The 121,896-nt window shown below is 44.2% G+C and overlaps 1 protein-coding gene across 5 annotated transcripts; it reads right to left on the bottom strand.

Annotated features, from left to right (window-relative positions):
* Positions 1 to 7,208: 7,208 nt before the first annotated feature.
* On the bottom strand, positions 7,209 to 75,779 carry Lifr (LIF receptor subunit alpha). 5 transcript variants are annotated; one of them, XM_063282627.1, is made up of 21 exons: positions 74,317 to 74,593; positions 73,102 to 73,247; positions 49,904 to 50,064; positions 47,288 to 47,402; positions 44,973 to 45,103; positions 40,222 to 40,385; positions 37,540 to 37,714; positions 35,299 to 35,553; positions 31,304 to 31,433; positions 30,788 to 30,957; positions 28,847 to 28,992; positions 26,934 to 27,096; positions 26,562 to 26,632; positions 25,824 to 26,037; positions 22,921 to 23,100; positions 20,036 to 20,137; positions 19,314 to 19,481; positions 17,479 to 17,640; positions 16,349 to 16,442; positions 14,512 to 14,590; positions 7,209 to 14,155 (listed from the first exon to the last, which is right to left on the bottom strand). In XM_063282627.1, the coding sequence occupies exons 3-21, from the start codon at positions 50,040 to 50,042 to the stop codon at positions 13,532 to 13,534; spliced, it is 3,282 nt and encodes a 1,093-aa protein (XP_063138697.1). In that variant the 5' UTR covers positions 50,043 to 50,064; positions 73,102 to 73,247; positions 74,317 to 74,593; the 3' UTR covers positions 7,209 to 13,531.
* Between the last annotated feature and the right edge of the window lie 46,117 nt (positions 75,780 to 121,896).

The raw sequence follows: 121,896 nt of genomic DNA, 5'->3' as shown, positions 1-121,896 counted from the left end.
AGGTGGCCCCCAATGACTGCTGCCTTCCACAGAAGTATTGGGACTGACAAAAGCTGACCTGCGTGTGCCTATCAGAGACTGAGCAGGCTCAATGCAAGTAGTACTGGCCTCTCCCCTGACCCTGGCTTTGGTGACTCTGTCTCGCTTGACTACCTATCCTTACTGTTGCCTGATCTATGGTAGCTCTGCTTTTCTGAGGAGGGACTAGCAGGGAACAGAACCTTAGCCTTGGTTTCATCTGGCTGCTGTGTTGAGAAGCAGGTTGAGAAGTCTGGCTGGGTTTCTGGCTGGGAAGAAGGTTCAGGGAAGTGGGGATCCATGTAATCTCATCTGAGGAGAAAGGGTTCTAAGAAGTATCAACAGTTCCTGAAAAGCCCCCTTAGTCTTTATCTGAGAAAACTCCCTGGAGCCTTCCACATACTCTAAAAGGTATGATGAGAACAAAGTGCTTTTTCTATTAAAGTGGACTTTAATAACCTTGTATATTCTCTAGACCTGCCTCGAAGATCTCCCTGAGACAAGTCTATGGCATTGTCTTTGTCCCTGCACTGCTCCCAGAACCCCTATCAAGTCAAGCTTGACTGTCACTGCTGTGGCCGACTCCCTGCTCTCTGTTTTCTTGCTTGCCTTTCACTTCCTGGTCAGCCCCATTCAGGCCTTGAGCTGCTCCAACACAAACAGGCCCACTGGTTTCCACACACCAACTGCCTCAGGTCCACAGTAACCGGCCTTTCCTTCCGATGATTCCCCTCCTCTGCTTTCAGACACCTCTTCCCCTCCTCCCTTCCCCACCTCTCCAAGTGGGAGGAAGGATCTCGGACATATGCCCGGAGCTGGCGGGCGGAGTACTTTCCACTTGGAGGAAATGCTGCATTTTTCACCTTTAACCCAGAAAAATATGGTTCTCAGAAAGCTTGTTTTTAGCACTGAGAGTTCCCAAAGGAAAAGAAAGTGAGGGAGGAGGAGGGGCCCTGCAGCCCCTCACAGTGACCTGACCACCAGCCCTTGCCCCATTTGGCTGCTCGTCCTGGGAGAGAATTGCCCAGGGGCAGCCCGTAGAGCCTCAGCTGCTGCTGCATACAGTGAGAGAATCACACTTGCAAGTGGAAAGAGGATAAGTGCACTCGGGGACCTGGACAGAACATTAGCGGCTTTCCCATTCCTTCCTTCGCATCCCTGCCTCATCCAGCTTCTGCCAGGCCCAGGAATGTATAGTAGTTACTCTTGAGCTAGAAGTTGGTGAGGGCCTGGACCACCCATGCCAGGGCCCTGAGGAATGGAGTTTGACAGTTCTCTGAAACTTTCGCTCTGAGGGGGCCCAGAGGAAAGACACACCAGCAAGAATCAAAACCTCAGTGCCAAGAGAGGATGTGTATGCCTGCCACCCAATCCCACAGTGGGGTCTCAACCCAGAGGCTATGTCTTTCAAGTGCATTTTAATTGAGCATGCACATAAAACAGATCAAAACAGAAAGGGCCTGATAGGAGCCCCTGCCTCACTCATTGTGAAGCCATAAAAGGCCAAGTTTGGAGGCCCCCAAGATGGCAGGCAGTGGTGTCAGTACCAGGCTGTCTCCCGGAAGTTACAGGTGACTACATGGAGGCCAGCAAATGGCTACCACAGTTTGACAGTGAGGACTAGCTTCTGGGCTAAGCCTTTGGAGCGATCAGCTTCAGACACAAAGAATGCCCATGTATTTGACCTTCATGATTGTGCTCCTAGGATGGCCTGAACGGGTAAGCTTGTTTGGCTTGAGACGACAGAAGCTATGCAAAAAGATAGGTGACGTCTTGGCCAGTGTTATGTCAACTTGACATAAGCTAGAGTCATTTGGGAAAAGGGAACCTCTATTGAGAAAATTATCACACCAGATTGGCCTGTGGGGCAAGCCTGTGGTGTGTGTGTGTGTGTGTGTGTGTGTGTGTGTGTGTATACTGTGTATATATGTGTGTGTATGTGTGTGTGCATGTGTGTATATATGTGTGTGTATGCATGTGTGTATATATGTGTATATGTGTGTGTGTGTGTGTGTATTGATAATTGATACAGGAAGGTATATCTCAACCGTAGCAGTATTATTCCGGGACTGATGGTCCTGTTGTCCTGGGTGCTATAAGAAAGCAGACTAGTTAAGTCACGAGGATCCAGTGTGTAAGCAACACTCCTCCATGGCTTCTTCTTTAGTTTTTACATCCAGGTCCTTGGCTTGAGTTCTTGTCCCGACTTCCCTGATTGAGAGACTACAAGCTCTAAGATAGAATAAACCCTTTCTTCCCTGACTTGCTTTTCGTCACGGTGTTTGGTCAATAGAAAAGTAACTGTGACAGGTGAGTTGCAACTGTGAGGGCTCAGTGAGAGGACATAACCCTGACAGGGCATTGGGAACAGGATCATAGAGTCACACAGGGGCATGCTGGAGCTTCCTGGTGTTCACTGTAGGGAGGTCTGAGCAAAGGTCTCAGAGGTGTCCTTGTCAGTCTCTTATATCTCTGTTGAGAGTCAATTCTTCCAGAGTTCTTCCATTGCAGGTGTAAAGACGGAAAACTGCTACAGTTGGGTGGGAGTCAGGCCCCCCTTACAGGCAGTTAGGTCTGGATTCAATTCTTTTCCCTCTTCTCCTTTGCCTTCAAGTCCAGAAATAGCCTCCGAGACTCAGGGGAGTTGTTTAAACTATTTCTGGCTAAACGCTGATCCCTGGGCCCCTGCTTTGTCTTGGCTAAACCACATGCTCCAAGAGGCAAGACAGACAGCAGGCAACACCTCTCTGCCTCACCATCTTTTGCTGCTTTCCCTTGCGAAATATCTTTGTCCTAGAAAGCCCGTGGTCCCTAGGAGCGCCTGTCCTTTCCTGGAAAGACAGAGAGGAACATCGTGTCTCAGCATTTGGAGAAAGTCTCTTCTATTCTGCTATCTTGTTCTGCTTTCTGTAAGATTCAAAGGGTGTCTGGAGGCACAGAAGGTTCCCAACGTGTAGTGTGGTCTCCCCCTGTTGTCCCAGCTGACCATCTCTAAGTGGGGGGCCCAGCCTGGGGCTGCAGCCTCCTTGGACCGTCTGATGTGAAAGAGCTGCTGCTCTGACTTGGCTGTGCACAAGAGGTCTTGGATAGAAATATCTCCGAGAAGGAAGGCCAGGGAGGCTCAAGGAATTTGCCATTTATACTCATTTAATAACAAAAGTTGGGGGCACCAAGCCAGGGGATTAGCTGAGGAAAGCCCTGCTAGGAAGTTGGCTGGAGGAGAGCGGAGTCAGAGAAAATGAAGTATCAGATAGAGCTGTGGGAGGAGAGACTGAGGGGTCACAGGGCCCCTGCACGATGAACTGAGCGCCTGTGCTGAACATTCCACATTCAATCCGAACTCGGTGGGGGCGGGGAAGGCCTCAGAGAAAACTATGGGAAAGGGATATAAAAGTGGGGTACTGCTTAATAGACAATGTGCCTACTGGTTGTCTAGGGCACATTCACACAACCTCGGACATGAAAGAAGTCTGTGTTATAGTTGGCTCCAGCCTGCTGAAAAGGCTGGTGGGGTAACACCACTAGCCAAGGACGGAGGACTCACCTGGAAATCCCTCTGTCTAGTCTGCAAACCAAAGCCCCTGGGAGCCTCAGGCTGTTGAGGTTGTTGGTCTGCTAGGGCCTCAGTTAGCCTTGCTATAGACCTCTCGCCACAGAACGTCAGCAAACCGTACTCGTTTCACTTCCTGGGAGCTTTGTCACAAGAAGCTGGTGACAACGTAAAATAGAATTCAAGGCCCCTGGGTAGTCTAGTCTTTTGAGGCTCAGCATCTCATCTAACCTCGCTGCTTACTCTATCCTTTCAAGGCCAAGAGAGGCCATCTCTTATGGAAGGGTCTTGTCCTTTCTGGAGTCTCTCCCTCATTCAGCAAGCCTCTCAGGGTACCAATGTTTTGTTAACTTCAAGACCACTGATTAGTAACCTAACCACAGGAATAATGTTTTATTTATTCGGTTTGAGACAAGAACCTTTCAAGCCACAGGGCAAAAATCCCAGGGAGTTTCTTAAAATCCTGCCTGCTGATAACCATTTACATACTAAGAATATACTGCTTATTCACCCAACTTCCCTAAACAATGAGTCAAAGACTCATAGGATGGGGAAATTTTATATTCAGAGGGAAATATCTATTTTAGATTTCCTATTTATAGTTCCTGAAGATCCATTTTCTTTGCGTATAAGGCTGTATTGCCAATGACTGCATGGTCAGGGTGGAGCACAGTAGCTCAGGTTGGTACCCTGGGGACCAAGGAAACTGAGTCATAAAGCTGCCCTTTCCAGTTGTCACTCAGCATTAACCCTGGGTAGCCCTGGCTCGGGTCTGTTGGAAATGACCGATAAGCAGGACTCTGAATTAGGTTCAGATCTTCCTTAGTCAGTTAGTTACAAAATACTACATTTCGTGGCAGTGTGGCTTTGAGAGTTCTTACGTATGTCAGTGGCTCTTGGTTTCGAAAATCAAGTGCCATCTCTTAAGTCTGACTTGACTCAAGCCGAGTATTTTTGATATTCAAAGTCATCCACAAGTTTTTATTTTGCTTTGTTCTTAAAAAGATGAGCAATAGAAAAAAAGTTTGTTAGATATAATTAGACAGCACATCTGTCATCTACCTGTTGGCACTCTATGCAGCCATTCTTAGAAACACTGTTGATAAGATTTTCAAGATGTATTCAAGAAATGAATCAAGCTCTCAAATCAAGTTTCAAAGGGCAAAGAGTAAAATGTTAAAGAGAGCCAATACTGTCCAAGGTTACATAAATTTCTTTTGTCTGTTTCTATTTTTCCTTTAGTATTGTCCTAATAAAGATTTACCTACTAAAAAAATTGCAACCACAGGGCACTTTTAGTCCAAGGACAGAGGTATAATGAGGGCTCTCCATCAACTCTGAAGGGGATCACCCCACGCAAGATACCCAGGGTTGCACTCTGTCCGTTCCCTGTCCTCAAAGTTCAAAGATTTGCCCAGCTTCAGAAATGTGACAGATACTACACCAAGTGGGAACAGTATCAATGCCAGCCCTCCCCCTCGCCCTCTCTGATTTCCAAACGGAGCCCCCTGAGGCCTCAGAGAGGTACATGGTGCCATGGGGAAGTGCAAAGGAGGGAATAAATAAGCTTAGGAGTGAAAACCTAAGAACTCTGACAGGATCACCTAAGACCTAAGGATGTTCACCTGAGGCCTGGGGTCAAAGAAGTTACCTGAGCAAAGTGCAGCCCCAGCTGAGCTCTAGTGAAACAGACCTCAGGTCACTTTCCAAGGCTTTTGCCATGTGCAGTCACCTTCTGACAAGTTGAGTGGTGCAGAAGAATGTGTGTCTAAACTATTATGCAAGCATTTACACCTTTACAGTGCCGGCCAGAAAGAGGGCCATGTTGAAAGCAAGCATCTATCCTACAGGGAGTGTTACATGTTATAAAAAGTCTTGGCATTCTTGTGATACACACTGGGGCCTGGGCTTTACAATGAGGAATGGGGTGAGAGAGGTTGAACATCTTCCAGTATGGTCCAGGTGACCAACCAGTGGTGAGCTCAGGTATCCCAGATGGGACTGTGTAGCCTCATGCATAACAATGTCCCTCATGGCCATTTTGAAAATGGAGGAACTGGTCCCAGCCAATAGTGTCTGTGGTCCTAGAGTAATGAGACTCTTTGTTTGCTTCTGATAGGGTATGCAAGCTATTTCACACTGTTCCTAGGCAAGAAGGGGGAGGGGAGGCCATCTACTCTCAACACTACTTCCTCTGCCTATGCGTTTTGGCAGCATCAGCTCTGAGGGGCAGGGGTGGTAGTAAGGAAGAAAGAGTCCAGTTATGCCTTCCTCCCAGGCTGCCTGGAGTGGTGACAGGCCAGCTGGGGCCAGAAGGGGACAGATGATTTAACTCTGAGCTGGAACTTAAAATTATTTCTCCCCTTTCAAGCATCGAGCTACCAGAAAGATTAATGCACTGGGGTTTCCTCCATTTTAACATCATTTCTCCTTGACAGCTTATCAAAGTAATTTCCTAATTCTTCTCTTATCCCCCACAACTTGAGATTGATCTCCTAAGCAAAAAATCATCTCCAATTTAATCTTGAATCAGTTCAAGTCGTCTCTCATTATCCATTTCCTTGGGTTATAAAGACTGAATGTCTTGAAATTAGTTTTACTGCCGGTCGTGTATGGGAAGGGGACTGGATCAAATATACGGGTCATTTCAAATGGATTCTGTAGTTCTTCTGTAAGGGACTAAGGTTTGCTATCACGACACGCTGTGATGTTGGATATCCCACATTACCACTTCTCATTCATCTCTAGGTTTTCTCTTCCTAATGAGCACATGGTTCTTCTCTTCCCACTTTTTAGCTCCTGAAGGTAACAGTGGTATATATTTTGGCTTCAGAAGTCACCTTCTGGGAACAAGTTCTGCATTGAGAATTCCCCAAAGCGCAGACCATATGTGTGAGCTTTGCTAGCACTTAAATATTAACACGTGTTTCACAACTAATTTACAACTGGCTTGTACTTTTACAGGCTAAAAAGTCAGGCCTATTCATGCTGTGATTGATGTTCGTGGTAAGTCTGAGCTACAAAAGACAAAGACCATTTCTCTAATGCCACTGCGTACCTTTAAACGGCTGGAGTTTTGTTAAGTCCATTACTATATTTCAAAATTAAGTTGAAATTTTACCGCATTCCCAGAAACTCCTGAAATAGTCAGTTCTCTTAGGAGATAATATATTAAAACCCTGGCTTTAAGGATCAGAACTTTTCTCTTTTTTTTTGAGACAGTATGTAGCCCTGGGTGGCCTGGAACTCACAGAGATCCTTCTGCCTCTGCTTCCTTACCGCTGGCTGGGCCTAAAGGTGTGCACACCTGGCAATGATCTTGTTACTTGCTAATGCTGGGTTCTTACTTTGTAAAAATTAATTTTTTTAATTTAAATATAACGATTACTTTTTTTCTCTATAAATATAACAGGGATTTAACAGAGCAAATAGAGGGAGCTATCAAGAGCACAGCAACATCTCCAAGCACTAAAATCACCGGGAAAGCTTCTTGATTGCTTTAGAGTCTCTGTAATTATTATGGAATAACAGTAAAAACAAACAAACAAACAAACAAAGACAAAGCAAGGGCCACATTCCCTAAATGTTTGAGACATAAGGAAAAGCACTCCAAACCAATAAATGTCCCAATTTACTAGAGTAAGACGTAAGAAAATATATTTATTTTTTCATGACAATACTATGATAAAATTGTTAAATACATGCATGTTTTAAAAACAGACATAGGTAACATCTTTATATAATTAACAGCCAAGCGATACTAATTTTATATTTGCAGTGTCTTAGTTATAGGTTATTTACATAATCTATGTTCTTGTGATAATCATGTTTCCCAAAAGGTATGGTAGCTAAATTCTGAAATTATGATATAAAAAGTTCAAATTTCCAATTTTAACAGCGACGTAACATTTCCCAAGGCCGGAAGTGCCCCTGCTGTCAGTCTCTGTGAGTGCTGTTTTATTCCACGCTCAACCCAGAGTCGTTTGAGTTGGGGTGAATCACAGAGACACACACATCAATCTCATTTACTTCCTGTGTGTGCGCCTTGAAAAGATTCCTTATAGGACTGAACATGATTTCCGGTATTGCACATCATAACCGATCTTTTTTTTTTTTTTTCTTTTTTTCAGACCTGGGGACCGAACCCAGGGCCTTGTGCTTGCTAGGCAAGCACTCTACCACTGAGCTAAATCCCCAGCCCCATAACCGATCTTTTGATTTAACACAACCAGGTCTGTAGTGGTAACTTTACAAGAAATGAAAATGGGAAAAGTTACAGAAACTGCAATTTCTATCCTCTTTCAGCTACATGGACACACACCTGACCAAACAAAGGTTAGTAAACAGGAGCTAGCATTTACAGAGACCTGAAGATATTTAACATAACACCATCTTTAAAACAACATTCATTCTACAAACCTTACAAAAGACAAAGACTTAGATCTGTTCACAGTATGTGTATCTTGTAAACAGTAATGCACTGTAATGCAAATCTGAAAGGAAAAAAAAAGGTAATTTCTTAGTGTTACGGGGAAGATGGCTGATGGTCTGCTAATGAAAGATCTGGTAAGATAATTTTAAAAAATTTTTTAGTGGGAACACTGAGTATTTTTAGATAGCTTACTTTATCTTTGAACATGCCTGTAAGTTGGTATCAACTTGCACTTGCATCTCTCTCCATCTAGAACAATCTTTTCGAAGCAACTCTGAATACCAATGTCTTTGAGCAGTTGTGTCCTGGGGAATCCACTAACACCTACCCCACCACACGGAGCCCAACTGGGTTTATTTTTCAGTGCTTCACCATGCTATTCATACTTTGTTAAAGAATACGTTGGGGAAAGAGTCAATGGAAGGAACTGGTGCTTATAACTGACCTAATGGGGAAAGACGGTGAAAATGTTTGGATCAAACAGGGACAGTATCATCTGAAATCCAGCCTTCTAGCAGGGACAGTATCATCTGAAAACCAGCCTTCTAGCAGGGACAGTATCATCTGAAAACCAGCCTTCTAGCAGGGACAGTATCATCTGAAAACCAGCCTTCTAGCAGGGACAGTATCATCTGAAAACCAGCCTTCTAGCAGGGACAGTATCATCTGAAAACCAGCCTTCAGCGTTTTGTTCTTTGACCACCTGCGGAAGGACTAAGCTGCTCATGACTTAACCTAAAGATATTTTAATCTCTAGGACATGCTACCGGATCTTGAAGTTAGTTGTGAAGTTGAAACTGCCCACTTAAAATGGAATAATTAAAAATAAGAGCGCAGGCAAGGAAACAAAATAAATTTAAGTAGGCAGCCAATTATATGTACCAAATCACCTAGGCATAACTACAGCAACAGTCTGATTCCTTCTAATGTTGATTGTCTAGTACAATGAAGACGCATATGAATCAAATAACATTAATTTTCTTATCTTTTTTCCTCGGCATGTTTTTTTTTCATCTTTAAAGTATTCGGTTCCAGCAACCAAAAACGGCACCCTTGTTTAATGTGCAATCAGATGTGGTTTGTTTATAATAAAAGTATGCCATGGTTAGAATTGGACTTAAGAAATTCTATTTACACGTTGGATACAAACTGTCCAATAATGCAGGAGAACAAGCACTACTCTGGTTAAGGACAACGGGATCCAGCCACAATCTCATACCATAATTAGAAGCATGTGGATACGCTCGACCAAATGACAACCCCGGAAACTCTAACAAGAGGAAAACCAAAATGAAACAAAACTTGGTACTGCTCAGCTGTTCCTGATCCTTTATGCAATCAGCATGAATTTGATCATGCAATTATTAAGATTTAATTATTATTAAATCGAGAGGGAGTAGAGATCTAACTACCCTAGAAAACTATGAGGCTTAAACAGTAAGAATAGCGCTGGGCAGAGCCCATGATTCAAGTTATATGAATCTGAAGAATATTCTAGGGTTATACCTGAAAGATTCATGTTCTGTAAGCTTGGCCACAAGTTTTCCGTCCCCCGCCCCTTTCGGAAAATTTTTTGTTCTGGACACAGAGCTAAGACAGGTATGACAGCATGAAACTTTCAGCAGAAAATATCAATTCAAAGGAAATGTCTTGAACTGTCTTACAAAGACGATGAGTTCTTCTACTGATCAACTAAGCTCACACACGTTGCTTGGCATAACGTACACCAGATCCATGCAAAAGCATCTCCAAACTGAGTACTGATTAGATAACAGCAAACAACTCTGTGGTTAAAAGTGTGCTGACAGTGTCTAGTGAAAGGCCTGAAGAGTCTTCGCAGTTTCCCCTCACACTGTGGGGCTGTTTCCACAGTATATCCAAACCTTTCAATCATTTCTTACCGATGCGAGTCACATCTGAATCGCTACCATCCTTCAAGACAGCTCTGCTGAATCTGTCACACTCTAGAAAGGGCCTCCATCAATCCAGCCACCGGACTCTCACCGTGTGCCTGGCATTAGCAGCTACACGGCCCTTCCCCCACACTTCACTTGAGATGCCAACTACTGCACTTTCGAGATCCTTTAAAGGGCCATTTCACTAATTCCAACTCAGTTCCAAACAGGAAACAGCAGAAATTACCTTAGTGCAAAAGAAAAGAAAAGAAGAGAAAAAGAAAAAGCAAAGAAAAAACCAACAAAAACCCCAAGTAGTAAGAGAGTTTGAGATAATACTTTCTGCATATTGATATATTGAGGGGTACTTCAAATGTAAAATACTATGACATTGACTTCAAATTTCTATCAGGAGGAAACATTCTCTACCCTTTCACTAAAGTAGGCTTATTGAGCACGGAAAGGGCTGTGGTATCCGATAAACACAGACAGGATTGCTGACAGGAGAGGTTTCTAACAAGGGTTCAGTTTGTTAAGAACTTCTAAAACTGTGACCTCCTACCATCCTGTCTGAGTGCGATGGTGCCGGGTTTGGAATGCAATCCTTCCAGTTCCCTGAACCAGGAACGCAAGGCTAACTGTGAAAACTGTGGCTGACAGTTCCTCCCTCGAGCTTCCCAATGAATGGCGGCTTCTGTTGCCAGCCTCAGGAACAAAAGCACCTCTATCTATCAACAGCTCAGAAATAACCCAACTTTCCAGATACGCAGGGCTGCCCGCTCAAGTCCAGGACACTACAGGTTCAACCAATGTGAGGATCATGGAGGTACACGTGCACTAATTAAGGTAGCATGGAACTCATAAAAAGCCTAGTTAAATACTTGAGAATGTCCTTTTAAATTAAATATAATTAAAAATGGCCACTCATAAGTATTGGGATACCCTCAATCTCCATTTCTCTCAGGGGAAGTCTGAATGAAACTGGCTTACAAGTAAGGGTGGCCACAAGTGCATGTGGTTCTGTCCAACAAATAGAAAGGAACCTAATTGAGGTATCTGTAGTTGTTTGGCCAATGACTGGGCTCTTCTTAGGAAGGAACAACCTTTCTCCTTTTCCTAAGGGCTGGGAACACATGTAGCCTCCTCTCTCACAGCTACCTTGACTTCGGCATATCCATTGTGAGGCCCACAGCAGGGCACGAATGGCCCTTGCACTGATCCTGCAGCTCAGACTTACCAAAGTCCCAAACCAAGAGGCAGGTGATAAGAGCTTGCCAAAGTTTCTCTCCTGTCCTCTGCCTGCTTAGGTTACTCCTATACACACAACTCAGGGGGCGCTGCAGAGCTAAGATCACCGCCCAGGGATGCAGCCATATTCAGTTCAATGGGAAAAGACAAAAGACGCTTGCCTTGGCCTTCCCCAAGACACATTCTCCTACAATCATCCAGGGCTACCCCGCTTCTCCACAGTTCAGTGGTCCTTGAGAATGGACTTCAGAGGCGGGGTGGGATGAGCAGCATTCTAAACTTCCAAGGCTCTAGACACATGTCCAGGGGACATCGTTTGGACGGGCTGAGTCCATTTCTTCTGAGCTTTCCCTGTGTTCCCAGATTAGTGCAGTTCAGAACTATGAATCCTTCGCAGACACTCACCCCAGTTAGATGGGAATGTGAAACTGATCAGCTTCACTGGGGAACAAGGCCTGAGCTGAGGGCAAACAGAGTATTGCAGTAACAAGATGTGGCAGGGCGGAGGGGGAGGGGAAGGGGAGGGAAGGGGGGGGGTACAGGGCTCACAGTGGCTGGGTGGAGGGAGCCAAAGAGGGTACAAGTAAGACAAGACTCTTTGGTTATGGCTCTGATTTGGAATATTTTTCAGTACAGACAATTTCTAAGAGCTACTCTCTACCTTTTATACACTACACAGTTGCATAATTAATTGTATTTCCTTCCACATACCATCATATCATGAAGCTCCAAAATGTAGCTGAATCCTAGGGTTAAAAAACAGGATCATGATTTTATCTCTTGTCATCCTGTATTTTTTTCCCCCCACATGATCCTTTAAAAGATAAAATAAGAGGCCGGGCATGGTGGCACACACACCAGCGCTTGGGAGACAGAGCCGGGTAGATCTCTGAGTCTGAGGCCAGCCTCATCTACATAGTGAGTTCCAGGACAGCCAGGGCTACATAACGAGACCCAGCCTCAAAAAATAATAATAATAAAGTAAATGGATAAAATTTGAACTGAAAGAGCAATCCAATATTGAAAAATTTGGGGGACTTCAGACGATACAAAGGTCGTCTACCCCTCAGGTGTTTCAAACTGTCATGTACTTTGGCAACCAAAGACAGAACAAATACATGACATACACTTCAGGTTTTTACTGCTTTTCTAAGAATGGCATTCACTCTACCCATTCTGCTGATGAGAAACCAGGGTGTTTTGAGGGTGCTGTGCTCAGGACCTGCCTCTTCATTGCTGACAGAACAATCATAGGCCACCACCTACCAATCCCGTAAGTTTTATGACCTCTATTACAAAATCACTAACTGCTGCAGGGCGAGTTTGAAGGTAGGGTCTGAGACTCTGGACCCCCAACTGCTTGAGGGAGGAGGGCTGTGACCCATGAGCAGTAGAGAAAGCTACAGGGAAGAGATCATCCCAGCCATCGGTTAGGCTTCACGGCCTATCCCCAGGGGGAACTGAGCCTAATTGGACCTATGGAGTCAGCACACACCATCAGCTATTTCTTAGTAGTCATCTTACGTAGTAACCCATTACAATTATATACCTGTAAATAATGTGGAATTTGCTCTCACAAAGCAGACCCTATAACACAACACGGAGCAAATAGAGAGAATCTGGATACAGTTCTAGAGATTTCCAACATTAGGGCAATAGACTGTACTAACGGAAGCTATCATGCAAGCTATGAGATAGAAGAAAGGTTTGTCACACCTCTCGAAAGTGATGTGATGCTGATTTGGGCTGGTCAGTGTCACACTTGTTTTTTCCAAGTTTGTACCCCTGAGACGACTGTTTGATAACCACTATACAGTAGGCACAGAAATCAGCACGCTTTATCAAACAGAACACCAGACAGCTGCTGCTACATGAAAAACTGGACTCGGCCTTTGTGAACGCTGTGGGTAGAGACATCATAAAGGTTTTAAAATCTGTGCTTGGTTTTCCTCTAGACCGCAGTAAATGTCAGACAAATTAACGTTGTTTTGACTTGGATGGTTTTCTCCCTTGCCTGTAAATCCACTTGCAATTCCATAACATACAAAGAGGAGAAAACCTTAACAACAGAAAACAGTTGTGAGATTTGTTTTGTATGTATGTACGAGACAGAGTTAGTCAGTCTTGAGATCCTTCGGGAGGATTCTTTGGCTCAATCAAAAACAGCTTCAAATCTTGAGTTTCTGGGGCTGAGGGCTGAGTCACTGCACTCTGGCTTTTAGGATACATTAAAAGCACATTAACACTTCTAGTGTCACTTGCCCAGAGTGAAGGTCCCTGGCTATCAACATTTGCAGGGTCCTTCCAGAAATGCCCCAGCTGCTGCCGTGACAGCGGCAGGGAGGGCTTTACTGAGATGGCAGACTGAAGTGGCAAAGGGTGACCTGGTTAGTCATTTGGTTTGTTCTGGAAGAAGTTTGTAAAGGACCACCCTCCTCCATTAGATTTAGGAGAGTCTTCATCCTTAGGAGGAATCAAAAATTGCCTGGAATTGATGGAGCACGGACTTCCAAATGAGACAACTTCACTGTTGCTGTCTGTGGACCTTGGGGAATCTGGGGAGACCAAATTCCAAGTATTTACGTTGGCCTGAGGTCTGTAACCTGCGGTCTTGTCCGCTTCATCTTCTGCTGTTGTGTCTTCCGCTGTGGGGTTAATGGGGAGGCGCATCTGTGGCTTATAGCCTGCCACCATCACGGGGTCAGTGTCCTGCTCGTCCTCTGCTTTGGCTTGTGGCTGATACATGGACTGCACATCAATGTACACGACCTGGGAAGCCCCTCCCGCCTCATCTGCTGCTGGGTTTGTTATTTCCTCCTCAATGATGGGTGGGCAGTAAGACACGGCCGCCTGGTTCTCGGGGTCTGTCTCAGAGCTTTCGCCAGGACGCTCAGAAACTGGGGACGTTATTTCTGTGTCTTCTATTTTAGGGGGTATTGACCGAGATTCCAGGACTTCGACGTGATTTGGGGTGCATGGATTCATTTCCAATGTCTTAAGAGCGTTGCTTCCCTGGAAATAAATGTGGAACCGTGGTTAAGACAGCAACGTTGCACGCTGTGGGGCCCCTCTTACAGAAAGACTCGTAATTTTTTTTTCCAACATCTGTTTATAAACATTTGCCTCTGCAGCTCTGGAGTTCACATCCAGAGCGAGGCTACTTTTTTTCCCCCTCCATGTCAATATTTTCCTTGCTATTAATAGCAGCGAAAGAAGCATGGTGTAAACGCGGAACCTCTGGACACCAGACAGAGTTAAGCATGCGTGCTCTGTTCTCCATGGTGAAACCCACACCTCCCAAAGCTCACAACAAACAGAGGAAGGAGGCCCTTTGTCCTCACAGACAAACAGAGAGAGGGAAGGATTACCTCACAGACGCTCTTCTGAAACTGTAACGCCTTACAGTTTTCTGGATTGGGAATATCAGGGTAGAATGTTTCTTTAATCCTTCAAAGAAAGAATGAACTAGGTTTAATAACTATCACTCAGCAACCACGGGACAGAATGCAGGAGTCATCTAGCTTGGCTGGAGACCTTTTGTGACAATGTCAACGAGCACCTGAGGCACAAATGGAAGCTCTTTACCACGGGACCACACGCTAGAGCCTCCGACACAGGGCTCCAGTGTGGACGCTGTGAGCCACCACTCTATGCTCTAACTAGAAGGCCTTATTTGGCTCAAAGAAAAAGTAAATAATTTACAATGATGGCTGTGATCATGTCTCACATGAAGTGTAGCCAAGTTTTCACCATGAACCGGATTGAGCAGGGTCAGTTACTCAAAGGGCCTGTCTGCATATGCAGGACTCTGGTCATCACAGGGTGTGGCCTGCACAAGGGGCAACTCCAGTGAATGGAAATGCTCAACCAAGTTGGATAAGTCCATGAGCATTTACATTAAAACAATTCTATTTTCATTTGTGTGTGTGTGTGTGTGTGTGTGTGTGTACATGCACACTTTTTGGTTTGTTTTTCTTTGGAGGTAGACACTCACTATGGTAGCCCAGGCTGCCCTTGAATTTGTGGCACTCACCTGCCTCAGCCCTCCAAGTGCTGGAATTGCAGTGAGTCACCATACCAGGTTAAAAAAGTAACAGAAAATATTAAAGTTGACAGCCATGAGTGGCAAGGAAACTGCCTGCTCAGGGGAAGCGGGGAAACAGTTTCAATCTTAGAAATTCAACATCAGTGAAAAGATTCGTTCACACTGTGTTCTTATTATACTTGAAAGTACTAAGGACGCTATTGTTTGGAATTCCTCAAGGACAGTGACTGTGTGGACCTGAGTCTGAATGTTCCAGCTTCCGAACTTCTCTGGCTTTTTGTTTCTTGTACTGAAATAGTTGTTTTAAAGTTAGAATTAGTGGCCAAAATAGGTTATTTTATTTACAAGTATTACTGGCTTCATGTAGGAGCCAGGATTGTTCAGAATATTCTCTTCTGTCACAAATGATAGCATTTTAAAGAATAGTGGAGCCCTTTCTATGATGACAGCAGCTGTTTGTCCTGTCCTAGCCAGGATAGTTCCTGGCAGTCACCCCAGAGCCCACTGCTTTCCTCTGAACCCCTGTCCACTTTAGCCCCACTCCCACCCCCCAGCTATACAGTGTCTCCAGTTTTAGACTCTCACTGAAACCACTCTCTATAGAATTTTTTCCGCCCCTGACCAACGTTACCCTAACCAGGGTTCTCCACAGGGCAGCCTTCTGCTTGCCTCTTCCTTCCCTGGCCCCTGTTCCTCTCACACTCTGTAGGCACATGTTGACAGATGCTCATGTGTCCCTCACGCTGTGCTGGGAGACTCTTAAGAACCAGGCTTGCTTTACTCACAACTATAACCCCATCCTCATGGAAGGGGCATTCCCATGGAATAAACAAATGGACAAAAGAACCAATTCTAATGGGTCCTCAGGACCTTTAGATCATAAACTTGCATTTAATCTTGCAGATAGCCATTGTCAATTTATATGTGAAAATATCTTTGAAGTAAATACGGCATTGTGATAAATTATTAGTAAAGACAGTAGGGAGAATGAACACTTTTACTCTATGAGTCCTTAAAAGTATTCAATAAAAATGTCATCTTCTTTCTTGATAGTGAAGGCCAATATTCTAAGTGAAAAAAAAATGTCCAATTTGTACGACATAACTGCACAATGAAGCTTGTCAAAACAAGACAGGGAGAACATACACAGGTACCATTACCATTCTCGCTTCCGATAGCAGAGGATGCTTGTTACCACGCCAACAATGACAGCCACAGCCACTGGGATGAGGATGGCAATAATCAATCCCACGGCTGAAAAGAAACAGTTATCAATATTGAAAACCACCACCTGAAGCACTGCGTACAGAAGACACTTATTATTTGAAGGGACAAAAACCTAACTGATCTAGGGGCACTGAAAAATAGAGGACGGTTACTCAATCCTGCCGCTGGTGACATGTAGGCCAGCTGCTTCTGGTGTGAGGAGGGGTGGGAAGGGCTGTTCTGTGCTCTCTGGGAGGCTCAGCCACATCCTGGTCACTAACCATGAGTTAGGTGCCAGTAGCACTCCAGTTACGAGAGTCAGAAACATCACAGGACACTGCCAAGTTGTCTTCGATGGGACAAAATCAGGTCTCATTGGAACAATGTTTTAATGCTCCAGACCTGGACATGAACTCTGTCCTGGTAGAGAGGAAGCCTGAAGCCAAATGGAAGTGCGAGCACTCCCCGCCCTCATGGTGAAGCAAAAGCTACCGCCCTTGTCTACTGCTATCTCAGACCTTTACGTGTGGCGTCTCACGGAAGTTTAGGGAGTGTCTCTTACGCAATTCCCTAGACCTATTCACCTCAAACTAGCATGGAAAATATTTAAACTGCACTTAAAAAAAAACCCAACTATACATTTAGGATTGTAGATTTTGGGTGTATCCCTAAATTAATTAATTTCTGACGTACTCCTAGGGAAGCAGCTTGAAATAATTGACAGCAAAAACAAAAACAAAAACGCCTTCTCATGGCCTTTAACACTCTGTTCTTCTGGACACGAAAAAGCAATGAACTGTGAAACCAGTGGCTCTCCGCCCATCTGGCCAACATCTACCTCTAAAAATATTAGCGTTACAATTCATAACATAGTAGCAAAATTACAGTTATGAAGTGGCAATGAGAACGGTTTTGTGGTTGGGGGTTACCATGACATGAGGAACTACATTTAAGGGGCTCAGCGTTGGGAAGGTAGAGAACTGCAGGCTCAGAGCTTGGAACAAAGACACCCGCATAGACCCCAGACACTAAGGACACTGTCACTTCGGTGGCAAAGGTGTTTCTAGGGCAGTGTTGAACTTACAGTTCTCCTTGGTCACCACAAACATGCTCTTCTCTGGGCCTAGTCCACCATGTGTATAAGCCCGCAGGACCAGGTGGTAACTGGTTTTACCCTGAAGGTCGGCAATCCGCAGTGTCTTCTGGGATATGTCAGTGATATTCTTTAGCTTGATGTCAGAGTGACCTAAAGCAAAGGATATTCTCACTCATTGCAAGGTCACTTTAGACTCAGGGACACAAAGCCTTAGGGAAAACACTTCCTGCTGGCCACGCCCAGCCAAGGCCCTGCAACCACACTCAAGTTCTTTCCCTGACGGTCACACCGCCTAAACTACTCTAAACTCTGGCTTCTCTCACTCTGCGAGGGGATAGACAGCGTGGCTTGGCTCCTGGTGTCCTGTAAAATTTTCATGTACATTTGTTACAACTTTGATCCCTGGCATACAACAGGCAATTCATAAAAATCACTTCCCTGAAACTCACAGGCAGTCGGAACAGATCCCACGGAAAGCGGCAGAGGCTGGACAGGGCAAAGGTGCAGAGCGGTCAACACAACCTCAGTCCTGACGTAAGGACACAGAAGGACACACGGAAGGACACACGTGGTGGGAATTCTCAAGGCAAAGTGGACAGGGTGCCTTTGGGTTGCTTTGATGGGAGCGGTGAAGACCGTTTAACTGTTTGATTCATAAAGTCACCACCAAAATGATGCAAGATGAGAGTTTAACGAGCCAAGCCGTGACAAACAGTGGGCAACAAAAACAAAGCGAAGCGCTGTCCTTCTGTCCCTTCCCCTGTACTCTACAGCAACTTCAAATTCTTGATTTCAAACCAGCAAGCTTGGGCAGCCAGTTCTTGGCCAGTTCTTAGCCTTCGCGTCTTACACCCTGTCTGTTTGTGTTTGAAAGGATGGGTGAGGATTTAGCTCTTTTAGATGATCCCTGCCCCTCCCCCACCATACCATTCACATGGAAACATCACTATGCTGGGTGGGTGAACTCAGGGCTCGCACTGCTATGATCAGATAAATATTGGCCATTGGTTTATAAGAAAGAAGACGAGGCTTGCTAAATCTCTGTTTTCCTTCTCCTATTGTAAAAAGCCCTGCTTTTGCTTAATTTTCTTAAAATTTCTAAGCACTGATTTCTCAGTTCTTCCCGGTGAATGCTCAGGACATTTCCCATGTGTGGAACCAACCATTCCCCAGCCCCACACTCTCCCGCTGCCCCCCAATGGGAGCTGCTTCCCTAGACACCGGCCAACACCATCCCTCTCAACTGGCCCTGCCCCTAGCCACAGATCCTTTCTCACTTCTTCCCCACATGCAAGGCCTTCTTTCTTCGAGCAGATTCCAGAGAAAGGAGAGGAGGAAAACACAGCCTTGCATGCCTAGAAAAGTCTTCATTCTATTCTGTACTGAGCTGCAGAGTACCAGGGCACAGAACTTTACACTGAGGATAACGGCATTTTAAAGACATTTCTGTGGTTTCTCTTAGTTATCTGTTGACAGCGAAGTCTGCCACCATTTTGATTCCAGGTCATAACTGGGACTCTGAACCCATTTTTTGTATTTTTTTCTTGCCTCTTTAGTTATTAAATATAAAACCATATTAAAATGAATAATATGCTATGGTGTGGATCATGTGACACTGGTAAGAAGTGGCCACCATTCGGTGGGGCTTATAAGGAAAGGATTCTTAAGTGATTTTGACTTTTAAAGAACTTAAGTACTATTCATTGTATACGTTTTCAGATAGTTTTTTGGAAACTCTGTTTAGCCTTTTCTTCCTGGCATGGCCAGCTTCGGAAGTCTTTTCTCTTTACACAGCACTAGAACCCAAGCGGTCATCTACTCACTTGTCTCTAAGCTCCGTGTCTTGGGTGTGTCTCTCTCTCCTTTCTGGAAGTAGAATAAATACCCTCGAAGGAAGCCTCGGAGCTCCTCCACGGGGATGTCGTCCCACTTCACTAATATCGAATCTGCAGATGTGTCTTCCACAGTAAAGTTTGGTGCGACAATTGGAGCTGTCAAGACAAGCAGTCAACTGCTGAAGGCAGGGGAGTAACCACTTGGGAGACTTCTAGCTTCAGAAACACCCAATCTTGGAGTTAAACTGCGCTCTTTACTCAAGCATGAACTCCTCAGATGATTCAACGACATTTCTACGCTAATAACCAGGCAGACCTCAGGGAGGAATCAGCCTGTACCCAAAACAGGCATCCAGGGATAACCTGTGCCATGTCTTTTAAGTGACCTCTCAAACAGACTTCAGGAATACTCCCCCTCTTTGCTGTTGGTCCTGTACATTTCTAAGTTTTTAAGCTTCTGTAAACACAAATCAAGTATGACTGCCATGATATAACTTTCCCAGTGTCAAGACTAAAACTGTGAAATCAACCAGCAGTGGAGAATAAGTGATTAGTAATTTTGACAAATTTGTGATAGAAATTATTTTATCTTCTTTGATCTAAACAACTAAATTCGGCATGTTTTGGAGAGTAACTCTTGGCCACTTCCCTATTTATATATAACTTCTCATGTTAGCCAAACTTTAAAAGAACTCACCCAACTAACTTACCTAATTCTTCTATGTATCCAATTGTAGAACGTAACAGTTGATATCCCTGGTTAGTACACCCATAGAGGTAAAAGTTATACCTCACTCCTGGCTGAAACTGATCTGTAGGATAAACACATCAGTGAACTTTCAGAAGCCTATGTGGATAAGCAAGAATATTTATCTTAGAAGCATAAAATTTATATCATGCTAAAATTTCCAAAGCTAACTACATATTTATTATAAAAATATATTGTTTTTTTAAAAAAATTGGCAAACATTTAGGAGTATTAAGAAAACCATGAATACCCTCACATCTATAACAATTCTTTGAAGACACAAAGGAGGCTGAGTCTGACATCTTCTTCCTGCCTCCCAGGCACCACCATCAGTCAGCTCACTGTGCTACTGCATGGTCACGGCATGCTAACCAATGCTTTCCCTTCCCTATGTGTCACTGTTTTGGGGTGGTTAGAAATGAGGTTTTCCCTAGTTCCAGCACTAGAAACCCTGCTCAGCTTGAAGCTTCAGGGACAAAGGAACCAGGCCTTCAGTGTTTGCTTCTCTTTGCAACACTCACTGAGGAAGAGATACAGAAGACATATCTGAAGGTTTTTAAATTACTTTAGGTTAGCATACAAAGTAGTGAGCTTCATCCTGGCCTTTTCACACAAGTGTCCTTACACTCTGGTCCTTTGCTGCCCCTCTTCCTTCTGTGCCCCACTTCTAGTTGATTCTCTTTAAGTCATGAAGCACTCTTTAATGTCTCATCAAATATGTAAGATGAGACATGAGAAACCCAGAAATGCACAAAGCTTTTCTCAGCACAGAGAAGCTAGCCAAGCGTTGGAAAACACGGGACAAGAGTAACCACGATTGTCATGTAGTAAGTCCGGGATCTTAAGACAAACACAGAAAAGGCCCCTCAAAGCGCTCTTTGAAGAGGACTGTGGAAAGCAGGAGGAGGCTCATCTTGGAGGAAGACAAGGGCTTTGTGAGGTCCTAACCGTGCAGGAGGTATCGTGCAGGAGGTATCCGTTTCTGGGTGGAACATATCCGGTGTGGCTAATACAGTGCTTCTTTAAGCCATACCAAAGGACACCTGAACCCCAGAGGCCAAAGTGAGGAGGTCAGCCTAAAGTCACGTGCTCTAAAGGAAACCTGAGCTTCTGTCTCCAGCTACCGTTCCTCCCTACCCTATTTGTTCTAAAGTGTTTGCTAAGTGCTTCCAGGTACTAAGTAAATATTGATGGCAAGTCCAACTCAGCCAAGGGCATCCAATTCTGTGCCTTTCTTCACCTGGGGGTGGGGGGGACACGACACACTTGAGTTTATGATTTCATACTGCACGTGAACCCATACCTCCTATGTTAAAACTGCCTATTATGCCTATTATCAATATTGAAATGGAGTGTGTCACTCAGAAGGGCCTGGTGGGTGATACAAATACCCTCAACCGGGGTGGAGAGCTGAAGGAGAGGAAGACTGCACAAAGGGAAGACTGAGAGAAGGGTCAGCACAAGCTCAGAAGGGGTTACCAAGATCCCCAGCCTGGGCCTTGTGACCCAGAGCACTTCCCCAAGTCCTCGGTGCCTTTGTTTTTCTCAGCTACTACAGAGAGTCCGCTCACACGCAGTGGCAGCCATTACAGCAGCTTCTCCCCACCCTGAGGGATTCCAGCCTGGACTTGTTCTCCCAGAGACACTGCAATGTGAATTTTCCTGACCTAGGGCATCCCACTCATTCTGCAAAGCCAGGAGGGAAAGAAGAAACCATAGGCTCAGGCTCAGCCAGTCCCCCATGAGAGGGCAGGCGTAGGAAGAGAAAGATGGAGGTGACCAGAGGAGGAAGGGAGCGACTGAGAAGACCACCAGCACATTAGTCGACTGCACAAGTGCTGTGGCAGAGGGGAAAGATGGCTGAACGCTGTGATTGATCACCACACACGCAATCCTTCACCCTTTAACAGTGGAAACAGCAAATGAGCAGAACCCAACGTAGGGAGAGGAGCAACTGGGGGCCCTGTACCCTCCAGCTTGCTTCACCAGCACAGAGGGTAGAGCCAGCAGCTGATGTCTCTAGAAGTATCATGACCTACAGGCCCACTACTGGCTCAAGAAAAACCCCAAAGGTGTAGGCTCACATTTAGTTCAGCAGAAGGCAGGGCAGCACTGCTGGGAAGTGCTGCCCTGGAAGGGGAAGCGCAGTGGGTCCTTAGCACCAGTCAGGACTGGCTCACTTGCCAAGACTCACAGCCTCACTGGCTGACATGCACGCAATCACAAAGCTGAAGCCATTCCACGCCCACTTCCAGAGTTACCCTGTGTCCTCTTACCAGGGAAGTGTTGGTGGTGGCTTCGAGGCGTCAAGGACCCAAGTCAAGGACAAACTAAAGGGGCAACAGGGCAGAAACCACACTGTGTCTGTTGTTCAGAAGTGTGTTCCTGAACTGTTGCCTCTTTGATGTAACTTTTACTCCTATTGAAGTCTATTTTATCAATGTGCCACCACTCACGTGCTCCCTTGTCTGCTATTTATGAATTTTCAGAGTACAGACAAAGCTATCAAGAGCATTTTCAGAGCTGGGTGCGGGGAAGCACACCTTTCATTTCTGCAGAAGCAGCAGCCAGACCTCTGAGTTTGAGGTCCTACTTCAAACGACAACAACACCCAACAACAAAACCCACAATTACTCAGATACAAATCTATGCTGCTCTCTGATGACCTATCGGAGTGGGTTTCTGGACAAGGAATAACTGCAGTTCCAAGGTTTAGTCTTTTCCATACACATGCCACGGTTATAGCAAATGAAACTAAAGCAGGTCACGCCTGCCACGGCATGTAGTCACATCTGTGTGGCTTTTCAAAAGCCCCCTTGGAGGTCTCAGAGAGCCACGGATTCTTACCAGACTCGATGACAGTCCCCGTGCTGTTTGAGGGAACCTTTATCCAGTCCAGGAGGCAGGGCTCAGACCATGACGAGTTGCACCATTTAATCACGTAGTCACAGGTCATGTTGGGGTTGTGCTGCCAGCTGAGGAAGATCCTGTTTCCTATTCCAACCGCTTGCTCTACCGTGATGTCATCTTCAGCAAGAAGAAGGAGGAGGAGGAGGAGGAGGAGGAGGAAGAGGAGGAGGAGAAGGAGGAGGAAGAGGAAGAGGAAGAAGAGGAGGAAGAGAAGGAGGAGGAAGAGGGGGAGAAGGAGGAGGAAGAAGAGGAAGAAGAAGAGGAGGAAGAGAAGGAGGAGGAAGAGGAGGAGGAAGAGGAGGAGGAGGAAGAGGAGGAAGAAGAGGAGGAGGAAGAAGAAGAGGAGGAAGAAGAGGAGGAGGAGAAGGAGGAAGAAGAGGAGGAAGAGGAGAAAGAGAGAGAGAGAGAGAAAGAAAGAAAAATTAATTTTACTGGCAGTCAAAGCAATACCAGACGGCAAGCCTCAAGAAAATGGGCAGTAGTTATAAAAGCTATTTCACCGTACACAAATTTTAAAATAGTGGTTGAACTAGATAGCAATGCTTAGCAAATACAGTGTTAGTTACTCTCTTACTGGAATAACTATAGCACTTACCTTTATTCAGAAAATAAATCACAAAGAAGCTGAGGAGAAAATATAGAAGCTTCTAGAATCCAGTAGACACAGAGTGGGGTCTAGACTGGCTCTGGGGTGAGGGACCCCTTGAGTGTTCAGCATGGCCATGTGGAGAGAAGAAGGCAGGAGTCTGGGAAGGACCAGGGGACAACTAGCTCTTGCTCTCTCCATTCAAAGTGAGCAGACGAAGCATCCAAACCTGGAAGAGCTAAGCATCTGCTTTCCAGGACTCCTGCATCCCAGACCCAAACACTGGGCTCGAGGGACTCTCCAGGGGTGATGTGGAGAATGCAGAGGGGCTGGCGTGGCCAAGCCATGAGATGGGATGAGCAGTGTGGCCAGAGGCATTTTCCAGAGACCATGGGAGACTGGGTGGGGGGCGGTGTGTGTGCACACCCTGGGAAGTGAGAGCAAGCACTGTGGCTATGGGAGGTTCACTTGCCTGTTCTCCTAGAACTGGGCCTAAGATAAGTGAGGATGGAGGTGAGGTGGGGGGGACCAGAGTAGAGGGCAGCCCAACATGCCAAGAAAAACAGGAGTCTCCCACGAGGACAGGAGACAAGAATGACTTCTTCAATTAATCTATACTTAAGAGTTCGGTTTAGAAAAAAAAGAACAGCACTGGGTACAAATGAGGGGCCATTAGACAGACGCCCTGCTCTGACCCCTGCTTCCCTGCACCGCCACACCATCCATTGCTTCGCTTCAAGCTGTGCTGAGGTCTGGGTGTATCCAGTCTTTGAAACAAACCTGCTACATTCCTGCCTCACAATTCTCCGTGGGCACTGCCTAGGACGGATGAACAAACCAGGTCAGTACCAAGAAATAAGAAACCACTTCAACACAGCGCTGAGAGACAACTCGGAAGACCTAACAAGACTTTTCCTTTCTGTCACAGTGCACTTGTAAAGAGTTCTTTCCATACTGAAGAAGCCACTGGAAGAGGAGAGGGAAATAGTCATTTAAAGCCCCTGCTCTCCAGCTCTGGGAAGGGGAAAGGTTAGCAGGTGGGAGTGGGAATAAGTGAAGGTCATCCTCAGATAAAGATGTTATATATGCCTGTGTACAAATAACCAGTTAAATCACTAGTTTGTACACTGAATGAAGACTAATAAAGTCTGTGAAAAGCTGAGAAGGAACGTGGTAAGTCATCGACTGGCAACCTGCACAATTTAGAGGAAAACATAAGAAATTTCAAATTTCATGTGGATTTTTGTTTTTTGAGAACCCCTATTAAAAATCTAATTTAGTTTTTAGAAAGGCTTTTATTATTATTATCATCATTAATGAATTTCTATGCTGGGCTTGGAGACTGGAAAATCAGGAGTTCAATGTTATCCAGGCAAATTCTAGGTCAATTTGGACTATATAGACCTAAACAAAAACAAAAACAAAAACAAAAACAACCCCCTCCAAACAAAACACAAACAGAAGGGAAAAATTCACCACAAAGCTGTCAATTAAAACACATATCGGGGCTGGGGATTTAGCTCAGTGGTAGAGCGCTTACCTAGGAAGCGCAAGGCCCTGGGTTCGGTCCCCAGCTCCGAAAAAAAAAAAAGAACCAAAAAAAAAAAAAAAAACCAAAAAAAAAAACAAAAAAAACCCCACATATCTTCGGGGGTTGGGGATTTAGCTCAGTGGTAGAGCGCTTGCCTAGGAAGCGCAAGGCCCTGGGTTCGGTCCCCAGCTCCGGAAAAAAAAGAACCAAAAAAACCAAAAAAAACCCACATATCTTCTTTTGCTGCCCAACAGGCTGCAAAACTAGAATGACAACAAAACCTCTTACTACTGAAAAGAAACTTTTAAACAGTCTTTGACCAAACATTTAAGTACTTCTTCCTAAGAGTACTGTTGGCACCCAGAGCTTTTCATACTCTGTGTCAAAATAAATGGATACAGTCATTTTTACCTACCACACACTCTAGGCTTCAAATCAATCCTGAGGACATCTGGGCAGTAGAGGCAGGAGACTGCCTATTCAAGTCCAGCCTGGTTATCTAGTGTATTCAAGGCTAGCCTGAATCACATAACAAAATCTTGTCTCAAAACAAATTAAAAAAAAAAATACTACTGGCTGCATCTTTCATTGGGCAGCAGACTTTCAAGGACTTGGTTCCCTATTTGCATATTATGCAAATAGAATGGGAGGAGCAGGAGACTCCTCCCATCAGGAAATCGGGGACCACTGGGTTTCTGCTTCCCTGCTCTCCCAAGCACTCACCATTTGGGATTTCCATACTGGCTATTTTTGAAGGTGGAGATGAACCGGCAGAATTTCTTGCCACCACACTGATGATGTAGTCATTTTTATTAACCTTTATCTCTGCTTTGTGTTGTGGATCGAGGATCTCGGAAAGGGACTGTGTCTCCTCGCTTGATGAACAGGACACATTGTAGGAAAGTATTTTTCCATTAGCTTCATTGATGGGTAAAGGCTATGAAAAACAGAGAAGCAAATTCTGTCACTAAACTCAAGGAAAGTTCTGAGGCCCACGGCTGAGTTCACATTAAATGGGGACAGCAGGATATGAAGCCGTCAGTGCAGGGTGAGACTCAGATTCTATAATCCTGACACAAGGTTAAGCAGAAATGGGAGGAAATACTTTAGAGTTAAAAGCTTGTTGTTAAGTATTGAAAACACACAAAATTTGAAACATTAAGTAATACAAAACAATGTTTATTTTATTTTCCAAAAGCAAAAATGTAAGACACGTGGCCTAAAGGAGTAAACTACTGAGCAAAAGCAGCAGTGTGGGGAGAAACATGATGTTAGGAGATGGTAAACTTAGCCAGACTGGGGAGCCTCAGCTCCTTATACACATTTCATATATCATTTATCAGTATTGCTAAATAAGCAAGTAAAATCGGAAATACTCACCAAATCCAAGCTACTGTTCGTACATTAAGCACTTGGGCAAAATAAAAATTTTAAGCATCCCAGAAAACAATAGATATTTACCTTCCAGTAGATGATTAAGTTTTTCCCATCAGAACTCCACTCTCGCCAAGTATCTGGTCCCTTTGAAGGAGCTAGGAAAGAGAATCCTAAGTTAGACTTTGAAGATGCAAACTGCACGGCAGGGGACAGTATCGGTGACCTAAATGGAGGTGCTTGAAATATGGGTATCTGGAATTCCCCATAAAAGGTGGCTTCCACTTGGAAAGTGCTTCAGCAGGGAAATGCTAAAGTAAAGCTGGCCTCTCAGCATCTACAGAGCACAGGGGCCCAGAGATCAGGTAAAATGACCCTGAGGGCCAGGCAGCTGTCCCTCCCTGTCATCCATCCCTTCTCCCCACTCCTCATCAGTCAGGGCACCATGGCTTCACTTACTGGCTTCAGTGGTTAAATATCGCTTTTCATTACTCCACTTGCTCCATTTCCAGAAAGTTTCGGAAGAACAACGAACCCGGAAAGTATAGATAGTATATGGGTTTAGTTTGTCCACAGCAACATGGTAGGTTGAATCCTCAGCTCCTCTCATTGTGACATTCCGCTGTTGGAAAACAAGTAAATATACATGGGCTCTTATGCGTATGAATATGTGATATGCCATACAGTCTGGGGTATAAAACTTGTGACACAAATCAACTGAGTGCCGTACTTAATGCTTGCAATTACAACAGCAGAGTTCATCGTGTTTAAGTCGTATGAACTAATACGCTAAGAGAGTTAGGCTTTGTAGTGAATGAAGATGAGTATAAGACCACGCTTGGGTACAGTTAAGGAAAAGGCTTTTATTGTAGAGATGAGGGAGAGAAGAGCTAGAGGCATCTGGAAGAGTCCAGACTGAACATGGCCAGCAGAATAGGCCGAGCTATAGGACGGGGTATGAGTGGAGCAAGAGAGGGAGAGAAGACAGGGGGAGCAAAGAGAGTAAAAAGCCTATAGCCAAAATGGCTGAGTTACACAGGAATCAGAGAAGCTTGGGGAAGGGACAGACGGGAAGGGAAGGTAGGGGTGGGTGAGGTGTAGAAATTTAGAGTAGGGGTAGAGTATGCCAGCCAGGAACACAATAGCAGGTACTTGGAGTACAGTCAGAGGGAACCTAGAGGCTAGCATAAACCTTGATATGCTAATAGGAACCGAAAGTATAGGTTAATGGGAGAGCCCTATGTCCCTTCTTGCCAGAAATCAGGAGAATGACTGAGCAAGTGAGGACTATCTTACTATCTTAAGTCCCTGAGAGAATGCCGGCTTTCATCTAAAAGCCAGACTTCAGGAAAAGGAGGACTTACACATAGCAGTAGTCAATAAAATATTGGTATGCTTTTAAATCTGATTATTAGATCTAAATGATTACAGTCAGTTAAATTATACAGATGTTATTATTTTGATAATTGGTGAATAGCGAGTGACCATTAAACTTTAACATGATTTGGTAATTAGAGACGAGCTTGAAGATTAAGTGTGTTATTGCAAGGATACTGGGAATCATCCTGAGGGCAGTGGCATGGTTTGCGCATGCATCACCTAAGGCCTCTGGTATGTTCTGAATGTGTAGTAAATAGACCAAAATAACTTAATCCATCTAAATAAAGTTAAAATGAATCAGTTTTACACAAATCTGAGGGTGAATGTGCCAGGAGAGCCTCTGAGCACCCAGCTGCTCGTTACAAAGTGGCTTCTCAGGTCAAACTGTGCCCTTCTGAATGCTTTCACAGACACCAGTGAGTTTCCAAATTAACGTTCAACTACAGTACCATTTACTTCAGGGTTACCACAAATTACAGAAGGGTACAGTATAAGTCAATCTGATTATTTAAAATGTATTAAAAAGTCCTGTTTTGACTTATAATTGCCAATTTCAGCTTGCTTCCACTGATGCACTTAATAATTTAAAATTCCCTCCTACTCTCTTGCGCCAGTTAGTCAAAGCCTACAGTAAAAGACACTTTTTCATTCACAAACTTAACGAGCACTACATACATGCAGCTATTACACACCTACATACATGCAGCTATTACACACCAGGCCTGAGAACATTCTGAACAGTGACAGTTCAATTTATACTCTTTACTGTCTAGTAACAAACGCCCAAACATAAATTACAATGATGCCATTTCTTTGCAATTGTAAGGTCTTTCTTGGCTTGGTGACTCTGTAATAAATGTTTGGATGGTTTATATTTATATACATATATACGTGTGTATGTGCATAAACACACACACATATTTGCTTATTTTTGAAACTGGGTGTTTTATTCAGAATAACCAAAAAGAAAGCTATGGGAGCATTTTACTTACCACTTCTTTCTTGGAATTAGCTTTACAAATTTCAATCTGACATACAAGATTAATCTTTGTAAAATTTCCTGGCAAGTACCAAGAAAGTGTAACGACTGTTGAATTGACGTCCTTCACTTTCAATGAAATAGGAACATGAAGAGCAACTGTGAACAGAATTACAAAGATTAATGCCTTTAAACGTTGAAGAACGAGAAAGGTCTCTCTAGTAAGATAAACTAGAAGCAAAGTATATGTGTATATGGTGGGGTAGAAAGGAGCAGGGAGGTATTATTAATGACAAAAGCCAATACAGTCTGGGTGGACCTTTTTGTTACTGTTGACATATCATACCGTGATCTTAAAGAACCAACTGTGCTCAAGGTTCTTGACCTTGTGTTGAGGATGGTAAGAGGTGGTAAAATCAAGGTACCTTTAAGAGGTTTGTAGTGCACACTGGGAATGACAGATAAAGAGTAACTGACAGCCATATGTACTAGGTGTGTGTGTGTGTGTGTGTGTGTGTGTGTGTGTGTGTGTGTGTGTGTGTGTGTAAATGATGCTGACTACTACAGGAATTCAGTGTGGCTCGGGAGGGGGAGTCTTACAATGGCTGTAGACTCTGAGGTTCAAAGGAAGAGCCATGTACATGGGAACGGAGGGAAAGACTCAGGTCAGACAAACACAAACAAAACCTTCAGCTCCGGTGTCACTTCTGACTCTGGGATGAAAAAGAAATGAGGACAACAGGACGGGGTGACAGGATAAAAAGTAGGGGCTGGAGATGGCTCAGAGCACTTCATACTCTTTCAGCCAACCTGATGTGAGTTCCCAATGCCCACACAAGGCAGCTCAAAGCTACAGGGATCGGGCCCCTCCTTCTGGCCTCTGCAGGTACCTACATAAGGGGCACACTTAGCACATACATACCCACATAAAATAATATAAAATGAAAATTCTGTTTATAAAGTGATGGAAAAAGAACGAAGCAGTAGGACCCTCTACTGTCCACTTGTCGGACTGGGGACAAAGGCCTGGCTTGTTGTACCCATGAGGTCTCAAGGAGGTGTCAGAGCCTAGCATGGAGTTAGTACATTGGGCTGATGGAAGGACAACCACAAAAAGACTACGCGTGTCTTATTTCTATTCTGAGCTGTTACATATTCTCCAAAAGAAAAAAATATCAGAGATCTGGCACACTAAGAAACGGACGATTTAGATGTCCTTCAAGGATACCATCCTAAAAAATGCCAGCCTAGAATGGTTACACCGTGTGGTTTCATTTATAATATACTCCAAATGACAAAATGGGGGTGAAGGACAGATAGAGCTGGTGCAATCTGACAGAGACAGAGACAGTGGTGGGATTCATCTGTGTAAAGGTTCAGGTGACGGCCATCACAGCTAAGATATATACCGCTCTGACAGAACAAAGGAACTTCTCTGTTGTCCCTTCCACATGTTTAAACATTCTAGTGAGTACATGCGACACGGAGCAGGCCACCCCTCTAGATTACTGGCCTGGTGAACAACATTCGCCAGGGTCACTGTCCTGGTTTTGGTGTCATCGCTGAGGAAAGACTGAGTTGTGAGTCATTATTTTTGCAATGACTTGTGAGTCAGAAAGGTGTTTTAAAATGAATGTTTTCAAGAACTGGGCAGGAAAAAAAAAAGTTCAGAAATCAAGAATGAGTAGACAAAGCCATATATCTGGATGAATCAAATTTTTAACTCAACTAAAAAAAAAAAAAGGTCAGATTTGAGATAATTCATTTTAATTCTTTAAAACAAAACTATAAATAAATATACTAATCAATTAAAAAATTGAAAAAAAAAACTCCAAAGAAAATAAACAGTAACCACTAATCCGTACAGTCACTTCTCAGGCGTGCCACGGCGTGCCACGCGTTATTCTTACTATGGTTATTGACAGGTGTGGGCTGGTAACAGCGGCCCGCTCACCTCTTTCAGTTGCGTTGATGACTATCGCTGATTCTGTCTGGCCCAGTGGATTGCGAGCAGTCAGGGTGAAGTTATGAATTTCTTGGTCAGGAGCCATTTTCAAGGTTAACCAATAGGTTTCATTTGCAAGTTCTTCAAACCTGTGGAACACTGCCGATTTTCCTGAAATGCTGTCAGTTAGCAAAGAAGAATTTCAAGATAGTAAGATGTAAATATTGTGGGGGGAAAAAAGAAGAGATTTCTACTGATCTTTCTTTATAAAAGTCTGTTCTTCGTTAAAGGCTGATTGTAATAAAACTGTGCGTGACATAGAAAATAACCAGGCACAAGCCACCGCCTGGGCCAACTATCTGGGGCTCTTCCTTTTAGGCATTGGAGAGAGGAGGCACAGAAGTAGAGATGCATGCAGGTCAATTGCAGCTATTACAGTATTTACAGTACCCATACTCCCCTGTGTCACTCAAATGGGCCCTTCCAAAGTTTTTGCCACCAGCACTCTTTCCTGGTTAACATTACCTTTCAAATAAGGTGTATTCTGTGTTGCGTGGGCCCACCAGTCCCGTTATCCTTCCTGGATTCCAGCTACATATAATCTCTTTCAAGTCATGTGTCTCACAGCTCAGTTTCTGAGGAACATCGGGTGGATCTAGTAGGAGAAAGAAAGACAAAGGGGTGATTTCTGTCTTCTCCCAATCTACAGTTTTACGATTGAGTGAGATCTTGCATAACTCCCGTAAAACAATTTGCTGTTTACACATCTCTGCACTTTGGAATAGTGCAGAAATTATCACTGTTTCTGCAAGATGTGTTTGTTACAGTTTGCACTGCATTCGAAACAGTGTATTACGTAAGGCACTCTGGGTTCTCAACTCAGCCTCTGTGCAAAATTCCCAACAGCAATTCGGGAGATGAACCTAATTGCTTTTTCCTTAAACTTGACTTCCAAGTCTTCTAAGTTAAACCCTCAGAATCTACAGTTTGAAATTGCTACCATGTCCCATCCATTTGCACAGTGTGGCTGAGAAAGAAGTATCAGGATGCTTAAAGTCATACAGTCACTCACAGGAAACATTCGCTCTAGCGTTACTTTTGGGCAGAGGGTAAAGGTCAATTTCTGGGGAGGGCGGTGTAAAAACATTAAAATGGTATCTAAAGCCATTACAGTCTGGCACCTGATTATACAATCATGTATAACCAAACACATAGAGGTGGTGATCTAGCCTAAAGTAATATTTATACAAATATTTTTCATTTTCCCTTTTTAAAAAAAATTATTTATTTTATGTGAGTACACTGTTGCTTTCCTCAGTCAAGCACACCAGAAGAGGGCATCAGATCCCATTAACGATGGTTGTGAGCCACCGTGTGGTTGCTGGGAATTGAACTCAGGACCTCTGGAAGAGCAATCAGTGCTCTTAACCACTGAACCATCTCTCCAGCCCTTTCATTCTCTATAAAAGTTAAAAACAATTTATCTGCCTGTTAAAATATCCTGTAGAAATAATACTATTTCTGAGGGAACTGAATTTTTCCAATAGGACCTAGATGTCAACCAAAATGCAAACTGTTCTATAAGCTCCCAAGAGATCCCAGTCACAGTTTACTCAGTTTAAGTTTTTTTATTTGTTAATATTGGATGTGTGCACGGCATGTGGTTGGGGGGGGGGGTGTACCACAGAGCGCATGTGGAGGTCAGAGGACAATTAAGCGGAGTTCCCTCCCCTTCTGTCTTATGTGAGTTCCGAGGGTCACACTGAAGCCGTGGGACAGTGGGGCAGAGATTTCCCAGGCTCCTCTAATGGCATTTTCCCTGACACTGAGGATGATGAGTGAATGTTTTGATGGCAGTTTTACAATTAGACAATTAATTAAACATTGACATGTTTATTTTTAAAGTTATTGTAAACCTAAGGCAAAATTATCTACCACTTTTATTACACTCTTATTACACTCTTATTACATGCTGAAACTTGGAATACATTTATAGTGATGATTATTTTAGAATATACACATTAATTTAAGTTCAATTCATAAGAATGAATTGAAAAGGAACAGGAGTGTAATGAGAGGAAAAAAAGAGGACAATGTTTGGAATGTAATGGTTTGCTTTTCAAAGAAGTTAACTTAGAGAAGAATTCAACTGGAATTGGTAAGTCTTGATTCAGATCATCTGTTTTTAATACACCAGTAAACATAAGATATAATTTTTTTTTAAAAAGCTAGTAAGTGGTGCCGTGGTGACACACACCTTTAATCCTACCATCTAGCAAAAGAAGACTGACTTCTGTGAGTTTGAGGCCAGTCTGGCCAACCAGAGCTACATAGTGAGACCCTGTCTCCGGAAACCAAAACCAAACGGACATCAGAAAACACCAAGTTGCTAGGAATAAATTCAACCAAAGACACTCAAGACCTTGTATTGCTACAATAGTTACTAAGTGGTTCTGCAAGACTCGTAAGAATAAAAGTCTTGCATTGATCTACATTTGAGTCTGAATGTGTTCAGGTCAGGGAAAACAATTTTAAAGGTCTTTTTTTTTTCTTTTAAGGGAAAGCAAAATAGAACAACAACAAAAACAAAATACCAATCTTAATCTGTACTTTAAACTAAAACTTGTTCTGGAGGTTTCTGACTTGCTCTCTCTGTCGGTAAAGGCTACTATGGCACTGCCCTGAGCTGATGAACACCAAGCCATATTCCCACCTTCCAATGTTGCATGCAAAGGTTAAGTTATGACTTTAAGAGGCTTATTCCAGGGGGGTTGGGGATTTAGCTCAGTGGTAGAGCACTTGCCTAGCAAGCACAAGGCCCTGGGTTTGGTCCCCAGCTCCGAAAAAAAAGAATAAAAAAAAAAGAAGAAGAAGAAGAAAAAGAGGTTTATTCCAGTGCCATGATGATTAAAAGGTTGTCTGAAATAACAGAGATGGAAGGCATACATCTATAGTGTGTACTCTCATGTTTTAACTTTTCTTTGTTGGGAGACAGTGTCTAATGTAGACCAGGTGAGCCTGAAACTGGCTGAGGAGGAGGGCGAGCTTGAAGTCCTGAGCCTTCTGCTTGTACAGTGGAGAGGAGAGGGTCGTATGACAAGCCTGTGTGTCTGCCACTGCCTAACCCCATTTAGCCAGTCCTAGGAAATGACCCCAAGGCCAGTGGTCTCCCCACTGGGTTACTTTACAGCACCATTGTCTTATTTTTAAAAAGTTTTTGTTTTTCGTGTGTGTGTGTGGGGGGGGTTATATTAAAATTGTATTAGTTTTTGTTTTATGTATAGCAGTGCTTTGTTTGAATATATGCTACATGTGTGCCTGGTGCCCGTAGGTGTCAGAAGACGGCATTAGATCCCCGGAACCTGAGTTACAGATGGTTGTGAGCCACCATGTGCATGCTGGGAAGGGATCTGAATCCTCTGGAAGAGCTGCAAATATTGTGAATCCCGGGACCCTCTCCAGCCCTCCTTTTACATTTGTAAGTGGGTGTGTCACTTCGTTGTCACCTCTGAAGTGACTTCACTACATTCCTGCTGCCTCTCATGTCAGGCTCCCTTTCACTTGGAAAACTGTTACAAAGAATTCCCCCACATCCCGTGAGGAAGAAAAGGCAATCTGAAAAACTTAAACCTGATCCTAAGCTGTCTGTGCTTTGGGTTCCAAAAGGAAATGCTGCCAAGACAAAAGGAGGACCAGGCTGATAGGCAGCCAACTCTCTCAGGTCCTGGAGACATCCTGGTTCTTCACTCAGTGTCCTAAAGGGATAAAATCCCTAAAACAGAAGAAACATCACAACATCCGCTCAAACCGCCACACCCACCTTTATTCCTGAGTCCCAGAGACCAACCTCAGAACCTATACGTTCTCAGCTCAGGATACAACGGTATCATTGTTGCAGGTAGCCCCATCGGGAAGTAGAAAGTTCAATGTCAAAACTAAAAGCCCTAAACACGTAATTACCTACAGATTATGTACGAGCAGCCCAATACCACAACTTCTAGACCTATTTTAGGACACAGGAGTGAGTAGTCACCTCCCGGAGGGAGGACACCCACACTACAGGCAGAATGCGTGAAGAATGAGACTTCTCACCCCGTGTCTTCCACTGCCCTCAAATATGCTACTTCAAACTGGATAACCGATACAGTGTGCAATGTTTAAGCAAATATTAAAATAAAATATTAATTTAAAATTTCAATATTAAAACAAATGCGTATGAAATCATTCCTAAGCAATGTCCAACTAGGAAATTCTCTGTACACTGAGGACTTCGAATCAATCCTGAGGTTAAGAATTTAAACTCAACTAAATCCTAGTTGCTAGGTGTCTCAACCATATTATGAAACTTAGGACTGGTATAGGAACAGGTATGAAAGAAATAAGTTCCGGGCTCCTATGCAGACTTTGGAGACTTTGTATAGTATTTTTACTAAACAAGGAAATAGAGAATCGGCTTACAGAGAAGAAATTAAGGTTGGAAAGGGACAACGTGGGTGAGAGGAACCATCTGACATACTTACAGCCTGCGAAGACGACCGTTCCATACACATCGTCGACTGTGCTGAAAATCACATTTGAGCCGCTGTTTTCAGAAACAGGTATGTTCAGGATGTGGATGGCGACAGTCTCCCCATAAAGATGGATAAGAGGGCGGAACGTATTTCCAATCTGTCCTGAAAGCACCTTCGTTGTACTTATACAACAAATTGTCATGTTTGAGCCTGCAAGTACCACTTTGTCTTGAGGAAAAACGTTAGTCTCGGTATTACGCGTCCCTAGAAAGGAATAAGAGGAATCACAAACACTTCAGACATCTTTTACACACCTGTCTCCTGACAGCATCCTTCTTATCTCCTGAGAAGATTTTTATATTCACTTATTTACTTACTTAATTTCTTTCTATTTCTTTTTGTATGAGTGTATGAGATACATGAACGTGCCTGTTTATGTGTATGGAACTAAAGGTTGACGTGGAGTGTCTTTCCCGACGTCTCTCCACTCTACATTTTGAGATGGGGACTCTCGCTGAACCTGGATCTCACTAATGTAGCTAGACTGGACAGAAGTCGAAGCTCTGTTATCTACCCACCCTAGAGACTTAGGGTTGTGGACGTTACCATACCCAGCTCTGAGGGAGGGGCCGAGGATCCAAACTTGGGGCCACAGAAACTGCTTGAGTGGAGGGCACTTTCCCAACAGAGCTCCTCACTTTTGTAATTTTTAAACAAGGTGTTACCCAGTAACCCAGAATGGCTTGGATTTCACCATGGAGCCAAGGCTGGCCTAAAGCTCTCAGTAATCCTGTCCTGCTGCATGCTGGGATTACAGGCATAAACCACCACATAGGAGAACTTAAAATAGTTGAGTGTCTACAAAACACACTGTGGATGTTGTGAACTAACGCAGACCCAAATGCTAAGCACAACACTCAGGTTTTAAAGGAGCAGGGCACAAATAAGAAGCAAACTGGTGGCCTTATTTACTTATGCAGGGACAGAACCAGATCACAGGCCGTCGCCGAAGGTCACGGGTTAATTTTTAAGGGTTTATAGACACATGCAGAGGATGCACACAGTATCACTCAATAAGTTTCTTTTGAAACTCTCCCGTGTTCTTAGAGCAGGTGTACTTTTCATCAGCAAACTAGTGGGGAGCACTCCACACCCTAACTCACAGCTGCTGCTTTAATCGAACCCTTGCAGGTCAAGGTCATGCACCCCAGCTCTGCTCCTAACAGCTGGTGTTTACAGTGACCTCTGGTCCCCTTTGTCCCTCACTCTTCCCTGACATCTCGCTTCTATGTCCACCATTCTACTAAAGGGAATCACCGGGCCCATGTTTGATCCAAGGGCCCCTTTGATTTACCGCCCAAGTACCTCTTCAAACTCCTTCCTCTCTTGGGTTCCACCATATGGAACTTTCCCTCTCAGTCCTCAGGCTACTGGCCCTCTGTCAGTATTTCTACAGACAGGAGATGTTCCAAGGGGAAGCTTCCATGTGTCCTGATTCCCTCTCCCAAAGACACATTGGCCTTCACCATTTGAGCACTTCCCATCGCATACATCTTTGTGACCCAAAGGGATGTCTCCAGCTACACCCATAACTCTGGATGCCAGACTGCCTCAAGCTCAGAGTATTAAGGATGAAACTGCCAGCTCCGAAAAAAAGAACCAAAAAAAAAAAAAAAAAGGATGAAACTGTCATTTCCTAACCAACCGGTTCCTGTATTTTGCATCTCTGTGGACGGCCTACCCCTCAGCCAACCCAAGTAACAGACACTGTTGGGAGACACAAGCACCCCGACCCCAAGTCTGATTCTGCAGCTCCCCTCTCGTTCCTCCCTCCCTCCCTAAACTCAGCTTCCCGGGTTATATTTACAATGTCTTGCTCAACTGCCCCACAGTCTCCTTATTTATTCAGCTGCTTCCGGCCCTTCCTTATCTGATGTTGCTCCACGGACTGTCCACCTGTAATGATCGCTGGTTTCTGGACTTCATTTTATTGACCCTGAAGACCCAGGGCCCCTGCTGACTCTGCCAGAATTTTACATCTCCCTGTTAGAGGAGTTGTATTTAATAGACACGTGGTTTTCAGCACAGCCTTCTGGAGTAGGTCTCAGCTTTCTTTAACCCACAGTTCTGGGGTGAGCACTTTTGGAAGACAGCTACCCACCCGGATTCAAAGAACCAAGGGCACATCTGAACCCTTACTCTTAAGCAATCTAAGCCATGTGAAACAAGGGTCTGTGTAGGTGAGCTTACAGGAAATGTTCTTCAGCGGGCTCCACTCACTCCACTCTTTGTACCCAGAGAAACGAGGGTAGTCAATGTGCCATCTAATGCTCACAGAGTGAGTGGCACACTGCAAGGGCAGTTCTGAGGTCCAGTTCCAGTGGTGACCTTTATCTTTACCACTCAGCACTGTGTTGAGTGACACCTAAAAAACAAACACAAAATTATGCTCCCAAATAACGCTAAGGTTCTGCCTTTCTCCAGGATAAATTGACAGAAAGGCCTCACAGAGCAGCCATGGGGTACGGTGAATGAATGGTCTGTACCACTGCACAACGGTCTGTTTCTACATAGTGTAACAAGGAAGTTAGACCAACACAACCATTACCCGATTATATGCCCTTGTCGACAACTGGTCCTACGGGATTCCCCTCTGTTCCCTTTCAGGAGTTGATACTCGTCAAAACGGTCAATAAAGCAACTAAGAAAATACACTGCTGTAGAAATGATTTCCATACTCTCATGGAGGGAAAAAAAAACCACGAGATCTACTATATTAAAAAAAAGTAAAGTTAAAGAGGGAGTGGACAAAAAGAAGACAGAGCAAGGGCGGATGGGAAAAATAAGACAGTCTGAAAACCAGTGGTCCAGTTTCTCAAGAAGAAATGTTCTAAGAAAAAAAAGGGGGGTGTGGAGAATCAAAGAAATCGAACAAGTTCTGGGGGTGACAGATTAGACTCTGATGAGCCACTCCGTGTTTAGCAGTATGGATGAAGCTAAAACCCACAATTAAGGAACATGGAGCACCCCCTTCAAAACCTTGATGAAACTGTCCAACATGTAAACTACATCTAGTTAAACCAGCAACTCTGCCATAGACATGCTGTGCCTTGCTCCCAATGCTAGCCTTTCGTGCTTCCAAAAATAAGAGAGGAAGCTTCTAACTGTCCTCGTCAAGCTTCTGATAGTTAAAGTTAGGCTCTCTCAGCAGTGTACCGCTCTGCCATCCACGTCTATAGAGAAGGGTCAGCCTCGGGGCCACAGAGAGAGTTACACACAACGGTAAACAGAAAAAAACAAACAAACAAACAAAAAATACCTGATACGTTGGAACATTTTGAGGAGATTCATTTGGCCCAGAGAGGAATTAGTATTGAACTAATTAAATGCAAAGATGAAACTTAGTAAGGCCTAAGAAGCTCCATTAAAAAAAGAGGAGGTTGAAGCTGGTATTGTGCTAGTTCAACTACATTTAAAGAAGGTAAGAAATTGGGAGGGGAATGAAGAGGGGAAGGGAGCAGGGAGCCGGAGGATAGTGAGTTAGGAAAGAAGAAAAAGCCTCCCATCTTCCACTGCGGGAGTTAATAAAACACTGCTGGGGACTATAAAGGAACAACTGTGGCGTGAGCCTGCCACTGCCTGGGGAATGGAGTTACAGAACAGGAGTGAGCTGAAGGAGTTAACAGAGCTGCTGCAGTCCTATCACTGGGAGGGCTGAGACCAGATTGCTGCACTACAGTGAGGCCTTGTCTCCAGACACAGTGCAAGCTTGTTCCCAAGGAGCGACAAGTGGGAGCTAGAGGGCCACTTCAGGACAGCTCAGGGGCTCCCTGTGTCCACCTTCAGCTGTGAGAGCATTTCCCATGGCTCTGCACCTTAAATGCAACACTACTGCCTAGCATCCCTCTTGTCCCAGGATCCACATGGCCCCTGTCCAACTTCTCACACCTGCTCCTCATGTCTTAGAACAGTGGGAAGTAATGTGAGTTACAGAAACCCATGGGGACTGAGTAGGGAGAGGGAGAGACATACTGTATATGCCAATGCCACTCCAGACTGCTAAGTTAAAGCTTACTGGTATCTCAATTATTGTTTTATTATTATTACTATGGTTAAACATGTTTCAAATACTCATCTTATGTACAGTAATGGACAAAGAAAAATAACAGGTTGGATAAAACAAACTTTTATTTAATTTATATAAAGGTATGCTTAAACGAAAGGCTGGGCAGTTACTATATCCAAGTAGGAGAATTAGGGAATAGCTCTCCCCTTAATTTCTTAAATCTTGCTTTATTGTTTCGAGTCATTTTTTTATTTTATTGCTAATTATTCTGTCATTGTCTGTGTGTGTGTGTGTGTGTGTGTGTGTGTGTGTGTGTGTGTGTGTGTGTGTGTGAGAGAGAGAGAGAGCGCACACATGCCACAGTACACAGAGAGGTCGGAGGAGAACTTTCAGAACTCCATTCTCTCCTCCCACCAGGATTCCAGGATCAAACTCAGGCAGTCAGGCTTGAATGGCCACCCCATCAGCCTGTGAGTGAGTGATCTTTAAGTTAATCATAGAGTTCTTAAAGAACCCCTAAGGATGGGCTGGAGAGATGGCTCACTGGTTAAGAGCACGGACTGCTCTTCCAGAGGACCTGAGTTCAAATCCCAGCAACTACATGCTGGCTCACAACCATCTGTAATGATGCCCTCTTTTGGTGTGTCTGAAGACAGCTACAGTGTACTTATATATAATAAATAAATCTTAAAAAAAAAAAAACCAAAAAACCAAAAACAAAACAAACAAACAAACAAAAAAACCCTAAGGACACACAATCTATTTCTTCCATAATCCCAACACTCAGCGATGCTACCTTGAAAGCTTTAAGAGCTGTGTGATTTCGTTGTACCACAGGGAAATGTATTTTTTTTACCCAAACTTACTAGTGCTACGGGCTCCGTCCTCGGATTCTGCAGAACCTTAACCTCCCAGGTGGCATTGGAGGGGTAAGGGAGAGCAGACCCTTTGTCATTCCACTTCAGTTGTAATGTGGAGGTCGAGAAGTCAGCAGACAAACTCAAGATCTCAGGGGTATCCGGAACTAAAGCTTAAAACAGGAAAGAAAGTAAAGGCGTGTAGTTAAATAAGTATTTTCCACAGTGTGCTCCAATTTATCAGTAATTCTAAACTCCATACATAAATAATGTGGCCTGCAAACAAGCCCTTGTGGGGGGAAAACTTGTCACTGGGAAAACACACAAACAAACAAAAAAGGAACAGATCGGGGTTTTTATTTGTACAGGCAGCTCCCGGTAATTAAAGGGACAAACTTGAGAAAACTGTCAGCTGCTCATTTCAAATACATGACACATTTCCTACTGCAGGCAGCGGCAGCGTTCCCACAATAACAGTGTCACCTGGCTGGGGACCTGAAAGGAAGCAGCAGAAGAGCTTGCTTAGGGTGGCAGCGGCGGTGGCAGCGGCGGTGGCGGCGGCGGCGGCGGCGGCGGCGGCGGCGGCGGTGGCCTGAGCCTAAGAAAAGGATAGCATCCGGGAAAGGGCTTATGTGCTTTCACAGAGCGCCTGTGTCTTCCGGCAGCAGAGCCCCTCATATGAGGGGACGCCACCCACTTAAGGAATTCAAAGAGCTGCTCCAAGCTGTGGGTGTCATTAAACGACAGAGACTGTTCTAATGATTTTGGTACTGAGTGAGAAGCCAAAGGCTAACTCTGAAGGGTGGGAGAGAAGAGGCCTACAAAGGCTGGTTCAGCAGGGTATGCAGGAGGTTGAGAAGCAGCAAGTGCCAAAGAAAGTCCAAGTAAGACGGAGTCCGGGCAGAGGAAAGGAGAGCACAGAGAGGAGCCGAGGCTGTGGTCCTTTTGGTTACTTTGCTATTGCTGTGTTGAAACACCATGGACAAGGCAACGCATAGAAGGAAGGACTTGCCCCGGCCTTACCGCAGGAGGTTGGGACAGCTGTGGCTCTCACACTGAATTGTAGACCGTAAGAGAGAAACCTTGCTTGAGAATTCGGGCGTGTGTGGAGAGAAGCTGGAACCTGACATGGGATGGCAGGAGGGGAGATGTTTATGTTTGCTGGTGTCCCTGCCCACGACACATGGTCAGAGCCTCGGTGGGAAACAGGGCACACGTGTGACCTTGCAGGTGCCAGTGGCAGAAACAGACACAGCCGTTCCCGCAAGATTCTTCCTCAAATGATAGGCGCGTGAGGATAAGTTAGAGGAAATCCAAAGGTGTGCCCTCTCTTTTCTTTCTTCTATTTATTTCTTAAGGAATTCCAGGGCCATTAAAATAAAGTCATGGTAAGTGAGAAACTTCGAGAGTAAATCAATGTTCGGGGGTAAGTCAGCTGACTGTCAAATACACACAGAATAGCCATTATCACCTGTTAGTCTTGGAACCTAAAAATAATTTGTAAAGTTTGGTTTTAATAAAATTTACTGAACACAGTGTTTTTATACTAGATTTAATAGTAAGAGTTGTACATGACCTGGAATGTGTGGATTTAAAGTCTGAGCTACAGAGCCGAGTCAGTTACAAGTCAACTATATGAGGGCACGGAGCACGCATGCGTCACAGAGAACCCTGAAGTGGTAGCTGCGTGCGAAAGCAAGGATAAGTGAGAAACACAAAGTAGACCTGGTGCCTGGAGAGAGCTGGTTCAGGTGCCAGCACAACCAGGGCAGAGCCAGCAGCAGTCAAGGCTGGGATTCATGACATCAAAGCGCAGTGAGTTAAACATGATGACACAGGCACTCTGCAGCAATGCTTAACCCAATAGGAAGGCCTCCCTCCTACAACTAACACTGGAGCCTTTTGATCAGCCATAGAGCCCCACTAGTGCAGGAGCTCTCTAAAACACACATATGAATGGAATTCAAAGGAATGGAGTCACCATATAAAGGGGGGAGACAATGCCCCAACTAGACATATTGTGCCAACAAGTAACACCTCCAATACTAAAAATTGGCTTATATCTTATTGAGTCATTGCCAAAGAAGTCACATATCACCACCACCACCACCAGCAAACATCCCAGATGATTGCCAACTCTGCAGTTTTTCTCTATAACTTAATGGTAAGGCCCTATCTGCTAAAGACATGACGTCCTTGTGCCATTGAACATGGGGAAACTGAGTTGTACCCAACTAGCACCTTCCTCCCCACTGACTAGCATTTATGCTACTGCAGGAGACGTTTGCACACTACTGGAGGAGAAAAGTTATCGTAAATTTCCAAATACAAGCCCTGTGACTTACCAGCAACCTACCTGTATGGTAGACTGGTGCAGTAGGGCATGAATCTAACCAACCCTATTTTGATTGGATTTTTAAGGCCTATCCCATGAGAGGGAACCCATATGTGACATTCTAGAGTAGCCACTAACCTGAGACTAGTAGGCCGTGGGCCCTAGGGGAAACCTGCTGCTACTGTTCTACTAAAGGATCACAGCAGTGAGATGACTCCTAACGATGTATTGCTATACCCACAGACCACAGCGCTGCTTGATTGATACTCATCAGGAAGCTCATTCTTGCAGTAGACAGTACTTAATACAGACACCCACAACTGGACAACGTGCACAGAGTGAGACAGTTTAGAGCACTCAGTCATAAATGGGATGTCTAAACCCTCCCAACAAGGACTGTGGATCTGTGAAAAAGAAGAGGTGAGAAGACCGTAAGAACCAGGGGTGGTGGTGCCCTGACTTGAAGGGAACATGTCCTTCAGACACACCTGACTTATGTGAACTCAGAGGCTGTGGCAGCAAGCACAGGACCTGTACAGGTTCAAAGCAGACAAAATCCCAGCACTGAGAAGGGGAAGTGGACACAAAGTTCCACCTTAACCAAGAAACCATTTGCAATTGATGAAATCGGAAATGGGTGTCCTTCAGTAGAGTGTCACTGGGCGTATCAACTATACCCCAGGGCAGGCCCCAAGCCCGGGAGCAGCTGTCTAAAACAAAATGAACTCCATGGGGTTTTTTGTGCGTGCTTTTTTGGTTTTTGTTTTTTTGTTTTTTTCTTGATTTTCTTTTTCTTTATTTTTTCCAGTTTGTTTTAATTTTAGGGTTTTTTTTTTTTTTTTTTTTTTTTTTTTTTTTTTTTTTTTTGTTGGTTCACATGAACTGACTAAGTAGGGAACTGGGGATCTGGGAGAATTTAGGAGAGAGAAAAGATGTGATCAAAATACACTGTATGATTTTATCATTGGATTTACTTTTAAATAAAACGTTTATATATATATATATATACACATATATATGGAACATGAAAGAAAGAAAGAAAGAAAGAAAGAAAGAAAGAAAGAAAGAAAGAAAGAAAGAAAGAAAAAGAAAGAAAGACAAGATACTCCCTTCCCTAAGAAATCCATGTAATTTACTCTTTAGCAGGTGGGTCATCATCCCTATCTTCACTGAGAGACAAGGAAGGCCATGATTACAAATGAAAGTATCTAAAAGACAAAAACCCACTTGTCTTTTCCTTCTCTTTGTAATGGCAAAGCAAGCTGCCCAGGGGGGCCGTGAACTGCCATCTTTTGGACTAAAAGGACTAAAATGTACATCCGGGAACAGTTTTAACCTGCTCTTTAGAAGCTCAGAACTTTCCAGATAGAAAGGAATTTGCAATGACAAAATGGCTCAGCTAGCACCCCACCCCCACCCGTGTGCAGGGCAGAAGACAAGCTGTGGGATCTATTCTCTCCTTCCACCTATGTGTGAGCTCTGGGGACTGAACACCACCACCACCACCACCACCACCACCACCCCAGCAATCAGGAAAGACTGTCTGACATAGATCTTTTCAATACATACACTCCACGGAAGTGGACAAATCAGAGTTAACTATATCTTCTTCCCCCTGCCAAACAGTCTTACACAGCTCACCACGTTACCATGACGCCAACCTCTCAATGGTGAAAAGCTCACAGACCTCTTTGCTGCAATGAGAGAAACCTGTGAAATTCAAGTTCTAAGCCTGTCTGCCGGAGTTGCCTCTGTTTGTCCTCTACACTAGTGGCCAGTCAGTGTCCTAGGTGTTCATGTAGGAGACCCTTGCCAATTGCCTGTACACAGTACAAAACACAAGGTCCCTGTCCCTTCCCTCACAGAACACACTTCCTATGACGAAGACACATAGTAAGCACCGAACTACACAATGGACGGACTATGAATTCAACTGAGGGAACTTGCCACGAAGGACTACAGCACTCGCAAGTGTGAGTGGACAGTGGGCCAGGATCACCGCTGGGGCGGTCAGTGACTACTCCTAGAACAAAGTACACCCAAGAAATGCTACGTGCAGGCATCGAGGCTAAGGGAGCTAGGATAGCGACAGAGAGAGGGAAGGACCTCCACTTCTTCTACTTTGACTGGAAGATACATTTGTTCCCTTCCCCAGCAAGGATGCAGAGTGAACGGCAGCAGTAACATAATTCAACGAATCACAGCGACCCAGCACCACAGCATCAACGGTGACTTTGTTCACTTAAGATTAATTTCCAGCCGGTGTGTGTCACCACACCGCTGAGCCCGATCCTCTGGGCCTGAGGCTGGAAATCACAAGTTCAAGGCTAGCCTGAGCTACATGGCAAGCTCCTGTGTCCGGAGGGAAAAAAGCAAAAGCGGATGATGATAATGAATAGAACAGAGCTTTCTTTTAAATACTTACAAACATCTTTTTCATTCAGTGTGAATTTACTCTGAAAGCCGTTTTGGTAATTTATTGTTACTTCGTGATCACCGGGTGAAAGAGCTGGGATCTTAACGTTTGTTGTCTCTAGTCGATGGCAGGAATGGGGCCTGTAATGAAGAAAGGGGGCTTTAAACGGCAGATAAAAACAGTGCCACGCTCACAAAAGCCTGGTAAACATTAGAAGCGCTAAGGAAAATGCCCTACGCTTCTGTGTAATGTTGGCTCGTATGTACTGTATGCAACAAGCAAGCAGTAACATGAGGAAGAGTTAACTGGCCCGCCAGAACGCACAGAGCAAGCAGGCGTGGCTCAGAGGAACCTCGAGGTTCGCACGCTGTTCAAATCCTACCTCAACCTCGCCAGTTCCCTTTAGCACAGAATATGAAGGGCACATCACCTAGTGCCTCATAGTGGAAGCAGGGCTCATCAGAGGCCATAGTGGAAGTGAAACTGGCCCTGTGCACACACCCTCTCTTCTTACCCACTGGGCTCACAGTTAACTTCAACAAGGCCTTATCCATTCGGATGTGGAAGACTTCCGACCCCTTCTGAGTCTCACAGACAACCGCTGTTTTTCCTCTCTGGTTTCACCGCCCTTTGAATCTCTATGGGGCACACTCACATTCACAATGTTTTTTACTAATAAGAACTTTCAGGTCTCCTGCATCTCTCATCCAGCACGGGGCACAGCCCTCTCTCTTCATTGCTTAGGACTTTGGACTTGATGCCCTGGGCTTACTTCTTATAACCGGAGACCATTAGAATTCTCCAAATCACACTGGTTCATTAGTTTATCCTGGGTACAAGGTCTCACTCTCTTCCTGCGCGGGTGTCTTCTAACATATTCCATGGTTTCTGCTCCTTTCTAAGTCACTTTACACCTCGGCCAGCAAGCCACCCACAGTGCTGCTGGGATCTGTTGTGAGCCACTGGTGAGCAGGACCTAACTTTCTCCCCAGTGTACCACAGCCAGCATTCATTTACCCAAAGTTCCAGATCTCCTCCCTAGGACTCAAGATAAGACCATCCTCTGTCCCTTGGAAAACAAGGAGTGGCCATGTGACAGTATGTGGCCAGAAAAATCTGAAGCAAATTCAGTTACCCACTCAATGAAGAAAGTTCTAAAAGCCAACACAGGCTATGTCCTTTTTTGTCCCCTTCCAATGACCTCATAATAAGAAGAGGTTCAAGGTGAAAATCACAGCTGACACCAGAACTTGAGCAGAAAACAGCCCTTCATTCTCATAAGCAAAACATAAAGGTTTGAAGGCTCTTTCTGCAATGTACTCTAACGTGTCTTAACGGACACGCCATCCTGGTGTCTGCATCAGTGCTTGGTAAATGTCCAAAGGGGGATGTCTGGCTCTGCTTAAACATGTTTCCATTTATGTCAGGACCACTTGTTCATAAACTGGGACTTGGAAATAAGCCTGCTAAACCTGTGGGGCTTTGCTAAGTAATTCACTGTCCTGCTGGGATTCGGGAAAAGCAAGAGACACTGTGTGGGCCTCCCCTCTAGGAAGCAATGTGTGAAGCCCACCCAAGGTTACCTGAGCTATGAGGTGATGTTGAGAGCCTTCCCCTACTACCCAAGGCCCATTCACCCTCCTTCTTAATAATGTGGACTCAGTGCCTGCTGAACTTTGTCATCCGCCAAGGAGAAGTCATCTCCAAGCCTCTAGAGGAGCCAGTAGTATCAGCCATCTGACTAGATCTGGCCAGGGTAGGTGTTTTATGAGACTTCTTATGAGCCTTTTAAATACAAAGTCATCCTTCCTTTTCCTTCTTGCTTCTTCAAATGCAGACCTAAGGGCTGTTCCTCATGTAGCATGAGATTCCTAAGCCATTAGACTCCAGACAAGAGATGGCAAAGAAACCTGATGAGAAGGACAGGCTCACTGACAACCGCACCAGCCCGAGACTGCCCATAGCCAGCCCACTTCCCCCTAGAGTCAACGCCGATGTGTGTAGCTGCTGTTTCTGGCGTATTCTATAAGGCACAGACGAACCTGCTACAGGCAGACAATGGCTTGGGGTAGCCCTGTAAACCCCCCTGAGCAGATCAGAACATGGTGGGTGGTACCCCGCCTTCACACTGTACACAGCGAAAGAAAAGCGCTTCTGGCTAGAAGATCGAGTTTCTGTCTGGACTAAAGCAAGACTTGGAATTTTTAAAAGAGGACTGAGTGCAAACGTCCTTTAAAAAGTCCAAGAACAAAACTGTTGCACTAAAAAATAGCTGGGAAAGAAGCTCCCGGTTACAGCTTCAGGGGAACCCCAGGACTTCATACCTGTCTTTAATGCAAATGTCTTTAACAGTTCCAGGGCTGACCCCGAGGGGTGCTGGCCATGAGCAGTCCCACACTCGCATATTGTTGGTTGTGCATTTCAGATCTTGTTGTACCCCTAAAGAAGGAAAAATGACATGTACATGCATGATACAGAGCACACGTGGTGACTCTCCGGCACGCTGAGGGGCAGTGTCTCAGTGGTGAGACAAGTACTGGCCCCCAGAGGGCCACTCTCTAGGAAGAAAGGCCTCAGTCACTAGATATTACTTTATGGGTGCTTTTCTAAACTTTTGTGGGTTTTTAAAAATACTTTTCAAAACTTAAGATTATAATACAACCACATCACTTTCCCTTTCCTCCCTCCAAACCTTCCTGTGTATACCTCCCAACACCTGCTCTCTCTTTCATGGCCTTTCTCTCTTCAATTGTTGTTAATTGTTGTTACATTTACATGTGTGTATGCATCTGAATGTGTGTATGCCTATATGCATATACATATTTTTGAATCCTTAAATACAACCAAACCTGTGTAGTCCACATAATATTACTTTTATGTGGTTTTCAGGGCTCACCATTTGCTCCTGGTTAACCGACTGGTATGCTCTTCCCTGGGCAAAACTATTTCTCCCACTCTCAGCTACCTTGGCAGTAACCAACAGCTCTCTAACTAGTCTTCAGACCCACTCAACCAGAGGGAAGCCATGCCTGCCACTGGGAATCTAACCAACGACCTGGGCTACCAAAGTCAAGGATATTGTAGGAGAACCTACAACTGTCACTAAGCCAGCACAATCCCTAACTGCACTGTAAACATCTGTCCTTATGCCCACGGGTAAATGTAGTCCTCATCCCTCATCAAGAAACCTTCTCTTTGTGACAGTGACCATTGCATCGAATTGCAACAGATCCAAAGGAAGAACTCAGGAGACCAGGGCTAATGGATATGTCTACAACACAACTCTGGCACCTAGGCTCAGGGCCCACTGGAGAAATGAGGGTGGAAAGAGTGTAAGAGATGGGGGAACAGGGAGTTTGCTGTGGGACTGCATCTCCCAGAAATGTCAGAGGCTACAGCCTGGAGGTCTCACCATGGCTGGCTAGGCATGATGGAACAAGGAAGATACGGATAGATATGTTAGCATGGGAGACCGCTCAGGAAGGAGGCCCCACCCCTAGACAAAGAACTGCAGTCAACTAAGAAGTGTGTGTGTGTGTGTGTGTGTGTGTGTGTGTGTGTGTGTGTGAGAGAGAGAGAGAGAGAGAGAGAGAGAGAGAGAGAGAGAGAATGTTCTGTTTTTGAAATTAAAAAGCCAACTATAATGGGGTAGTGGAATAGTAGCTCATACTATAAGCAAACACTTCACCTCTAAGGAAAAAAAATATCGCAGAAAACCTTGAGGTCTATCCCACATCTGCAGACCCACCTATCTGGGGCTGCTACACTGCTCGCAGCAGACCGCAGCTCCATGGGAAGCCACGGTCAATCTTTTCGTTATTGCAAAGCCCATTACATCCAAATAGTGAACTCCCACTGACCTACAGAAAGTATTCTTTTATGTGTGGCTTAAACAATGGGGAAGAAACAACTCAGGAGATTACGTCCTGAGAGTCTTTATCCACACTGTGCCATGACGGGCAGTCACGGAATGTGTGCGCATAAGAATGATGCAATGAAAAGTCACCCTGGAATAAGGAGAAAGGAAGAGAACACAGAGAGTGGGAAAGGGGAGGGAAAGGGGAGGGAAAGGGGAGGGGCACAGACTGAAAGAGGAACAAGAGACAGGGAAGAGGAGCAAAAGGAGGAAGGAGAAAACTAGACATTATCTTATACTCTGTAATATCTATGGAAGAGCCAACCCTAACCCTAAATAAGAGAAGCGTGTTATTTGCGCTTCACATGTGAATTACAGGCATGATATTCACTGTTGCCATAAATTACAAATCCAAATAAGGCAAAAAAAAAAAAAAAAAAAAAAAAAAAAAAAGCAGAGATGCCTTAGAAATGCTAGCATTAGGAGCCAGCAGTTAATCACAATCAAGTTATTTACTCAATAACCTTGGGGGAAGCGGTCTGCTTCACTGTGTAAATCCCATGAGGACAAAGTCAGTGGGCAGCCGGATGACACCCCTCACAGAAATAAGCCAGGTGGTATCTGCAGAAACATTCTTAAAGTTTTAAAATAAGACACAAGGGGCACAGGAAGGGATTTTCGATTCCATTTAGAAAACTTTCTTAAAACACATTTGAGACAGACCAGAGCATGGCTGGCTGGGCAGGGCGGGGCAGGGCGGAAAGAGCTGGCGACTGGGACACAGTGGGCATTTTCTGTGTTCTGGAACAGAGCCAGATCTTGATGGTGCCTGTGGTGAGCCGATGTGTATTGTCAAAACTCAGAGAACTGTATCCTAAAGGAATGGCAGCCCTGTACAAGAATTATGCTTTATTATTTGTATAGGGTAAAGGAATATTTTGATTGCCCTTTAATAAAGGGGCTTTTAAAAAGCAACCAGAAACACACGGGAAAAGAAATGCAGAGAAATGGATGGTGAGCAGTACCCAGAAGAGGTCAGCAGAGAAACAGGGCTACTCTCTGGTTTGCTGTGAGGATCACTTACCTCTCTTAAGACCATTCACGTGCATCATCAGATGCAGAAGAGTCAGAGCCGACAGGAGCCATGGCAGGCTTGGAGTCATCCTCCCTCTTTTATTGTCCGCCATCCAAGATGGCTGTCTCCACCATGAGAAAGCTCCCATTGTCCGTGCTATTCAGTCAGTCCTAGGATGAGAGAGAAGGAATACAGAGGCTGTTCAAATGGCCCAGAAGACACACCTCACTCTGGGTGCACAACAGCAGATGGAGTCATGACACGACACACAGCGAAGCATGCCGCACACTCCTGAGTAGAGAAGCCAAACTCTGCTACTCTGGCTGTCGGATATCAAAAGCTGCTTAGAGATGCTGTCGCCACAGTCAACAGTCCAACATCCGGCTTCCCATTTGAGATTATACCTGAACACTCATGCATCCACTCTACCCTAATACTGCTAATAGAGGAAGTTAGCACAGATTGGGAGGGAGGCCTAGCTCTCCACTTACTAGGTAGCCCCAAATATATTGCACAGGACCCCAGCCAATCGATAACTGGGCACTCCTCTGCAAACCTGAGGTGCAACTGTAGTGATTAAACACACGAGAAGCAGTTGAAATGTGCAAAGCCCGTGGTCAGGGCTATATGCTTAGAGTACCGTGTGAGGGAATCAAGAGTGACCAGATTAGTGGCTAACCGATGGTGGATGGATGATGTAAGTCATCCCCGGGCACATGAAGAAGCAGGCAACGAGATAGGAGGTGCAAACTAAAGGGTTCAAAGATCTGTTTCCAGCCAAGTGTTAATGTGCTTCCACGACACGTCCCAAAGAGAGGCCTCCTTCTACAGAACTTAAAACATTGCCCAGGAGAACCAAGGAGCTCACACAGACACAGGTGGTTCTGCTACTGAACCCAGATCCCCTAGAATAACTGCACCCCTCCCACAGCCCAGCCACAGCCACAGCTAACAAAGCCTTCCACTGCACTGACATCCTGTCAGACCTAACAGTGCCTGGCTTCACACTGCACAGAGAACCAAGGGCCACAAAACACACGAATGTCTAAAGTGTGAGGGATACTCGAGATAAACAAGGAAACGGAGTAACAACATGGCTAGAACCTTCCAATGTACTTCCCAGATAAGAGTGATGCTAAGAAACGTCTCCCAGAACACGTCCCAGACCACGACCAACATGGAGAACTGCAAAATTCTGAAGATCACATTTTTCTTTAGAGCTGAATAGTATTCCATTACACACACACGCACCCCAAATTTTCATTATTAATTCATCTGTTGATGTACAACTAAGCTGATTATCATTTTTTGCTATGGTAAATAAAGCAGCAACACAACGTTACAAATATTTCTACAGTAGGGTATGGAGAACTATACAGACATTCGCTGAGACTTAGAGACCTGAGGGCTGCTTTAATCTCAGTATGTGGTAGTTTTTGTTTGCATGGATATTTTTTTTATTAGAAAGTTAATAAAAGAGAAAAGCCAAAAACTACACAGAGTTTCCTATAAGCCCAGGGACAGCCATAAAAGCAAGACGGCCTTGTCATAACTAGAGCAATTGGAAACAGAAATAGCTCTACAAAGGTAAGTGTATTGGCTGATGTCACATTTTAAAAGACGTTACATTTAAAAGTGTGTGTGTGTGTGTGTGTGTGTGTGTGTGTGTGTGTGTGTGTGCGCGCGCGCGCGCACATGTGCAAGCATGTGTGTGTGCGTGTGTACCTCCACATGTCTCTGCATGCATATGGCTACCTGAGGATGCCAGAAGATGATGTCAGACCTGCAGGAGTTACAGTCACATGCAGTTTTAAGCTGCATCCCATGGGTGCTGGGATGGGAACTCAGATTCTCTACAAGAGTGGCAGACGCTCTTAACCACTGAGTGATTTCTCCACCTCCCTTTGAAAATATAAAATACTGGATAACCATGAAACAAAAATAGGAACTGGATGAGAGATGGAGACTTGATAATAAAAAAAGATCCAACATCTGAGTAACTAAAGTCCAAGAGAGAAGACATGTGTCACTGACAGAACAAGGAACTCTCTTCTTGGCTACTGTCGAGTGAAAAGGCACAGAAGTGAATCTTAGATACCTCATGACATTATAACCCACAAGTACACACTTCTGGAGGGTTTGCTTATTTTCTAGATGAGCGAGCGAGTTCTTGTCAATCCCAATGTCCCTGAGCACACTTATTAGCATGAAAATGTATTCACAGAATGTCCACTGTGCCTGTTGCTGAGGTTACAGAATTACCCGGCTGTGCAGAATGGCTTGAATGACCACAAACTATACCACCAACTGGCGGAACGTATGTTGAAAGAATGCCTCAGTAGCAGCTTACGGTTACTCTAGAAGGAAAACTCAGGTTCCATTGCAATGCCAGGAAGAAGGGATGAGAGGGGCTGGGAGGAGGTGGCCAAGGACGGGCTCAGGACCAGGTGCTGCCAGACAGGGACTCTAATCTTGGCTCCATTACTAATTAGCAGTGTGACTGAGGGCAAATCACTTAATCCTTCTGGCTTCGGCCTCCACCAGTGCAGCCCAGAGGCAAGTTCTGTTTACTGGCCCCAGCAGGCTCGGAATGCAGTGCCCCATTCCTGCCAGCAGGAGCAGGCAGTGCAGAATGCTGGGTTGGGTAGCCAGCTGGCTGCTACAGACCAAGCACAGGTAGAGCACTGTGCGTTAGGATTAGGTGATCCAGCAGAAGGAAACCAATGTGCAGGTAAGGCCTGCTCAACTTAAGATAGGCAGGCAATACAGAAGATGGTGCTTTGTCTTAAGGTTTACTTAGTTAGAACACTGGGACCAAGTCCTTTGGGCGAGCATCACAACATAATAATAACACATTCAACTTCTCTTCCAACCTGGACTTTCAAATGAACTCATTCGAGGATCGGAGTAACAACATGGCTAGAACCTTCCAATGTACCTCCCAGATAAGAGTGGTGCTAGGAAACATCTCTCTCCTCACTTCTGGCAGAACCCAACACATTAAGGATTTATTCTGTGACCGGTGTTCTAACATCCCACCATATCCCCGACCCCACTGCTATTTCTTGAAGCAGCCACAGAGCTACTACAAATATCTGGTGGCCAAAACAAATAGCATACGGCAGGTGGGAACCACAGTCCCCAGCCAGTTAAAGGAGGGAGCCAGCAGGTATGCTTTGCTAAGTTCATTAGATTTTCAAGATGACACAGCAACCTGGGATTTCTTAAGGAACACTCAGATTTTTAAACACGGGCAACCGATCCCTAACTTTTAAGTGTTCTGGACTCCAAGCAAAGGACACCTTCAGACTGAATACCTGGCAAGATTATTTCCTATGTTTGGTTATCTTAAAAGATTTTAAAGTGTGCTCTTAAACCCTTCTGTTGAAGCCAAGTTACTATATAGAACCAACGTATCCAACTGTTACATGGAAAGAAGAAAGTCTGGCTTTGTCCTTAATGTACACTCTGACATCAAGTTCAGGGGTCTTGACGCCCAGGGCGGGGTTGGATGGAGCCTGGCCCCAGGTGGCTCGGCACTTGTCTGTCCACAGTGTGACCGGAAGCCTGGAGTTCCTTCCAGAGAGGCGGTGAATCTGTGCATATACTCTGCCTTGGTTTGTACTCAGCAGCTCAGATTCTGGCTCCAGGACCATGAGGTTTTGGATTCTCTGCCGAGGCTAATCAGAAAAGTGAGCTGAGAAAAGTGAAGCTTGAGCCAGAAGCTATGGTCCTAATAGAGTTTGTTTAGTCGGTTTCTGGTTTTCCTATTTTTATTTGGGGGGAGGGGGGAGGGGAGAGAGGAAGCTGGAGGGAGGGAGGACCTAACGGGATCAGAGTGTTCCCGTACCTTTCAGGATGTGAGCCTTGGGCATATAGGCCTTTAACCCTGGTACGGCAGGAAGAGTCTGAGGGAGTCTGCTGCCCAGAGCATCTTCTAGCTCCACCTCGGTGAGACACCCTCTTGTGATTCACAGGAAAAACTACACCTAGTTAGAAACTTGGGAGAGCAGCCCTAACCCACTGGAAAGCAGAGGAGCACGTCACAGAGGTCACAAGGCACCCAAGCAATGGGAGGTTACCTTCCCGCTCCACTCCAGGATTCTCCATCCAGAAGCACAACTCTGGGGAGCTCGCCAAGTGCATCTGTACATACACCCAAGCAATGGGAGGATACCTTCCCGCTCCACTCCAGGATTCTCCGTCCAGAAGCACAACTCTGGGGAGCTCGCCAAGTGCATCTGTACATACACCCAACCCTGCACCGCAGGGGCCTGACAGTACCATCAGTACCATCACCTCAGCTGGTGACACTGTGCAGGAGACACCCGCACCGGTTCCCACTAGAATTCTTTACTGGGCAATGCACACCAGACTTCTTAACACTGGAAAATTGAAAGGAACATTTTCGAAATATAAATAACTGTTTTCAGACTTGATGAAAACACAGAATGAGCGGCTGATAAGATAAAATGCATTCAATTATCAAGACCCTTAAGACCGCCAGAGGTGTATCCCCCGTTGTTTGTTCTTTGGAGGGTTCTGAAGAACCAGGCTTACAGAAACAAGGCAGGGAGTATGAAAGACAAGAGATGGGGGAGGAGAAGAAATAGGGGAAAGGAAGGAGGAGGGGGCTGAGGAAAACAGGACTCCAAACTGCACTCCAAGTCCAGCAGGGATCTCCTTCCAGACTGTACCAGAAGGGAAACTGTGCCTCCCCATGCCTTCTGCCTGTTCCTCTTTGGAAGGTTCCCTCTGCATCCATTTCTATAACCTCCTCAGGCTGCTGTACCAAAAATCTAGCAGGAGGAATGATGTGCTCATGGCCGCTGTGGAGGCTCTACAAAAAGGGCAGTGCTGATGTCTGCACAGTCGCATCTCCGCCAGAGCGGCGCAGGGGCTGGCCCACAAGCATAAGACCAGGTCCTCACACTGCTCTTCTCGTTCAGCCATATCACATCCCAAGTGTTGCCCGCACACGGAATGGAAGTTAGAGGTATGGCTTACTGCGCATGCACTGAGGCAAGCCCAGGTACCAAAGCAAACTGACAGGGTTATCACGGGGTTGGCTGACTTTCTGGAAAAGCAGTTATCTACCCAATGCTTCTAAGAGCCTTGGCCCGGTGCTACTGGGCTTCCACATTTGGTCGTGTTAGATGTCCTTCAGTGACAGTATATCTTTGGTGACTGATGGAATAAACCCAAAGGATCATCCCCAAAGATGTACGTGCCAATGGAAAAGAGGGTAGTGTGAAGTCTGTTTCCGAAGTCTGAGAAACTGTGCTGTGCCCAACGGGTTCACATGTCACCTCAGTGAGTGTGGCCCTGGGAGAAGGAAACAGGGACATTATTTTCCCTTTTGAGGTAACACACATGGATTTCTCTAATCAGTGTTTATGGTCTAGGTCATCGATGACCTATTAACATGGTTTGACTTGGCAATTTCAGATTGTTGGGTAACTCTTCTGACTAGGATACTATGAAAACATTAATACAGAACTCTGGGCACGAGAGTGCTGAGGGATTCCACTGCATCAGACTTTAACCAGCATTCTGCAGAAAAGGACAACAGTGAAATTCAACCTTTGCAATATTTTAAAAGCACATATCACTGTGAATGAATATTATAGGATATTCAGTCCCTGAAAGAACGTGTTGGTCTATGATTTAAATAGAATATTTTTGTTTATTTTTTGCTTCAGTTTATCTCAGTTTTCAAGAACTAGCACACATGTCTTTGAGATTTTTTTTGTTGTTGTTGTTGTTGTTGTTTTTTCAAGATCTTTCACGTCAGGTTGGCTAATTTTCATTCTGTTGAGGCTTTTTGGCTCATTCAAAAGCCTGTCTGTTATCCATTCCAGAATATCAAAACAAGAATGAAAATCCTTTAAGGCTTCCCCTGGTCTCTACATACAGCTCGTTACATGTGGTGAACAAGGCTCTTCTGGATGATTGACTGTGGGCCTCCTCCAGACCAAAACAAGACACACGCCAATTGGTCTCAGCACCTCCCGCACACCCTAGCTCCTATGGGCTGTTCCTTGCGATGTCTCCCAGTCAGTGTTCAGTGCCTGGAATACTTCCCACCCTTCAGGGCTGGAAGCTCCAACACCCCCACCCCCAAGCTTCAGCCAAGCTGTAAGGGTGACTGGCATGCAAGTGCCTCAATGAATATTACTGCATCTCTTATGAAATATAACATGGCGAGGGGGTACCTCTGGTGGGCCCACGCCAGGTGTACCCCCCTGAGAAATTACGCCATGCAGCAGATCTGGTGTAAAGGGGGTTTACTGAGAAAAGGGAGAGAGAAGTGAGGACAGCAGATAAAAAAGGACCTCCCGACATCCTAGCTCTCTCTCCGTTCTCCACACATGGCCCTCCTCTCTCTCCTTCTCTGCCCCCTCTGTCTGTTCTCATGGCTCTGCTCCCTACCTGTCTCCGTTCCTTCCCCTGGTCCTAGGCAGCAGGCCAGTGGAATTGCCTGTACACCAACACTATCACTACCAAACAAATGAACTGCAAGAGCGAAACACTCTATTATTATTATACTACCTAGCTAGGGAGATAGCTCAGCCGGTGAAGTGTGTGCAGTGCAAGTATGAGGCCCTGAGTTCAATCCTTGCCATCCATGTAAATCCATGGTCACGGTGAGGCACTCTTACGCTCTCAATGCTGGACAGGCGGATATACTAGGGCTCTTGGGCATCTGAGAGGATCAGGTCCCACTGAGAGACATTGTTGTCAAAATTCCAGGTAGACAGCTCCCGAGGGACACGCCAGAGGTTGACCTCTGACCTCCACACATGCATATTCATGCATGTGCACTGGTGCTCATTATCACAGATATAAAGTTAAGGAAAATAAGTGAATAAGTAACCCGGAGGACATTCCTGTGTGATTAAGCATGAACAAAGCTTACATCCAAAACAATCGAGGATATTCCCATTCCTCAGAATGGGTCACATCCACGGCATCCAACCGGGTAGAAGCTGAAATGTTTCAGGGTCTGGGCTGGTCTTCTTTCGCAGCTTGGCAGCACCCGTGTATAATGAACTATCTCAGAGAAGGGAGTCCAGATACAGACCTGAGGCTCTTTCACATCTCATACTGAGTATGAAATGGGAATCTTACACAAGGTTTTTGGTGACTCTGCATTTTGACTGTAGCCTGCCAGGTGCAGCCTTCCCCACTGTGGCGGCGTGCTGGCATTTCAAGTTCCCAAGTTAAAAGGTTGCAGCTTTCTGACTTTTGGATTACAGAGAGCTAACATGGCTGTGTCTGTTCCCCCACCAATACCAAGGATCATGTCTTTCCAAATCTCACCTAACGCTTGGGTTGTGAAGGTAGCAATTCCTTGAGTAAAAATACTTCTTCACCTGTAATGGAAAATGTTCCCTTCTGAATCACTCATTCTGGATGAATTTGTTTTCAGTAGCTGGGTGTTAATCATCTTCCTGGTACATGGCTAGAATCCTTTGCTTCAGCCCCATGGGTTACATACAACACACGTGAAGATTGTGTTAAATAATCTGAAGCACTCCTCAGCGTGGTGATGGCTGGCTCTTCTCACCCTTTTCCCCCCTCCAGGAATATTATCCGCTCTTGTGGCTTCCACCACCACTCAGACACTAATGACTTCCAAATCTGTTTCACGGAATTGGCCCCCGCCCAGTTACGGACTAACCATTTACCAGACTAGTGTGTGCTTATCTACACAAATCCACTCAAGTCGGCTCCCAAACCCATGTGGAAATTCTTGGATGCTGCATGTGTACTTGGATGCCTCGGAGCCCCTAAAAGTCCAAAAGGAAGCAGGAAATTCACTTTCCCCTCTAGGCCCCGGCCAATTCAAGATTACTCAAGACACTCATCATGTCTTCATCCTTCCCACCTGACCGACAATCCTACCACAGACGCCCCTTGTTTTTCCTGTCCTCTCTCTCCTTTGCTATGACCCACATCACTTCTGACACAGGTAACTTAAGCCATCACTTAATTCATTTCAGACTGCAGCAAGGACTTCAGCAAGCCATCTTCCCAGTGAGACTCCGGGCTTTACAAAGCAGCCACACCCCATCCTCCCACCCTCTCCTTACTAAAGGCATGGATGCTTCTAGAGTCTGACCCTCAATCGAAGGACATTACCAGTACTTTAATTTGCATTTCCACATTTATCATAAAATAAGGAGATAATAGTCCCTCTTTCCACTTGCTTTTTAAAGTCTTTTAACAGAACATTGCCTTTAAGAGCACGTTATACCCTCGGTATACTCAAGATTTACTTGACAATTGGACCAAACTTATTAAAATGAACATCTTAGGGAGGAGATACAATAGCTTGTCTGCCCCCAACCCCAACCCCCCACAGTTCCTTTATATCCCCAAGAGTAAGGTAAATGCATTCATTTAGAGATGAACCAGCAACTTGGCTCAAGTTGCTGTAAGTTTCTTTTTTAAATATGCAGATCAAACCCTCTCCTAAAGGCCCGCTTTAATTGAGGGAGGGAAAATGCTAGGTATGCAATCATTTCTTGGGTTTCAAATGCTGACTCTGGCTAACTCTATCAGACAATAAGCAATTAACATTTTCAGAGAACACGCACTGTATGTGCATTTGGGTCTAATCCTCATGCCAACTCTACGAAGCCAGAGTCTATGAAGCCTTTACAGTAAGGTGCTGAGGCACAGAGAGCTCATCTGAGGCAGAGCTGGGGACCTGAACTCAGCACCACCTATCAATCTCAGCTCCGGAATAATGCATTTAACTGTGAATTCACAACAGAAGACCCCCGAGACCTGAGGAGTCCAGGGCTCTAGCACCCCTTCCGGTACTAACATGATGACAGCAGAACAGCATCAGTGACAAACAGCCGCGGTGTTAGGCTTAGCTCTCAACTGACCCGACTCTGACTCAGAGTAGTCCTTCCTTACATGGCATCAAACTAAAAAAGACAAACACAATCATACAGCCATTGTACTTTCAGGATACCTCAAGCAACCAGCAGCAGTGGAACGTTCTCTCCTTCCACCCTGTCAGGTGAATGCTGTCCTAGGAAACATCACTTGCTACTGTGGGCACGAGATAATCATATCCTGATCTGACGGTCTGCGCCAAGGGGACAGCATGGAAAATAACTGCCATCTTCCAGTCCTCCTTCCAACGCTAAGTATACTTTTGATTAGCTGAGCTCTTAACTGAGCAGGTGCAAACTCAAACGCAGTCCAAATGCCAGACAGAAAGTGGCTGAGACTTGCCAAGGATAGTGGGGCGCTAGGTGGCCAGCAGCTAACAAGCCAGAGCCTCTGTCTGTTTTATACAGGAGATAGACAGGGCATCCCACAGCCACTGGGCTTCTGACTGAACTGCTGTTTTGTGTTACACAGACCCAGAAAGAAGAGGGAGGAAGAGCTGCCTCCCACAGGGCAGGCACCTTCACCTGCATGCACTGCAGATCTATCCAGGCCTTTCTTCTCACTCTCAGAAGAAGGCCTTGCTATCTTTTAAAAACAAAAAAAGCCCGGAAAAACATGTGAAATCTCAATTTAAAATGCTAGCAGCTAATTTAGAGGGGGTGGAAATACCACAACAGCGTACAAGCCAAACAAAACACATTTCTACGCCAAAACACTTCTTAGGGAGCCAACTAAGAAGTCTGCTTTAAAAATGAAAAAACAAAACAAAAAAACCAAACAAACAAAAAACCCCACAAAACAAACCAAAACTGTCTTAAAATACAAATGGTTCTAACATTTGCATTTCAATGCATGCATAATAACTTAAATGTGCCCTAATGGTACATTTTAGAGTTATAATCTGAAGCTATTATGTCAACCCCCCCCCCCCCAATCTCAGAAATCAAAGTCCTAGGTATCAGTTTAGACGACTACAGCTGCTTTTCAAAAGAACAGGCAGGCAGGGAGGTAGACAGAGGAAGAGGACTCTCCCCACTGTCAACCAAAGAATGGAACAGAAAAAAAGAAATGTTTGGAAATAATTGGCATTTGGCAGAAATACTTCAGTCTTCTTTGTTGAGAAGTGAGAAGTAGACTGTATTCGATGTTTGTGACAGGCAGCTGACAAGAAGCCATTTAAGGAAGGGAGGGTTTATTCTGCCCATTTCAGGAATCAGGCCAGCAAGGGGGGGGAAAGGCAAGAGTCACTGGTGGCAGTGACTCTTCCGGTCGCTCATTAGCATAAAGGCTCATTAGCATAAAGCTGAAGGTCGCTCATTAGCATGAAGCTGAAGCTCCAGTTCTGCCCCCTTTCTCCTTCAGACCAGCCTGACTGGACCCCAAGGCATGGTTGTACCCTGCAGGGTGGGTCTCCCCCCATCACTAGCACCTCTCTGGAAAAGCCCTCATGCACACACCCAGAGATTTGCTTCCTCCTCGAGGATCCAGAAGAAGCATCAGCATGGGCACAGCTGTGATCTACATTCCCAGAGATCAATGGGCCTGGCACTGCTCCCGGATCCGAAAAGTATTGAGAAAGGGATCTGGAAGGGAGGTCAGGTCAGTGCGGCCAGCTGCACCCCTGACCTGATCAACTGTTGGACTGGGAGAGGATGAACCTTCTATCAGCTGACTGGTTCGCACAAGATGCTACTCAATGGTGACAACAGGGACAAAAGTGACAGAGGACAACTGTGCCAGTTGTCTGTGAGTCACTTTTCACGAATGTGCCAGATAGAGGAATGCCAGGCATTAAATGTGTGGAAGGAAAAAACAAAAAAGGGACCTGGCAGCAAATCCACTGAGTGTGGCGATGGAGATGCTAACAGACCAGTGCAACCGATCTGCAAACTCACAAAAACAGATGTACCACTGGTCATTTCACGGTCCTGATGAAAATGGCAATAGTGGAAACGAACAGGTACAGGCTGGGGAGAAAAATATAACTTAGCAACACTATGTGGGAAAACGCTGTGAAGAAAAAAAGTTGACCCATGTTGTAATATGGCGGCCGACGTAACGATGTAAGTAGCATTTGTGAACCCTGTCCTCAAGGGGTATTGAAATCGGAAGGTTTATTTTTAGTCTTAAAAAAAAAAACCACACAGCAACAGATAAAATACACAAAATGATTCCTCGAACTATTAGCAATTCTTAGCAACCTTACCCTTACCCTTACATACTCTCATCCCATCTCTGCCCAGGGACGAGCTCCTCCCTCCCTACAGGACTCCTCTATCCTAGGGACTGAGGGTGAGCAAACTCCAAAAATCTCCAGTCACACGCCAAATGCTTCTCCATGCTCCAGCCCCGAGAGGCTTTATATAAAGGACATGGTAAAGTGAGCACACAGGGACATCATAGTCCCTCTCTCCTTTGAGGCCGCAGTGGTACAGGGGAGATAAAGTCAGGATGGCTGAGTCCTTCTCAGTCCTCACTTACCACAATGATCCCAGCCAATTCCCCAGGGCTGGAGGTCAGCCATACTATGCTAAAATCGTTCATGGCTCTCCCTGGCCTGCGGGAGTCCCAATCTGAACAAGGCACAAGTTCTTTGCCATTTCCTGCCAGCTGCACCCCTGAACCCCATGTTTGTTCTACCCCTTCCTCCACGGCCTGTGGCTCAAGTCCAGTAAATGTGCAGGGCTCTGCCATTGCTCCACCCACGATATCCTTTTCTTATTCTCCCAAATCTTCTCCTTTTTTCCTGTCTCTAACAAATGTCAACTTGTGCAACAGATCCCAGCTCATACCCTCCAAATCTGACTCCCGTGTGCCCATCCCTTTAAGGCATACTATTGGAAGGCAGAAATAGCTCACGGAACTATCTTGCTCAGCAAGGTGGATACAATCATTTTCCCCTTAAGGAAAAGGCCATGCAACAAATATGACAGCTTTAATAGGCAAAAACACGGAGGGGGACAAACAAAAATTAAAAAGCTACCAAAGCAAGATGGCTGCCTTCAACAGCGGTAAAGACACACAGTTCAAACGCGAAAACATCGATGGACAGGGAGTGGTGAGCGTGGTGTGAGATACAGTTCCATGATGGTTTAGCTAGGGTTAGAAAGAATGAGGCCGGGGCTGGGGATTTAGCTCAGTGGTAGAGCGCTTACCTAGGAAGCGCAAGGCCCTGGGTTCGGTCCCCAGCTCCGAAAAAAAAAAAAAAAAAGAACCAAAAAAAAAAAAAAAGAAAAAAAAAAAAAGAAAGAATGAGGCCAACAGTCACTGGGTGACTGTATGACCATCTCTGGTGCCATCGCAGTGCTTGGGGGCAATGAGGGGCTGGGTGCCCTTCATATGACACCAATGAGGAAACAAAGGAGCTGAGTGACTTGCCCAGAGTCTCGTGACCTGTAAAGGACAAAGCCAGAACAAAGCTTCTGAGCATGACTCCAAGGTCTGAGTCATGTTATGATGTAATTTTATTTGATGTTGATGGTGGTGATGATGATGGTGGTGGTGTTGATGGTGATGATGGTGGTGGTGGTGACAATGACAGACCAACCTCAAAAATCTGATAAGCATTTATTGAGCATTCGCCGTCTGCTCAGTCAGCACCAGACGTGCTTTAGTCAGAGCAGTAAAGAGGCAAAGAGGCAAGAGAATATTTGTGAGTTTGAGGAGGCCAATATCCTAGTTCTCGGATATCCAGGACTGTGTAAACAGACCTTGTCTCAAAACAAAACAGAACAAAACACAACCACAACAAGCCCCACATACTTCTAGAAACTGTTCTGCAAGAGATACTAGACAAGACTGCAAAGAAGATGTTCAGTGAAGACCAGAGTGACTGTCACTAAGGCCCACTGAAGGTCCGACCTCCATAAGCATTCTGGTCCATCTCTTGCTTCACTCTTAAAAATTTAAGAACTTAATGCTAATTTAAGTAAAACCTACATTCATTTAAAACTGATTCTGGTCCCTCCCCACCAAACGTTTTATATAGCTCCCACCAGTTCTGTCTCCAGATGTAAGCACAATTTGTTTCTTGCACGTCTCAGACATTTTCAGCTCACACGCAAAACAGATTCTTGATTCACAGCCCCCCTGACTTATTCTTCCTTAATCTTCGGTCTATCGAAAACAGTACAGACACGTCCCAAAAATGGCTCCCAGAAACCGTAAGCCAGGTATGGTGCTTCATGCCTCTACCCTCGGTATCCGGGAGGGCAGAACAGGAGGATCACCTTAGTGAGCACAGTTCAACCAACGAGGATCCCGTCTCAGCCTCCCCCCAAAGCAGAGGCAGCAAATCTCCGAGGGCAGACCTTGATTCAGCCCTTCCTGCACGGCAGCCTTCGCCTCCTCTGCATGTCTGGCGGCTACAGCTTCCTCAGCTCTCAAAGGAGACACTGCCCACTATCCCTGCTGCTAGCCCCAGTTGGCCACCTCTCGCCTGCACAGCTATTAGTCAGCGAAGCATCCTCTTGCCTCCATCCTTGCTCCCCACACACTTTCCACAGGGCAGACACAGTCACCATCCAAAAATATCCGTCAGACCCTGTCACTGTGCACGTAAAAGTGGGGTCAATTCTTATAAACACCCTCTACTTTCTCTCCCATGTTCCTGAGCAATCCCATTCCCCTTCCAACATCTCACTCTCCTTTCAGCCACCATGGGGTCCTTCTGTTCCTCCTATTCACCAGGTCTGGACCCCCTCAGGAGCATCCTTCCCTGACCTCTCCTCCAGTCCTATGTGCCATTTGGGTTTTGGGTTAGAACTTACTTGCTCAGGGAGTCCTCTCCCATCACCCAGGGAAAGAAGGAGTGTCCCCTACTGACCTCCCAGAAGCCCTGGCACCTCCCCTCCTCGCTCTACACTACCGCACCCAGCTTCCTATCCTTAGAGCACTCACTGAGATCTGGACATGCAATTCTTGTTTACTGCCTGCTGCTCCCTAAGAGGCAGGAAAGCTTCCGGGGTAAGACCCACCCCTCCTCCTCAGTGCCATAGCCCCCAGCAGGTATGGAGGAGGTACGCCCAACACAATGACTTTATAAAAGAAACGTTATGCATAACTGTGAATCATGGAGGATGATTAACTCAAGTTACATTTTTAAGTCATATTACAAGAGCCATGTAACTGTGTATGTTCCAACCACAGCTTAAAATACCCAGAGGCATGGTATACTAAATATATACCTACCATAGTGAAGGTCACTATTGCTGTGATGAAATGCCATGACCAAAAGCAACCTGGGAAGAAGGAGTTAATTTCACTCACTGTTCCATACAACAGATCATCATCAAAACTCACCCAGGGAACGATCCTGGAAGCAGGAGCTGATGCAGAGGCCATGGAGGAGTGCTGCTTGCTGGCTTGCTACTGGTGGCTGACTTGCTCAGCTTGCTCTCTTATAGAACCCAGAACCACACGGTCCAGGTGGCACCGCCCACAAATGGGCTGGGCCGTCCCCCATTGGTTACTGATTAAGTTGCCTTACAGCTGGATCTTACAGAGGTGTTTTCTCAACTGAGGCACCTGCCTCTCTGATAACCCTAGCTTGTGTCAAGTTGACATAAAACTGGCCAGTACAAAGGTCTGATTATGCCCAGAAATTAATCTATCATATATAATATCATACCATATGCAGTTACCTCTAAAGGTTGAGACTAAAACTTTAAAAGGATTAGTCTCCAAGCTTTCTCAAATTGTATAAAGTATTTTACCCATGTAATTTTAAAAGATAGTTCCCTTATTTATTTATTTATTTATTTATTTATTTATCTATATCGAGACAGAGTCTCACTATACAGCCCTGACTACCCTAGAACTCACTATGCAAACCAAACTCAGAGCCGCACTAATCTACCTTCCTGATACCCAAGCACTGGAATTAATACTGTATCTATTGTATCTAAAGATAGTTCAAATTCTAAAAATGTACAGATGTAGATGCAGAATTAAAAAAAAAAATCCCAGTAAAGAAATGGCATCTAATAAAACGAACAAGTATTTTTCTGACTACTTGGTTGGAACAAAATGATAAAAACTATACCAACGTCTTTAATTTCTGGCTTAGGAAAGTCACCAGAAGCTGTGGTTTGAGGGCTAACATCCCCCAGGGGTCGGCTGTGACTGGCTGCCAAGGTCTTGGGGCTGGTAGTATTAGAAAATGGAACTTTTGAGAGGTGAGATTCGCGAGTCTGCCAGTCATTTTAGGTGTGTGCTCAGAAGGGATCATGATATCCCAATCTTTCTGATTTCCAGTTGGAGGATGGGAGCTTCCCCATCCATCAACACCTCAGTGATGATTAGAGTAGAGGGTCCTCACCTGAACTCAGTCAATGCCAGCACCACACCCTTCCCTGGCAAAACCAGGAGCTAACTACAGGGAACGTTACTGGAGGCCGTGTTACTAAATGGGGGGGAGGAAACTGAATGTCCAACATGACCCACATTATGGGATGTGGGAAAATATAGATGAGGAAATCCTATAGTTTAATGCTAGTCCTTCATGACCTTGCCTCTTGATATTTAAAAACGAACCCTGCATCCAGACACCCTGTAAATATTGGCCCCAAATCCTCGGGCCGACAATCAGCTGTGCTGCTCTGGAGTTTTCCAGAGTCCATCTTTCCTTACAGGTTCCTGTGTTAACTTTCTGTCAGTCACAAAACATCAAAGGAAACCAACGCATGACGTTGGTTTACTGCCACCGTTTTAAAGGTCTGTGTCCATAGGACCCTTTGCTATATGTGTACAATGAGGCAAAACACTATGGTGGGGGGCATGTGGAGGGGCAAACCAACTCACATCACATCGGGAAGCAGAAGAGTAAAGGGGAACCACTGCCCCACAAGACAGTGACCTAAGGACCTCTCACAAGTATCGACCCCAACAATACAGCCTTTGCCACACACTGACAGCACGCGTGGCTTTGCCCGCTCTGAGCTGGAAAGTTCCAGAACAGAGTCCTCTGTGATTTCATTGATCCTGGCCTTGAGGACAGCGTTGCTCCATCCTATACTTGGCCAACAGTCTGCGTCTTCGTGCCAGCACAGTGCAGCTGCCGTCTATGCACCATCGCACACGCCTCGCCTCTCACCAGGAGAAATTCTGGAAAGCAGCCCGCACCCCAGGAGAAAGAAGCATGCTAGGTCCACCATAGGAGCAGGGACTGCGGTGGGCTGTGGGAAGCAATGCCATAGATGGGAGCATGACGTACGATAAAACGTGGACCTTGCTGCTGTCCCCTACCTATGTCTATGACCTCCCATGGGGGGACACAACGTCCACGATTCATGACATTGTCTTCTTTTACTTAGCCTTAGGAGGGAATGAAATGTAAGGTCAGCATTTGTCACGCAGGTACCTTTTGTGAGGACTGACTCTCCACTTTTATCATAGAGCCTGACATGTATACTGCAGATCCACAGATCGTGTGCGGTCCACAACTGTTACCGACGTTGAAGTCTCTTGTCCCTCCACAGTTCATTAAAGCTAGGCAGCTGCACATACTCTCAGGTGCAGGCACCATTGCCCTTGTCCCCTGGGAAGATACATGCTGGAATTTCTCACTCAAAAGATGCATAAATGCCACACATCCTGGATTTATTAGGAAGGGCTCGGAGACTTTACAAAAGATAAATTTCAAAACAGCACGAGCCCTCCCTCCCCGTTGCAGAAGCGTGCCCTTCGCAGAAGATGCAATAGCAGTTTTCAGCCTAGAAGCCTGAGAGAGTGTCCCCGAAGTTTCAATAGATGTCATCCGTCAGTGTCAACAAGGTGAAGTAACGGAGCTGAGGCTCATCCAGCAGGTTGAACAGGCAGATGGCAGTGTTTGTGTTCACTGGAAAGTAACATCGCATGCTTTCTTTTGAAAGTACAGGACAGGAGGCCAGGATCGGCTGCTTGCTACCTTACCTTAGTGACCTCCTGGCTCTGCAGTGCCCGTGGTTGCTCCTGGGGTCATTCAAGGGGCAAGGGCACCTGTACCTGGGGCACTGTGGCCTGTCCAGTGCTTGGCAAAACAGACACACCCACCACTGAATGAGTCACACAGACCTAACCTTGAAAAATGTATTGCTGGACTACTCAAGACAACAACAGAAGGGGAAAAAAGACTTCCAAAGAGGAAAAAAAAAAAAAAAACACACATACACACAATGAGCATTTGCATCTAAGCAGGCAAAGGCAGGTGCCACCAAGCCTGAGCACCTGAGTTCAATCCCTGGAACCGCAATGATGGAAGGAGAAGACGCTCCTGAGAGTCGGCCTCTGACCTCCGCGCATGCGCTGTGGCATGCACCCAACATGTGCATGCTCACGCACAAATGAATGGATGATTTTTCTTTTAAAACCTCAAATTATTTCCCAAAGACAAGAAACAATGCTCTGTCAGGGTACCCTGGAATTTTTTCCCCCGACCCATATAATTTATAAAACAAAACTCTTAAGGACGTTTAGTCTCCGTCATTCTACGATCTCCGGGTATGTCTAGCAAGCCACCTCTGCCGGTAAGCAGCAGGCAGGCACCACCTCTGCCGGTAAGCAGCAGGCAGGCATCGTCCCCCACTCAACGGGGACCGAAACAGACACGGAACTTACTCAAGTTCACACAACCGCTGGGAACGGAACTGGAACTTCCTCCCAGCCCCTGCCCTGCACCACATGCTTTTTAGATATTGGGAATTGGGGGAGGGGCGGGGGTTGAAAGAGCAGTAGAGCTATTGTTACTCCACACAGAAATAATCTCACCTAGTGTCTAGAGAGTGTAATCTTGGCAGCGCCCTACGCAGTGTTCTGAACACATGTGTCCACGCACATGCACACTCCAGAAACAAAGCTTAGATCAGCCTACACACGCCGCCTGGCCCTCCCGCTTGTCAAATGCTAAGTTTTGTGTACCTCCTCTACCAGCGGGCATCCCCCTGCAGTACTTTGCCTTCCTTACTCATGAATACCATGATCCATTCCTATTACTGCGCACCGAAGCGGTTTCCACTGTGTAACTGGTGCTTTAGAAAGTTACGAGAATGGCTTTGTCAAGTTGCAGGGGTGGTTTTAATATGTGCATTGTAGGGGGGCAGCCCTCAGCATCTGCAGACAACTTTTTCCCCTGATCTCCCTTCCTGATTCTCATATATGCCACTAAGTAGAATTCCCACCAAGTTGGTCATCCCTGTGGGAAGGACCCGTCTCACGTCAGGAGACCCACACACTGGTGCTGTGGGGCCAGTCCACAGCTGTACGCTGGTTTCTACACACACGTCCCCCACCCCCTAGTTTAAATTCCTAGGGGTAGAAATGCCTGACTAAGGGACAGGGCACATTTTTGAGGCTTCTGATGAGTAATATACAAAATTGCTCTCCTGGAAAGTTACCACAATTCAAACATCCGCCGGGCATCTCGAAGGGACAATTTCCAGAGCTTGTGGGGCTTGCTAGATTTGATTTCAAGCACCCAAATTCCAACGAGGCCGTAAGGTTTCGAAATTTCGAAATCCCTGACTGATAAAGACACATGTAGAAGAAAGGCAAATAATTCAAGGCACCGTTCAATCTTGAAAGTAAATACATTTTCAAACAGCAAAGATAAAACGTTAAGGATACCAGGTATTAGTGGGTTCACAGGGTGACTCCTGGAAAAGTCACTGCACGGTCAGTAAGGGACACGAGGCAGCCACACCTGCCCAGTTGGCTAGTGCTAGAGTTAGGAATTTGGGTTTCAAAAGTAGCATACTGGTTTGGTTTTTTTTGTAAATGAGAAATTATATATAAATTATATATTATATATATATATCATATTATATAAACACCCTCTCACAGATAATGTGCCAATAGGACAGTCTCAAAACTTTTATAACTTTTATAACTTTTATTTATTAACAACTAGGGGGTGCCTGCTGTGGGCTGAACACTGGCCAGTGCTGAGGACACATGGAAGCCCACAGTGGTGAACCCCTCAGGGAGACGCTACTCTAGACTCCTATAGGTAGCCGTCAGTACAAGAGCGTCAGGATGCCAGTCAGTCATCACCAGCAAATGGTGACCTCCTCAGATCTCAGTTTCTTTACACATTAAACCCTAGAAGCTGAGCTGGTGAACCGAACTGGTCCTCTGCCTCTCGAGCTCCACGGTGTGGCTACGTTGTTTGAATTTTCCTAAGAGCTTCCATGTTCATCTCTGTCTAGACCTTGCATATGTCCTCCCCTAAAACTCCTTAAAACAAACAAACAAACAAACAAACAAAAAACTACAGTAAAACTGCTGATCATGGCACCTTTAGGAGTAAACACCGGGTAAAGTTCCAGTCAGATGACTTACGCTCCCAACTTTAACTGTTTCTTTGGAGAAGTTTCTCGAATGTTCTCACCTTATTCACTTTTATGCTCTAAAGAAGGGCATAGAGGTGGATCTCAGGCCGGCTGTGTGGAAACAGCAGGCATTTTATCATCGTGCCCTAATGTTCACAGTGGCACTTGACTAGCTAGCCCCGGGGTCACAGCATGTCACTCTGGGCCACAGTCTCACCTTCACCACCACCTACCATCACCACCAACGGGCTCAACCAACTCATCACACGTTTCTGTCCACAGGACAATTACAACCCATCTGCCCCGTTAGCATTTTCTAATATTAGAAGCGGGAAGCTCTCCTCTGTCAGCACTTGTTATTTTCCACCAGATGTTCCTGCTACCACCATGTCGACTGTCCTTGGATCTAGGGACTTCTTACAGAAGTGTGCTTTGGGAATGAAGGCATAACCCAAGCACACACGGACCTTCAGAAAGAAATATCGCCTCCTAGTGGCCCTTCAAGATACCACCACGTAGCAAGATTATGCTTGATTCTAGACATGCTAATTCCAATTTGTTCGGCCTTATAAGCCAAAAGAATGAAAAATAGAGAAAAACCTCCCACCATGCAAAAGTACACTAGAAAACAAAAACATACGCCAGAAATTTCTCCTTGCCTCCCAACACTGAGTGGCAAGGCTGCTACTTCAGCCTCCTTCAGCAGCAGCAGCAGGGGCAGCGGCAGCACCACATGTGTCTAAAAGGAACCCATGCGGTATCACTCAAGACAATGTAAGACAACTGGAATTCCTGTCTTTCGGCAATCTGTACAAGGACTGCAAAGCAACTGCTTGGAAGTGCTTGCATTTCTAAGCTTCGAAACTCCCTACAACTGCTCCCTGGCTTCAGCTACTTGCCGGAAGTAAGACCGACCAGTAAGACCGACCGTGAAAAGGAAAAAGGCAACTCACTCAGGGAGCGGTGGAAGAATCCACTCTTTTCTTAGTGTCTGCACAGGCTGTTTCATGCCCAGTTGGGAGATACAATTATTTTACATGGAAGCAAGTCACTACCATCAGGTATCAGCCAGTCAGAATAGGAAATTAAAAAGAAAGGGGTGGTGGGGGTGGGGGGTGGAGGGATCAAGCTCTCATTCTGCAAGATTACAGAACTCCTAGTACAGGAGCTCCTAATAGGAGCCCAACAGTCGATCAGCAAAGAGACTCTTATTACACAGCTGTAACACTTGCTTGGCATGAGACCCATTTCCCAAGCTTTCAATTAATATAAAGGAGCATATATTTAGAATAACAAACAGATTAGGAGTTGGGAAAAGGAAATACCACAGTTCCTGCTATTTCCTAAAATAGAGCAGGCACACACACACTTCTCCTGGGAGAATAACATACCTGAGTTTGGCACAACTCATTGGTCAGCCACACGCCCAAAGACCCAAACCATCACATACAAAAAAAGCATCTGAATTATTCACTCCCATGTAAACGACTGCTCCACTGGAACCAGAAGTGAAAATTGGGACTAAATATCTCTCGGAAATCACTATGATTTACTAAAAAGGGGCTGTGTTAATGTTTTGTTTGTTTTTAGCACTTCCGACTTGAATCTCATGGCAGAAGAATGAGACCTAAGGCAACAATCTGAGAGTGTGTTAACTCTAACACACATGGTAAGGCCAAGCAAGCGCCAGAGGCAAGGTGGAGGATTCAGATAAAAAGACTCCGAAGAATTCTGACCAGAAATCAGGCAAGATTATTTCTTAAGGTTTTTATTTATTTGTTCATCTATTCAACAAATAAGGCAGGGCAGAGGTGGAGCCTCTCCTGTGCTTGCAACAGGAAACAGCAAGATCTGTCCCTGAGCTCCTGGAGCCAGCACAGAGGCCTCTCTCTGTTCTTCTCCACAGTAGCACCCAAATCCAAGCACATGCCCGCAGCCTCCCCCTTTCCTCAGCATCGGCATAGCACAGTGGTGGCCCTGCCTGGGTGTTGACGCCTGAAGTGCCTTCTACCTGAGCTACACTTTCTGGTTCTCTAGAATCACAGGCTGTTTCTTCCCAAAGTCAGTGCTCCGCAGTCTACCCTAGAGAAGCTTCTCTGAGGTGGCGCTCTACCTTAGTTAGCTACAGCCTCTCTAGCTCAGCCACGCCCCACCCCAGCCACGCCCCTCTTCCTTAGCCGCGCCCCTCTCTAGCTCGGCCACGCCCTTCTCTGACTAAAACACGCCTGCCTCTCTACCTGAGCCACACAGGTTAGTTGTTTCCTGGTCCTTAACCCGATACCATCTTTCTTCACCTCTTCCTCACTTTTTTTATCCATCTCCACAATTCAGATGGGAACTCATGACAGCCTGTCTGTGTCCTGTATCAGCTGGATCTCAGGTTCCCGAAAATTGACCGGAATAAAAAGACTGATAAACACCTCTTTCTGAAGAACAAATATGGACAGTGTTAACACTTTTGTACGGACACCACAATGTTAGGTCCCATGTAACAAAGGGAAAAAAAATACAATACTCTAAATGCTAAGCATGGATTGGGTTTTAATTAGATGTTTAAAAGGTTCCTTACAGCTTATAGAAGGAGGAAAAAGAGGAAGAGGAGGATGAGGAGAAGAGGAGCCTCCACATAGACCACATCAGGCTACATAATGCAGCATGCTCAAATGCTCGCATCTGCACCACCTAACCTCTACGATTTATTCTGCTTCCAAAATCACTGTAAGAGATGCCAAGGACAAATATTTTTAAAAGCATCTTTCCCCTAAGAGTTGGCAGCAATCCTTTCCCTAACTATAAAGGTGTGAAAGCAATTTATTCGCATTGAAGTACAAGCCAGTGGTGACCAACCACAGAAAGCAGACTTTATCCTAATGACAAGCAAATCTTCTGAAACACAAAATACCCATCCTGTCTATATTCAAAAACATTTAAACGATTAAGATTTTTTTTTAAAGACAGGGTCCCATAATATAGCCTTGGCTTGGAACTCAGGGCGTAGCCTAGGCTAGCGTAGAACTCACAGAGACGCACCTGCCCCTGCCTCGCACCTGCCCCTGCCTCGGGAGTGATGGGATTAAAGGCTCCACAGGGGGCCTGGTAGATTATTCTTATAACTGCACAATTGTTATTTTCTGTTGTCATTAGGAGGGTCACTTTAGGCCTCATTTCACAGCAGAGATGCCACAAATCCCCACGGGTCACTTTGGAGTCCTGGGAGGGAAGAATGTGCACTGGGCAGGGCAGTCTCCACTTCCCTGAGATGTGAAGACCCAAGTTACTGCTGTCTGTGGGCCCTGGGAACGACTGAAATCCACCTAAAAGCCTCAAAAAAAGTGCTTTACGATAACCTCACAGCAAGAATATATATATATATATATATACATATATATGTACATATATATGTATATATATATATATATATATATATATATATATATATATATATATATATATATAGAGAGAGAGAGAGAGAGAGAGAGAGAGAAGCTTAAGTAAAGTATGGTTCATCCTTAATGGAGTTCTCGGAGGGTGGGTCGGAGAGAGAGGGAAGCAGCTCCCTTGGGGGACGAGAGACTTAGGACTTTGTGGAGAGGAGAAGCTGGTACAGAACAGGGCACAAAAGTATCCCAGTCAGTAGGAAGACAAAAAAGAGCAAGGCGTTTACCAAGCATCAGGCTACATTCGAGAGAGACAGGAGCCAGTAAGCTGGATGCCTTAGGGCTGTGGTGGGAGATGTGCCCTTTACTCTGAACTCTAGCTACTGAATTGTCTCTAACGTGAAGAGGCGTCCCACAAATTAACATGGTGACATCCTCACCCGATCGGTTACCCTGTTCCTAGCACTGTCCTCCAAAGTGAGTCTTCAGTAGCAGACGTTTTTAAATCTCGGGAAATTTTCATTTGGTTTTCACAGCACAGTCCCTGATTCTCATCTCCCGGAGGGAGACGCCAAGTCTCCTCTAATTGGAGCAGAGCCGCTCGTGATCTCACCTATTACAAAGCAAATACACCTCGGTTCAACTCTGGCAGAGCAAACAGCTGCTCTGGCCTCCTTGATAGATACAGTGTTCGTATTGAAACCGAGCTTAAGGTTGGTTCTTCAAGGATGCCTTCCCATGGGAACAGTCTCCACCTTGCTGTAAGACAGAAAAGTCAGGGAAAGAAACAAAGAATACAGCCCAGTGTTTTTAAAAGTACAGGCTATCCTGAGATTTGCTTCCCTATACCAGGCTTACCCTAGGAACCTCTGCTCCTAGTGGAGGATGACTTCAGATCTGTGTCAAGATAATCCTGTGAGGGGAGGGGACAGCATCAATTGCAGTAAACAAATGCTTTAGTTTTTCATTGGGAGGGTGCTTTAAATAATATAATTTAGGCACCACTTTTGAACTCCTGATTCTAAGCAAATATTATTTGCTGAATTAAATATGCAAGCGAGGACATTGGATGGCAAAGTTTAAACTGGAAAGCTCTGCTGAAAAAAAGTTCTTTAAAGAAACACAAAGTAAATGTAAAGAATGTCTTCCCATAAAACTGTCAGTCAATTAACAGCGCACGCACGTGTCCTATTAGTATCTGACTGCATTAAACACACATACAAAGAGGGTCGCAAAGATAACCCTAGCGTAAATGAAAGACTCCTCGTGTGTTTTGGCAGCTGAAGGTGGGGGCCAGAATCACATTACTCGAGCTCCCGTGTTAAGTTCACAACACTTGCTGTGCAGTTTTCTGTGCGTCTGGATTCACGATCCCAGCTTTGTGCTTTAGACAACACATCAGGAAAGCCATCCATCACGAAGCCTAACTTGCTCGCCTTACACTTTAACTTGGAGTTTAGTAAGTTTAGCGCCTTTGGACATAAGCACTTAGAAATGCAGACAGGTCAGTCAAATGCACCATCAAAACAGAAAGGACGAGGAACTACTTTTCTGAAGCTCTGAGGTTTAGGGACAAGAAACCATCTGGCAGGTCGCAGCTCCGAAAGGGAAATTAAAGGTCCTGCCCATCCCCCTGGTAACCTCTGGCCTTGGAACTCACTGCCTCCGCGCCGCACAAGTTTCGCGCGGTGCAGCCCGCGTGGGCGCGGACTGTAGGGTTGACCCTCGGCTGGCGCGGACCGCGCGAGCCCGAGCGGCGCTGCCCCAGAGCCGGGGACGCGCCCCCCCGCACGCGCTCCGGGCTGCCGCGCCGCGCCCCCGCACTCACCGGCCGCTCCCGCGCCGCTATCTTGCCATCCCAGTCGGCCGCCGCCCGGGGCAGCCGGGACCCTGCAGCACCGGACTGCAGTCGGGAAGAAGCAGTCCAGCAGCAGCCGCCGTCCTGGCGCCGCTGTCCCCTTGCAGGCCGGCTCTAGCGGCCACCGACGACGGGCCACCGCTGCCTTCTCACAACCCCGAGAGCCACCGCAGCGCCAGGCGACGATAACGGCCCCGGCCACAGCCGAGACGCTCAGGCGCGGACTGCGCGCCCGGAGGCGGCGCCTGCAAGAAGCTTGGCGGGGGGCGCAGCACCCAGGCCCCGCCCAGGCCCCGCCCCGCGCGCCCCCGTAGCCCTCCCCGCGGCCCTGCCGCGCGCACGGGGCGGCGCGCCCGCGAGGCCGCGCGTGAGTCCGAGGCGCTCGGTCGCGCGCGGGCTCGGCGCCCAGGGAGGTGCCTCTGCTGAGACTCGGGTCGCGCGGCCAGCCTTGCAAGGTCACGGAGCGGCGGGCTAGAGCGCGGCGGCCCTGCCGGTGTAAAGCTTCTGGAAAGGCCAGCGGAACCCAGGCGGCCCTGCGGGAAGCAGCGCAGCTCCCAAACCGCTGTCACTGCTCTTTGCAAGCCTTACATGGAGGAGGAAACTCTGGTCGCTCTGAAAAGGCACACGGATTCCGATTTCTGCGTTAGGCACGCCTGTTTGCTTAGATTTTTTTTTTCTTTCTGATGTTGTGAATTACCTAAACTGCTCCAAGGCCGTGGTGCTGCCACTCAGTTCCCCTACCTTCTTGGTGAGGGGACCTCTCAGCTCCTGAGGGCCTGCGGGGGCATCTGAGAACATCCTGGAGCCATCTAGTCGTGCCTCCGAGGCGTGGTGGGCTTATTTGTGCAGAGAAGAAACGGATCCCTTAATGGGGTGAGATTTTTCCTCCGTGCATTGTTCCCGTTTCCGCAGTTTCACTTGGCCTCGGTGTTCCTCCAGAGTAATGCACCAAATGAAATTGGTAGGAGTGTTTTATGGCGCAGAGTCGTGGTTTGAAGATGTTTACGCTCTGTGCCGGACGCGTTTGATGGTGTTCTCTTTAGCACAATTAATTTTGCGAAGTTCAGAAATGTGCCAGACAGAGCCACTGGCACGCAGTAACACGGCTGTGCAGACACACCTTCCATAGGGAGCCGCTTGTTTGTTTTCAGATGTGATTTATCTGGTGAGCTAAGGCCAAGGAGTTTGTGAGAGAACTTTGACTGAAATTCTAGACTCTAGAATCTACAGCAATATGCAAATTGGCAGGATGGAGACTATTTTCTAAAATAAATATCCCCCGATAATAACATGACTCCAAAATGGTCAACAAGACACCTGAAAATACACTGCGTGAAAAATAGATTCTTAATACTATCTTTCAAAATTAAGCCACTAAGGTTATCTGAGTGGCCAACTACATTGAAGTCCATGGTTTGAACACTAAGTGCCTCCTGCCGTCCATATGACTGTTTCCGGGCTGTGCACTGAACCCTCCCCCATTTAAGTTGAACCATATTGCTGTTTCTTTCTCCTCCTTCTTTGCCACAGCTTGAGAAACTATTGTTCGCACTGGAGAATTCTGTCTTCTTCATTAGATACCGCACCTATGGCTTACAGAACTTTTAGGAGCCAACAAAGGTGTTTTGACTTGTTTTCAAGTCAGAAGAAAAAAAAATAGACTCAAGTGTTTAAATATAAATTAATATTGCTGCCTTTGCACCTAAGGTAAACAAAGTAAGAATGCTTAATCCTTAATAACTAAAGAGACTCAGACTTTTCTAGAGTCCATGAAAATTATGGCACAGCCTCTCTGCCCCGGACCTAGCATCCTTTTGCATGGAAAAACAAATTAAGCAAGACAACATGATTTTCACCTTGCGTAGAACACTGACCATGGCCGGTGGCCTTGCTCTCTGACATGCATTTACTATTTAATCCTCATAACGCACCTGTGAACTGGGTTCTGTTCCCACATGTAGGAACAGATGCAAGTTTCCCGGGGGCCTAAAATGTATGCAGTTTGGGTGGCCCCCTTAAAGGAGAAAACAAAACAAGTGAGAATGCCCTACGTGATCCAGCACCACTTACCACACGGTGGAACAGAGGCCATGCAGATGGAAAGAGACCTCTGTGTCCACCATAGTGGTTACGTTACCTTACTCTTACAGACTGTACAAAACACATGAGCCTATAAACGCATCACCTAGGTTTTCTTGTGTGGGGACGGAGAAAAGCTACCTGGAAGCTTTCGAGTCACAAAAAAACCCACTTATGTGGGCCCATTTCACAGGGAAAAAATTGGGGATTTGTCACAACCTGTTGAATTCCGAAATACCTCCATGACACCGTAGAATGGCTAGAGGAGTTGCAATATGCACATTTCTCCATGAGAAAGTATGGGTTTCATATTTACGTGCAAATTGATATTATTTGTTATAAAGAAACTGCTTTAAGGGCTGGAGAGATGGCTCAGCGGTTAAGAGCACTGACTGTTCTTCCAGAGGTCCTGAGTTCAATTCCCAGCAACCACATGGTGGCTCACAACCATCTGTAATAGGATCTGATGCCCTCTTCTGGTGTGTCTGAAGACAGCTACAGTGTACTTATATATAATAAATGAACAAATATTTAAAAAAAAAAAAAAGAAAAGAAACTGCTTTAAAAATAACACTAGTGGGGCTGGGGATTTAGCTCAGTGGTAGAGCGCTTACCTAGGAAGCACAAGACCCTGGGTTCGGTCCCCAGCTCTGAAAAAAAGAACCAAAATAAATAAATAAATAAATAACACTAGCAATATTGGATGTGACCAGTCCGTACATAACTCATGGGAAGGCATTTGCTAAGATCTGCAATAAATGATGGCTAGCGTAAATTCTTTCTATCCCTTGCATAAAAAATGTAAATTAACCAGTATGGATTCTTAAAGGAGGTACAGCAAGTGCCGTGGATGGAGCCCATTTTCATATACTTTCACCGGAGTCAGTTTGTTTTTAAATACCACTCTATCTAATCCCTACAAATTGCATTTTCGTGAGATGCTATGATGTTTGTTTGCTATTTAAACTGTGTAATACAAAGAGCCTGACACATCTTCATAAATGTCTATCAGATAAATAATAAGTCACATCATTAGAGGTAAAAGTGTAAGTTACTGGTAAGTGGAAATTGAAGAGGCATGAGGCAGTGAGACACCAAAGCATAATACTCGATGATTTCTTCTTAATTAATTACTTTGTGTTTAAGACACACACTCTTCTGCCCAGCAATTGTCTAGTCTCCCTGACTTTCTGTTTTGTTTACTCCTCCTCCTCCTCCTCCTCTTCTTCCTCTTCTTCTACTCTTCTGTATAGGAATTTTTAAAAATCATCATGATAACCCATAATAAACATTCTGGGATTAAAAGGCTTTGTCCTTCTCAGGACAAAAAAACAGCAGCAGAACAGAACTGACAGGAGGTTTGTTTTTGAATCTCAACGTCTCGGCCCTTCAGACAGCTTCTCTTGATGAATGACCTCATAAGTATAGAGCTTGTCAATCAGCAAGACAAGGAAGGTAGGCTGTACTCCTGAAGAAACGGTGGAAGCAGATAAGAATCTACAAATTAAGCATAGTTATTCACTGGCAGATGGTTGGAGTGGGTGAAACCACTCCTCATTTTAAGTCTGACTGATGAATGTAGTTTTAAATTGGTTTATTTCAGAGCACAGCTTTGGACAGGATTCAAAACTTTAATTAGATCCCTGTAAGAAGACATATGAGAGTAATCAGCTCATTCGCTCTAGATTTGATATTCTTTCCCCAAAGTGCTTCAGAATGCTATTTAAGGGACATTTTTTAAAAAAAAAAGCGATAAACACTATGAAACAAAGTATCTTCCCAGAATCCTGTCTCAAATATATTCTCGTTCAGATAAAATGATTTCAGGAGTATCACAGAAAATACATAGGACACTCATTACATCTCTAGCACAGGGCAGTGGCTGAACTGTATTTTGTTTTTCCTTTGATTGTTTGTACTGTGCTTTCTTTCAAAAAAGAGTTTATATAGAAAGACAGACATTAAAAAGAAATAATAATAATAATAATAATAATAATAATAATAATAATAATAAACTTTGTTGAGGCAAATAATAAGATATAAATACAAAATTAAACTCCAAGCTTCCCTATAGCCATGAAGTAGGGAGTGGGAGTTTCCGTAGCTCTCATTGTCTAGGAAAAGAAGCCATAGCCTCATTTAGGAGAAGTTAGGAGAAGTTATTCCTGGGCCAAACTCTGTAAGGAACCTTGTCTAAAGAGTATTTATATGAGGAATACACAGAAGTCTAAGGTAAGAGAGACTCAACCCAGAATTTTGGGGCAGTGTTTTATTCAAGCAGAACACACACACTCTCTCTCTCTCTCTCTCTCTCTCTCTCTCTCTCTCTCTCTCTCTCTCTCTCTTCTGGTAAATAGCTTAAAATTGAGATTGTTGAAAGTCAGCTAGAGTTTTGCTTTGTTTTCTCACTGGCCACTGAAACCCAATCAAACACAGCAGCAAATCTTTTTGCCCGATTTCCTCCTCTAAAATGGGAGTAACGAAAAGCAGTGAGTTTGGAGAGTTGGGGGCGGGGAGGGGGGGAATCAAGTGAATTAACTGCTACAAAACCACACACCACTATGTCAACTGTGCTATAGTTTCCTTGGCTGGGCATTTTTCTCTACCCACCATGCATTGTCTTTAGTGCACACTGCAACAACTTCCTTTTGTGAAGATGCCTGGCATGTTGGCATCATACGTGAGTGACCTATGCTATGAATCTCAGTGTCCTTTTCTCTTTAGATAAAGGCACCATCTGAGTGCAGAGGTGCTAGGTGCAGTGTGAGAACAGCCAGCTGTGCGCAGAGGGCAAAGTCTGAGGGTAAGTGAGCCTGAGTATAGGTAAGGCCTGAGTGGGTATGGCTGAGACAGCTACAGAATATCCCTCCCATACTTCCCTGTACTGCTTGCTCTCACCCCGAGGCACCTAGAGACCAGTCTAGTAGGTCAAGTATGGGGAAAGTTGACTGCCTCGGGTTGTTAAGGCTAAGTAAGTTCCTGAGCCGGAAGCCTAGGCTTACGATTCATTGGGGGAAAGTAGCAAGATGAGGAAGCCTCGGAAAGGGAGGCAGGGATAACCTTGGGGAATAAACCCTGCCTGTCTTTCCTCATCCCCCTTCCTTTCCTCCAGGGTCCCAGTGAGCTCTGATCTGATTGGAATCTTCCTTTCACATCCTTCCTGTTCTTCTTAGCAACAGGCTTGATTTCTAGCCTGCCCCTCCGGCTGCCCTTCCTTCCTTCCTTCTTTTCTTCCTTCCTCCCTTCCTTCCTCCCTTCCTTCCTCCCCCTCTCTCATTCCTCCTCCTCCTCCTCCTCCTCCTTCTTCTTTCCTTCTGTTGTCTCCATACCTCTCTCACCCTTAGCCCATACCCTCCATCCCTTCCCTATGGCCCTCCTCTTTCTCATTACCAAGCGCTCCTCTGTTCCTCCTTTCTCCATCCACCTTCATATTTATCTGTTACCAATGTCATTTCAGGGCAAGGCACAGAATGAAAATGGATGCTTTCTTACTTCTTACATCAATCATACACTCAGGGTCCTGTGCTAATATTCTCAGTTGAGCTAATGGATCCCACAAAAGAGCAATTTGCTCCATTCTCGGTGGTTACATTAAGTCCATTATTTAATTTATTCCTACAGCTACTGCACTCAGTGCCTTGCCAGAGGCATCTCTCTTACAGATGGAGCAAGGAGCCAGAAGATTAAAGGATTGAGCTGAGGTCCAGCAAGAGGTAGTGGGGTTGATATAAAACCTGACCCAAATTCCTTAAATCCCTGAATATATTATTCTAACTAATGCACTTAATTCACAGACTTCACTATTCTGTGTAAAACCAAAAACAACAGTAAGAACCTGTGCTTCGGTTTGCAGTTTCTGACTGTGAAGACTTTTCAATGGTTACACATTTGCCAGAAGGCATAACTCAAGGTCACCGAAACACTGGGTGGTTGGAAAATAGGGCTGAGTTAAATAATTAAATAGCAGGAATGTCCCCCAGGATTTCTTCAGGTACCTAAACTAGTACACCGCCTGGTCCCCTATCGGAAAACAAAAGTGGCCATCACTATGACAGCTCTGGTAAACAGGGACATTTGCGTGGTGGTTCGTTTTCCCACTGGCACATAAGGTAACTGAGGTCACTGCTCTCCGAGGAGAAGTCTGTAGCTTGGAATTTCTTTTCCCCCGACATAACCAAGATATTTTGTTTAATCACCAAATCTTATGCTCAAATTGTGGACCAAGCCCGACTGCGCAAAGAATGCCACTAGAATCCACACGTTTAACCTCACTGGCTTTAATTTAGGAAAGAAAAACAGCCTCGTGGGGGTCCTCAGGGTGAGAGGTCACATTCTTGGCTTAGTAACCCAGTATTCTCTTTTTGTCATAGTTTTTTTTTTTTTGTTGTTTTTTTGTTTGTTTGTTTGTTTTTTGCCAGAGTCACTTTTCTCTTCCAACAGATAGTCAAGAGCTCAAAGAAACAGATTGTCAAAGACTTAGATACATAGCAATAGAATTCTGACATCACCAATACCTACAGTGATTTAGAAGACATTAGCTAAAAGCAGGTCTCAGACTCCTTAGTCACTGGATAATAATAACAAAAACTTAATAACAGTAATGAGCATTCATATTACCTATTAGGTACCAATTCCTCTTGATAGCTCTGGGGTCAGTTGTAGGAACGGATGTCCTCTCTTTTGGGGTTTTGTTTATTTGGGCTTTATGAGTTGTTGTTGTTGGTAGTGGTGGTGGTAGTGGTGTGGGTGGGTATGGGTGTGGGTGTTTATTTTTATTTTTTACAAAGGCAAAGATGTTCAGTAATTTGCCTGAGGCCACACAACCATTCAAACCACTGCGTTTGGGCTTCCAGCTCACTCTCCCAGTGCCTTCTGGACTCTGCCCCAGGAGGTAGGGTTGTGGTTGTTATGGCTGGCCACTGACTCCACCTAACACATCTAGCTTCTCCAGGCTCTCACAAGGAGCTACCTGTTCAGTTCAAGCTTTAATGCAGTTGGGTTCTAGCTTTGCTGTTCCCAAAGGCTATGCTCAGAATCCCTTTGTTTCCCTCTAGTCCATGTGTTGGTTACAAGCTCAGTGACTAGCTCAGTGTGTGCACATGTGAATGTATGTCTTTGTGGCACATGTCCATCGTGCAAAGGACAGAGCTCAACCTTGGGTGTCATCCTGTCCACCATACTTTTTGAAGCCACTGTGATGTGGGGGCTTGTCAATGAGGCCACAGTTGTTAACTATTGAGTCCCAGGAATCCTTCTGTCTTGCTTTCTCAGCACAGGATTACAAGTATATACCACCATGCCCAATTGTTATAACTTGGGGAGTTTTATTGTTGTTATTGTTGTTGTTGCTATGTGAATGCTAGGACTCTGACTGAGGTCCCTACATAGGCATGGCAAGTACTTCACAGACTGACCTATCCCCCTCACTCTGGCTCAAATATCATTTAATGTTAACCTAGATGGGCTGCTATCTCTTTGAGCTCAGCAGTGTTTCTCTATAGAACCCCATCTGTGATTCTCTCACACTATTATGCACCTTTGGTGGAACCCAAGGCTTTCTTTTTTTCAACTTGAAAACATCTTTGTACTTTAGACTCAAAATCTGCTAGAGCCAGGAGCCTCCCTTCATGCTTCACTGGGCTTAGTGAAGAAGTTTGTATTTATGTCTTAGTTTCACACCAAGTGATTTAGCAGCAGGGGAGTTTGACAGAATTACCCTAGGGTTGTTTGCCTTGATGGTTAACTGGTTTTCAATACTCAGGTTTTGCTGAGTATTGAAAAACTAAAGGTCTGCTCACTTTTGGAAAGTAAAAAGACTTGCAGTTGAAGAATAATGCCCTACCGGGATTCTATCAGTGTAGCTTTCAATACATCTGCTGGACCGGTGAAGATTCCTCTGGTGTGCTGGCAGAAACACTACCCTGATTTATCAATACAGACAGAGAATGGAGAAAGATTTTAAAAGAATTGAAAAGTCCTCAAAGGCTACATGGCTATAAGGAAAGGCAAAGGAAGGTCAGTTTCCAACCACAAGAAACTGTGATGGGCAGGAAATGCCTTCAAATGTCACAAAAGGAAGAACCGATAATGTTCATGGGGAAACAAAGGTTAAATCATCGTCATTAGACTTCTAAATTCAGTATTCAACAAATTCATTGACTTTGTTGATGCTATCCACATGACAATAAATAAGACAGACCAGGACCCCACTTACATTGCAATCCATTCAAGTGACCAGCAAGTGATGTGCTAGGACACAGGTTCTCCAAGGGGGAAATATCCTTGATTTGATGCACTGACCAATTTCCACAGTGTAAATATTCTGGCCATGGCTAATTATAAGCCACAACAGTGAAACCACTGGGGAAATTGGAAAGACCATTGATCATCCCTTGATCAGAAACAGTGGTGCCCAAAGTTAGAAGCACTGGGTCTGTGGATGAAGAAATTCCAACATTTACTAATGAACCACTTGTCACAGGGCTCCTCCTTATAAGAGTCTTCCTTACAATTTAGTCATCTCAGAGCAGAGAAGAGCAGAGGAGAGGAGTGAAAAGCTAAACTATGGGGTCATCATTTGGCTCCTTGGAGATGGCCCAGCGTGATCCTGCACACTGCAGTTAGACAAGACAGTGAATCCTTTCTGCTCCTTCTCTCCTTCTTCTTTTAGCTGTCAGTTTTACTGTTGTTTTGATTTTTGGTTTTTGCTGTTGTTGTTGTTCAAGACAAGGGTTTGTTTGTTTGTTTTCTGTGTAGCATTAGCTGTCCTGGAAGTCACTCTGTAGACTGAGCAAGATTCAAACTCCCAAGTGCTGGGATTAGAGGCGAGTGCCTCTGCCACCCAGCTTTGAGCCACTGTTTTTTAATCAGTCATTAATTTTCCTTTTATTAGTCTTGCCTATACTGGCTTTTGTTTTATTGAAAGAATACAATCATTTTTTTTTTAAATTCACAAAGCTTTTCAAAAGAACAGGCCAGCAATGGCAGTCAGGGTGTATTATCTCCTTACATGTTCCACAATTCACTCACTCTAAGGAGCTTTACACCTCTCTGTCTTTCCCAAGGAAACTGAACTCGTAACTGTCTTGTAAACATCAGCTCTGTCTGCTGTACTGTAAAGACTGTTTAGATTCAACACATTCAAAGTGGGAATTGCATTCTCTACTGAAAACACACTCTTCTTATGCCCCCACTTTTCATTCACTCATGAACCCAATGTGTGCCTAACTAGGGTTATGAAAGCTGAGGGGTTCACATGGTTCTGCCACTCATGACCTTGTGTTCTGAAGAGAGACACTGACAACGCATAATCACAAAGATGAAGGACAGATAATGATCAACAAGCATTTTCAGAGAAGAAATTAAGTACATTTAAAGAATAATGACAGATTTGCTGTCTCAAATGAGATAGTGTGGCTACACAGCATGAGAGCAGCAGCCCTGGGACTATCTGGAGCGTAAGCGAGCATGTGCTGAGGGCTTTCCAGACCTGACAGAAGAGCATAGCCAGAGCCGAGCAGACATAAGGAGGTTGAAGGATATCCAGGGTCTAGAGTAGGTAGAACATTGTTAGCCTCGAGGATTTTTAATTTTCTCTGTACATAATGGGGGTGTTTGGAAGATAAATCCCCCTGGTCCATCCATGGAGAATGGATTGTAAGAGCGAGATTGTAAGAGAAACTGTTAAGTGCCTGTTGCAGTTGTCTGGGTGAGAGATCTCAATGGTTTTGATGAGCATCGTTCTGGGTTCTGAGGAGGAGCACCATTACTACTTAAGCCTGTCCTGCACTTGCTGGATCCCAGTCTAGATGCCTGTCTGCCTGTGCTTTTTTTTTTTTTTTTTCTTTTCTTTTCTTTTTTTTTTCGGAGCTGGGGACCGAACCCAGGGCCTTGCGCTTGCTAGGCAAGCGCTCTACCACTGAGCTAAATCCCCAACCCCTTGCCTGTGCTTTAGTTTCTGTGGTATATACTATAGCTCTTCCTGGGCAGATAGGATGTCTCAAGACATAGTCTCCCAGGCAGAAGCTTGTGTAGAGGTCTTTTTTTTAGAAATATTCCCAGTAGAGTTTGTCATGGAGAAGGGAACGAGACAAGATCTGGCAAAGAAAGGTCATCAGCAACCCGCAGAATCTTGAGTTTTATAGCTGGGATGACCCCTAGGTTGTGATGAAAGACAGAGTCCTCCATACCCCAAACAGTAATCAATCATCCAGCAAAAACACTCAGAGGACGAAGGCGTGGCCTTGGGTGAAGGGAGTTGACAGCTGAGGGATCTTTGCTGGCAGCCTTCCCAGTGACTTGAATAGGAAGACCATTATTCTTGAAGGGGAACTCTTGGCACCCATATCATGGCATCTGCCACACTGCCACTTTCTGAATTTGTCACTGGAACTATGCTGGTTTAATTTCTCATTCCTCTCACTTAGCCTACTGTCTGATATTCCATCACCAGAGTGGCACCCCATGGTCAAAGCCAAGTGGTTCCTTATTGCCTACAGAAACGCAGAACCTTCTAATAATCACATGCCATCTACCTAGTGCTTGTCTTATAATCTGGCAGGCAATCTGATTAGCACAGCCTATATTCCATCCAACCTGAGACTCTTCCTCCTACTTTACCTACCAAAGTCTTATTCTTTAAGACATGTTCAAATGCTACCTTCCTCTTTTGCCTCTGCTTCTATTAAAGTCCCCATTACATTCTACCCAGAGTGACTCATTAGTTGGGTAAGCCAGTGTTATTTAATCTCCCTTAGTCCCTCATCTCATAGCGCACAGCAGCCCCTCAGTATGTCAGCTTGCCTTGGGTCATGCCAATTTTTTCCAGTCCTAGAGGACACCCCGAGGAATGATTGAAAGGAAAGATTCTAGATCCAAACCATTTATAGTCAAAGTTGGCTCCATCATTTAATAGGTCTAGAACTCTAAGCAAATGAAACATGTTATGTTTCAAGTCTCTCACCTTTTAGGCTATGGTAATGAGAATAGTTGGTATCAAATGAATAAGTCTAAGTAAATACTGAGAGCAGTGGCTGCCCTTCAGAAGCATACAGACAAGCCTTGGAGCATACCTAAAGATTACTAAAGGCATGTTAGTTATATAAAGGGCCGCCCACTTCACCAACTCCTATAGTTGGCTACAGTCTCTCCCAGAGTGCTGTTGTTTCTGAGATTCATGACCTCAATGAAGGGCCCTTTCACAGCTGCTCTGTGGGGAAATCTGTTCACAGGGCTCTTGTTTTCTCTCAGGAACATTCTTTAATGAGTGAAGATATTCTTGCAAAACACTCTGGAATTCTGTGCTTTCCTGGGGCTCTTTCAATCTGGACGGAGACCTGGTTTTATAATGAAGATTATGCAGTTTTCCAATGTGGAAATTTTTTTTGAAAAGCACAAAGCATCATATTTATAAATGAATAGATTCACAGACACTTGCAAACTGAAAATAACCCTAGAGATTTCTTAGTCCAGGGGACAAGAAAACAAGGAGATTAAGTGAGTTGCCTAATTTTCACTAACATATCCAAGTTCTTGAAGGACAAAATTACTCAATAACATTACCCATTTCAGCCAAAAGATGCTATTTCCTTCAGTATGTACAATTTGGACCAAAATAGATCTAACTTGTTAAATCTTGTCAGAAAAAAAAAAGGAATTTTGTTTATGTCTAAGACATTGTTTTACATAAAATTTATCCTGATTTGGCATAACATCTTCTTTGTCTTTATAATTAACTTTTTAATATGAGGAAAAATAATTACCACAAGTATCTATGCAATTATACCTTTAATAATGTACTCAAAAGATATTTAATTAAATTATCTTTTAAGCACCACACTGTGAACCAAGACTTGGAAACTTTAAATGAATGAGCCCTGGTGTTTTCTGAGTGGGCCACATCTATAGACGCTGTGTGTCTACTGAATTGTTCAGGTTCAAGCCACTTCAGAACATGGATTCAGAGTATCCTCAAAGGCTAAGTGTTAAATATTGATAGTCACAAAATCTGTGATCAGTTCTAGAGCCTACTGACTATGTCCACAGTCAGCTGCCGTGGCGTGAGGAATGTTCTCAAGAAACATAAACAGTAGGCTCCAATCCCTACTCTCTTTTGCCTGTAGAGTTGAGTTATACACGATTCAGTGTCAAATATGAGGCATCACAAATTTTGTAGCACAGGATTATGTTATGATAGAATTTTAATGTATGAATGCAAGTGTTACAATGATTTGTTAGTGTTGGGTGGGGAAAAAATGTCGCAATGAAACAACTCTGGAAAGTTTGGGGGCAGACACAACATTAAGATTTCTTTCACTGTGTTTCTCTTCCTGAAACTTTAACATCTCAAAAGTGAGACAAAGCATTGGACAAGGTCAAAGTCACTTCCCCTGTGCCTGAAGGGCATTGTCCATGAATGCTTCAGACAAAGTTCAATTCAGTGTCTGTAGTCTATCATAAACAAAGTATTGTTTTATTTACTAACACATTATTGTATTGCTATAGTTTAAACCTCCCTTATCTCTCTCTCTATTATTAAAGAGAGTAAATTATTCAAGCCATCTATGTAAAACCCTTATCTGTACTCAATGACCATTATTAAAGTACCCCTCAGCATCACTTTCTAAGCAGGTCTACTTTTTGCCTTAGGAAACAATTCAGTATGTCTATGCGCTATCAAGACCAGCTCAGCCTAGTTTCTGCTTCCTTTCGGATCTCCTCTCCCACCGTCCTCCTTGTGGTCTAGCCCTTGATGCACAGCTGGCTTTGCAGTTTGGATTATTTTATTAGTTCACTGGAAGAGAATGAAACCCTAGAGAGTGGAGTCATGCAGACCAACTCACGAGAGATTAATGCGTAATGCATAATTGATTTATCCATTCAGACTAGCCAGATGTTTGTGTTGGTTGTGACCTTGTTTTGGAAAAGGAGCCATTGAGAACTTGTGAGCTGGAATGTGCACCCAACTATAAATCTTGATTCTGCTTGCTAACTGGGTGATCCCAGATCAGGAGACCAGGAGACTTTCTAGTATCTATTCTTCTCAAAAAAAAACAAAAACAAAAAAAAACAGAAACAAAAACAAAAACAAACAAACAAACAAAAAACCTGGGGATAAAGTTAAGCTTTAGATCTCTGGGTCATTGTGATGACAACTAAGTGAGAGAGACTATGCCTCTTGCATAGCATGTAGTCCACACTCCAGTGCACAGTCAGCCTTCAGCCCATAATAGCTATTGTTTCTAGAATGGGGGCCTACCAAAATAAGTGTAAAGGGAGTTAGTGTCAGACACCTTATTTCTCAAGATGCATCAATTGTGAAAGTTCCTGTTGATAGCTCCATCCATTCAATAGTTACACTGAAATGGCTTCAACCATTGCTGAAGTTCCACCACAGTCCCTATCCTGTTATTTGCATATGCAAATGAATGCATGGAAACGTAAATTCGCAAATCAGCCTCTATTGTCATGCTTCACCCAGTGTGGTCACCACTCCCCTCCATTCCCAGATCCTCCACTGAAACTGCTTACAAGGTCGTCAAGCAGAGTCCTCACCTCTGAGCTCTGCCTGTTTCTGCTGTCTCGGCTCCCCTACTCTGCTTTACACGGTTCCAACCGGTGTTGTCTTCCTTCATTGTTTACAGCCTCACTTTTGAGACGGGGTCTGTCTTTGAAACCACACCTCACTGATTCTGCTAAGACGGCCTCAGGAGCCCCCCTCTCGGTCTCCACTGCTGTGGGGTTAGAACTGCAAGCCACTCCCCGTGACTATCACATCCCTCACCACACACTCTGAACTCCTCATCTGCACAGGATTCCATCAAGCTAGTCCATTGCCTAGAATCCCTCTCCACCTCCTTAGTCTTTGTCCTGACTCCAATCTCCTGGTCTTAGAAATTCCTCCCAGATCCCCCAGGCTGTCATATTTAGAATCACATGCTCCTTCTTTACTGTGTTCTTCCTTGGTCAAATCATGCTGAGGGACCAACAGGCAAAGGCTTTTCTCTGTCGTTTTCTCCGGGGCCCTACACATAGGCAGTTAGTCAATCTCTACTTCAATGAGTAGATTTAACCTGCTTAACAGCCTGGGTCTCCTGGGATGTAAAGTTCAGGCTCTGAGCTGCCAGGCGACACATTCTGTTGCACAGTCACCTTTAGCAGAGGGAGAGATAAACTGTTCCTCTGAGATAAACAGTGATAGCCCTTCCTATCCCTAGCTCTATAGTTGCCTTTCTGAAAAAAGATTTATTTATTTATTATAGATAAGTACACTGTAGCTGTCTTCAGACACACCAGAAGAGGGCGTCAGATCTCATTACAGATGGTTGTGAGCCACCATGTGGGTGCTGGGATTTGAACTCAGGACCGCTGGAAGAGCAGTCAGTGGCCTTAACCGCTGAGCCACCTCTCCAGCCTTCTGTAGTTGCCTTTTATTCTTGAATCTATTTAAACCTTCATTTTCATCATATCTATATACATTGTTTTACTATTACCTGTAATAATTTATTTTTCATCTTTTTTTTTATCAAGACAGCCCGTGTCTTTCTGTCTTAGATATATATGCTCAACAAAAAAGTAAACCTTCATCTTTTGGTATCTCAGAGGAATTGGTTCCCAGACCCCCTATAGAATCCTAAATCTCTTCCATAAAATGGCATAGAACTTGAAGTTTAAATCTACCTCTTGATTGCTTTAATGCCTAAGGCAGTGTAAATTCTACAAAGATAGCTCCCATTTTATTGTTGTTTAAGTAAAAATGATCAGTAAAAAGTCTATATATTTTCACTTCTTCACAAAATAATTTGAGGCCCTTGAGATGGATCAATATATTGGGCGAGAAAATGCAGTGTAGTGCACGCTTCTTACATATCATCTCTACTTAAACATTCCCTCCAACTACAGGCTCATCCTGTTGCGGGTTCAAGGACAGCAATGTCCTTAGGAAAAGGTTACAGCTTGGTATGGATGACTTGAGCGGCCCAGTACCATCACTTTCCCCCAAACATTCAGAATAGTAGAACTGAAGGGGAGCTTGACTAAGTCCCGTTTGTCATCTCTCTGACCTGTTCTAATCTCTGTGCTACTAGGTTTTCACTTCAATGGACACAGAAGTTCTGAGGAACATGAAACGGGAAGATATTTGGGGGACACACCCTAACTCTGCTCTCTCAGCTATGCTACCCTGTTAACTTCCCCTCTGAGCCTGCTTCCCCTTCTCTGCCTGAGGAATAGACTTTGAAGCTTAAGGTCGTGAGTGTCAAAGAACCTCTTACCGGCCTATGTCACCATCACCATCCGCTCTGACTATTCCCATAATGACCTATGACCTTCTGCTTCCACTCAATAAAAACTTGAACAGATGAATGGGTAAGCTCAATATGATAGCTCAGGCCCATTAGGCATGCAGGAGGCAGTGGATGAGCACAGGGCCCCTCTCCTGCCTTTAGCACAAACATAGTTGTAATGGATTGCCTCAGGATTTAACAACTGTCCTTTCATATTTGTAATGGATTGCCTCAGGATTTAACAACTGTCCTTTCATATTTACAGCTTTTTAAAATTATGTGTTTGTCTGTCTGTCAGTCCATCTATCTATCTATCTATCTATCTATCTATCTATCTCTCTCTCTATCTATCTATCTATCTATCTATCTATCTATCTATCTATCTATCTATCTATGCATCTTTCTATTATTTTACAGCTCTTTTAGGTCCCTATAAGGTCAGTGCCCAGGATAGGATGTTCCATTTTTATCAGATAATGTCATGACTTCCATTGATTACACTTTTAAATTTTTAGAAAAGTTTTTATTAGCGTTAAAGTTTCATTATTGTTATTGTTGTTGTTATTATTAGTGTGTGTGTGTGTGTGTGTGTGTGTGTGTGTGTGTGTGTGTGTTACCTAGGCCTTGTGCTAGCCAGATAAGTACTCTGTCGCTGAGCTCAATGACCTCTTTAAATAAAAACTAAAAAAATTCTTAAGTACAACACAATGGGTTTTATTATGGCATTTAAACTATTATTATCATTATTATCATTATTATTATTTTACATTTATTTACTTGTAAAGGGAGCAGTACCTGTGTGCTAGAGGAAACGTAGATATTTGAAGACAACTTTCAGGAGTCAGTTTTCTCCCTCCATTCTGTGGGTCCTGGAGTTCAAACTCAGGTTATCCAGTTTGGTAACAAGTGCTTTAACCTGTTGCAAGTCTCAGTAGCTCTCATTATGACATTTAATATATACATATATTATATATTTATATGTGATACATATATAGTTCATATCTACATATACAATTCATATATATAATATATAATTTTGCTAATGAGGCTGACTACCTAACTCCTTCCCACTACTCTGTAGCCACATTCAGTCTATGAACCAAGACATTCCTTGGCCTAGAGTTATCTAGAATTCCTGGAGCTGATTGCATGTATTGGCATGCTACTTACCTATGCCATATCGCACAGTTGTTGATAACCTCTGCTGTCTTTCCCCACTCTCTCTGGGTCGGCATACCACCTTTCAGCCTCTTCTTTCACGCAGAACAGTGCCGCCGCACAGCTTCTCCCCAGTGTCAAGGGTCACATGACCTCTAGTTCTAACATGATGGGTCTACATCCCTATCTTTACTACTGCCTTCTATCAAAGCCCCAGGAAGGGCAGAAGAGCTTGTACCTTACTGTGCTCTGTTTGTCTGCAAAGAAAACTGAAATTGCATCAGCTATGTTTTTGATGCAGAGCTTGCTTGAATTTTCTTGCTTCCACTTGACTGTAATGTGAGCCAGCACTTGGAGCCATAGAAACAGGACACCATTCAGTAAGCAAACAGCTGTAAGTGCCAAGAGTGACAGGCAGCACAGCCTCCAGTGAAGGAGGCTGGGTGTCCAGGTTAGCCATCATTTTTAACACATTGACATGACACCAGACAGCTTTTTGGGCAAGTACCACAGCACATCCTGTTGACAGAGACTTACCTGGATACAATGGTTAGTTGTCTCTGGTATGTGCCTGCTGGGGGAGGGATTTGAAGTAAAATCCAGATGTAGCTCAGGTTGACGCTTGTGCAAATTAGTAAAGCAGATCTCTGGTAACTCAGTCTTTAACTAGAGATGGATCTCTGGACAGAGGCCCGAAGTGCTTCCATAAGCAAAACCACGGGTGAACGACGATGCATTTGTCTGAGATAAAGTTGAGATAAAGCTCACTCCTCAGGCTGACAGAGGAATCAATGAATCGAACTGACACTAATGAGATAAACAGATACTCAAGGTTATAAGAGTTTTCTGAAAAGCTCGAAGCATTCAAAAATACCAGTTAAAAAGAGTAGACTATTGTGATTTGGACATCTGGTCATGGTATCTAGCCAGCTCTCTCACCTTCCTCTCTTTTCTTCCAATTCTGACTTCTAGAAGTTTTTGTTCCAAGCTAAAGAAAGCAAAGCAAACAACAGAGTCTACCATTGATGGCGCCCTCATATCTCTGAAAGAGTCTACCATCAATGACCCTTTCTTGTCTTTGAAAGAGTCTACCACTGACGACCCCCTCACATCTCTGAAAGAGTCTACCATTGATGATCCCCTCATATCTTGCAAAGAGTCTACCATTGATGACCCTCTCATATCTCTGAAAGAGTTCACCACTGATTACCCCCTCATATCTTTGAAAGAGTCTACTATTGATGACACACTCATGTCTCTGAAAAGTTTCTAGTGCATGATGGTAGTAACCTTTTCTCACTTCCACAGAGCCAGTAGGCTGGAGAAGGACATGGCAAAATTCTTAGTTCCCTCTATGCTGGACAGTTTTATGTCAACTTGACACAAGCTAAAGTCAACTGAGAGGAGGGAACCTCAAATGAGAAAATACCTCCCTAAAATAGGCTGCAGTGAGCTTGTGAAAGCATTTTTTCTGAATTAATGATTGATGGGAAGAAAAGGCTCAGCCCATTGTGGATACTGCCATCCCTGGGCTGGTGGGCCTGGGTGAGCAAGCTAGGAAAGCAAGCCAGTGAGCAGCATCCCTCTATGGCTTCTTCATCAGCTCCCACCTCCAGGTTCCTGCCCTGTCTGAGTTTCTGTTCTAGCTCTCTTTCAGTGATGGACTACAATGCCCAATTTGCTTTTTGGTCAAAGCATTTAATTGCAACAATAGAAATCCTAATGAAGTCACTCTGTAATGCTTTCTGCACTAATCTGGACATGAGATGAGTGCTTGTGACCCCATCAACTTTACAAAGGGAAAAATGGGAAAGGGCAAAGATCTTTTTTGATGTGCATGGACTGTATATATTCCAGAGTTATTTCCAGACATTCATATGCTTAAAATTAAGCTACAACCACAACTAAGGTGGGTTTAACATACAGCTAAATAAACCACAATTGTGTTTCGCCTTATCTTTTGATCATCGACAAAAGCAGCTATTAGATTTAAAAAGAGGAAATCACACTGTTTTCCAAGAGAGCTGTACTAATTTATGTTCCTATCAAAACAATGTACAAAGGTACCTCTTTCATCATTAAACTCACTATGTAGCTGTAGTGGCTTGAATAAGAATGACCTCCAGTAGACTCATATATTTGAATGTTTGTTCCTCACTTAGTGGAATTGTTTGGGCAGGATTGGGAGCTGTGGCCTTGTTGGAGAAGGCACCATGCCATTTCCAGTTAGCTCTCTTTCTCTGACTCATGCTCTTGGGGCAGGATGTAAGTTCTCAGCTCGTACTCCAATGTATGCCTGCCTGTCTGCGACTCCAGGCACGATAGTCATGGATTCACCCTCTGATAGTCATGGATTCACCCTCTGATAGTCATGCATTCACCCTCTGAAACTGTAAGCTACAAAATCAGAAGCTTTCTTTTGAAAGTTGCTTTGGTCATGGCGATTAGTCAAGGCAATAGACAAGAACTAAAATGTAGCCAAGGCTGTCCTAGAACTCTCAGTCTCTGGTGTCCACTCGCCAAATGCTGGAATGAGATGCTGTATCATTGGGGGTCTTAATTTCCATTGCTTCTCTGTTTGTTTACAGAAAGACTGTTTTACATTTTGAAAATGTACTTTCCTTATTTATTTATTCTTCATGTGAGTATATGTGGGGAGGGGTGTGGTATGTGGGGGGAGGGTTTGGGGGTGTGTGTGTCCAGGATAGCTGGACCATGAGCTTATGGATAGTTCTCCCATTTCCACTGGCCTCCACTCTCACCATAAGAATGCTAGGAATACATATGAAAGCCATCACATCCAGCTGTTCATATGGGTTCACAGGCTTGAACTCTAGTGGTCAGGCTTGTGTAGCAAGCCCAGTGAGCCTTTCCTCAGGCCCATAGTCTACAGTTCACTGATGATTGATGATGTTGAAAATATATTTTCATATACTTGGACATTGCTCTGTGTACTTTGAGAAGTGTTTGTTTAGATCATTTGTCTCATTTATTTAAAAAAAGGAAAAACTATACACATAATTATCTATATATTATATAGATATATAGTTATATATCTATATAATTAACTATACACATATAGAATTATCAGTGTCAATTAAACCTTTGAAAATACTTTCAGAACAAAAATCTTTTTAAAAAAATCTCATTTTGTGAAATTTCCCAAATTATTGATAAAATTCCTCAAATATCTAGATCTTTATAGAGCCCCAAGCTGCATCAAGAATGACCCCAGGGTGAAATCTCAGCCCACATCATGTTGCTCGTTAATTAACCACTACTTAGGAGACAAACTTACTTGTCCCCACTTACCCTAAATTTGTTCCACTGTGACAAGTGAGAGAAGAGTGAGCTACAGATGGAAAGAATGGGAAAAATTATAAATGTAAAGAGATGTGGTTGAGAGGATCCCGGTGTAAAGGACGAAATCAATAGAAACCATAATGAAAACTGCTCTGCCTTTCGTTGCAGTATTTTTAGAACTCTTGGTGGCAAATAGCTCTGTTTCTGACCTTTAGTAATTGACTTATAGGGACAAGAAGTTGCCAGCATTTTTCTCCTTAGCATTTATACATCTGCAGAAAATCTGGCTTCTATATGAACCAATCTTGGTGAACCTAAAGCAAGGCTATTATATATAAGTATATATATAATATACACTTATCTTCAGACACACTAGAAGAGGGCATCAGATCCCATTACAGATGGTTGTGAGCCACCCTGTGGTTGCTGGGATTTGAACTCAGGACCTCTGGAAGAACAGTCAGTGCTCTTAACCACTGAGCCATCTCTCCAGCCCATAACTTCAGTCTTTAATAGTACATTTTTCTCTGCCATTTTTCCAGAAAGGATGATCATTCTCTTTCTTTTTTCTTTTATTTTCTCATTTCTTTCTTTTTTGAGATTATAATGCAATTACATCATTTTTCTCTTCCCTTTTCTTCTCTCTAAACCCTCTCATATGTCCCTCTTTGATCTTTTTCAAATTCAATGCTTCTTTTAAAATTCATTCCTGTTATATGCATATATATGTATGTACACACACAACACATATACACATGTACACATATATACATGTACTCATGTATACATATACAATATATACATATACACAAATAAATAAATACATGTATACATGAATACATACATATATTCCTAGTTATAATGGGCTCAGTCTGTATAACATTACTCATATGTATTGGCAAAGTGGATAGGGGAAAGCACACAAGGCCTCAGCCTCACACAAAGAACTACTAAACAGAGGAATGCTCTATCTAGGGAAGAGTACACAAATTAGTTATCCTGTACCAAACAGCCAGCCCTGAAAACATGCAGGTGAGATCATTCTCTTACTTCAAGGAATTTGGAATAACTTTTAAAGTTTTATCTTAGGAGGGATTTTTCTCGGAAAAACGGCATATGAGTTTCCTTTCCTGTCACATTGTTGATCTTGATAGACGGTGTGCCGTCAAGTCTACAACAAGAACACGAGTCACTTTTCTCTCTTACCTCCTAACGTAATCCATTTTCTGTTGCTATGATAGCGTACATACTCAAGATTGGGTGACTGTGTTGTTGTAAAAATATACAAAATTAAAAAAGTATGGAGGTCTTTTATCCCTACTAGGTCCGGCACTGCAGTACCCCAAGATATCTGCTAGATAAATCTTAAGTCTCAGTCAGCAAAGCCTCTCACCCACTTTGCTCCATCCCATATCACACTGTCAAAGGCCTCTCTCTGAGCCTGGTAGCAATCTCTCTGCCTATCTAGTTCCCAAGGCAGGTTTCCATGCCAAAAACACACATCCCAACTCTGTGGTGGCCCAGACCAGCCGCTCCACACTTTCTTACACTTAAATCACTACATGAAAGAACACACAACACAATAACCTTTGGCCCAATTGATAAGATATAATTGCCCACCTAAACATACAGAGCCCAATACACATCCATCCCTTAAAAACATTTGTAACAACCTGTAAAGGTACAGCATGTAATCTTAATGTCACCCGCCATATTGTCCTACCACAGCTTCTCTCCCTGTCCCTCCTGTCTCTTCCTCCATTCCGTTCCAGTCTCCTCCTCTTCCTTCAAACTTTTCTCCTGCCCCTCCTTCCTTCTTGTCCAATGACAGGCCTCCCTCTATCTTGTACCTGCCTCACCTGTGACATCATCCCACATGACTGGAAGAAGAAAAAGACCAGAGGAATAAGAGTTTGCTTGACTTCTAATTCTGGAGACTGGAAAGTCTAAGATAATGAATGGTACCAGCATTTGCTTGGGATTAGTGAGGTCCTTTGTCCTGCATCATAGCATGCACGAGGCAGCATGTGAGATCCAACCTGCCAGCTTGGTTCTCTCTTCCTCTTATAAAGCCATTAGTATCTCCTGGTGAAACTATCTTCATGGCCTCTTCTTATCCTGATTACTTCCCAAACACTCTGCCTCCAATAGCTAGTGAAATTGGAGAATGTTTCTAATAGATCTGGAAGCTTGCATTCAAACTATAGGAGTCTTCTTTACTGAAAAAGTCACCATGGGACACCTTATCTTTGTTATTCACATTCCTATAACCATACTTCTGTGTCTACAGCTAGCATTTGACCCAGTTCTTGTCGTTATATAGAGTATTCCTCGCCTTGGTGATTTGGTCAAGATTACTTTTGGTCTGAGCCAAAACAGTGAGACCTTCTTCAGGATTTCTTCATTGGTCCCTACAATGCCACCTTGCTCCTCATGGTCTACGGAGGACAACACTCATGGAAGAATGTGGCTCTAATAGAAATACTTGAAGCCATCTTTTGACTATTTAGATTCAGCTGTAAGTGAATCAGTTGATTTCATCTGGATAACTTTACTCTGTCTTACCTCCCTGGCCCTAAACCTCTGGTCATTTCCCAAAGAGCTTCTCAGACTTCCCTGGATCATACCTTCCTAACACTTCCTAGTACAAATCACTTGCCAAGGTAACCATTTTCCCTGTCCTCAGACGATCCAGGTAGTGCAATGCCTGCCTGGCTTCTCTTGTGTGAGGACTTTAAGCAACATTGATATATGTGTGTGTGTGTGTGTGTGTGTGTGTGTGTGTGTGTGTGTTGTATGTGTGTGTGTATATATATATATAAATATATATAAATATTTATATATCTATAAATATATATTTATATATATAGTATATTTATTCTTTCCCTTTTAGTTTACCTTAAAGTGTCTGATTTAGTTTAATTCTGTTGCTTTGAATAAATACCCTTGACAAAAGCAATTGAGAGAGGAAAGGGCTTGTTTCAGCTTACTGGTTACAGCAAATCATTGAGGAAAATCTGGACAGGATTTAGAGGCTGTGCTGTTAACTATTCTACATCGTATCACCTCTGACCAAGGAACTCACTTAATTAAGAGGTACAGCAAGAATGATGGAAGATGATGTTTCTTGATTGGCTTGATGGTCAGCATGTACTCAACTAGCCTTCTTATACAGATCAGGACCATCCACCTAGGGATGATGCTGCCCACAGTGGGTTGGACCCTCCTACATCATTAATAACAAAGATAATCCACAGCAGATGTGTCCATAGGACACTTTAATGTAAGCAACTTCTCAAAGGAGGTTTCTTCTCTCAGATGTCTCTAGACTATGTCAAATGAAGTGGAAACTTAAGAGTTCTTTGGAAAGTTGGTTGGATGGTGTTTTGCTGGGACAAATACGTGAAGGAGCGTTTTGTTAAAGTGGACACAGGTGTGAAAGGCTAAGGCCGACTTGAACAGAAACGTTTCACTGAAGCAGACACAGGAAAGAGGATGGCCTGCTTAAGCAAGTATTTGAAAGGACACATGACAAAGGAGTCTTTGCTAACATGCATGCACTGGTTTGCCTTCCATTGTGTAGTTGAGCAGCATTTGTCAGGACTCCACAGAGAGAAACGGCACCAAAACAACTCTGGTGGCGTACTGCAGTTTCTTGTTGCTTCCATGAACTCAAGCTGATTACATGCACTTGCTGAGGCAAGAGCCATACTGAGGCAAGGCATGTGGAGGACACATGTTTGGAGGGTATAAATAGGACTCCATGGAGTGAAGGAGACAAAGCTTGGTTTGCTGATACAGCTAGCTGTGCAATGCTTGTGGGTCTTACCTGTTTTTACTTCCCTGAGAGAGGCACAGCCGAGAACTTCTCCTGGAATCTCCAAGTCCCTCCTGCTGAGCCCTGGTTGTCTCTGCTAGGTTGTGTCACCTCTGTTGTTAACCCAACTCTGTTGAACTGGACTCCTGGTGTATTCACGAAGTGTTTGCAAATGGATCGAGCTGCCGCTGCCTGCTGACCTGTAAACGGAACTGCCAATTTCCAGACAACACAGAAGGGAGTTGCTCCAAAGAACCTTTCTAAACAGGTCCCCTTCTCCCCCTTCAACCCCCACGTCCTTTCTTTTTCACTACTTCTGAGGGTGGTGGACTACAAGGGAGGTTAAAGCATTTAAGAATCGTCCTTAAAAGTTAAAGTTACAGCCAAGTAACAGTTAAAGCTAACCAAGATACTATCCTAGTGTAAAGAAAGAACATTTCATCATTTCGAAATCCGAGACAGAAGGTAAACAGCTCAGGTAATTCAGAGGCCATGTGTACTCGCCAGTGTTGGCTAATGTACTCAACAACTGACTCAAAATATTAATAATCAACAGGTTCCAATATTAATAAAAATATTAATAATCAACAAGTCCCAATGCTTCTTTCTCAGGCATTCTGATTTCCATTGCTCGATGTACCAATTCTGGATTAAAAACAGAACAAAAAGCCAAAACTACTCCTCCACAGGGCTAGCTCTAGAGTAGAAGATAAAAAGAATAGGTAGACAATGGGTGGCTTTTGAGTTGTCTACTCAGAACTAGCGAAGGTTGCCTACAGCCACCTTACGTAGACTAAATCAGTCAGATGGCCCTCACGGTCAATGCTCCAGGAGGGACAGATAATTTAACTACAGAAAAGGTTATTCCAGAGAACAGCAAATATTTTGAAGAGAAATAGAATCAGCCTCATGAGAATTTTGATAGAGCAAGAGGAGAGAAGCAATGGTCAGATAAGTATACATGTTATATCATCTCTAGAGCTGGAACGTATAAACTAATACAAAAGGCACTGATTCTGCAATGGAGAAAAGGATCATTGGGGTTGGGGATCATCTCAATGTACCCCCACCAATATGAGCTGCCTCAGCTAGGGGAGGCTCTGTGTTACAGACATGATGCTATCTTCTACATGAAAGTGTGGATATGAGAAATTCCCAGTAGAATATCTCATCACTTACTGTAGCTTTCAGTTACTAACATCTTTAAACAGTCAAACCAACAAAGCAAGCAAACAAAATCGAGTATCCCAATAGGTGTTCTAAAAAAGCCCTGGGAATTCTATGCAAATATCTTTAATATTCTGCTAACTGATTACAGGCTGTTGAAATTTAATAGTATTCATGGAGAGCCCCGATGAGGTGAATCTAAAAAGCCGGTTCTTCCAGGTAGGTGAGAGTTCCAGAAAAGATTTTACTTTTAAACCCTTTTCATCACTCTGTTTGGAATTAGGCGATTCCTGTAAGTTAAAGCAGTGCACCTTTGTTTCCCCATTTATGGGAAACTTGACTTTGAAATCCACAAGCAACTCTGTAGTTATGAATAGGCACAGAACCCACTGGAGTCTGCAGTTGACATCATTGGAGCTGGTATTCTGCTTTCTTCTCCCTCCGCTCAAGGACCTTTTCAAACCCCTTTTTCCTAACTCGCTCAAGGACCTTTTCACACCCCTTTTTCCTAACTCAGTGATGCTATGAGTGTTTCCACTGCTGTTTCTTGTTCCAAATTCGCAGCCCCTCAGGCAAAGTCTTCCTCGTGTTCCTCCAATGTCTGCCCCTGATGCTCGTAGGTTACCCTGCCTTTGCCATAGTGAGGGAATCCACTCTCTGGCCTTCTTCCTCAGCTGGATCTGTCTACTACTGCTTATTGATCCTGAGCTATGTGGCCATATTCCACAGTCACCTTCACCTGATGCCTCAGTGTTTTCCAAATGCAATCCTTCCTTCTCCCGTTACCGTAGTCTTACTTACGGTGCCTCTTACACGAAAGAGTGGTGATTGTCTCTAGTCTCTCCATGTCTGTCCTTCCTAAGAGCTAACGTATGCCCAATAGCCCATTGTGGTCTTGGAAACATGAGAGTTGACTCTTTTCCATCTCCACATGCAGTACAAAGGTTACAAGGACAGTGTGCTACTCACTTCTTAGCTGTGGCCTAGCTGAGTTAGTGAACTTCTAGTCAGGTATGGTGATGAACCACCTCTAATCTCAGTACTTGGCAAGAGTATGGTGTTGGGGTTTGAGTTAGGATGGCCCCCATAGTCTCATAGTTTTGAGTGCTTGGTCACCAGGAAGCGGCACTATTATTAGCAAGTGTGTCACTGGGGCTTTGCGGTTTCAAAACTCAAGCCAGGCCCAGTCTTCCTGCTGCCTGTGAATTCAGATGTAGAACTCACAGCTACCATGTTGGTCTGTGCACCACTATGCTCTCTACCATAAGGACAACGAGCTAAGCCTCTGACCCTGTAAGCCACTCCCAATTAAATGCTTTTCTTATAAGAGTTGCTGTGGTCATAGTGTCTCTTCACAGCAATGAAACAATGACTAAGTCCGAAGGCAGACTTGAGGTCAGGCCTGAGGTTACAGAATGAAACCTTGTCTTAGAAAGAACGTCAGTCAATTTCTCTGTGCCTCAGTTTCCTTCTCTCTTAAGAAATAAACCACTTGCCCACCAGAACTCGATAAGTCCCTATTGCTCAATACACCACCTATGGCAATGACAGAACATGGATAAAGTTGATATTGACGAGAAATCCTTTCCCCTGCTGGCTAGCCTTCAAAGTACTAGAAGGTGCTATGCAGGCACCCAGAGTTGGGAGGAAGGGAGTCATGTGCCTTCCACAGCTATGAATTCTGGGTGCTAAAATAAAGACTGGTATGGCAAGATATGTCTAGGTGTAACAGCTGCATGAATCTTATAGAGGTAGGTAACTGGTCTCTGATTGAATTTTAGGCTCACTGTGTGAAAGGAGGCACAACCCATGGTTGAAGAGCTCAGAGGACCCAGGAGCAAAACTACTTCTACTATTCTGGTAAATGGGCATCTAACTGCCTTCTGCAGCCTTGTCTCTATATCCACAAAATAGAGCATCCCTTAGATCTCATCAGAGGAGTTTTTTTTTTCACCAGATAGTGGTTAATGCAGAAACTTACAGCAGGTTAAAGTGCAGATAATAAGTGTCTGTGGAGGCTCAGCTGTAAGTGGAACATCTACATCACATTGCTTTCCCAAGGCTCAGTGCCCTGGAGGAAGAGGGTTAGAAAGATGATATGCAATAGGTATTAGTGAAGATCAGGGCAAAAACAATGTCTTCTACACAGGGCAGGGCACGCCACCCATGGACTTACACAGCAGCTGTCATTGCCTGCCATGATCAAGACAGCCAATATATGGAAGAGGAAGGGGTTTATGAGCCCCAAACCCTAACTGGGGGTCTATGGACAGCTAATAGCTTCTGGGTAAGGGAGAAGACTGATTTCTTTAGGGGTATGGCTCCTGATAGGTTGAGCATACTCCAGTGGATGGTCCTATCCCCTAGGAGCTTGTGGAGAACACAAATTAGAGTTGATGAAGTTGATGGGTTATTTAAAAGAAAGCCATGAAGTTACAAAGTGTGGGGTAGTAGAGAGGCAGGGTATAGACAGAAGAGTCAGGGAATGAATGTAATCTAAATACAGTCAATTAAATTTTCAAAGAATTCATAAAAACATTAAAAGGAAAGGAAACATTATGGTATCTCACTCCTGGGGCCATTGGGAGGATTGCTTTGGTGAATATATACGAGATGCCTGCCTATATAATATGTGTGTGGTACATGGTAGTTATTAATATTGTAACAATGTTTTGGCTCATTCAGCTATCTTTGTGTCTTTCACCCCTGTTAGAGTTGTCATCCTAAGAAACAAACCCTGTTATGTCACTGCTTGGCTTCTGCTAGGTTTCTACCATGTAAAGACAAAAGTTCAAAGTTTTCAGAGGAGTCTTTAAGATCCTTTAACATTCTACCCATTTCATATGTTTGTTTTATATCTAACTGTCTATTCACTACAAATCTACTCCCTGGCCTACAATCAGATTTCTTACTGCATCCAGCCACTTTATGCCCTGCCCTTGCTGTGTGCCTCTGTATTTATTACACCTCTTTCAGTCTGCTTTCTTGAGGCATGCTGCTATAACAATGATCCCCACTTTTCATGTGGCTTCAACAGTGTGAGTTTAGTTCCTACTGTATTACTTACACGATTCCTGCAGGCTTCCCTTAGCTGTACTTCAGAGTATTTCTTCCTGGAGCAAAACTGAGCCACCTCTTTCTGAAATGGATTTCTCCACTGGAATGAATCGATAGACTGTAAGGTGTTGCTTGGAAATGCACAACACTCTTTTAAGCAGTATTTTATTGTCCTAAGCTAGTCACAGGACCAACTTGGCCTTGATCAGGGGTGGGAAATCTAAACCTATCACAGAGGTGTAGAAGAAATAATTAGCAATAACAATATAATAATTCTCCCAAGTTCCCTGTGTTTGAAATGCCCCTGCATCTCCCTCCTGCTTCATTCACACTAGGTTTTCCTGTTGCCAGCAAGTACTGTCATTTCACTTGTCTGTGTTTGCTCAGGGTTCTGGCCCCACTTTTAATAAAGTGCTTATCATGCTCTGCTAAGAGTATCTGTTTACATCTCTCTTGTGGGCAAGGATCACTTCTTGGTTTCCCTCTTCCCAGTTCCAAGCTTCTCAGAACATGTTGACAGAATGCATGAATAAAGCGGGTTGTTACTTTATCAGACAGGACTGGAAACACTTTTCTGTGTAAGCAGACGTTTGTGACATTGTACATCACTATTCAGGCAGACAGAGATATGAAGGCCAGCGGGGAAGGCAGTCACTTCGTTTTCTCCACTCCAGCAAACATATGTGTCCTTTCCATATTTTCCCTTTGGTCTGTTGCTATGTACCAAGAGCAAACACCTTTGAAAGGTACTGTTTATGCATATAGCCATGGGCTATAAGTATACACTCTTCAAATGAAGACAGATCATGCCTTACAACATTTGTTAAAACTTGGCTATAAATCAGAGGATTTATGAAACAGACAAGACCATAAAAGTTATCTCAATGAATCACCAGTGCTTTGTTTTGGCAACTGTCCCCCCCACCCCTTGAAAATACTACAGGAAGTTGCTGAGTTTTGCCTCCAGTCTAGTGCAAATCCAGCTCTATAAAGTCCTCATTGGAACTGCCTCCACTTAGTACCTGTTACTCCTCCCTTAACTGTACTCTAAGGCTCCCTTTAATATAGTAAATTTTTGTACTACAATGTAATGGTTTGTATATGCTTAGCCCAGGGGGTAGCACTATTAGAAGGTATGACCCTGTTGGAGTATGTGTGGCCCTGTTGGTGTAGGTGTGTCACTGTGGGTGTGGGCTTTAAGACCCTTATCCTAGCTGCCTGGAAGCCAGTATTCTGCTAGCAGCCTACAGAAGAAGATGTAGAACTCTCAGCTCCTCCTGTATCATGTCTGCCTAGGTGCTGCCATGCTCCCACCTTGATGATAATGAACTGAGTCTCTGAACTTGTAAGCAGCCCCAATTAAATGTTGTCCTGTAAGAGTTGCCTTGGTCATGATGTCTGTTCACAGCAGTAAAACCCTAACTAAGACACAGGCACTATCTAACTCCTCTCTCCTGCCCTTTGGTCATGTTCTCCCAACAGAATACAAGTCTCTTCCAACAGACAATCCCAGATTTATGATTACTTGTCTAAAAAGCTTTCGACTTTATGATTATGTAAAAGTGATAAATATTCTAGAGTAACCACACCCCAAATTTTAAACTCTGACCTCCCTCCCCCCAACCTTTAGAGGAGAAATACTCAGCATGGCACTATGACAGTGCAGGGCAGTGGTGATGAACCATAGCTTCCAAGTCCGAATGGATCACAGGGTCAAGAGCAGCGGTTCTATACATTCTATGTAGTTAATGCATGAGGTTGGAGAGTTGCATGTATTTTCAGTTTAATGTGCACTTATGAGGACATTACCCTATTGTGTGCTGAAAAAAATCACCTATATTTGTTTATGTATCTGTTTCTTCTTAATGGAACTAGAGTCCCCTTACACCATGTGCTTTATAATCTAATTCTCTTTACTTGCAGCTGTGGCCAGCATTGAAGTAAGATTTTCAATTAATGGTTAATATATCAACCTGCTGTTAAACTGAAGGCAAGACTTTGCTACTGGTAAATTTTGTGGTCTGTAGTATACTTTTAAGCATATTTTGATCTGATACAATGTATGCTTATCTTTCCGTGCGTTGTACAGAGTGGATTGTTTCTGGTAGACTCTGTATGTAAATTTCAATAGTCAAATAGGTTCCATACAGGAGTTTTTGGAACATATGTAAATAACTTATAATACAAATGCAGGAAAACAAAAACGATTAAAAATGACAGGCAAAGTACCTGAGCAGACAGTTCTTCAAAGAAGATGCATGTAAAAGTGGTCACCATCATTAACATCACATTCTTCATCAGAAAATTGCAAATTCAAGCCACTATGAGACAACAGTTTACACTTGTTAGGAAGGCTACTGCCAAGTATTAGCAAAGGTAAGAAGAAGAAAAGGAAGTACTAACAAACAGTGGGTCTAGGTGGGCATGCTTGTTGGTACAGCTATTATGTAAATTAGTAGGTGATTCCTAAAGAAATTTAAAAAATGGGACTGTGTTATGGCCCGGCAGTGCCCCTTATGTAGGGAGACCAACTTGCGGCGAGATCTGTACTCCTGTGCGCCTTACAATGTTGTTCGTAATAGCCAAGATGGAGGAACAATCAACATACCCACCAATAGACAAATCTAAGGAAACCGTGACCTATAGAAACATTATTCAGCATTTAAAGAGGAGATTCTGCCATTTATTATGGCATGAATGGAACTGATTGACATTCTGATAGATGAAGCATACAAAACCAGAGAGAAGATATCACACACTCACTTATTCATGGAATCTGAGGAATGAAGATCACAAGTGTACACACAAGTTAACACTTACCACTAGGAATGGAATTAGGGATGAGGTAGGAGGCGGAGAGATAGGTCAACGGACACAATGGAGCAGATGTAGATGAACCAGTATCAAGAGCTAATGTTCAACGTGATAACTGTTGCTAGTAAATCATACTATACATGAGAACTGTAGATGATAAATATGCTAAATTTGTTTCATTGAAGCAACTATCTCACCATTACATATGTATCACCTAACACCATGTTGTAAACCTCAAACATAAATGATAACATTTATTTTAAAAAAAGAAACAAATACCTTAAGAGGAGAATCTTTTTTCCAGGACAGACATAATGGTGCCTTATCTGTAATTCCAGAATTCTGCTAGTAGAGGCAAGAAGATCAAGAGCTAAAGATGCCCTCAACCACATAGTAAGAAGCTGACCTGACTAGAATTGCATCTCAACAAACAAACAAACAAACAAACAAACATCAATCAAAACCCAACAACAAGAAACATTAGCAACATCTCACAAATATTGGAGGTCAAAGGAAAACATTTACGTTTTCTTAATGTTGGTACAGAAAAGCAAACATGTCACTCAGGTCTACAGCTCCAGGAGAATTTTAAGTTTATAGCTTAGAAAAACTATTCCACATGCTGATTTAACCAGAATTGTCTAAAAGAAAGGAAGCCAAACGCAAATTGCTCTAATTATCTCAAGAAGGAAAATTTCAGTTAGGGAACTGTACTACATGTTACGTAAGAGGCCATGAGTGTCAGAGAGTGAAGGGTGAAAGAGGTTGCAATTAAAGTCAACCTTCTCAGAGCCCTTGATCACATGGGGGACATGGTCAGAATAGGCAAAGCTACTGACTTTTGCCAGGGTCATGTTTGAAGGTTGTTTTTTATCATAGCCCTTACTTAAAAATCATAGTTTAAGCACATAAGGACTGCGAACGCTCAATGATCTCCATGTGCTTCCCATTAGGGGCAGAGGAAGAAATGCTGTGGTGGCCCTGGAAATTGGATACGGATTTTTAGATCCTGTTCCAACTTGGTAGAATGGTTCTGTGCCAACCTAGACATCAGGAAGACCCAGGTCATTCATTCCAAAGCACAGGGACATGGTCACACGGACAGTCACTCAATTAATTACTCTTATCCTTCTGCACCTAGCTGGCCTTAAAATGACTCTCTACCTTATCCAACATAGCAACATATTTCCCAAGAGATCTCTAGCTGATCTACTGTGGATTAGAAGTCCCCAGAAGAGTCCGTTAATTCTCTTGTGCATCTACTCTCTACCAAGAAATCATGTTTGATTCACTCAGTTCAATGGGTCCTTTTCTGGACCTCCTATCTATAAGCAGGAGAGTATAGTAGTGCCAAGCACCAAGGCAAATACAGCATCACTGTTGTGTATGTGCCCAATATAACTCCCCTTTCCTCACTAAACAGCTAAATATTCACTTGGTCAGCCACAATGACCTATAGATATGTGCCCAGTGGCTCTGGCATAAGCCCTTTACTTCCTGTCCGAATGAGCAAGTATCAGGAAACAAACTGCAATAGTGGACACTGTGGAAGGCACAGCAGAAAGCTAGACTTAACCATGATCTATAACAATGCTTGCAACCATCGTTCCCTCTCCACACCACGTCAAAGACCATCGCTGCTTGCTGAAGCCATGGTTATTTGTATCTTCTACTGTCAAGCATATCCCCCTCCCATCCACCAAATCTACCAATGGAGGCTTAATCGAGCCAGGGTTGTGGCCTACCAGAGGAAAGGACTGGAGTTTGAGAGCGATTGAAGGAATTCAGATTTTCTTGTCATTTAAAAATGCCCCCTTATCATCCACCTCTCATAAAGCTCCAGGTGAGGTTCAGAAAATGGAATTCGGGACTTCCATGTCAAGACATCAGGGCTCACACAAGGACACACCAACATGATAACTTCATTCCTTTGAATTATGAAAGTTCTTCCAAAACTAGGAATTTTTGCCAGTTATCCTATCTTGGTTTTTCAGTAAAGTTTATCATGTAAGAGAAAGTTCAGTTGAGAAAAAAATATCCCAATGGTTTAAGAGTATTTTGCAGGATAGACCTATCATCTGAGCTACCCAGAAGACTCGAAAGGTCAAGGAGGACTGAAAGATCAAGAGCTCCCTCGCTGGGCACTATGTTACACACATAGTCTTTAATTCCAGAGGTAAATGGATCTCTAAGTTCAAGGCCAGCCTGGTCTACAGAATCAGTTCCAGGATAGCCAGGAAACTCTGTCTACAAAAAACAAAAACAAAACTAAAAACAGTACAAATCCCTGTCTAAAAAGTAAATTAGAGAGCTTACCAGCATGCATGAAGTCCTAGGCTCAATTTCACTGCTATTAAAAAAAAAGTTAATGACATAGGATAGACTTTATTGCACCAAGATTTGTATAACCTGGCTCCTCTTATGAAAGTTGTACTCTAGAATTCCAGTTGTAGGCTACTTGCCCCTGATTACTCAGGTAGAAGATTTAAACAAGGTGTTCAAGTGGGTTTCATGATTACCCTTTGCAAATTGGGCTTTATGTGATATCTTCTGGAACCATTTTCCAAGTGCTATCGTGCATGTTCCTATAGACATAGCCCATACTTCTGTTAAAAAACAAAAGCTCTCCAAAGTGGTACCATGTGACTGATGGATGGGTTATGAAGGCTTGCTCCTGGAGTACATCCAGACCCCAGGCTCCTGCAAACATGCAATTACACCAGGCCCATTACATCAAAGCCGTTCTCTGTGCTGATCCAATTTTAGACTGGGTATGTTGTTTTATCTCCTCCTCCATCAAAATGCAAATAGTTCAGAAGAATTGGGCACTGTAAAAGACAGTGCATTAATCTTCCTTTAACTTTCTCACTTAGAAATATGCCCACCAAGTAGAATAGAAAGGGAACAGATTCATCACGTAAGCATTTGTACCATTGGCAACAGACCAGGAGTGAGTTATTTCTGAGCACTGTGTGCACATCATCTCTGTTCGTCTTCACCATTCTATTAGCTTGCCTATTAGGGCCTGGTGAGAGAACCGCAAACATTTGGTGATTTCTAGGGTCATCTAAGAGCCAGGCTCTGGGACTTGTCACAAAAGTTGTAAACTTCATGATTCCCAGTGGAGGCCAGCTTCTACTTCTTATGGACATTGACGTCTCACAACATCTGATGGAATACATGTCATTATAATACAGTAAGAGTTATTAAAGGGGACTGAGGTACATAGAGCAGGCCCTGGCCTAGATATGGATGGAAGAAAAGGCCAAAGGAAAAGATGCTAATGTTCGCTAGTGAGAGTTGTAAAGGGGAATACGGAGCCCGAAGTGGCCACCTCCTTTAACCAGGCAGAACTTCCAGTGGACAGAGGGGGAAACCAACCTACAAAGTCTTCTACCCCAAATTAGCCCTGCCTACAAGATATGCAGGGATAAAGATGGAGTGCGTGTTGGCAACAGCCAGTGAAAGACCGGCCCAACTTGAGACCCACCCCATGGAAGAAAGCCAACCCCTGACACTATTAATGATACTCTGCTATGCTTGCAGACAGGAGCCTAGCGTAACCGTCTCCCAGAGGCTTCATTCCGTAGGAGATGGAAACAGATGCGGAGTCCCACAGTCAAATACCAGGCAGAGCTAGGGAAGTCTGTGGAAGAGTAAGGAATAAAACTGAGCAAGCTGGAGGGGTCAAGGACACCATAAGAAGACACAGAGTCAACTAACCTGGACCCATGGGGCCTCACAGAGACCAAAACCCCATGAGCAACCAAAGAGCATGCACTGACTGGAACTAAATGTAGTTCCAACGCATATGTAGCAGATGTGCAGCTTGGTCTTTCTGTGTGTCCCCTAACAATTGGAGCAGGGCTGTCTCTGTTTCTGTTGCCTGCTTTTGGATCCTTTTCCTTTAGTTGGACTGACTGCTTGGACCTCAGTGGGAGAGGATGCATTTAGTCTTGCTTTGACTGGATGTCCCAGGGCAGGCAAGGCTTCCCTTTCTCTGAGGAGAAGGGGAGTGGGTAATTGGGAGAGGGAAATGTGACAGTAGGGCTTGGAGGAGAGGATGGACAAGGTGCCACGACCAGGTTGTAAAGTGAATGAATGAATGAGTAAACAAACAAACAAACAAATGGGGCAGGGGGAAATGTTGGGAAGGCAAAAACAAAGGAGCTGACACAGCTGATGTGTTGCTTGCTAGGCAAGCATAAGGAAGTAAGTTCATCCACACACATCCACACACACACGCACATCCACCCACACATTCACAAATCTAGACACATACACACACGCATACACACATACCCACATATAACCACATATCCACACATATCTACACATACACATCTACACACACACACATATCCACACACATCCATATATTTACACACACACACACACACATACACACATACCCACACACAACCACATATCCACACACATCTACACATTTACACACATTCACATTCATCCACACACATATACACATCCATACACACCGACAAATAGCCACACATCCACACAAACACATGTCCACTTTACAAACATCACACTTGCACAAAAAGAGATGTCAGGCAAATAGGATTTGGTGCTGTGGACATAGTAAAAATCCTCACTGGAGGAGCAGTAAGATGCTCTAGATATCAGCTGACGCCTCTGAAGGATTGAATCAAGAGTTATCGTATACAGCTAAGAGAAGCAATGGGAAACTGGTGAGAGAAGAGCAGACTAGGCCTCAGGCTTTGTCTAAAAGACAATGCAAAGCCATTAGGGTTGATGGTGGCTAGTGAGCTAGTGGGAAGAAAAGAGTACCCAGAGATTTTGAGAAATTTAACTTTGAGAAATTAAGTAACTTTACATGAAGACCCTTTAAAGTGTCTGAAATTTGAAGCATAAGGGCTTGATTCTTTCCAATCATTTTCTTTTAATCCACAGACCTTCACCAGTATCCTCCTGTGTGTGTGTGTGTGTGTGTGTGTGTGTGTGTGTGTGTGTGTGTGTGTGTGTGTGTAGATGCACACATACTTATGGGGGCCAGAATGTTGAGTATTTTTCTGTGTAGCTTTCTCCCTGACTCCCTCCCTTCCTCTCTCCTTCCTCCCCTCCCTTCCTCCTTCTATTCCTTTATTCTTTCCTTCCTTCCTATCTCTCATTGAAACTTAACCTCACTCATCCAGCAAGACTCCCTAGCCAGGAAGCTTCAGGAATCTTTCTGCTTCCACTTCCCCAGTGCTAGGATTATAGACAGGGTCATATACTTTTTATATGAGTGTTAGGGATTTGAACTCAGGTCCTCATGGTTGCATGACCAGCATGTCACTGATCAAGCCATCTTTCCATGTAAGGAATCTGTTTCTCTGACCCATTTCCACATCATGGGCTCATTTTACTTTCCATCTAAAGCAATATTGCATACAAGTGAATTTCCTTGCAAGTAGAAGCTGTAGGTAAAGCTGTCCTGTTAAGAAATCTCCATTGCCCCCTTGAGTGCTGGTAGCATTAACCAGATGTTAGCATCTGGGTATAGATGAGCAGTCTGAAGTTCTGAGGAAAAAGACACTAGTCCAAAGTTATGTAGATACAAAGTTCTAAGCTGGAAGGCAAGAGTCTGTTCCCTGGAAGGGAAACTGTTAAGGCTTCCCAGTTATGCAGTTTCCTCTAATTGGGTTCATGCTCCCAGAAAGAAGAGATAGAAAACAGATTGAGAAAGGGAAGATACCAGAAGGAAACAACCTTAACACACAGACAACTTCTCCTGGGGTGATATGGGACTGTGCCATAATTCCTCAGGGTTTAAACGTTCTTCTGGCAATTGACAGACACCATTGTACATGGAGGTGGCTTCATCCAGACATGAGTTTTGACCATAGTCAACCCATTTGACCAAAGGCCTCTCATTTTCTCTCTCTCTCTCTCTCTCTCTCTCTCTCTCTCTCTCTCTCTCTCTCTCTCTCCACTTTACTACACTCAGTCTCAATTTTCTTTTCATGTCACATGTGTGTACACATGTGTGCCTTGACCTATGTTATTTATATAAAACCTGGGTTCTGTAAATGAGAGATGATGTGGTCTCTGTCTTTCTGAACATGGCTTATTTCACCCACAGGACCGCTTCCATCCATTTTCCTGTAGATGGCAAGTGTCATTCTTCTCTCACAGCTGAGTTGTACATATACAGCACATTTTTTTCATCTAGGCTAAGTTGCCCAGTGTTAACAGGGCAACAGGGAACATGGATGGGTAGGTATCGCTAACATGCTGACCTAGATTTCCTTGGGTGTTTTCCCAGGAGTGGTTACCTACCTCGCTATTAAGAAGCCCCATAAAAGTCAATGTTTCAGCAAGAGGAAATACATTTTTCAGTTCCAACTAAATCCCATTTCTCTCCTCTACTTTTTTCATTATGTTTTCTACATCTGATTAGTGCTTTTATTAAAATATCTAAATTTTACTTAGATAAAGAAACTAAGAAACAACTATAGCAGAAGATCTAATTTCTATGACTTTAGTTCCTTTAGATGAAATTATTATATTTATATATTCTTTGTGTTTTGTTGCGAAAGGGTTGTGTCATGGTGCATGTATGGAAGTCAGAGGACAAGTTTTGGGAGTTGGTTTTTTCCTTCCACCATGCAAAACCTGGGATCAAATTCTGCCTCTTAGAATTAGCAGAATTGGGCTGGAGAGATGGCTCAGCAGTTAAGAGCACTGACTGCTCTTCTGGAGGTCATGAGTTCAAATCCCAGCAACCACATGGTGGCTCACAACCATCTGTAACGAGATTCGATGCACTCTTTTGGTGTGTCTGAAGACAGTGACAGTGTACTCGTCATATATAAAATGAATAAATAAAATCTTTAAAAAATTAATTAAAAAAATAATTAGCAGAATTGTTAGAGATAGCTATATATTCATGTTCCCTGTGCCCTACTACCAGTTGGCAAGTTAGGGAATTAGCCCAAAAATATAGCATAAGTGTACAGCTCAGCTGTGATGAATGAGATTTGCCATCTATAGGAAAATGAGTAGAAGTGGTTGTGTTAGGTGACACAATACCGCATTTTCTCTCACTTGCACATCTATATTTTTATGTACATAAATAAAATCACTATCAGTAAAGGCAGCAAAAGCCTTTACCTGCTCAGCCATCTTAACAATCTGGAGTTTCTCCTTTCAGTGCTCAGAAAAGAGACTCTCTCAACAGGACAAGAGGCACATTGAAACCTTTCATGAGATTTTGACAGTTTCCCTTAGAACTAGAAAGCATTGCTTTAGGCCTGGAGAGATGGCTCAGTGGTTGGGAGCGCTGACTGCTCTTCCAGAGGTCCTGAGTTCGATTCCCAGCAACCACATGGTGACTTACAACCATCTGTAATGGGATCTTGGTGCCCTTTGCTGGTGTATGAGCATATATTCAGGCAGACTACTATATATAATAAATAAATCTTTAGAAAGCATTGCTTTAAAAGGCACCAGAAAGAGCTCTGATCTTTGTGTTTGCTTTCAGATAATCTAACTACAGTTTCTAAGGCATCTGTATGGTCTATCTATGGGATAGGATAAATCAAATTATGCAATAGTTCCTTATATGTTTATATTTCTTGATAGGTATTATCTGTTATCGCTGGAGGCCTCCTTGAGCTTGATCTCAGTGTTTGAAATTGTATTAGTTGGGATTTGACTCTTTAACTGTACTTTCAATTTTTCCTCTCATCTTTATTTTAGAAGTTAGCTCTTAATCCTATTAGATAATGTTTAACCAAGAAATAGCAATGCATATAATTATATTTCAAAGAACTGTGGACATAGTGCCAGTCCCTTAACTGTAAAACACAATTAAATGGGTTAAGTAATTCTGTATGATAGATAATTTAATTTTACAACAGTCAGTTTTCAAATAAATGACAAATTATTCAATTTCAACAGGCCCAAAAAAAAATCTATTCCTGAAAATGCTATAAAATTCAAGTCTGGTGTCATTAAATTTTTAAAAAGTGAGGCCAGGGTTAAGGATAAGATATCACAACCTTATTCCATTAAACAATAATATCTGGCAAACACTGCAGTAGAATTGTGGTTCTATTAAACTTAATTCACAAATTAAAGTAGGCATATCAAAGGGTCAGAAGGCAAAAGAGAGACAGGAGAGGAGAAGGGTAGAGCCAGAAATAGAGGTCCACTTTCTTTTCCTGCATCTGCGGGTGAAAGGTAGACCCATCAGTCCATAAGGAACTCGCAAAGAGAGGAAAAGACCCTGTGCTAAGTCTCTTAGAACAACCTGGATCCTGGGATGAAAGTTTTGGGAACAAGTGTTTCAGTGCCTTTTCTTGATGCTGTGACAAAATGTCAGACAGGCACGCAATATAAGTAGAGAAGAGTTTGGGGGCAGGCACAGCTGCAGGAGCTTAAGGCCATATCGCACCTGCAGGCAGGAAGCAGAAGAAATAAATACTGGTGCTCAGCTGCTCTCCCTGCCTCTCCCCTCCTCTCCCCTCCCCTCCCCTCCTCTTCCCTTCTCTCCCCTCCTCTCTTCTCTCTTCTCCTTTTCTTCCTCTGCCCAGGACTACAGCTGGTGTAGTACCACCTTGATATAGGATGTCTTCTCTCCTCTGTTAAACTTCTCTAGAAATGATACACCAAGAAGACTGTTTCTTAAGCAATTCAAAATTAAGTCTAGTTAACGAAGTTTAACTCTCATGGTACAACTGGAGAAACTATCACTTGTCACAGTTTACCAATTCTTTTAACTGGTTCTTTTCATCAAATTCTCACAAGCTCAGAGGGTAGCCCTCACACTAATGATTTCCCCCGATACTGGTAATCTTTGGTGACACAATTCATCAATTAACCAGAGGTGACTATAAATGTGATATCTAGAACTAGCCAGAATGACTTCTGATGACTTTTTTTCCTTCCGGTACTCAAGACAGAAGGATGGGTGTCAGATGTTCATTTCCTATTACTGAGTTATGTACACATGAGAACGGATTGCATCCTTCACCTGTGATGCTTGGAGGCAGATCTTGCAGGGGACTTATGAACTGTGGAAGTTCAAAAAGGACTGGCCACAGAGTGGGAAGAGCACACAGGCAAGAGGAGAGACATGAGACATTAACAGAGGAATCAGAAGGGAGAGAAAAGCCCTCGAAATACCATCTGTATCTCATTACCCTTTTTTCCACCCCACCCTGCCCTTAAGATCTCTTCCACCCTCTCAAGATCCTCTTTCTAGTTTCAAAACCTAAATACACACACGCATGCACACATATATGCACACATACTATACATGCACATACATGCACACACATACATTTTAATCTAGGTTCTGCATGCGAGAGTAAACATGCAGTATTTGTCTTTCTGGGTCCTGCTTATTTTGCCCAGTGGCTTCCAATTCCATCTATGACATTTCAATTCCTACAAATGTCTATTTTATTGTTCCTTATGACTGTATAAAGTTCCATCGTTTATGCATACCCTATTTTCTTTATCCATTCATCCGTTGACAGATTTGTAGGCCAGTTGCACTTTTGGTGTGTTATTATTGTGAACAGCTTAACAATAAACATGGATTCACACTACGTTTATGATAAGAGTCCTTTGAGTGTTTATGACTGATCTTACGTCAACTTGACACAAGCTAGAGTTATGTGAAAGGAGAGAGCCTCAACTGAGAAAATACCTCCATTAGATCTAGTTTTAAGGCATTTTCTTAATTAGTGATTGACGGGGGGAGGGCCCAGCACATTATGGGTAGAACCGTCCCTGAGCTGGTGGTCCTGAGTTCTGTGAGAAAGCAGCTGAGCAAGCCATGAGTGACAAGCACACTTCCGCATCCTCTGTATCAGCTCCTGCCTCCAGGTTCCAGCCTTGCTTGAATTCCTGTCCTGACTTCCTTCAGTGAGCAAAGGTGATGTGGAAGTGTACGCCAAATAAAGCCTTTCCTCCCCTACTTGCTTTTTGGCCATGGTGTTTCATCACAGCAATAGAAGCCGTAAGTAAGACAGGGTGTGTAACCAGGTGGGTGTGTAACCAGGTGGGTGTGTAACCAGGTGGGTCTTACCACAGTTCTGTTTAGAAGGACTTTTTTGAGAAACCTCCATGTTGATCTCAATAGTACCAACAACAGCTCACACTCCTACCAACAGTTTATAAAGGGTCCCTCTTTCTCTACATCCTCACCAATGTTATCTCAGTGATAGCCCTTCCGGCTGCTGTGAGATGGAGCTGCAAAGCAGTTCCACTTGCATTCCCCTCTGGCCTTAGGATATTGAACCCTTCTCAAGTATGTTTTGGCCATTTGTGCTCATATTCTCCTTTCCACTCGTACTTTCTAACTCCATATTTGACAGTGGTTGTGTTTGGGATTCACGAAGGACTGCAAAGCTAAACTACATACAAGTCAATAAAATGGGTTAACAGACAGATGAGACAACTTTACAGTACCACCACCACCCACAACCCCACCTCCCCATGGAGTAGGTGGGGAACCTGGTCTGGTTCATGATATCTTCACATTAACACTGTCCCTATTTTACAGGGACCGGAGGAGCAAGTGGTTAAGGAGAGGTCCCCTCAAACCCTCCAAAGTTAGGGATCAATTATTTCATGTTTGTCTGTCCCATTTTAGCTGCTCTTAGGGAAACATTTGGATAAACAGTCTAAGTGGCAGTCGTGGGCACAGTGAAGGCCGTGGAATACTGTCTCCTTGAGCTCAGCTCCCACGTGTCCTGTGCACAGGCTTCCTCCTCTATGTATAAGTCAGAGAGCTGACAGCTCACAGAGGCACGCTGGCCAGAACCCGGCAGCTTGGGCTGCGACTCTAGTTCATGCTTCACCCTCTCATTTGCTCTGTGGAATGGGGCGCTTGGCTCACCGACCAAGTTTATTTCCGTTCGAAGCACTGGAAATAAAAGGTTTGTGCAGATGTGTCCAGAGCAGCCTATAGACCCTTCACCAGCGTCTGTGGTCAGCGTGGCCACCAGAGTGAGGAGCCATGACTCACCCTAAACTGGATGTTGCCGCTTCTTAAAATATTGTTTTGGTCTCAGCCTTGGAAAAGTGACTGTGTTCCTCACAAACACTGCTAGGCAGGCGAGGGGGTGGTGAGCGTGGGCGGGATTATGTGAACTCTTCTGTGTGACCAAAGTTTGTTTTAACTAGTTTTGTTTAGCTCGTTATTTTTAAGACTACCGTTGACCTCAGGGGAATTTCTAAGCTACAATGTATCTGGCCAGAACTTTTGCATTTTTATAAAGGATAAAGCTGAATCCTGGAGTGATTAAGAGTCATGACCCTTATCAGTTGACCAGTGGTGTGTTTAAAACTAATGCCAGCTCTCTGAGTTACAACCCGTAGCCCCTTCACTCTACTCCATGCCAAATCTTAGATTTAAGTCTAGAATTTCTTTTGCTATTCGTTGATTTTTTTCCCTTCTTTTCCCTTCTTTTCCCTCCTTTTTCTGTGTCATTACAGTGCCCTGCCATCTAAGGTGAAATGTTGTAGTAGCCCATTAACCTCTGCTTTGCACACATTGCCCCCCAAGATAGTTATGTAACTCTATGGTGACACAGTATTTTGAACAGAAATGTTCAACAGAAGTGAACACAAGACAAACGTAGATGAATAACTTTGGCCTCACAAATTAAAGAAATCTTATAAGTCACATAGGCATGTGTAAGAGAGGGGTAGCAACTCAGTGACTATCAAACAAGTCCCATGTTGGGTGTTGCTGCTACACTGGTCTGCACCCATATAGAAAAGCTTCAGCCTTGAAAGAAGTCAGCTAGATGAGGCATTAGAGACAAGCATAAGGTAATTGTTGTCTCCCCAAAGCACACGCTGGAAACCTAACCCCCAAAATGTAATAGAGTTAAGAGGTGTGATCTTTGGATGGTGGTCAAGTGAGAAGCAGGGAATGCCCATGATGGTATTAATTCTCTCGTAAAAAGACTCTTCGGAGAGCACCTTACTCCCTTTTCCATGAGTTTTAACAGAGGGAGAAAATGACTATCTATGAACCTGGGAACTGTCCTTACTAGACACTGAATCTGCCTGGCACCTTGATCTTGGACTTCCAATCCTCAGTACTGTGAATACTGAGTGGTTATTGTTTAAGTCATTAAACTGATGTTTTATTTATACCAAGCATTACAGACTTGGACAGCAATGTTTAGCAAGAAAGTTTGTACTTGGCAAAGGAAACAAGAGATGTGGTATACTGGATTGATGCCAGGGACGATTCTGAATTGGGATGGTTGTTGGAATCAAGGCCTTGGCTATCTATCTGCTATAAGCCTTTGTGCAAATCCTTGGGGTTTTTTGTTTGTTTGTTTGTTTGTTTGTTTGTTTTTGTAAGGTTTCTCTATGTAGCCCTGGGTGTCCTGAAACTAACTCTGTAGATCAGATTGGCCTTGAACTCAGAGAGACCTACCTGCCTCTGCTTCCCAAGTACTGGGATTTAAGGCATGTGCCACCATCTTTGTGTAAATCTTTAAAAGTGCTGCCTTTCCAGGCAGAAGCATCCCTGAGATAAGGCTGGCAGATGCTGTTTTTGAAAAACAGAAAAGTGTCCCTTTCTGAAAACAATGGCAATATTACACAGACTGGTGACTGGGGAGGAGAGAAGAGGAAGGCATGACTAAGAGGAACACCGGGCTCCTTAGGATATGAACTATTGCATGTGATTCATTAGAGGTGCATACCTGCCATCATCATACACAGAAAGTATATCACAGATGAACTCTAATATGTACCATATACTATGTGACCATTATTTCTAACCATCTAATATTGACGTATCAACTGCAATGACTGTATCATGCTAATGCAAGCTAATGAATGGTTAGAGGACCTAGAGGTCAAGGGCAGGCATGGACATATGGACCTTTCTATGCTTTTTCTTATGATTTGTTGTTGTTAAAGCTAAAACTGCTCCAAGTAATACATTAATCATACACGGCTTAACTATTTACCATCAAACATTTTCAGACACTCAAAATGCACACTTTTGCATAAGCAGGAGCAAGATGTCAAGATGTAGTCAACCTCACCATGTGATCCAGATTTGCATAAGTATTTGTCCTAGAAAACAAAACAGAGTAGTGTACCTTTTCCCAGGTATCCAGAGCACACCGCCATTCATCATCCCTGGTGAGCAGAACTCATGCTGAATTGTTACTCCCATTTCCTTCTTGTCTTGAGCTCACTGTGCACTGCACAGACTATACCACTGTACATAGACCCCATCCACATATTACTATTGAGGGTCTCTACCCCAGAGCTGTCATTACAGGGATGGAGGGCAAAGTAGGACAATCTCAGTAGGAGACCAAGGGATGACTAGAGAGTCTGTCTAACAACACTTACCCCACAAAGAATACTGTTGTATGAGACAAACAATGAGGAACCACGGGCAGAGCTCCCAGACATTCTCAAGGAGCATGAAAGTGTAGACAGAAGCAGAGGCCAGTTATACCATACCTAGAAGGTCACATCTTCAAGGCTGAGTTCCCTGATCTGGGCTCTGGAGTTGCTAGGGGTCTGAGCTAGTCGAGTTCTGTGCAGCAAAAGGCCAGGATTCTGCAGGACAGACAAATCTGGGGAGAGAATGAGGACTGAATATCTCAGGGGCAGGCTGTATATATGGCACAGTCCAGAGGCTGGAGGGAAAGAGGAGAAGAGGAACACATTCCAGCAATGACTGGAATGTATCAGCTATGCAAAACAAAACTCCTGGGAAAACCAAGCTGAGTCTTGCATTGTGGTTCAAGGATAAAGAGCTTTGCCTTCCAGACCATCGGCTAGCACCCAGCCCAGGTTAGGAGTTAGTAATGTGCCTCAGATGTCATTGTTAGAGGAATGGCTGGGGCCAGCCTAGCCTTCTAGTAATCCCGAAAAGAATCACCTGCCACAATAGGTAATATTAGCAGCCTGCTTCACAGAACAAGTGGGAAGTGAGCTCGGAACCGTGATACCAGCTCAACCGCAACCATGCAATGGAGTCAATCCAGAAAGGCACTGAAGCAATATGGAAAATTTCTACTACTTTCTGGATAGACCAGGGCTTCTCAAACTTGCTCTTTGACCACCTGCCTCTGAGTCACCTTGGGATCTTGTTACCCATATAGAATGCTGAGGTCCACCTTAGACCAAGTGAATCTGTGTCTTTCGAATGGGGTCTGGGAGCCTGAGGACCCTAGGCATATGAGGACCTTGGAAGTCTGAAGACTATAGGAGTCTGAGCACTATGGGAGTCTGAGGACCATGGGAGTCTGAGCGCTATTGTCCTCTGAACACCATGAGTGTCTGAGGACCATGGGAGTCTGAGGACCATGGGAGCAGAACTGCTGTTTGCATCGCCGTTTCTGGGCTGGGGGAAGAGCATTGGTATCATGTACAGGACTTGCTCAAGCATGCCTATCTTACTGTGTCTTATTGTAATTGGCCTGGCAAGAATGAAGATATTCTAAGGAGACACTCCTGCCTTTCGTTTTGGTTATCAGACTATTGAAACAATAGAAACCAAGAAACTGAAATCTCCCGCTGTGCCTACCAGGAATCTCTTGTATAGAGAAGAGAAGTCTAAATCCTGGGGCCAGAGGGAAAACTTTCTCAGAAAGAGATTTATGAATTGTTCGAACACCTTACACAGGAGACAATGGGTCAGTGGTGGTTGGGACTGCATCTTAACTGGGTCCACTCAGCTATAGTAACCCTGCCCCTCTACTTTAGAGTTTCCAATTTAGCATCTAGGGTGAGGTCTGGGACCCACACTTCTGATGAATTCCCAGGTCTTACTGTTGACCCAGGAGCCGCACTTTGGGAAACACTTAATTTAGAACGCTTCCCTTTACCCAGTAATGTCTTAAATGCTAAACTTCTACTTCTTGCTCACACGCATCATTGAATTGGGTCCCACCCGCCCTGTTCCTCAGATGACTAACAGTCATGACCTCTCTCTTACCTTGTTAGATAACCTGTCACTTTAAATGGACAATACCCAAGGGGATTTCGCTTTGCCAGGGCAGTGCTAATCGAGTGTATTGTTCTGGTTCCAAATGTTTACATTATATCAGCCCTGTCCTCCTATTTGGCAGTGATAGCAACCCGTGCTGTGACTTCCAGCTTCAAAAACTAAAAGCAAACCCTTCCTTTGCTCCGCCTAAGAGATAGTGTGCAAGGAAAGAAAATGCTTACGAAGAAAGAGGAACCTGTGGATATTCTGAAATTTAGAAAGTGTTATTTTGGGGAGGCCTTCTGGGACAGGATGTCCCCACATCAGCTAGAGGAAGCTGAGCTTTTGATAAACACTATTTTGCCCTGCACAGATCAAAGGGGAACCATTTATTCAAGGAAGGGATGGAAGTATTTGATGAGATCCTTCTGCAGACGCCCTGTAAACAGGATAAACCCTATCAGCGAAAGCTTAACCCATGGCCAGGCCAGAGCCCCAGGAACAATGGAGCAACCAGAACTGTGGGTGGCAAGGAAAGAGGTTCAGTCCTGACAATATTTTTTTCTGCCAAGGGAATGACTGTAAACAGGATTAGTCCTAATGAGATTATCAACTCAGGACCAACAGGCCAGGGATGGAGACTTTAATGTTTTAGAAGGAAAAGACACAGAAGTAGCTAGTGGGGTGAAAGGATTGTAATACAAGAGGCAAGAACTTTCCAGCCAGGGACGCATCTCTCCTTAGATTAGTACTTCTCAACCTGGGGGGGTCATGACCTCTTTGGGTCATATCTCAGATATCCTGCATAAATATCAGGTATTTATAAGACGATTCATAACAGTAGCAAAATTACAGTGATGAAGTAGTAACCAAATGATTGTGTGGTTGGGGTCACCACAACAGGAGGAACCATATTGAAGAGTTGCAGTCTTAGGAAGGTTGAGAACCATTGTCCTAGATAAAAAGGTATGACAAATATTGCCTGATAAAAGTAGGAGACCCAGGGTCTTAAAGCGCTCCATCAGGGGCACGGCAAAGCCTGGACACACTTTGTTTCAACGGAATAGGAGGGAGTTACTGGTACCTAAGAGCACACTGCAAAGGCGTTCTTTCATAGCCTAGGATTTCTCCAGCATCCCCACTCGCTAGGGGTAAAGAAGGAATCCAGCTAGAAAGTAGTATATAACAAGTTGGGTACCAAGCACAGCAAGTGGTAGGTGGGAATAGGCCAGAATCCTTGGTCTTCATTCTGAAGGGGTGTTGTCATGTCGTAACACCAAAGAAGGTAAAAATTGGAACCTAGACTCAGGTGAGTGGAATAAAGGATGTATGCTGTAACTACACAGAAATGGATAGTATGGTAGACAGCTTTAATTATCAACTTGACGCAACTAAGAATTACTTGAAAATAGTCTCAGGGATGGATCGTCTGCTGTGGGTATACCTTTAGGAGATGTATCCACAGGCAGTGGCTTCTCCTGGCTTCTCAGAAGGTGTCTTTGGTCATCTTCTTCACCCCTGGCTGCTTGCAGGTCATGGGCCACTTTGGAACACCATGTGGCTTACTCCTGGGACACAATGCTGTCACTCTGCAGAAGTAACCCGTTGCCTTTCTCCCGGAGAACTCTTGAGCAGGCATTTCTCCTCAACAACTTTTAGTACATGCTGGCTCATCACGAAACATTTGCCAAAAGCTTAAGGGAATGTGTAGTTCCAACCAAACCCAGTCCCTCTAGGATAGCTATTGATCCTCCCTGCCGTTTGAAAAAGAATGTTGGTTCCTCAGGGGAGTAAGAACAGGGTCTCTTTGTGTTTTCTCTCTTCTGGGTCATGAAGCTTACCTTGACTATGACTAAGGAGTGGACAGACATCCCCCAGGAGCTGAGATTCCAGGAGAGCACGCTGTGAGCAAAGAAAAA

This window comes from Rattus norvegicus, chromosome 2 (assembly GCF_036323735.1).
Source record: "Rattus norvegicus strain BN/NHsdMcwi chromosome 2, GRCr8, whole genome shotgun sequence".
Taxonomy (NCBI): domain Eukaryota; kingdom Metazoa; phylum Chordata; class Mammalia; order Rodentia; family Muridae; genus Rattus; species Rattus norvegicus.
The sequence above is the reverse complement of the archived record's forward strand: the minus strand, read 5'-3'. Positions and strand labels throughout refer to the sequence as shown.

Bases quoted from the DNA above. Each gene is read 5' to 3' on its own strand.
- Lifr (XM_006232029.5), bottom strand. From the start codon at position 50,042: ATGGGAGCTTTCTCATGGTGGAGACAGCCATCTTGGATGGCGGACAAT. The intron at 23,101-25,823 runs GTGAGTGCTTGG...TTCTTGCTGAAG, and splicing joins CAGTATGGAAATCCCAAATG to ATGACATCACGGTAGAGCAA. The intron at 20,138-22,920 runs GTAAGAATCCGT...TTTATCCTACAG, and splicing joins GGGGACTGTCATCGAGTCTG to ATCAGTTTCAGCCAGGAGTG.